At 35.4% G+C, this 132,211-nt stretch overlaps 1 protein-coding gene across 2 annotated transcripts; it reads right to left on the minus strand.

The window, feature by feature from the left end:
• Positions 1 to 14,220: 14,220 nt before the first annotated feature.
• On the minus strand, positions 14,221 to 118,265 carry LOC106104609 (zinc finger homeobox protein 3). Of its 2 annotated transcripts, XM_013284701.1 has the most exons (5): positions 117,875 to 118,265; positions 97,328 to 97,330; positions 26,713 to 29,470; positions 20,493 to 23,248; positions 14,221 to 19,120 (listed from the first exon to the last, which is right to left on the minus strand). In XM_013284701.1, exons 3-5 carry the CDS (start codon positions 29,432 to 29,434, stop codon positions 16,274 to 16,276), a joined length of 8,325 nt encoding a protein of 2,774 aa, XP_013140155.1. In that variant the 5' UTR covers positions 29,435 to 29,470; positions 97,328 to 97,330; positions 117,875 to 118,265; the 3' UTR covers positions 14,221 to 16,273. The 2 variants fall into 2 exon arrangements, with proteins under 2 accessions (XP_013140155.1, XP_013140154.1); XM_013284700.1 differs by lacking the exons at positions 97,328 to 97,330; positions 117,875 to 118,265 and adding an exon at positions 63,342 to 63,578.
• Between the last annotated feature and the right edge of the window lie 13,946 nt (positions 118,266 to 132,211).

Here is a 132,211-nt window from a genome sequence, read left to right on the forward strand (position 1 = left end):
TTCGGCTCTTTCAATAACGCCTTCACTTAATACATAAATAATTCGTTGAGACGTTTCCATGTTAGAGTTCAATATTCTCGCTTAAAATTAACGTAATAAAAACTGATGAAATATGTTTAATATATAGAATAATGTAAAGATAAAGAAATCACAATAGCCATGCAAATTATACTGTCTGATTTCTAAGTTTGTAGATCGCTTTGATTTATTTATTTGCAGACCGGACAATGAATTTAAATTATCATTATTAATAGTGGTTATATACATTATAATAACGTATAATTTCCATTAATAGCAAATGTCAATATCGATTTAATTATAGCATAATTCTAAAACATATCATACCACTTAATTCAATAAAATTCAAATAGATACAACAAACCTAACGTAAAAATCGTAGGGAAAAAACTATAAAAAAACTTTTCTTTTATTTGTATTTTGCACCTACGGTGCAACGTTAGATTTCACTTTCAAAACATTTGTTACAAGTAAACAATACAATTATTAAAATGATGTTGAAAATATTCTTAAGAGGAAGAATAGGTAATGCGTCAAGCATAATGCATTGCAGATATTAGACATTCAAACAAAAGGAGGCATAGCGGAGTGATGGACATTCAATCTGTGCATTGTACGAGCGGGTATTTGCATAAAAATTCACGGGATCAGAGTCCCGGACGCGTCCGCTTCTCATGCAGATCCCGGGATTGAAGATAAATACGCCGATATGAGGCACATCGCTAATGTATCGCGGGACTGAATAATAAGCCCCATTGAAAACAAAGTAACCTCTAACGCATATGTTAATAACGAATATGTCCATCAGGGAACGCACAATGTAATCATTTTGTGAAACAGATAAGCATATATTTTATTAAATTAATTGATTTAAATAAATGGTTCTTTAATACAAATTAAGAAAAGAGAAATTCTACAAATGATGAAAAGAATTTTAGTATTCAAATGACTAAATCCATTTAGTTACGCCAAATATTCTCATGTTGGTATCACAAGTTTATAGTTATGGTTAACAAGTCTATAGAGTTCATATAAGGAAATTAAAAAGTAATTGATTCGTGACGTCACATTTAAAATTAGCAAAGAAAATATATCGGTCGATTTCAAATCGAATGTTTGTCGAGCATTAGTTGAATCAATATTTGACGTATGTTATAAATTGACTCACCTAAACCTGTCAAAGAAAAAAACATAAAAAAGACACTCACAAGTGTTAACTTGCCTGTAAAAAAAGAAAAAAGCGTTGTTTATACTGTCGTGCCAGTATTTTAAAATTTTATCATCGAATTAGCTTGAAAATTATGTTATTGCTATTTGCCCAATGTCCGTCTCGTATTATTTATTGTTATCGCATCGATATGATGCTTAAGCTGCAAACATATTTGAATAAAAATATCGGATTTTCGCAACAATGGTTTTTCGAAGCGATCCTCATTTCTCCACTATAAAAAAGCTTTTAATATTTGCATCACGGCGAATTTAAGGACCTATAAATTTTTGTCATTAGGATAATAATAAGAGTTGGAGTGTTGTCGCGGGAACAGGATGTTACAACGTCTTTTGTTCGAGTGTTCGTAACTCGCATACCAATGATCTTGTACCTTATTATACACACCACCTACATTTTTTATCCCCAATAGCTGTTTTATCGAGATTCTCGATGTGACATCGATTTTATAATGTTAGATCGATATCTATGCAGATTATCTCAACAAATCTATGCAGATTAAGTTAAAAGTTCGATAAACTTAATTCAAATCATTAGACTCAGAATGGTTATAAATTAAATCACTTTAAATCAACGATTAATTCGTGATGTTTGTGGTCTGAGGTTGTAATGAATGTTACTTTTATCAGGGTTGACGATAGAGTATTTTTACTTTTAAGACATAAAGTTTGAGATTATGTTGACATAAAACAAAAAGACAGTGTTGTAATTTTGTGAAGAGTAGCCGCATTTCAATATCGATAATATAACAAAATACTATGGTAGATATGGTTCTCGATGTTATATCAAGGAGAAGGGTGTTTGACATTTTTTTGTTGATGCGTATAATGTAGGTTGCAATTGAGGTGCAGCAGCGTTACCGCCGGGAAGCGAGCTTCAATACATCATAAAGTATTATCGTAAGAGCACAAGCAAAAAGCTGTCGAGTTGACTGAAACTGCGCAGCGTAAGGCGCCGTGGAGAATCGTAACGACGGAGGGAAAGTCTCACAGCACTGATTTACAACCGCGTTTGATCACCCATTTGATCACTTTATGATAGCGAAAAGCGTCAGGGAAGCGCATAAGGTACGCCGATGCAAATCGCTCGGATTAAGCGGACCTAACGGGCGGTCGAGCGGTGTATGCCGAGCGCTGCCCCTACATCTTCATAACGGAATAGAAATTTAACAACCGTGAGCACTCTCGACAAAAAGACGAAACGACCCAACTAGAGGTAAACGACTTTTTAATCCCGATGCAACAACGTGCACAAATCACATCGACATGTAATGAATTGACCGGCGCGGTGTAAAGGACCCATTGACAATCTCATGTGAGTCATTTAGGCGTAAAAATAGCATTATAAATTTCATCAGTAGTTGGACTTGCGTGACGCGTTCATAATAGGAATAAGTCTATTTAAATAAAATGTTTGAATTAGCATGCAACTGAGCGCCCCTATCTTTCCATTGTTTTCGCTAAATGACATCAAAGTTGTTGCGGCGTCGTGTATTAAGCATGTGAAATAAAATTGTTGGACGTTCTTAGAAAAGCGTATGTAACCTCAACAGGTGCACTTCATCATCGAATAATCAGCTCGCGGAGCTTCTAGCTAACATTTCACAATGAAAAAAGTTCCGAACGCGTCGCTATATTACAATACGCACCAGGGGTGTGCAATTTATTGAGACTGCCTCTATGCAAGTTAGTGACATTATCAATGTTTTATGGATTTTATGATTTCCTAAGCGTGACACAAGAGTATTTACATAAGCCGCAAATAATATGTACTACTAAATAGATAGAAAATTACAAATAGTTTGCACACTTTCAAAGAATCTGATAGCAATGCGTACATGTACTATTTTAATAAGACCAAAGGAGAGTAACAATAACTTATACACTAAAAATATTAGGCAATACCACATTTTAAATAGTAACTTGTGCTTTGAGCGGCAACCCTAGACCCAAATCTAGGCACTATCACGGTCTAGGAAGAAACAATTGCAGCCTGTTAACGAAGAAATTCTCCAAGAATAACGGCAATCTATCAAATACTTCATTCGCAACTCGTTCAGATTTTCGTTGAGTTTAGATTTTGTCTGTTTCTAGGAATACTATTGTATACGTTAAGTAATCGCTTGTATGCAATCAGATAGTGCATAATAATATTAAGTGGTGACCGTAACGTGATGTAAATTTAAAATAATCTAGATGACTTTAATTCTGGATTCCATAAAGAGAATGTTGCACACATCAATCAAGTCGCAACGCCGTATTAAGGTAGACAAATTTATGACTGCGGTAGGTACAAATGCTAATATAAAGATTCATAACATACTGTTATTATTATCTATAAATTGTTTATACATACTTATACTAATTAATGGCATCATGGAACAGACGGTACATGAAACAAAAGAATTACAATGTAGCAAAGATTATGTTGAAGCACAAAATATAATATATCTTATCAAAAATATTTTGAAGTAACAAGTTTCTTTAGAAACTAAAAGCCAGGGATGATACCTTCAGACGCTTATAATTTATCTTTTAGTTGACTAAATACTTCTAGTTGATTAAATCCATCAAATGAAATGCATTATCTTGCGTGAGTATTGTGTATTTCTTTATTATTGACAGGTCTTATAATTTCTGAAATATATCGCAATTTTTGTATTATTTTCCATATACTGGAAGTTAATTGTGGAGTTGAGTTTCAGATTGAAAAAGTTTTTCAATCTGTGTCTACACGTGGATGATTATGAAAGTTTGATCAGCTTGTTTACGCGATATGCCTGGCTCTGCTCGTTGCCTTCCCGCAAATAAGTAAATCACAAGGCCTTATGATAATTCATGAATATTTTATTGAAGGTTTCGCGATACCGACGCTGATTATTATTTATTATTTACAAGAAAACTCGGGCGTCACGTCGCTGAACAAAAAGACTCAAGAAAAAAACTCGGGAAAAGAGTAAAAAGTCAGGGTGATATTAAAATAAACGAGACATGAGCGGCGGCGGCCGGTGTTTGGGTTACGGGCACGTTCGCCGGTAATGACAAATTCGCGACCATTGTTATTGTTGACTGAGGATTTTTTCAACCTCCAAGGTTTCCATTTTGAGTAACAACACGAACGTGCCAATAGCACATTTCATAGGAATTAATTACAAATAAAAAAATATAGAGTCTATAGTGCGGGATTGACGAGGCCGTGCTGCGGCAGCAACGTCAGGCGACGAGCCAATTCTCAATTAGATTTACATCTCGGGTCAAAAGAGAAATCTGCAATCACGTGGCAGTCGCCCTCGAGCCGTGGATGCGTGTAATTGCGATAGAAACCAGCAATTAAACTTCGCCAATGCAACGCTTATTAACCGAGAGGCGAACGAAACACAGCATAATTAGAGACCTCCATTGCTGTCCTAAATGTACTGCGTTGACTAACCAACTTAAGCGGTGAGACGGCTTTATACAAATTGAATAAACCTTAGCTATTTCATTATTTAGATATTTAATCTATACGCGGATGGCAACTCTAAAATTTATCACAAATTAATTAAGATATTTATGAAATATAAATTAGCTGCAACAATTTAAAACTACCGTTGATTTCAGCTTACGTACATTTTGTAATACTGGAATATGGCAATTCATTCAATCTTATAATTAACATATATAATTATTGTAATGGGACTATGGAATGGGCGCTAAATTAAACAATTAAAAGAGATATCAATTACGACTGCTTTATGTAATTTACTTACGTTAATTGGATATCTCATTAAGCGTAACAATTATAAAACTATGATATCATGATGGACAGTCGATTGTTAACCGTTAAGCGTTGTGTAAGGTTTTAATGACAACAAATTATTCAATTATTTTAATTACACTTGATATAAGAAACGTAATTGCAAGTAGGATTGGCACGTCTTGTATTATCATCTATATTTCTTGGACAATGTTTATTGGACACAAGAAATATGTATCGAAACGAAGGATAACTATGAAGAATGTCATTAGAGCAACACGATTAACCTAATTCTAAAATAATGCTACTAGACTAAGCAAATTAATTAAATCGAGTTTCTGTTTACAGATATCAGAAAAGTCATGAAATAAATCCAAAGAACAAACAAAGCAGTGTCATCAAAAAACAAAAGAAGAACGCGGTCTTCCATAGTTCGAAATTTAAAAATAAAAAATCAATTTAGTTTTTTCTTTTGATAACGGCCAGTACTTTGTAACTATCTCCATGTAATCGAATCGTGAGAAGTCAGTTGGTGGAAGTGAGGAACACTAGATAATTAACTAGGAGATTCACCTTATAGGTGCCTATCGAGCTCGCGAGAACTCTACACTAAATGCATTTCCACGAACCTGATCGAAGGTAACTTTTAAAAAGCTGAGAAAAAAAACCATCGCTTTCGCTAAAAACGTCTCAATCAGCACTGTCAGTATTTTTTATTATTCTTGAAAAATAAATTAAAAGTGCTATCATTAAAAATAGAGATGTTAGAAATTTTTGTATTAGTCAGATGTACACTTGTTATTGAATTTGGCAGCAAATTACACAGATTTACGATACTTAATACATATATCTTCTAAAGTACATCATAAAGTTGTTAATAAATCAAATATACAAGTAGTGTACTCAATAATAATAAGTACAAAAGACAATCCAGTTTAATTAAAATTAAAAGTTAAGCCGGCATTCAGGATGACTACGCTTGAAGAGGTCATGAATAAAGAAACCCGATGCGAAGGGGCATTTTGATTTGATACACTTATTGTATGTCCCGTTGCTATTGCCAAATAAAAGAATTAAATAAAGGAACTGGTTCTTAGGACAAAGGGCCCTCATAATGAGGCCAGCGTATTGTGCGAAGAGCCCTTGAAATCGAGTTCGATATTGCGTCCACAGTATGCTTTTTAATGGTATCGTTTTTTGCAAGAGTCTGTTAGAATTTACTGCTCGTTTCACACCTTTACGTACTTGATTTAAATTGCTTACTCAGTCACCATGTTCTTGATACTTTGTAAAGAAAAAAAATAGTTTTAAAGAACACTTAATTTAGTTTTTATAATTTTCTTTACGTTAACTTTATTGAAAACTTGTCGCCTGTTAGTAAATAGGTAGAAATATGAACAAAGTTGTTAAAAGAAATTCATAATTCCAGACATGTCTGTATTCTTGTTGACTATTACTTTCGCATAGCTTGGATATGCTGTTCTTTGCAAGTAAAATTGTTACATCATTTGTATTAAGTGAAGGTACTATTACAGAATTTCTAATATCACAAATGAACATTTTTACGAAAAAAAAAAACATTGGTACATAGTCTAGCTGTCTAGTAATATCTATTTGTCTACATCCCCTGTCAGCAAGAACAAGGCTAGACGTTGACTTCCTTATTGTATTAACAGCGCTCGTTCTGGAATCGTTCAATCAGATAACAATCTGGCTCCCGGCCCAATCTCGACTATTTAGCGCGACGCAATGGGCTCAATTAGGATATGGCGGATATGCGGGCCCCTTCCTACATCTAACTGCTGCCAGATAATATTAAACCTTATTACCCTCGGAATATGGGTTATTGCAGATTTTCCCGTTTTGCAGGAAATCATTGTAGTGATTTTGAAGAATTAAGATTAAATGAAGTAATGGTTGAATGACAGTGAGAATTTATGGTGTTCTGTGATAATTGTTTCAATTTGAGAATCACTTTTATGGATAATATTCTCTGATCACTAACGTAAATCTATCCTGATTTCAATTTTGTTACTGAAGAAACAAATGCAGTATGTACTACAGAGGAATATTGTCGAACGTTAACGTATCCCTGTGATAAATTTAAACAAAATAAAACAAATATGCCAATTACAGTTTTAATCTTTTAACTTTTATTGTGAAGGTACGTATTATAAGAGACATTTAGAGCCCGCATGCTTTAATAACAATTGTTAGCGTACTCTTGTATAAGCACTTGTCCCAAATGAAACCATTTTGTTTCTTACCTAATTAGGAACTAAATCATTACAATCAAAAACTTTTCTCACGATGAGCTTGGATATGATCATTATTATAACATCAAGTACACGTTTATTTCTTCGAACTCGAAATTTGTTCAAATACATCGAAATCTACTTCAAATTGTCTGTTCATAAATTGTAACTAAAGACAACTAGAGTTTATAAAAAATGAGAGCACAACATGACTAATCAAGTTCGTAACAAAATATTATCTATTGTTCTTTTGCCAAAAATAAATGTCTCGAAATAACAAATGAAAATTTGTTACAACCTTGTATCATAATGTTGTATAACAAAGTTGTTTTAACAGAAGCGAGGTGAGGACTCAACATTACTTAACTTGTTGATTGAGCAATTCGTTGTATTTTCAATTGCATACGTTTTGGAAAAGTACCCAATGAGAGGCATTATATTAGGAGGAATTGACAATACGTCATGTTTGATCGGCCCGTGTTGGCGCGGATCACGCAACAAGTGTATGACCAATATTGACCGGAGCGGAGCTTATCCATAGGAATTAGAAATCGAAAGACGGCCAACGGGAACGGGGCAGGGGAAGGGGTAAACGTCTTACGCCAGGGAGCTTGGAATTTTCCACGATGAATAACTGACAATAACATTTTGCTCGCTACCGTCATAAATACATCTGACAGTCAAATCTTAAGGTAATTTGTATCGATTTTGTAGCTCATTTAATATGCCAGGAATATAAAGTACAGACGGAATCGATTATATTGCAGCTGCAAATCAAGACAATCTGACTATCAAAGTGTGACGGCCGCGTCGGTGCAAACGCGTACCGAAGCTTGTCGACGTATAGGTAAGGTGTTATATATGAAATATGAGGGCGACTCTGGCCTGCCTATGTTTATTATGTACGTAACTTTGCGTTATCTATAAAATTACCATCGCAACTACTTTAGCAACGTGTTTGCATACATCGCACTGGATTCATCTTTGATAATGTTGATCAATTCGGAAGCTCTGTCGGAAAAAAAATATGGTAACTCGCCTCGAGCTTCTCGAACGTGTGTCTATGAGTTTTAATTTCACTTTTTCAAGGCCTCTGTACAACGAGATAAATGATTTACAATTCCTGAATACGTCGTACTTCGATTTCATTTCAATTTGTAAGTAGTTTTTTTTCTTCATTTATTATGGAGGGTTTGTTTTGTTTATATAATTTGGAATTTGATTACTTTTTATATCTATTACAATATTTTAAATGACTGATACATTCTTGAAGCCAATGTAGATGCTGTATGTAGATTTCTGGTTATATCTAGTGGCACCCAACTGGATATTTATATTTATAAGTTCTTCTACACCCATAGACAAATAAGTGAGACTCGACTATATCCCTGTGTGCTTAAAGGTAATTCGGATGTCGCAATATTTCTAATACCTCTGAAACACCTTGGTTGATGACATGCCCCTTTATACTATACTAGCTTTCGCCTGGGACTGCGTCATCGTGGAATTTAAAAAAAAAGTAAGTAGCTAATGTGTCCTTTATGATTGCTTTATATCTATACCAAATTGAATCGAGAGTCGTTCAATAGTTAAGGCGGCAAACTCTAACATGTTAATGAAAGCTTAGATGTATGGATGGATGGATATTTCCATTAATTCATCTAAACTTTCGCATTTACAATGTTAAGTAAAATTAAGGCTTTAACTATATTGCATAGGTAGAACATTATCTAGAGACCAAATTTTATGACTAAAGTATACTTCGAATGGTTAAAGTCAAGTGCTTTCGAAAAGACGTAACTCCGTTTCTAGTAAAATTGATAGTTAATATGAGTTAGTGGTATGAATTTCCAAAGTACAGTATAGATGCTGCAATGTGTGTAGGCTAACTAGGCAGTACGATCCGCTCGGGGCGCGGGGCCCAGCGTAGCGGCCCTGGCGTCACGAGTCCGGCCCGCGAGGATATAATTACCACTAATCTCGCCCGTTCGCCTTTGTTAGCGAAACGATTAAAATAATAATCACGACTTTAATACTATAATGAAACGCTCTCCTATTTTCTTGTACGTTCAAAAGTAGAGTTTAAAATCTAACCGATGTTTTTGTATTTTGTGTTTTCGTATAGGTTATTTTAGTAGGTCTAGGTTTTAGCATGTTAAGGAACTTAAAATTTATTGGTTAAGAAGATAAAACGGTACTCAACGAAAAGAATAATTTCTTAGTGAAGGTGTCCGAAACTGTAAATTACCACTAAGAGAATTTTGATGTGTAATGTACAGAACATCCATTAACTATCCTACTTCAGTTAAACTATTTTAAATCTTAAAGTCTCAACAACTGTTTACAAAACAACAATTTCGCAGCTGTCAAATTAAGTAAACGGAATGATTGCGAATGGGGTGAAGCAAACAGAGATATCGGCGTCAACTTGATTAGAGCATCGCGCTAACGAAGCTCGATGCTGTACGCGCCACAAATCAATTCAACAAATTGAAACATGACTGTGCACTGCGGTCGTTTTTTCGCCGGCCGTTCGCGTATTGACGCCGGTGATTGAACTTGTAATTGTCCCCTGCCTTCGCGCGCGCTGGCTTCGCGTCCTCACTGTACTGGAGTTAATAAATTTGATGACCGAGTTCTTAATCTTAATAATTATTTCAAATTAAAGGTGTTGCAAGAAAATTAGTAGTTTCATTTATTTTGAAAATTCCCAATCTGTTCACAGGCTAATAAACGCAGGAGTTAATATTAAACATTTAATAACTCCTAATTATTTATCAGATTTCAATATAGTCAGTTTTAATATTGTTGTATATATTGATGCGTGAACTTCTAATAGTAAATATATTATGAACGCTAACGTTAAACAAGGCGTTATTTCCGTTCCGGTGGCGCACCTAGCTCGATGTCGGATCGCGACCGCAAGCCAGTAATAAGGCAGTCGCTTTTCTGCCTGGAACCGTCACAGCGACGCGGCAGCCGTTGTAAATTACCATATTTTTAGTAAAATTGACACTTGGGCATTAGCTGGGCGCGGATGAGACCGCGCGATGACGAGTCAACGCCCCCGAACCATCCGGATCTAATTACATTGTGTCATTAACATCGCGGAGACGGCACGTCCGCCTAGGAAATGGAATCGAATCATTAGTAGTTTGATTACAAAAAAAGGCTTAATAGAAATATAATAACGGCTGGTGAAGAAATTGTAAAAAGATTGTAGAGCGATCCAATAATTGGCGGTTATTTGTCGATACGGTTTGGAGCGCGTAATGGCTTGGGACGCTCCAACGTGACTCCGGCGAGCTTCACCCTCTCCCCCGGCCTCCCCCCAACCTCGTCTAGCCTCTCCCGTTTTATTACAATTTAGCGAAATTTGCAGCTCAATCCATTTGCAACCTAATTCAAAATGTTCTCGTAAAATGTACGTGGTATTTAATAAATCGATATATTTAAAATTATCCAATATACATTTTAACTATGATCCCAATGTGCAATCATAGAGAAATAGGTATGTTATGCTTGACCATAAATAAATAGTTTAATTCAAACTATAGTAGTTTCTATATAATTAGAAGACGAGCAATTGTATGCGGTTTTCGAAGTTAAAATAATAAAGGTTTCGTTTGTATTTTAGTTTCCTACATTTACTATTTCATTCAAGGAAATTGTTCAATAAATCTTCAATGACACGATTTTAAAAACATGGTCATTGTATACGTGGTTATCTGGTCAAGAAAAAACACTATTTAGTAAAAAACGTACGTACTTGCATTTTATTGTTATTGGATTGAATGGTTAGGAAAATACCTGTTATTGAATATTTTTGCCAAAAAAACAGGTCGTTATTATTGATAGTGACAAACACGTTATGGCGTAGCTTTAAAATATATTGACTTTTGACTTCAGTCAACGAAATGTACCGTTAAAATTAGGCTTATACTATATTAAGAAGATGATTAAGGACATTCACTTGGGAATTTCCTAAAATGTCAGTTGCCGTGATTTAATGATGTTACATTTCACATGATTTCGTATAAATTTGTTTGACTGAGTAGGTCTTATTTCCCTACATAACATCGTATTTCCCCAGCTGATAGTACTTACGCTAAAGTTCATAAGTCTCTCTTTGTAATAACAATGCAAGAAACTCTTATATTTAATTCATTTTATTAGATTACTAACGCTACGAATAACTAACAGCAATTGTTAATAAGCAATCATTTCAAGTTCTTATGAAAAGGAGTAAAGCGTTCGGCACAGATTTCATTTTTATTTTAAACTAGCTTTCGCCCTAGACTCCATCATCGTGAAACTTTTTTTTTTTTAAAAAAAAACAAAAGTGAGTAGCCTATCTCTTCGTTCAGACTATCCTCTACATTTATGACAAATTTCATCGAGTTTTGTTTAGCAGTTTAAACTACAAGCTCTAACAAACATCTATCCATCTAAAGTTTCGCATTTATAATATTGTTTGATTAAGTAGTCGCTAGATTAAATTGAATTATCTTTGTGTATCTATTAACTATTTTCATTGTTTTATTGAGCAGTTATCTTTATTTAGACCCTCCGCGCTGCGAGATTTAGTAGGATAGCTCTTCTAGGAAAATCGATCGTATTTCCATTTGAAAGTATTAGAAATAATTATGTCATTTCAATTCTAGGCTTATGAAACTACAAAATTTGACGTTATTTATAGTAAATGTGCGAACTGAACCATAAAATTGCTAAAAAATCTTAGGTAACAACATTTATTGCATAAAATTCTTTATTAAATCACTTAATTATGCAAAACAAACATTTTTATATATTTTTTTACAAGTTCAAATGGAAATTTTACGATCGTTATTAATTGTTCGACAGATATGTGTAGACTATTTAAAATAATTATGACGATGACTTCGATGACGAGGTACCGTTGCTTGATGACCCTGACTATAATTTATAGCCAATTTTAGTCAACAGCTGATTCTAAAATAAATATGTTGTTGGAATAAACAAGAGCTATGTCATCTTAATGTTTTACTTTCTCATTGTTATTTTTAATGGTTAAGGTTCAAAATTCAGAATGCGAAAGCTTATGCCAGCGTTCTAATACTGTCTAAGGACCGATATACACGAACTTCAGACTGTTGGTACCGACACCTTCAAGTCGATGTAGGGACAGTTGCATTAACTAGAGGCGTCTGTAACAGTGGCCCGTGTATGTCCGCCCAAAAATTTTAAATAAGCACTAAACTACATACTTATTACATTGTAAATTTTTCCATTTTTTAGTGTAAAGGTGTAACATTTCGTTATTTCTCTATAACGGAATTTTCAGAAGTTTTCTATAACTATGTTTAGATATGCTTGTTTGCGAGCATTTGTAAGTCAGTATTCGATATTTTACTTTTTTATTTCCTTACTTACCCTTTATACAAAGGTTGGGGTTATCGCCAAAAGTTGATTTGTTTGCTATTATTTAGTCATCTGTTGAGGGTTTCTAATAGATAGAATTGTTTTTTTTTTTTTTGTGAAAGACAATCTATACTCCATACTAATATATTAAAGCGTAAACACACAGTACTTTGTGGCTTAGGATGTCAGGAATCGCAGCATATTTTTGAATAATTATTTCTTTAATGAAAAGCTCTACTCACGTTATGCTTAAGACTATATATTTTCACTCTATTAAATCTGGGTGTAAAAAAATTGGGAAAAACCTTCATGTGTGAGAGGAACCATAAACTATAAGCTGTCAACATTAAGGAAGCAAGATTATTATGGTAACAGTAATTTGGAAATTTGGAATTGATTTGACAAATGTAAACAATAAAATAAAGTGTTTATAATTTCATGCGGACGAAGCCGCACGGGAACTGCTAGTTTATCACAATGTAAAAAACGGGCAATATCCAACGTAGTTGAGTTCAATTACGTGTCTGGTTCTTTTTATAATTGAATGTAGTTTTCATTTCTTTATTGTCCTTACTTCGTTTATATGCCTACCTACCAACATGATATCGCTTAGATTCGCCTAAAAAATTTCCATTGTCATGTCTGCACAAAAAGAGTTGTTTTCTGCCAAGCACGTCGCACATTATTCTGTTATACAATGAAATAATTAGTTGGTACGGTAACGGGGGATTTTTTTTTTCAATATTAGCCTCATTCTTTGTGAATTGGTAATTTAATATTTTTTGTAATTGAGATCTCGATTCCGAGTGGGGGTGCGGGAAAAAAATTACGTTTTGTTCGTTTCAAGGAAAGGTTTAGCAGGAGGACGTTGTCAACAATTTAATATAGTTAAGTAGTTCAGTTTATTTGTTGATTTAAAAAGAATTATATTTGTATTAGAAGCTGAGATATCACGAAAGAGTATTTATTTTATGATGAAAATTATGTCACCTAATTCTTTTGTTTTGTAGAAATTATTATAATTATTTTAAGTAGTAAAGTCCTTGAAATTTATTGCTTTAATGTTGTTTTTAATATTTTATTTATAGAAAGTTTAGGTATTCGTTTTATTTGAAGGCGAAATTAGATCTCTAAATTATTAACGTGCCGTCACGATCGTCTTTTGTCTTAAAAAGTTTCCAATTTTGTAGGAAAAAAATCTCAACTAGGAATCTGTTATCGCTTTGTTGGTTTGCATCCCTCAAACTGCAAGATAACGCCTCCCACGAAGAGTTTAATGCGTGAACTTATACTTTGTCTTATGTATTGTTAGTGAACAATGTTCCGCACTTGCTTGCAGAAAGAAAAAAACAATGACTCTTTGTTTCACACCCGCTCAGGTATTCTTTAATCTTATAATTATGAAGAAACGTCTCTTCCCCAAACCTTTAACTGCATTGTACACCTGCCTATAAATATCGTCTCTCAGCAGGCGAATGAACAATACATACAAAAATAATAAAAACAGATATTAAAAAAAAATTAAAATATATAAAAAACTTAGGATAAAGGAACCAAGGAATAAAAACAATAAAAAAACAGAAATCAATAATATAAATATTGCATTTATTTCAACGAATTCGGCAAATATAATAACTGCAGATAATAACTATAATAATACTATTCAGTTACAAGACTTGTAATCTTTTATCTAGCTAAGTGACGTTTCCGTCACTACACATGAAACCAAAGACATTTTTCACTGGCTGGCACTGGGCTTTAGTTCCACTATCCACAATAATGACGTGCAACAGTAAATGCAGATCGCATATAATTACATTAAAATTAAATTATACAAAATGAAAATAAAGTTATTGGAAGTCGTAATGGAGGCAAATTTAAAATCAAGGACAGCTGCCTCGCGACATACACTCCGTTTGAACGACAAAAAAAAAAAACAAAATAAAAATAAAAAATAAACCAAAGAACAAAAATAAATACAAACATAACAAAAATGCAAAAGAAAAAAATAACAAGAAAGCGATATGCAAATAGGTTCGGTCCGTTCTATGTGTTTAACGATCGAGTAAATAAAATTGCATTATAGTCTCGGCGCAATAAACTGTAATATTTGCATGTCAAAGATCGATACGAACGTATCTGAATGCGTGAGCCAAGACGGGAGGCGAGAGTTTTCACATAATAAATAGGTGTGTAGAATAGCGACACCCGCGGCGCGTGGCTAGTGGTGCCTCGACTTACGCGCGCCGCACACAAGCCGACGCACGAGCGTACTTCCTAACATTTAAAATTCAAGTAAATATTTGCATATCGTCTAACTCCCCGATTCTGAACCACTCTTATGTAAATGCGTTAGGTGAATATAAAAAAAACTGCAGCCGGCGACCCCACACGAATCCCACGTCTTCATTATTATGTAAAACACTACAAACTTTTACAAATGTTATGTCTGTAAGTATTTTTGTACTTTTTGCAAAATATTTGCGTAGTTCACTAATTAGATACGGTTATATCACAAGTTCTTAAGATGCCTCTACGAAACAAACAATATATTTATTTATAATCTACCTATATATAGATACTACACATCGTGATCCTCGTACTAACGGCTATCTGAGACAATTTTACAGCGTTTAAACTTTAAAACCTAATAGTATACTCTTAAACGAACGACTATTTACAGTGGAGCTCTGAGAAATAATTTACAAAACGCTCGGATCTTACAAGGCACCTTATTTAAATAATAATAAAGACTTCAGGCTTCGCTATGACTTTACATAATAACTAAAGTGTTTTAAATTCTCTAAAATATATAATTTGGTTTTCATTACAATCCTACAACAATCGACAAGTCGCTAAAACCTAATAGGAGTTTTAAATATGAACAACTAGGAAGAATAATATTATGCAACAGATTTCAAGTATAATGCTTATAAAGCTTCTCGTGTGTTAATATGCAGTGTTGGCTTTCAGCGATTCAGATATCCGTGAATACAAGAAAAGGGAGGCATTGTAAATAAAAAATTGAATCAATATTAGTGGTTTCCGAGAAAGTTTTATATTGCGTCATTTAAATAATTGATTATTCATGTGGAGCAAAATGCATGTGCGGCAGATCGATCTCATTAGATATACGACGTCCTTCACGCGTCCTAACTCCTACCATTGTTATGTTCCGTTTGCATTTGAATAGCGGCGGCTCGGCGCGCCCGCCCACTGCCGCCCGCCTCTCACGGCTGCCGGCTGCCCCGTGCCCTGCGCCTTGCGCCTTCACAGCCGCGCCCGCGCCGCGCCACGCACTTCAACACCTCACTCAACCACACATGCTTTCTTACTTTACTTATAACGTTTAAAATTGTAAAATCTATAAACTAATTGGATCGCTTAAAATGCCAACACTACATAATTATGACAAAGTTTTTCACTTTACTCCTAAACCCTATTTATAAAGGACTCACTAGTAGGAAAAAGACAAACGACCGTCACGGCATGTAGTCAGCTTCGCTCAGATATCAACTATAACATAATCAAAATTAAATACAATAATTCAGTTGAGCGAAGCTCGCCGTTCTAAGTTCTACCAAAATAGGTCCGAGATCGCACAATGCTCGTAAGCACCGGACGATATGGATTGCGGTCAAGTGGTGCACTCACCGTTGCCGGCGAGCTGGGGCCTCAGGAACGCGTTGTGCAGTTCACTGCCGAGACCGCTCTCCAGACGAGCAGCCATCTGCATAAGGGCCAGAGTCTTGTCATCTCCACCAGCGACGCCGCTCTCGAGGCGCGCTCGTACCGCTGCTATGTGGCCCGGCGTAAACACGTGGTCTTGCACGGAGTACTTGTGGCTGTACTTGAAGTCGCAGACCTGACAATCGTCCGGCGGTGGCGCATCCGAAACTTCAGACAAGCCTGCCGCTAATCGCGCCTTCTTTTCTTTCGCGCGGGCATTTTGAAACCAGACTTGAACGACGCGCTTAGGCAGACCTATTTCCCGGCCCAAAGCTTCGCACTCTGCCATCGTTGGTGTTTTGTAGTCGTTAAATAGAGACTTCATAATTTTCACTTGCACTGACGACATTTGAGTACGGAAGCGCTTCCCGGGTGGCCTCGGAGTATGTTGCTGACCCGGTAGCGGCGACGTGGGCTCGTCCTCTTCGTAAAACTCCATAGTCTCAGATGCAGTATCCGAGCGTTCGTCTGCATCCGATCCAGGACGTGACAAATCAACGGGCTTGCTGAGATCTAAGGGTATTTCTGACTTTATGTGTACTAGTTGTCTTTCTGAGGATTCGTTACTAGCACCATTTTGTTGGGCAACAGCATGAGCTTGAAGTTCACTCACGTATCGTTTCATTGACTCTTCACTGTACTGCTTGATAAATTTCTCCATGTCTGAGTGAAAAGGCGGGAAAATAGGGGGCAACATGGGAGCCCCCGCTTGGGAAAAATTTTGCTGTCTATCACTTTGCTGAGAGCCAAAACTTGGAGTTGATTCAGTACTTAATTCCTCGTCCGGTAAAGCGTCCACGTTAATTTCTCCTCGGGCACACTGATCGGCGTGTTTTGTGCTTAAGTGACTTTCTAATGCACTTTTAACTTTGAATAATGCAGGACAGAACGGACATCTTTTATTTATAACTTGTGCATGAGCTCGAAATTGTCCTTTTCTCTCCCGTGCTCGAGTATTTTGAAACCAAACTTGAACTACTCTTTTTTTTAACCCAACTTCTCGTGCAATGTTTTCTAACATTTTTCGCGAAGGATTCGATTCTATTTGATACTTTTGGTACAAATAATCTAATTGTTCTGGTAAAATTGTAGTTCTTAATCGTTTATCCTTTGGCTGTTCTCCTGTATCTATTTCTTCATACTCATCAAATTTTCGCTTAACAACTTGTTGATTTAATGCAGCTACTAAAGGGTGACGAGATTCATCATTATTTGCGAGTGTAGCATTCAACTGTTGCAACTGGGCATGCTGTTGTAGTATTCCAAAAGGGGAATCTGGTGGATATGTAGGAAATAAGTTTGGGTTCATTATATGAACCAATTGATGTTCTCTCCATAAGTCAAAACGTGGGAAGACTAGATTGCATTTATCACATTGAAAATTGCCATCTTTCTCTTCAGTTCTTGGGTGATGAGTCAAAGGTGTAACAGGCGTAATTGGGGCTTGTGGCGCCGGTGAGACAGGGTAGGCGGGAGCTGCTGGGGTTGGCGTTCGCGGTGGTGCGGGTGAAACAGGAACATGTGGAATATGATGTTCGACAGTACTTGAATTTGAGTCTTCACTACTCAAAGTGGCAGCGACTTGGGCCGCAGCTGCTTGCGCTTGTGCTGATCGCTTTGCATCTTCTTCTTTAAAACAATGTGTTTTCTGGTGTCTAATTAATTCGTAATATCTTTGAAATACCAGCTGACACTTTTTGCATTGATAATTTAAGCCAGGAGTTCGTTGAAATCTGTTAGCATCATCAGTAGCGCCTGTAGGTGGTTCAGCAGCAGGCTGATTTTCATATACTTTTCGAGCCTTTTGTCGTGCGTTTTGAAACCACACCACTATTACTCTCGGACTCAATCCTAGTAGTTTTGATAGGTACTCTAGATCATCATCTTTAGGATAGGCATTGTTTTCAAAAAACTCCTGTAGTACTTTAATTTGATAATCCGTAAATCTAGTTCTGTTGGCGCGTTTGCCAGAAGACCCCGAGCTGTTGGATCCATTCGAGTTGCCCCCGGAAAGTCCGAAATCCGCCGGTCCTCTGCCAGGACTGAGGCTGCGATTTGGGGTCAAAGGTAGGACGTTCGGGGGCACGGAGTTTGGGGACGTGAAATTAGGATTTATTTTTGGTGGCAACATTGATGGATGAGGCGGTTGTGGTATGCTCGTTGCCGGTATCGAATCCAACTGTGATTGAATTAACGAATTCAAAGACAAATGTGTTGGTGTTTGAGGCCGAGAAATATTTTGTTGAAGATCCAAAGTGTTTAGCGCCGGACTTTGCGATGGCGCCTGAGGAAAAATGAAGCTTTTGTCCTCTTGATGTCTGTCATCGTAAGAATTATATTTTTCCTCCATTGTGGGTTCATCACAGGGTTCCGATTTTACTTCTTGGTGAATGGGTATCGGATCTTCAGTTTTTGCTTTTTTTTCAGGCGGTGGCTTGCCTTCATCAGAGCTCGCCGAGGAATCCAAAGGTGTAACTTTTGCTTCGCCTGTTTTCTCATATTCCTCCAAATTAAGAGTTGTAGAAGGTGGGTTGTTGAAGTTGTAAGGGGAGTCCTTGTTGCGTTGACGTTCTTTAAATAAGGTATTTCGGAACCAGTGCTTAATTACTTTTGTAGCTAAGCCCGATTGTTGCGCCATTTTTGCGATCGCTTCGTCGCTGGGAGAGTTGTTAATGTCAAAATGCGCGCGCAATATTTTCAGTTGTTCGTCGGTGATACGAGTTCGAGCGCGTTTTTGTCCAGCTGCAGCGTTAGCCTGCGAACAAAATATAATTATAGTTACAATATAAAACAAATAACTTAAGTATTATGTTGCCTACCGAATTTATAAATTCTTATTAAATTAACAAGAATGTTATTCGTAACGTCAAATTTTAAAATAAGTTGTAATTTTTTTACTCAGTCTTTTTTTGTTTTAAACATAAATTAATTAGTCGAGACACATAATATCATAAATAAAAATTATCTCCTATCTAACCTATTGTTATATATTTATTTTGTGACAGGACACATTTAAATGGAATTTATGAAGAAGTTTTCATAATAAATTGATTGCCATTATTTCTCAACGTTTTAAAATGTAATCAATTAATTAATCCTAAAACTTTTATATTAGACTGAGACAAAATCAGATATAAATAAATTAAAACAATTAGGGTCGACTCAAAGTATCAACGTATTTGTAAAGGGCTCATTTATTTGCGGCGGTAAGTCGCTCGGCGATTGCAGGTAACTTTGAATAATAACTGAATCCGTTGCAAGTAATAATACTCCGACCCTACAAGCTCAACAATAGATGGTCTGTTGCTTTGTGCAAACAGATAGCAGTCGCTTATCTAACAATGCGACGTACATTTCTTGCCTTGCGATCGACTTTATACAGCAAAGCTGACAAATATCGACCGTTTATAGATAAATATTAAAAGTTTTTAACATTATCAATATCAAACGATTGTAATAAAAATTAGAGTCTTCATACACAACCACGTGGTATAGACATTAGTCTAGATTGAGTGTGAATTCATGATAAATTTAATATTTACATTTTGTATAAGTAATTTCCTGTCCTACGTCATTTGTTAGAATCGTTAACACTTTATTGATATCTTTCGATCACATTTTATTAATCACACAGTACATTATCTAGTAATAGGAATTTTTCTTTCGCATGCATGGTTAATATTTGAAAGATTTATAATAATTGTAATGATGTAAGCATTATTAATAAAACCTGTCTATTCGATGTTTTCAAGTATTTATTTTGTATTCAATGTTTATAAATATGTATATATTCGGTGTAATATGTATATATTCATGTAAGTCTGAATTTAGCATTTTAAACTAAATTTCTTTTGCAGACAGCAGCATGCTGCAGATATTATAACAAATAAAAGATTGAATACTGCAATAATCCAAGATTATTTTACAAAATGTTGTATGTTAACAATCTATTGAGAATAAGTTATGTTATTTGATTAATAAAAACTAAATGAAAAATTCTTTTTTCGACGATAATTGCACGCAAATAGTCTATACTACAATCGTTTAAACTTAAACGTCAATATATTTCTGCAAATCGCACGTAAATAAAATATTAATGGTATTTAAGTAAAGAGTTTGACAATTACCTGTTGCTGTTGCTGCAAAATCTGTTGTTGTTTGAGCTGGGCGTCGTGAGAAAACGGCATCGCATCAAAGGGTGGAGGTGGCAGCATGAGGGGCACCAGCGGCGGCTGCAGGTTCATGGCTGCCAACGCGCCCACGTTCAGTCCCAAAGGCAATCCCAGAGACAGCATCTGAGCCATCATGGGGTGAAGTTGTCCGAGCTGCTGCTGCAGCTGTAGCATGTTGAGAGCGGCCTGCATTTCCTGCACCTGCGCGGCCAGCAACGCGCCCGCCTGCGCCTCGCTCGCTCCGCTCCCGTTCTCATTAAAGCTGCCGTTAGCATCTCCTCGCGGCGAAGGCGACCTCTCGTCTTGCGGCGCGGGCGATGCGGCTCGAGGTGAATTCGGCGCTCCCGACTTTCGTTCATATTCCGATTTGAACTGCTCCGCGAATTGCTCCAAAAACTCTAACGGAACTTTATCCTTATGCACTTCTTCACAGTGAGTTTTTAAAACGAACACACTAGAAAACTCCTTATTACAATGTTGGCACGTCGACTTTGTTTCACCATCCGGGGGCTTCTCTTCGGGCGGCGGGGGTGGCGGGCTTGGCGCTCGCGCCATTTCGCGCTCTTCTTGCAATTTTCGCCGTTGGTTTTCATTGTATTGCATGACGAGATCGAAGCCAAAAGTCTCGAGTAATTGTTTATACATTTGTGAGTTTCGTTTGGGCGGGTTTCCCTTGGCTACCATCTCGTCCAGAGCGGCTTGCTCCGCTTCTCCTAGCGGCGAGTGCGCCCGCGCATCGCTAAACGGGCATGAAGTCGCACGATGTGCGTCGAGTAGCTCTCCGTTCGGAAATGACGCGTGGCACCGCTCGCACGCGGCGCTACCTGCACGAGGGGAGCGAGGGCTACCTGGCCGCGCGGGGGGCGAAGAACGGGGCCCCCCGCTGCTTGTTGAAGAAGGGGATGTATTTTTCGGCGACAACACGTCTTGTAAAATTTTGGCGGGGTCGGGTTTATCGGGCTGTTCTACTAAGGGCCGCGTCAAGTCCACGTGACCGGCCGCGGCGAGCTCCTGTAGTTTTCCCGCGCGCGTCTGGTGTAACACTGACCTCATGTGAATGTCTAGTGTGCTGCCCTGCGTGTAAGCGACTTTGCATATGTTGCACTTGTATCGTTTTCGGTCGTCTTCTTCGCTAGAGGTGCTCTTAGGTGTGAGTGTCAAATTAGAAGGAGCAGTCCCGGCCCCGGGCGACACTGGCGGGTTATTGTTATTCTGTTGTTCTTGCATTGCCCTTTTTAATTTGTGCAAATGACTCACACTATTATAATGTACGAGTAAAATATTTTTTTGCGTGAACGACTCCTTACACACATCGCATTTAAAGGGTCTATTAGGATCAAGATATTTCTCCATTGGATACGTTAATTTCTCTCCTTTTCTATGTAGCAGTGTTTTATTATGAGCAGTCAAATAAGATTGGCGGGTGAACGCCACTTTGCATCGGTGGCATTTATATTTTCTATTCGGGTCATTATATGAATCTTCGGCCATCGCCTGAGAATTTAAATAGTCTTCCAAAAATTGTTGGTCTTTGTATACTATAGAATCATCAGAATTTTCAGCGTCGTTGTGGCCCGACTCATCTGCTGCGTTAGCGCTTGAATCTCTATCATCTATTTCACCTAATTCATCGTCGGGCGTTCTTAGAGCTTCTTTGCGTAATAGGTCGGCCATAGCGGGGTCCAATGCGGTGCCTTGATTAGATTGCAACAAAGGATTTGTCGCTAGACTTCGTTTAAATGCAGCAAGCTCATCTTCAGAGAGGTCGGAGTGAGAAGTTTCCACGTGTTTCTGTAGGGCTAACACAGAGCGGAAGCTTCGGCCACATATTGCGCATTTTGTAGCGTCACGTATCACGTGATATTGAGAATGTAGTTGTAGTTTTTCTATTGTTTTAAAGGCCAGACTGCATTGGTTACATCTGAATTTATACACATGTTTTTCTGACACGGACATGTTCGCAATCGAGTTTCGAGCGTGTGCTTCTCTAAAGTGATTTTGTAAAGCGTGACCCGAATCAAAGTATCTGTTGCATCCTTTCTTCCAACAGAAGTATCCTGGCCCTTGCGGAGTTTGTTTTAATTCCAGATGGCCGGACTCATTTTGATGATGACATAGTTCATCGACGTTGCGGAAGGTCCTGTTGCACGTCAAGCATCGCTCTGTTTCGCCGTCGACACTGCCTTCAGATCGTGGCGAGGAAATCTCTCGATCATCGTCACCTTGACGCGTCTCTTCTCTCTTTGGTTGAGCGCCACCATTTAGCCAATGACTTTGATCGACGAGGAGAAGCAGCCGCTGTAAGCCTTCCGAATTGACTGAATGTATTTGCATAACATGCCTTTCAAGGGCCGGCCGATCTTTGAAGGCATCTTGGCACAGCGGGCAAATAAAATGCGATGAAGTGTCTCCGTGTACAGAAGTAACATGAGAGTGTAATCGAGACTCACTTCCGCAGCTAAAATTGCAATACGGACACGAGTGAGGTCCGGGTGTATCGTGATCGTCTTCCCTTTCACTCGGACCCTGTTGAGGCTGTAGTTGTGGTGGAGGTTGTTGTTGTAGTAGTTGTTGCTGTTGCTGCTGCTGTTGTTGTTGTTGAAGTTGCTGTTGTTGGTGTTGCTGTTGTTGTTGATGGTGTTGCTCCAAAAACCGCATCATTTTCTGCTCTTGAGTTAATTCAGGCTTTTGATCAATCAGTTCTTTATTATCTGTTGACAAAAAAGAAACATTAAAATTTATTTACTAGATCGAAATCGAATTATAAAAAACATTGACGAACCATCGTCTACTAGATCAGTACTGCGAATGAATAAGTGAACTTATACGCTAAGCCGTCATAGCCACCTTAGCCTACGTCTACGTGAGATTTATCTACAAAAAAGATTATTTCTATAAATGAAGCCAACCATTGTTCGGTGCGACGTTTGTTACTTTTCTGAATTGAAGTTAAAAATAAAATTCTTCTCCTTTATATTATTAGTACGAGTCGTTTTGTTTGGTCGTCCCGGCAAGACAAAGGTATCGGCCTATCCATCCCGTACGCACACATGCGCGGGGCATTAATACTAACGTAACAAGTATATTGTAATTTCGCACACAAAGAAGATACAGGACGAGCAAACAATCATTGTTCATTATTACAAAAGGTTTCGAATGTTTCGTTTCGCATCGGATCAAATGTATCGGGATAGTGACGTACTCGCATGTGACGTGTGTGAGCGAGAGGATAGTATGTGCAGAAGATGTGTGAGTGCAATTATTATTTGACCAGGGATATGTCCGCGGGAGCGTGTGAAAGGAGCCGGCCCGCATTGTTTACGCTCAAATAAGGAAGGTGAATGAAAACGCCGATACAAAAACCGTCACAGAATTCTTAATAAAATATTATAATAATATTTCTTTTATTGGAAACGTAACTGTCATTTTACTTTATGTACTATCATCATCATCTTAATTACAAATCTAATCAAATGAATTCATGCTCTACATGTCTTACAGTTAACTAACGAAGTTGTTCTACATTAACTTATCAGGTACTTAATAGAAGTTAAGTGTGAGTTACAAAATAAATGTTTCAATTTTTCATACTATTAGTACCAATATTTCCTTTATAAATTAATCTTCTACGTATTAAGATTTATGAGAAGTAAAAAAAATACTTTAAAATTGAGTTTTGAATTATTTTAAGCGCAATCTGCTGGCTTAACTAATTAATTGTTGGCATTATCCCACAGTAACGTGGTCTAAAACCAGTCTTCCCCTATAGGGGAACCCGTTCTATAGTTTTACGCAGTTAAAACCGTTACATCTAATGAAGGGGCGAGGGATAAGCGAATCTTGATGCATAATAATAATCAGAGCCCAAGTGACCCCAATAGTGGACCGGAGTGACCGGTGGACATAATTATTTATGATGTAAAATCGCCGTCCCACTGTCTGGTAAGCAACATAGAACAATGGCCAGGTAAAGGGACCTTCTCTGCATAAATACGATCTCGGCTGCTTTTTGTCAATGGACAAAAGATCTTTTCTAAGGAAAACACCACATCGTTATAGCATCGTAAAGTAAGTATTGTGCAGTGTGAGTTTTGTTTTGCGAGATTTGGGTCAGAATTTTTACAACATGGCGTCTGGGATTAGAGACCTGTGTGGAATATTTTATTATCCTCCAAGCATTTTAAATTACTTGCATTCACCTTGTTCTATAAAATTGTATTTTTGATAAACTAGCTTCCTCCCGCGACTTCGTCCGCGTGGAATTAAAAATAACCAAAAGTAAGTAGCCTATGTATTCTTCCAGACTATCCTTTCCATCTACAGCAACTTTCATTGAGATACGTTTAGCAGTTTAGGTTACAAACTCTAACCAACTTCCTTTCATCCATCTAAACTTTCGCAATAATTATATTAGTAAGATTAGTAAGGTAAATAAAACTTATTCGGTACAGTCAAGTTAAGATATTATGAATTTTTTATTTTGCTCATTTAATTTAAGATAGTGGATAAGAATTTTTGTTAGTTTTTTTTAGAAGACAAACATTGTGAATGGTTTTAAATTACTCTTTAATTATTACAAAAAGAAAGAAAACGAGTGTTGTTCATAATAATGGTTGTTTAAAACTTATTTTTATATGTGATTTTTACTTTTTTTTTGAGATCAGAAGAGCTATATTTCAGACGGTAGAGCTCCTTTGCCCTTATGCTTGAAGATCTTGTACATACAACATGTTTTAAAAGAAAATCGAACATTTATTACCAAAATTAAGAACATTGTTAATTACAAAACAAACATTACATATGTTTATGGTATAAGCTTTCGTAGTGATGTATAACGAATGACAAGTAATTGGTAAAGCTTGAAATTTATTTGAACGGCAGTCGTTTAAAGCAAATACTCAATAAGGTGAAAATAAGTAATAAACATAAACATGAGGGACACAATGCTGTAAGCCGGATTTCTTTCGCCTCCACATTTCTCTTGGAGTTTATCGTATTTCACCGCGCCTATAAACATTCGTGGGGCGACGGCGACCGGCGACATTGTGAAATGATGTAGCTGCCTCATCACAAGGGGCAATCATCCTTAATGCGCGACGGCCACATACGTAATGCGAGTCATCGGCCCGCGTGCTGGTACTTATGGAAAATTCGCGTTCACAATTCAAATCTTGTGTCCGTCTCCCTCGCGCGCGGGGCGGAGCCGCCTCCGACCAATGACCGAGTCACGCCGCGGCGACACCGTGCAAGGCGTACGTTATTAAAGAAACCTGTTCTAATGTTGCCCGCTTTAAATTAAATTTTGTTCGTGTGTAATTATCTCATTATTGTCATTACGAATTCCGCGCTAAATGCTCATCGCTCAAAATGGTGATTACCTCTCGGATTCGATGCGAGGTGACAACAATGTTCTCAAGGAGGTCACGCGAGGCGACGCACTTCACTCCGGTTTGGAAAACCGGCAAAATTAACACGATACAGATTGTATGTTTATTAACACGATCTAGTAAAAGAGTTCACTTTGTAAAAAACCCATAACAAAATTGATTAAGGAACGAATCGGTTTAAATTGGAAACCGATAGTGACGTTTCGAAATCACATTCATAAGTCGACTCTCGTATCGACTTTATCGATACGAACTCCAGTAATGGTTTCGGTTGAATTAATTTTAATGGGATTTTCACGCTTTATAGAGTAAAATGTTACGAAATGTGTTTAGCACGAGAGTAATAAATAATAAATATATTTCGCTTCTGTTTGCCGTTAAAAAGGTTTACGCGTTCACCGACAGCTACTCAGAAAAAAAGAAAACGGCTGGTTAGATAAGGTGCGCACGCGCATCTAATTGCTTTCCGAGTGAGGTTTTTTCCTACTATAGAGTTTGGAGCACTGAAACGTTTTTATTTTAGATTTGTTCGTAACATTATCTTTTGTTTAAAACCACGGTAAACAGAGACAATCGATCGAGGAAGTTAGTCTAAAATAATAATAACAATTGAATGGTCACGGTTCGCAAGCTTTGAATGATGTATTAACTATTTCCTGGTTCCTAACAGCTCTGAATATCTGAGGAAATATTACTTTTTAACTAACATAGTAATTATCAATTGTAGTTTGCAAGGTGGACATTTAGATATTAGAGAAGATCGTCAAAATGTATACGTATTCACTCACCTTCTTGTTCAACGTAGGGACTGGGATGCTCTGGTGGCTGAGGAATCACTTGGAAGAGCTCGGCGACATCAGGCGTGGGGTCCTTGCCCTCAGAGCGACGCTGCAGTTGATGTATTTGTTCCATTTGCAAGTGCTTAACGGAGCGCACGTGCTGTAAGAGGGGCAAGCGGTGTGGGGCCCCGAAGCCGCAGAGCGCGCAGCGGTAGACGCGAGCGCGGTCGCGCGGAATTCTTGCCGCACACTCGCGGAGGTGTCTTAGCAGCAACGTGGCAGCTTCGTGCCGGGCACCGGCGGCATGTAGCTGCAACTTATGTGCGGAGTTCGTGTAGTAATCGCAAGCGCAGCATCGGACTTGCACTCCACCAACGCCGGCGCCACTCGTTCCTATTCCTCCACAGAATTTTAATTTCCATTCGTTTCGTGGCCCACCTTCTTTTACATGATTAACATGTTGCAGTCGTTGAAGATGCTTGTCAGTTTTGCAATGAAGCTGAAAGTTAGCTTTGAGGTTAGTTTTGTATGTGCATAATTTGCACACGTAGTGTCCTGCGACCAATGCCAATATCTCCTGCTCTCGTATCTTTGTGCGGTCTTGCGCCAAATGATGTCCGAGTGCTTCTAATGAATCGGTCGAAAAACAGTTGCAAATACAACAATGGAAAGTTCTTTCCGGCTCGGGGTCGGCCGGTTCGGGTGGCGGTTCCATCGCCTCCGGGTTCAATCCAACGTCGAGATGCGCTCCTAATTCGGGAGGAGATGGTCCGGGTCCTCCCGTCATAAGTTGTATCATAAGAGCTTGATTGTACGCCATGTCAGCGAGCGCCGCTTCTGGGTTAGGAGGGGGCGCTTCGCCACTGTGGAAGTGCAACAAGCTCTCCAGCTGCTGTTGACTCTGCTGTCTGTGGTGGAGCGCGGACAACGTCTGCATGTGCTTCACATTCTGTTGCAGTACAAGCATATTATGTGTGTGCTTCTCTGAGGTCATGTGTATCCGAAGATTGCGTGCAACATTTGTCTCGTAATTACACACATCACAACGAAACGTTGGCTTTGGTTTCTGGCCCAGAGGCGAATGATGAGGTAGCGGCGGTTTGTGCCCGCCTGGTGGCGTGTGCTGTGGGGCCGGAGGTAACGAGCTTTCACCGGGGTTGCCACCGTTCTGCAATTCTTGCATATTATTTAAATGCTTATCTGACTGCATATGAATACTGAGATTTCCTTTCGTCGTCGTAGAATAGTTGCAAACTTCGCACCTATACGGCTTGTAGCCGCAAGTATACGTCTCGCCTCGGGCTAATCGAGGGTGTGGCTGCCCGGCTATACAATAAATGCAACTCGTCTCAGCTTCCGGGTGTTTCTCCTTCATATGTATTTCTAATGTTTCTTGGTATTTGTAGTGCCAATTACATTTGGGACATTTTAATGTCTTGCAGGAATTCCGGCTATGCATACCGGCCAGCGGTCCACCAAGCCTTCCGGAATTCAAAATGAGTTCGCACTTTGGACATTCAGCGCCCGATGGTCTGCCGCCAAGATGATCCGGGCATACTCCGATCGTGGTACCCGAGAGGAAGGCCGGAGGGGCAGTTTGAAACGGTGGTGAAGAATTAGGACTAGTGCGAGGTTGTACTGAGGCATTTATCGTATGTGGATGCGCTACGGAGATCAAGGAATGTTGTGGAAGCAGAGATTCCGCTATTGAACGCGGCGGCCTCCACGACGGTGGGCTCGGTCTTCTGTCGTCGCACGATCCGTTCGGCAATAAGGAATCGTGGTCTCGATCTGGAGTCATATTTTCCAACCTTTTCTCGACTGATGGGCTTGACAGTTCCGACATATTGGCGGGACTGCCCGACATCGAGGCACGCGGTGGAGCCGCTGCACCGACGGGTTCTAAGAATGAGACTAATGGCTCCTTATCTTTTCCAACACATTGTATGATCGCAGACGCATTCTCTCTTGATAAAGCGTCTCTTTCAGTATCTAGTAATGATAAGCTATGGTCCGATTGCGCGTGCGCCACGAACGATTTAGCATATCCGAAACTTAATTTACAAATAAAACACATAAGAATCGGTTTGACCGGCACGCTGACGGGGCACTCAGCGGGTGGCGATGGCGGTCTAGGAACGTCTTTGCCGCCGCGGAAACTGAACACTCGATAGCTATGCATGACGGGGGCGTCGGGCCGCGCCCGCGCACGTTCCGCCGCTAAACGACCGTACAGAGCTCCATATAATGAGGAATTTCTCGACACGTAGAATGCACTCGCTATTTGAGGGAATTCGAGGTGTTTCTCGACGATGTTGCTGTCTCGGCTGTCGACGATGCACCCAGGTTCAATCTTCGGTAAGTCCGGGAGGCTCGTCTCGCCCTCCGACATCTCCGGGTCCTCGATGATGTAGGCGGATCCGTCGGGATTGTACACGATCTTGCCGTCGAAGCGTTCAACGTCCGAGGAGAGTGGAGGTGAGTCCCGTCTCGAGAGGTCGACGGCGTCAGGCGCGGCGGGCGGCGAGGTGGGCGCAAGACCGGCAGGGGGCGCAGGAGCCGCCGGAGCCGCCGGCACGTTGCGGGGCTCCTCCTCCGGGCTCATGTCGCCGTCGTCGTCGTCGTCGGGCCTGAGAGCGGCGGAGCTCTGGGGGTCGTCGCGCTTGCGGCGCCGCTTGCGCTCGGGGGGCGGGCCGCTAGCGGGGCCGCCGGCCTGCAGCGGCGTGGGCATGGCGCCGGGCGTCAAAGGCCGGCATCACATGCTCTCCTGTAATGAAATATCACCACATAAGCATAAACACATTCTATTACTAAAACTAATTAATTACAATAGTTCTCATGATTAGCAAATAATCAGTACTAAGTTAATAGTTACATTACGTAGCTTGGGAAACTTTTCTCACGAATCAAATCGATTGGTACGATTCAAGGTGAATTTTGAATACACATTGGTAATGAGTTCGTATCGGCCGGAAGAAGGTGGAGCCGTTTTGTATCGCTCATCTTTGTTTACCAAATGTGTGTAAAAACGAGGTAAACAACGTGACCATATAAATCAGATTCAGGTTAATTCTGTCGACATCAGGTTCTATAATATTTCAACTTAAATTTTCTTTCAGTCATAAGATGCATTTTAACTTAAATGTTAAATTAAACTCAGAGTTAAATACTACGAGTATATGTACTTAAATTAAAACATTCGGTAGGTACTAAATAGTTCCTTATCGGAACTAGGGTTTGCGTAAACAAGTGTGATCAATTTATCCGTGTGACAGCCTGTCAACGCTGTCAATGCTGACATTTTTACAATTAAGAAACCAAGTATGTTGGAGCTCGGTAAACATAGATTCTATGATTAGGGAATTCGTTCTAGTTCGAATATGTTCCTTAAACACTTGTGATATTAAGAGTGTAAATATAAAATATCTTATAAACGTATTCGATAAAATATCCGTATAATCTAGAATAAAAATTCGTTAAAAACCAAGATTAACTCGTCATCTCTGTTATCTGCGAGCTTATCAGCGATAACAGTATTTCACAAACATCTAACGAGGGCTCCAATAATATATTTAGTTAGCTGACAGCACTCTGATGCCTAATCGACTTAAATGACATATCACATGGAAAAATTTGTTGATTTACTGATGAAATTCTCACGATGGTATGGTATGATATTGCACAAGAAATCTTTCTTATTAAATTAAATATACTTTGTTTAAATTTATTCTTTGAATATGAAAAAAATTAAAAGCAACAATTGTTTTAAAAATGTAAGTAACGGAACTGTATAGAATCTTATTAGTCATTAATAAAGAGTATAGAATTATAATTTACTTAAACACTCGTCAATAAGACACACTTATAAATGTTAGGAATAAAGTGTCCTTTCATTCGTTCCCTGCGTTCTAACAAATATTTACATTGGTATCGCCATAGCGTAATGTAAATTATCGTATAATCATATTATAAGGACCGAACGACCGTTAACAAAACAAACATAAATAGGCGCGGCCGTGGCGTGGAAGAATTACCGAAACGGCCAAGGCCTTTTAATGCTGAAAAAAAAATCTAATTTGAATGCACGGTTTATCATTGACATCCGGTATAAAGTTAGAAATACGATTTCATTAATTTTTATATTTTATTATCTATGGTTCACACATCCTGCATATTATTAGTCAGACTGATTAACTAATCAATTCGTAATACCGAATTACTCATTTAATTTGCAAGAATTAACCGCTTAACTAATTACATCAGTGTCCATTCTGCCAATATATCAAGGAAAATAATCAAATAAAAACAGTAACGTTCAAGATTTTAAGTTAACAATACTAATAAGAATCCTTTATTTGATTAAAAAAATATATTTTTTTATTGAAATAATTAACAATTAAGTATTGCAACATTTTATTCTAGAAATGTAATTCACTATAAAATATAAACTAGTATTAGCATCACCGCAGATGACATTGCAGACACATTAATTACATCTATAATTATTGTGGGTTTTCTCTGCAACAGTAATTTGTAAATCATTTCGCAGATTGCTAATGTGTATGGAAATTACACGAGTTGGTAATTAGAGATGCCAATGTTAGGTTGTTTAATAATTTCCCTATTTATTCATTTATTTGTAACGTTCGATTTAAATGCGATCCAATTGGAATTTTAAATCGTTTAGGCTGTATTAGAATGCAACGCGTTTCCGAACGACGATCTATTTGTGTAATGGCGGACGCGCGGCGACTGTTGACGCGGGAATGTATCATTAAAAACGAAACAAATGCGTAATCATAAGGGTTCAATATGGCAGTAATTTCTATTTTGCAAGTGGCGTTTTAAACTGGCACTTCTAGAGATAAATGTTTAATGCAGGCACACGTGCTGTGCTTCCCATCGTAACAATCAGTGGCGTTGTCAATTTCCACTCCTTCGTTCGAAGCAGAACTAATTTCCAATAAACACGCACACACACAATTTATACGTGTCTTACACTGGTACATAAATATGAGCGTGTGAGCGTGAGAAAACCGCCGCAAATATGTATATACCCTGGTGTGCATTACAATGCTTCACTTGTATGTGAATGCACAGTTTGTGTCAAACACACATACTGTAAGTTCGCACACCATTATGTTGCCCGCATCAAAGTAGAGTCTAACAAATTGTTAGCGAAGCTAAGGTAATGAACGTGTGCATTTTAAAATTAGTACATATATTTTAAATGAAAATAAAAATGTAATTCAAAGTAGTATCTAATTAATATCTCTTAATTATTCCATAATACAATTCATAAAATGGCTACACACATCACAGAATTACTCCATAACGAAGTAGAAAGGTTTCCATATTAATAATGCTCTCGTATTTCCCAAGCGCTCATTAAAGCACTTACGTGAACCGCAGAACAGAGCGAAATAATTACCTCGCAGCCAACTCTTCACGAATACATCGTAAAAGCAGAATAAACCGCATCTACTAAGTCGGTGTATTACAATAAATAAGGTATTAAGCAGTCGATGTCAGACGAACCGAAAAATGTCGAATAGCGATTAATGAAAATAAAATTAAACGCATTCCTGTCGAACGATTTACTTAATACGTCGATAATAAGCGTAGGGTATGTAAAATGTACGTAATCGTGGTAGCCTCGTTAGATGTGGGAAAGCTTGGTTGCCGGTACAAGGTACAGATCGCGTCCGACATTGTCCTCCGTTAGGGCTTAAGTTTAAAGCTTCATTAATGATAATGGTTCTGAACTCGATGGGAATGGTTCTGAACTCGATGGGAATGGATCTTTTTGCTTGCACCCGCACCTTTTCAAGATGTTACAGTAATAGCTCTCTGATACAAGCCGAACAATGCCTTTAAAATACGGACCATCAATCGACCACAGTTTACGGCCACAGAATTATACATCGAAATGTTTAATCGATACTAAATAAACTTTGTAACAAAAATGAAACATTACACTTTTTTAAATTGTACAAATGAAAAAGAAATCGACGCAGCGTCAGCGACAGACCATCAATTAGCATCCGTTTTCTAGTGGTCGTCCGATTTGACATAAATAGCTATTATGCTGCGAGTTACCGTGGTTTGACTCGGGGTTATGTACACGAATATCTAATAGAGAAAGCTTCTATTAAAACCATTTTCATTTACAAATAAAAAGTGACATTGCATATTCACGAATAAAGCCCGTGAGTAATTACTAATAAGACTTTTGACTATGATGCGAAATGGCGGAGTAATGATTCGATAATTCGTATCTGCGACCATTAATTTCTTAAGATAATTAAGAAAATTTAAGTCGATTTTCTTCAAAATTTTAACCTTAATAACAGGGCGTTATAATGTTATAGCAGGCATGGTAATCTTCAATCCGAGATCGAAGCGCATAGACGATTTTTGACTTATTTGCTTTTAGAGATAATTGCGTGAGGCATTGACTTTTTGGTTTAAACGTTACTGATAATGTTTGAAACAATCGTTTCTGTGATTGTTAATTTAAATGACAGTAATTTTTAGTTTCAAATATTGAAATATTATTTTTTTAGACATTGTAATTTCTTTGCACTATTAGTATTATAGCAGTTGTAAATTGCATGTCCTAGGGTTTGGTGTTTCCGTGGTGCTATTTGGTTACGGGCATAGGACGAGCATCGCGTGAAGACTGCAGGTATCCTGGCAGGCGCCACTCGTCCGATGTTCTGTTAGGAACCGTCAATTTGCGTCTGTAATTATCGCGGACCCTTCGATACTTATTTCTATTTTTTCCTCAGCTTAATTGTTGCAACAGATGACTTTTTTGTCGAACCACCTCAAAGAGAGCGGAAAGGCATCAAACGGAGCGTCGAATTTGAAAATAATTATACATAAATAGTCCCTTGAGCGGCCGATTAAGACAATTTCCGAGCAAATTGCCGCAGACGAGTATAATAGCACACGCTCCTCCGTCATAAATAAATCTGGATTAGTTTTCTGTACGAGATTAAGATTGATTCGAAGCCGACGCTTTCCGCTGTTAATGGGTGCTCGGATAAAGTATCGGTCGCGTTAAAAAATTTAAATCATTAAATTGGTTTTTCGTGCGTGTGATTTGTAAGATAATTACGTTCGACAAATTGCCGGGCGTCATTAAAAGATAACGGGTGGCTTTCTGTGGGTCGCTCGGTCGCCCGGACGGTCGGTCGGACGGTCGTAATTAATGATCGATACATGTGAAATAATTAATTAGCGACCGGGGATCGGATCTAAGGCGCCTCGGGCTGCACAAAAAACAATGACATGCGGTTTGTCCGCGGCGCCGCTGGCTGGCGGGCGCGGCGGCTGCGGCGGCGCGACATCGGCCGCGCTGCCTGTAATTTGGGAGACCTCGAATTAGTTTTAATCTCATTTCTCGGCGTCGAGCGTGACGACTCAGCAGTCCCTAGAAATGGGCCATTAATGATAATTTCAATGATTGAATATTTCTTTGTAAAATTTTATAAAACATTGAATAGTATTTATTTATTAATTTAACGTTTGCACATACGTAAATGTCTACATTGCAGGTATCGGAAAAGATTATGTCTAATCAGAATTTTGGTGTTATAAAGAAAAATATTATAATAAAAGAGCATTACAATATGGTGCCAGATGAATTGCAAGCAGAACTAGGTTCAGTCTAATGCTGCAGTAATGCATCTCTAATTTAATCATCAAGAGGGTGTGCATAGGATAAGTCGAAGTAATCGATAGGTGATTAAAAATTCCCACGATTTTCCAAGTCGTAATCGGTACAAACTGAGGTGCGCTCTAAGCCGGCGTCGGGATGCGTGTGCGCAATTAAAACGAAACCCACAATCAACCGCCATGTTTGTACACGGACGATGTTAATAGCCTTCTGTAATTACATACCAGTATCATGCCATGTTGCTTCTCGGAAGGCTGATCAAATAAATAGGACCTATTTTGGGCTGAAGCGTTAGGGGCTCTTTCATTGTTAGACGATTTAAAAATAATATAACATAATGATGGATATCATGCATCTTAATTACGGACGATTAAAGGTAAAATAAATGAAAATAAAATGTATTCAAAGATTGGTTTCCATACAACAAAAAACGACACGAGTTCGTTCAGAAATAATAACGCACGATATTGTCACAAAGAGCGACAAGAGAATTTCATATCACCATTTACATATATTCCATACGCGTAACTAGCGGCCGGGTCTCCCCGCCTCCCCGGCGTATCCCGAGGAAAGAATATCTGAATTCAATTACAAAAAGGCTTCTACGCGAGGTGTTCCGTTGCACCCGCGCCTCCTCCGAGAAGGGTGTATAACAACTCAATTTCTCCATATTATTAAGACGGTGGGGTGCGCGGATAGGGGCTGGGATGGCGCGCTACACAAAAAGAATGCTAATTTAAAATTCTTATTGGTGTGTTTGTATGCGCGCGCGCTTTATGTATTACCGCCGTAACAAAAGCCGGTGGAGAACTGCCCGAGCGCGTAATTTCAATCTAATATTCAATTTGAGAATCGCAAGCTTCATCCGCCATTTTATATTTATTTATTCTGATAAAGCTCCTGGATTCTCACTTCGTTGAATTTAATGTTTTGTATTTATCTATAAAACGTTAAATATTAAAATCAAAGATTCATGTCTTAAAGTAAATTCAGTTCGATATCTCAATAGATCTGAAATAATTGCTTCATTCCCACGCGGAGTAAGGCGCATAAATTTCACCTATCACAATAGGTGCCTTTCCGTAGACAATTCACGGCTAAATGGGACCACCGATAGATACGTAATGTTTAAATCGTGATAAATTAGCTATATACCTGGGGTTGTTTCGATTCAAACAGGGTTTATTAGACATTTTTAGATCTTGAAACAAATAGATATTTACAATCATACTATGCTAATATTAAAAATGCGAAGTTTAGATAGATTGAATGTTTGATAGACGTTGAAGCCATTTAGCTAAACAAATTCCTATGAAATTTGGCAACAGATGTAGAGGATAGTCTGGAAGAACACATAGGCTACTCACTATTCCACGCCGTCGTAGTCGCGGGCGAAAGCTAGTTTGTTACAAACTTCTTGTTACTATTAAAGTTGTAGGTAAGGAAGTGTAAAAATTGATTCATGTGCCATTTAATATCAGACAGTTTTGTTTCCTGACCTAAGATTAATAGCAAACTAAATATTCACTATTCGATTTTGTGAATAAGTCAAGGATGACAAAAGGTCTCGGTATATTTGTCACGATCACGTTTTTGATATCGGAGACTATCACCAGGTATATAAATACTGAGGTCAACATTAAACTACAGTCAAGGTGACTAAGAGATGTTACAAATAGTATTTTTATTATTGTCCTGATTATGCAAGGGTGTAACTCGTATGCATGTGGGCACTATCGCACCAGCATGGGAATAGTTATGACTTCGACAGACGATAGTCAATGTTTAAGCAATAACGACCTACATTCTAAAAATTAAAACCTTTGTTGTCAAACTAGTAACCATTTTAATACTGGAGCCATAAACATAAACCAGAAAGTGCTAAGATTAAATGTGGAAGACCGAAGAAAGTATAGATGGATTGTGTGAAAGAGGATATCCTTAAGAAAGGAAATAGATTCAGATATGACGGCCGCTAGAAATGTATTGAAGAGCAGCATATACTGTGCCGACCCTCCGTAGTGATAAGGGCATGTTGATGATGAGCCTCTAACACTAAATAATTGAACTATTACCTCTTCATTCATCACATTGTGATAAAATTTAAGAATATTGTAATAGATAAACGATTAAAGTCTATAAATTGAAACACCTGTGTAGATTAAATTGGGACATTATTAATGCGACTTTAAATGGCTTGCTTAATACTATACAAATAGACTTAATAAATTGAATTGATTACAATGGCTAGAGCTACCATTTTAGAATTATTATGTTGGTACAGACAAAAAGCATTTAATCGCTATAAGCAATATTAGCAGCATAATTCAATTTAGACATGAATTGCTTGCCAATTAAAACATTGTTAGTTATTTTTTTAAGGATAAGTCCATCGCAAAAGAAATACTATGAATGTCTTCTAAAAATGAATCTTTACATACTAATTTAAGTTGTATAATAAATTGTGGTATTGACAATTTAAATTAAACAATATTAAAATACGTATTATAAAATGAAAAGAGTAATTCAAATTTGAACTCTACTATCGCATAAAATAAGATATCATTTAAAAGTATAAAAATATCGTTAAATGATAAATTATTCTTAAAATTATATAAATGTTAATTAACAGTTTGAAAATTTGCAAAGAAATGGCTTCCTTGCTATGCTTTTGGCCAAAGACTATAACTTATAACGTTTAATTCCTTATCAGACATTTTGTACAAATCTAATTAGCAAATCTAATTTCATCACAATTCAATTGACATTGAGTTGAAATTCATAGCATTTAAAGTTACTTTTATGTGTTTAGATAATTGAAATATTCACACAAGCTTTAATATAGATCTCGAATTTTAATATTGATGTCTATTGTTTCTTTTTTCTTCTTTTTTACATTCTTTTGTTACGTCATCTTTGGTATGTTAATATACTTGTTATGATGACATGAAAATTTGCATATTCCTTATCTTTACATGTTTTAGTTTCATTGTAATAATAATCACGAAATCAAGACATTTCGTTCAAGAGCAAAGTCAAATCTATGGTCAGATAGATTATATATTAGCTGTTAGTTTATACATCTATACTAATATTATAAACACGAAAGATTTGTATTTTAGTATGTATTGAAATAACTCAAAAATTATTGGGTCTATATTTTTTATTATTTTTAATTTCACCCGGAAGAAGTCGCGAGCAACACCTAGTATAGTGTAATTAAGTAGACTTTTATTGTAAAACTCGTTATTTAGATCATTACAGTAAAGTTTGGTCTGTTATTAGAGTAATAGCAGGTTAAGGAGGTGCATAACAGCGTTGATACTACGGACCTTCGTCGCCTGGTTGACGTCAAGTATTATTGTTAACGCGTGTTAGTGTGTGCAGAAAGCGTGTTTGGGTGTTTCCTGATAATTCGCAGTGCGCCGGCGCTGGGGCACTAACCGTAACGTCTTGGGTACATCTGTTAACAATGACGTCTACGGTACATACGTTGTTATTTATATTGCAGATTTGAAGACTGTGAAGATGTTTTTATTTTTAATTAAAAAACTACTTAATGTATTTAATAAATTAAAGAGAGATAAGCAGAAGCTTTAACGTTTGACTAGTAACAATGACAAAGCTAACAATATTATTTTAATTTTACCATTCGAAAATAATTAATTAGATTTATTTAAGGTGCATAAAATTAATTAATATTTGGAATATCGCTCGCAACGTAACAAAGAAATTCTGTTGTTATTCATGACGCATGTACCGACCGAGTTTGTCGCATCTTCACCGAATAATAAATCTTAAAAAAAGCGACAGAGATAAAACCGACATTGTCGCATGATAAATGATCAGATTTAAATTTAGAATCGAAACTAAAGGGCACCAGCACCTTATAACGAACGCGACGAGGCCCGTTTATAATTATAATTAATATTCTTACGATATTAAAGTGGTCGATGGTAGAAAAAAAACGAGATTCGACGCGAGAATTAATAACAAACAAATGGGCTACCTGCGGTGTTTTTTGTGAGCACCCACAGGTAAAACCGTGATGATGAAAGGAGCTCATATGGCTCTCAGTCTTAGGTTTTTAAACAATATTGTAGGATTTTGACACGGTTGCACCTTTTAATAGGGAACGGCGGCTCGATTCATTAGAAGCGGCATTGTAAACAACGAGAAAAAATTGTAATACGGCTACGAGTCGACAGATGGCGACGTAACCAATTATAGTGTTGAATGTTTATACAAGGTACCGTTGGTATTGTCAATTAGAAATGTCATAAGTAAAAATGATCTGATGTAATCCCAAGTGTGACAAAGTGGAATACTCCGCGGGATGGTTTCGTATTACTACCGCTGTGATTTATCAAAAAAAGAAAACAAACCAAGAGACGCATTGGAAACAAGAAACCAACGATTCGAAATCCGGGACAAAGGAGAGGAACTCTCTAAACGTGATACCATAATGACAAAACAGAAATATGATTTCGATTAAACGGAGTAACAGAGATCGCTAGATTGGTATGGTATCGAGTGTGAGAGAGATGGGAGGCTAGTTAATAATAAAAATATTTTATTTGTATAGCGGGGTAAAACACCCCCGCTGCGGGCTGTTTGGTCGGTACGGCATCCATCATTATTATAGTAACTGATTTAACACTTTTGAACAGATTCCTATGACGGCTGGCATTAATTCTCGGGACAAATGTGCAAAGGATCAATATTATTATTGGGGAAAGCTGAAACTTGATAGTTTATTATATTTCTATAGGTGGTAGGTTAATTGATTGGTTAAGAATCGTTTTAATTAGTGGAAATCTTACCTTTAAGATCCTTATTAGGTGCGGTCTGTCCTAGTTCAGAGCAATTCTTAATTTGGTCATGCGCGGAGTTATTAAATCCATCAGCGACTTAGTCGTGATAATTTCAACGTCGGTTCATGTTGACAGTCGTGTCCATATCTGATTTACATCTAACATATAAAGGAAAATATAATTCTAACAAATCGCGAACGTAGGGAAACTTGTTCAGATATGATATATTGCATTCATTTTGAAATTGGTGGCGTAACTTTTGATCGGCACGTTCTAAGGCGAACTTCCATTATTTTATTGATTGATTGAAGCTTTAACGTCAATTATTTTTTAGACTAAAACGTTAATTGACATGTAGTAACTAAATATGTAACTTTATGAAAACAGTCTTATAATCTTTAGAGTTTTTGGTTTATAGAGTTTTCCATTACGGCTTTTAATTCCTGAAGCACATATTCCGTACTATATGTAAAAAGGTTTTGTTAATGTAATTAGATTAAATGATGCGTATCGATATTAAAATACGTATTGATATGCTAAATTGTTATTTGTAATGCGGGCGGTGGCCGGGCCCAGCGGACGGTCCCGCCAGGGCTTTGTTCACAAATTTTTGTTCGCTAATCAATAAGATTTGACCCTCGATACAATTACCATTCGATTCGACAATGGTGTTCGCTTACAATGGATCTGTTCTATCCGCCATGTTTTGGAATAGTATTTCGTAACGTTATTTGCTATTTACCTTGTTTGGTCAACGTTGATTTTTGTAGTAATTATTCATCATCCTTTATAAATTGTGAAGTAACAACGCCAATAACTAAATACGAGTACTACACAACGTAATAAAATTTATTTGTAAACAAAATAATTAGACGGAATATAAAATATCAAGTTTGTATACCAGCTGAATAATAATATTAATTTTAGGTGTAATCAAAACCAGTTTTTTATTTTTTTGCAAATACTCGAGCAAAATCCTTTTACGGTTCCGTTCGAAGATTATGGTCGATTAAAAAACCAATAATTATGAGCGGTGATTAAATGTCTGGATAAAGTCCATTCTGTTAATTACTCCCTAAAGCTAAACGAGTTCACTTTTGCTATCGATGTAACATAATAAGCATATTAGCTAGTCTGATGGCATAGATAGCGGGAGGCCCGGAGCGGTTACTGCGCCGCACTCACTGGAAACGCACCGCACCGCAATCGCACCGCAAACTGCAAACTGCATGCAGGACACGCTCTCTCACTCAGAGGTCAAAGTGGAATGACCAAGCGAACGTCTAATGAAAGCCAGAAGACGTTCCACTCGAATCACAGTCATTCAAAACGCATTCTCATAACAATCAATTTAAAGCGCTTCAATCGCTGCCTCGACACCGAGCCCGGTCGTCGTGTGAGGCGCGACCGCTGCAGGATAATTTAATAAAAAGCTAGACAGCCGCTCACTATGCTTATTCATATCGTTATGCTAATGTTCGTAAGCACAAATACATGTTTGCAACTAAACATGGCGATGTAAATGTGCATCATAAGGTACATTGCCGTTTTTAGTATTTTCAAATGCTTAGGGCAGTAATTAAATGGTCACATCACGGTACGACTTTGACAATCAATTATCACTTATGTAACTTTTAGAACTAGTAATGTGTAAATGGATGAGACGTCGAATAATGAGCTCGTTTGGTGGTCTGAGATACCAAACAAAATGTAATGTCACCTTGAATATATGTAATAATAGTAAGGCTCTACGAGTCCAAAGTATTCGAGTATGGATGCCATCGAATGATGGCTATTTTACTTCAGTGATAATAACTCTTTAGTGCAAGACTAGGTGATGATTAAACTAATGTAAACACATTTGTTCTTTAATCAATTAACCGACCGGTCCGATCGTGTCGCCGTAAACGATTTTAAAAATAATGCGTTAAAAGGGAAACTAAAGTGCCGATATCTAATTGAAAAATGCGATAACCTCTCGGATCCATCAAGTTATAACGACTCGAACGGAACTCGATTAAGAAATCACGTTTTAGTGAACAAAACATCCATTATCGCGACTATAGTCGACGAATGAGACCCATTAGCATTTCATAGGTTTAATTAGATGTCCGCACATCGGACGATCGCCGTCTCAAACGCGTCATGCGTCCCGTGGCCGATTGAATTAGGTGACGGCAAACAATGCGACCGACTCGAGCGGACAACCCCACGACAAAACGTTTCCTCGCCAATCTTCGATCAGCGGATTAAGGGAGAGATCGTCTCGCACGTTTTATCTCCGATTGTCCGCACTTAACGCACACTTTACGCCGAGTGCCCCTCGAGAGGAAATTGAAAGCGATCGCTTTCCCTGCTATCTTATCTCTAGTGTTGTACTAATTAATCGATGTAGTGCGACGGGCCGGTCGTTAGAGGTAAATAATGCCCTCGTCGAGACGGACGAGGTGATTTATCGGCGCGGATAGACAAAAGTGTCGCGGGCGGAGCGGAGCGGCCCGAGCGGCCGGGACAATGGTGCGGAATGTCGTCGCGGCCGGCCGCGGCGCTCGTGCGGCCCGTGAATGCGGATTATTAATAACTCGGCCGATGTTCGACACGACCGACGCCGCGGAGACTCCCAGCCCGTTCCGAGCCAAGCAGCCCGGAGCGTCCGCTCCACCTGTACCATACGACCGCACCTTAATTTATTCAAGGCGCGTTTTAATGACCATATTGATAGTCGCGCATTCCGCGACCGATCGCTGCCCAGCGACGAGTACGATCTTTCTAAAATCAACGACATTTTCAAATTCACTAATGATTGAATTTAGACAGTGTTGTTTGAAATGAACTAGGGGAGCTTCTCTCCCCAATGACGATACTGATACAATAGAATAGTCGCGGATTATACCCAAAACCCCAAATTGTATATTTCATATTTGCACACAACAATAAGACAAAATAGTGATAATGTCACATGTGTGCACTTTGTCACACTCGCAACTAATTGTGATATTTCATAATGTTGGCATTATTGCGTGTAACATCTGCTCGCATCGCCACAAACAATACGTGATGAATTCATAAACGGACTTTTGTTAAAAGCCGTAGCTAAATTCAATATAATTTACTCTCCCAACAAAAGATATATTGATTGGTTTTTATCTAAACTCGATTTGAAAAAGTGTTAAAGAAATGAATCCGTAAGAACCGTGAGAGGTTGAAATAAAATCACGGCGAAGTGTTCCGACTGCAAGTTAATATTATTGTTCATCACTAAAAAAAAAACAATAAAATTGGAAAGGGCAAAGTGCTTGTGAAGGCGTGTCAAACAGAAAAATGCAGTATGAAATTACTTTTCACGTTTTGTTGATACCGGTGAAACTAAATGAGATCAGTTTTTGTCGCTCCGACAAATAACTAGGTACCTATGCAAGGCTTGGACCCTGCGTGGTCACGTCGTACTCGGGGCGCCCCGGACCAAATCGTCCCACATTTTTGTTGTTCCGGACGACATGAGATAATGTAAAATTTATGGTATAATACACACAATTGTTCATCGGAGAAAGCAATGCAACATTTCTTACCTTTGACATTATCTTTACACTTATCCATAACAGCATATGCTTTTATAAATTTTGTGTTGCTTTTTGACATACATAAAGTCAAAAATAAAGTTGCATTATTTAATAACGGAAAACACTGGAGCTGTACTGACAATTTCGTTGATTTTTTAAACCGTCCAATAGCTACGCAGTTTGATTGGTCATATGTTTTTTAGTTTCTTCCACTTTGAGAAGATTCTGTGTTCACGTCACGATTTGTTTTTTGTGCATCCCCATCGACAACTTGTACAGCATTGTCGTGAGTGGCCCGATTCGTTACTAGCTATGTAATTAGTTTTACCGTTACAGTATGCTTTACATTTTCAATGGACTCAATGATGCCAACCTTTGCAATAATGTGCGACACAAGCATGGTTTATTTTCCCGAGTCATATGACACTTTGTTTTGCATGTATCATGATTTGTCCTTTTAAATAGACATTATAGATTAACAATGAAATAAGTTACTTGAAATCTGTAGTAGCCGATGTTAGTAACAGGTATAAGTTAGGCAATAAACTGCCAGTTAGTAACAAGTTGAATGTATTAGAAATTTAACAATCCGCTAGTTTGCTTTGCTTTACCGCATACTACTCTACACTCTACATAGATCTATCTAAGTGTTAATGAAAAGTCAACCTTATATCTAATGTTAGAAAGTTTAAATTTGCCTTATAAATTTGACATATGTTGGAATTTCGTTAGAAATTTCCCGAAATGTTCAAATTTGTATCGTTAACACGTGTAGATGCTAATTGTCCAGTGCCGAGACAAATATGGCGACGTTTCGTGTTTCACTTATTAAATGAAAACGCGTTTATTTCTAAAATTTAATTATCGAGGTTGAAGAGACATCGAGATAAAAAAGAAACCAGGTAAGATGACGACAGAAGTGACGCACAATATGAAGCAGCTATTATGTTAAGTATTTATAGAATGTTAATATATTGTTAGAGACATAATTCAAAAGTATAACAGTAAATGCTCGAGCAGTGAATTATTCACACTGGTATAATTGATTGGAGTTTACATTAATGACTCGTTTGAAGGAGATATAACAATAAGAAAGCGAGGCGACTAAATGGATGACATTAGGTTCAAGCGACATCGCGTCAAATATGACAGATGAGGTTCACATCCCTCGGCCATTTCGTATGAAATGAATAGCATCCAAGAACCCAACGCCGTTTTATTGTGTCACAGCTCAGTCGATTCGACACGATTTAAACGTTGTAAAAGTAAATATTTTAAGTTAATGTTTACACTCGACTTTGCGTGATATTTAACTGAATGATGAAACCGTTAAAACCTAAAAAATATGTATATTAGCGTGGTCGTTCGAAGACAAATAATATAAGTTAATTCACATGTGAGCAACGTAAAGATGTAAAGACTATCAAATTATGGTTACGACTATTTGAAAATGTACCACTCGTGATGGTCGCGTTAACACTCCGTCGACCAATGGGATCGCGGAGTCTTTACTCGTCTTCATAAAACGTCTTTTAGAATTAACGTGCGCTCACTAATTTGTGTTCTATTTGTTTGAACGAAGGCTTTGATTGCTGTAAGCGTCGCAAGCCGCTAGATGCCACTCGGCTAACAAGTCGAATAGCTTTTACCAGGTGTACGACAAATGGAAATCTACTAATTAAAGTACTTTACGCGGACGAGACATAAATGGAAGTACGAACACTCGATCGTAAGAAGTTTAATTAATCTGCGAGCTGACGCAACGACGGATCGTTTTCTTTCTATTTGCAGTCGAAAGCAGTTTGTTTAATTGATTCGTCTTGTAGCGGCCAGGTCGCTGTGTTTGTATTCGGAATTTGAAGACTTAATGTTTCCAAAGATCAAAGCGTTGGATGATTAACGCATCTCTAGTGGATATTGTTGCGTAAGTGGCCACTAATGGGGGCTAACGCAGCCGGCCGCAGTAATTGTGATATGCGTTTTAGCACTTCTTTACTGGCGAAGCCGTAAACTATACCTTTACTAATAAACGCTTCGTTATCAACTACATAAGATGCACAAGAAACGACTTTGTTAACGCTATTTTCATAGTCTGTAACATCATGTCATAGATTATAGTAATGACTTATTCATTGCTTTTAACGCAAATTGTTTGAATAAATTATCAGACAATATAATAAATTATAATATTTTAACTACGGTCAATGTTTTGTTGGATAAAAATAAACTATCACTATCCTATTAATTTAATGTTTTTGTGATCAGATTGGAACGCAATCACACAGAACAAATGAATAAATACTGCAAAACAAATAAAATGAACGGTTACTGGTTTTATCACATGCAATAGGTTTTTTTTACAAAACAATCACATAAATCTACATAAAAAATATAAATTATGGTACTAAGATTAAAGTATTGTTTATCTCTATTTTTACGTTTCAAATTAAAGTAACAATTTTATGTAGTAAATATGACTTCAATTATATAATCATAATCAAATTACGAGCAGAACATTAAAATCAGCTCAAGCACAAAATAATACAATCCTAATATGAGAGAGTTGTGGCATTATTTACGCCAGTTCAGTTGACACGAATGTGGTCTTGAAGGAAGATGTGACGTTGCTTCGTAAAGTTAAGTGAATGCACGATAATTATGGTGAATGGGACCTTTGGTGCGTAAATAATTGCATTTACTTATAATGAACTCCGAATTAATGCACATTTGATGTCCCTTTGTTTGATACCTTAATTATCGAGCAGTCTTTTTAATAATAGTATTGTTTCCTTGTAATTTTTATGTGAAAAGTTAATTGATTTTAGATTCGTCAAGTTCAAAGTCAATTGTAATTGATAAAATTAAGTGCGTTAAATCTTTATTTCCTTTTTAGGACAATACAAATGTTTCAAAACACAAAATAAAATATTACCTACATTTTTCATACATAAATAATTTGAATATGAAAATATTGGACCATTATTATCGTTTTCTGCTATCGAAATGTAGCATCAAATTTCTTCGCCATAAATAATGGACGTTATACAAACCACGCAGCGACACAATACCCGGCCCTAGAGGTCCAGTTAAGTAGTATCCATTGTAATAAAGAAGACGATATTTCGAAGACATTAAAATTCCCCGTCTCGTAATAATTACATACGACAGATTTTAACTTGGAAACGCCCACGCGCCCACTATGTTGTGGCTTCGGACTTGTATAATTTGTGTTAATGCCGTAATATATGGGAGTTTAGGGGTCCCTCGCACTCGGAGTTCCGTGCATTCGATCGTTAATAAAATTATCAAAATCTAAACGGGTTTTACGAGCGTCGCTCGTGTGGCGGACCCCGTGGTCCGAGTTTCGATCCGACTTATGAATGGAAATGGATTTTTGTTATATCTAAGTGTTTTTAAGGTCGTAAATAATTTATCGCAGCGTGATATTTCCGTCGCTCGAATTTAAATGTCTGAATGAAATAACTCCGTGTTCTCGGAGCGCTACTGGATTTAAATCCGCATCTACATATCAAATAGGCACTTTAATAGTTTAAATCTAATGCGTGGGATGCAATGATAAGAATAATTCGACCTTTAAAGTTTTCGATATAATTAATTGAGTCATTTAACACGACCTTCGATAGTATAAGGCTCACGACACACTGGGCTACAGTAGTTGGGCCGGTAACATAGACGAGGCGTTGCGAAACGCGCCGTTTGCCGCTTGTCGTATGTATAGGTATATTGATATGAGGTCGACTTAGACAGTTTTTGTCGGAATAAAGTTACATTTGTAGGTAGCGGTCAGCGTTGCGTCAGCGATCGTGATTCAGCCTCGTCGAAACACTCAGGTGCTCGGGCCGCGGCCGGGGCCGGCATCGAAGCCGTAATTATTCAGAGCACACGTGGACATGGTTTATGGGCGCGCATGGCCTGCCTCGCAAACGTGCAACTTTTTGCTTAATAGGTTAACGACTTTTCGAGTCAATATTGATAGCGAGGGCAAATCTTTTAAGTCTGACTATAGTTGTAGGTATAAAGATTTTTTACACGCTAACACGTTGATCTTGCGATCACTGCCTTACTTGTTTACTAACCGCTGTCTAAATCGTTCTACATCTGCCTTATCAATATAATAAAATGAACATTATTCGGTTGTATTAAAGTTGATTTTACATTGTACGAAGTGAGTCATACTGTGAAGCGTGTGCTATGCATTTTTTGTCGGATCGTGCAAAGAACTTGCATTTGAATGTGCACTATCAAGCTCCGCTCAGATCCGATACAGAGTTATGTTTCATTGCTTACGTTTTTTGCGCTCTTTACAAGATTCAACTCTTATATATAGTTTCAGAGTTCATAAAATTCATACCGAATTTAACACACTTAAAACTGTGCGTTTGTTTAATAAATCACAATGTATTAGAGTGACAAAGAACTGAGGAATGTTAAACAAAGACAACTATTGATGTTTTAGATTTTTAATCTGACAGCGTATTCGTGTTAGGTAATATATTAATGACCCTCTCAATTGGAACATAAAAAGACGATACATTGTTGGACAACGGTTTCTCTGCCAAGTAATTGAATGTTCGTAAAACCGGTAGCAAGAATCATAAACCCAGCTAAAAAGCAGCATATTTGATGACAAGTTTACCTATTAAGTATTTAGTTAAATCAAACATTTTCAGACAAAACATAAAATAATTGCTAAGTGATATCTTAAATCGAGCGATAGAGTAATTTGTACTCTGATCTTAATGAAATAAGTAACATATTCAAAACTCTTAATAAAAATGCAGAATGCTGGCACGAGAATGATCCCATGATATAAACTTCTTGTAGACGAGTTTCGACAAATGATGGTTAAAGTAACGAGAGCTCCATTGGTTGGGTAAAACCGGTAGGCTTCTATCTTCCACCGTTACTTGGCACATTCTGCTTTATAAAAGATGCGCCTCGTAGTGATTCCGATCGAAACGTAATTAATTTTCTACATTATGGCCGCCTTTATATCACTTAATATATTTGATTATGTTTGTAATTATACAAATTTTAATTAGAAATTCGATTCGATACATCGATTCTAAGCGAGTGATTTACGCTTACGTTTTATAGTTCTAACTTTAATTAGAAATCCGTTTCCTGGTCGTACATTAATCTCGATTTTACGTGATGATTAATTCGAATCGAATATAAAAATCACACCAATCGATACGATTAACATTAATGTTTCCAATTGGTATACAAATTAAATAGATTGATGTTTTCTCTTAAATAGGAAAACAATATCGATTACATTATGATTTATATTGATGTCTCGAATATCTGCCGCACCTTTAGGTGACATAAGAATACACAAATATATGGAAATTATAAACAAAAGTGATTAATATTTTTAGCAGACATTTTCTATTTCAATTTATCCTTTTTGCTTAAACAATTTAGAACTTATTGTCATTTTTATTCCTGATAATTGTCAACATTCTGCTGTACATTTTGGATGTCGTTCAAGCGATCTATTTGTCTCTTTGCAATGAAAATATCGTTCGAATTAAGCAGCGTGATTTCTACATGTCTAATTAATAAACATCTCATTAAAGAGCCTTGAACTTTTGATTACGTAGAAGTGGACAATGGAGCTCGTTATTTATATCTCCGGCACATTGGAACAGTCCAACAATCACAGCGACGGACAGACGCGCATATCTAAGTAATTAATCGTGCCTTATGATTGATTAAACGCATTAAAGGCAAACACGATTCCTATTTGAATATTAAATCTATTAGGCAAGTGACATAATACTTAATACAATTTTATCTGAGTTATTGCATAAAACATAGGACACGCTTAGTTTTGGAAACAATTATACGTCTCATTGATTATGCATGCCGGCTGACGTATTGTGGTGATATATTGGAAATATATGTTGAATCGCCGAAAACAATAGCTTAATTGTTTAATAAAAAATATACATTTTTTTTCTTAATGTATAGATCGAAGATATTTAAATATTAAAAGGTATACTCTCCTATGATGTAATCATTGGGGACAAAACATTATGATGTTCGCGAGATATGCGCAGTATCGGCGTTAATGAACGGTAATTCAGAACTTGCTGTACGAGAGGTGAGCAAAATGAACCCACACTCGACAGTATTTGTTAACGTAACAAGGTAAACGAGGATATTTATCGACACGACGTCGTCAAGTGGCAACCCTTTGCGCTGCTGACTGCCCCCGTGCCCGCACAGCCGCGCCGGCCCGTCCCGCCAGCACACAGCGCTAGTGATGCGTAACGCAAACTCTCTTGTCGATATTTACACTTACATTGCAAACAGTGACACTCGATATTTGTCCAAGGCGAGCTAATGGCGCGAGGTGTCCGACATGTTTGTCGGACTACTTGTAATTAACGGAATAATGTAACGTAAACACATAAACATTGAATTCGGCCGTTCGAGTTTCGATTTCACTCTATCGACCTGTGAATAAATTTTATGTATTTAAATATATGAACACCTTACGTAAGTAATAAACGAGTAAACGTGATCGGGGTTGCATGTGTATAAAAAATTAAAAAGGAGTAAAATAAGTTAAAAAAGTAAGGTAAGGCCATAACTTCATTTTGAATTCCGTTCGGTTTGTTCCCGTCCCTCTCTGAACGCTCCCAGCAGGGGGCACCATCGTTCTCACCTCACGACGCGAGTGGTAGCCGCTCTTTAATAAGTATCGATAAAATATGAATATATATTATAAATATTTTCAATACTTATTCGAATTATATTCAGAGTCGATTTCCGATAGTACTCACACGGCTTGCCAACATTATGGAGTTTTGGGTTTAGGCGATTTGTGGCGATACGATTTGGTGGTGAGAAAATTTAACACAGGTTTTTATATTCCTGATTAAATTACTTCCTAATATAAAATGTGCCTCGTTCAATAAAGTATAAAAGTCTTGATACGTGTTTTTGTAACCAGGAAGTACGGAAGTGATGGTTTCTTCTATAAATATGAACGGATAAACAATAAAAATTCCATGATTAAATACATTAATAAAATAATAAAAACAATCTATAAGATAATTTCGATGATAGGTAAAGTAAAACTTAACATGGAAATGGAATCTCGAGGCATTAAATCAAAACATTATTTCATATCTAATTTATTTTCATTACAAACTATAAATTTGGCTCTGATAATATTATGATCGGGCCGTCATTGATACCACCTATTAAAATTTGATTCACCATAAATCTGTGTTGCATAATTCTCTCTTGTCTACGTCTGCCTTGTCTGTTAACGCAACAGGTTTTGAAGCTCGCCTTGTGTGTCGAATCGTTCGTTGTTAGATTAACAGCGAGCAAAGTGTCGCAGGGACAGAGCTAATTAATCTCTGCACGTTGTACAACATTAATTACAAAAACCTCAACACTTTAACACGTACGAAAATGAATTTTATTACAATACGATAAAGATAAAGATACGATAAAAATTTTAATAACAACAATAGCGACACTTCAACATTTTTGAACCCGTCGACATCTCCGTCGCCGAAGCACGAAGCGGCCACAACGCTCTTGGCGCCCCCCGCCCCCTCGAACCGCGCCCTCCGCGCCCTGGCCCGCAGTGCGAGGCGCGACGCGACCGCGAACAAAAGTTAAATAATACTCGCCCTGAAGAAGGATCCCCGAAGGATCCGAAACTAGTCGGTGCCGTCACCGGAAGAAAAAAGCGTGAGTTGAGCCGTTTTTAATTAATTTTCGCTTAAAATACGATAAAGAGTTATTTTACATTAGAACAAACATTCCAAGAGTCGAGTCAAATCAAGGAAAATTAAATGTCATCTCAACAATGACCACGGACGAACGCAATTAATGTAAAGCGTTGTTTACACGATACGATCTCTTGCGCATACCGTGAGACAAGGAATTATAGTTTTTTCAACACTAATTACGTGATGTCCAAATATAATAAAGATTATTTCAATTACAACAGTATAAGGTTCTGTTTTTTATTTATTACATTTTCCCCGACATTTGTACAAAAGTTATAACATTCATTTAATTTTACCTGTGTTAGGAATGGAGCGGAAAAACTAATCGCATTTAGAATTAGGTATCAAATAAACTCTTCGAAGGAATTTGTCATATCTTCATCAATTTTATTACATTATATACAAATACTGTTTAATATCATGAAAAGATTAAATTATTAATTTAATGCAGGCATATCCATGTGTATACTTAGTTAATGTTAAAGTTGATGAAACGACGCCATTTATAAGATAAAAAAAAGAAAACGTTAATGTAGACAATGGTTAATCGTTATTTAGTGACAGCGCTGAGCCGTCGAAGTTTTTATGACCGTAATCAAAACGTGATTGTCGCACATTCCCAAAAAACTCGCTTAATTGTGCCGGGACGAGTGTTGGTGGTATAAATAGTAATTACTTAGGTGCCTGCTCCGAAAATGCTATTAAAATGCGTTTAACCGCCACGCTCCGTAGCTGCAGGTTAATGCAAACCAACTGAGCTTTCGTGTTCATGAGATAATTTTGAATTATCATGCGATATATCTTGAGAAATTTTAAAAATATAACATTAAGGAAACCCAAAAAATCATTAAAGAATTACCATTATATTTCTTAGGGTCGCGTTATTATTACTAAAAATATGCAAGCAATGAAGATTCAAAACCCTAAATATATTATTTACTATTTATTTTGTTCGTGTGACCGCAGCTTTACAATCGATATTAAAGCCCACGTAATTAGCATGAGGCAATAAATAATTTTTAACATTCTTAATTTTTTATTATCAAGATAAAGAAACTAACACCAATGCCGTCACCGATTTTTTATAATAATTTAAATAATTATCACATCCCGTGATCATTTATAAAGTCCGTTACAACATAAATCATAATTTAGGACTCGTTTTTTAGTATTTCAGCCCACCTGTTGGAAATAAGAAGCCTTTAAGGCGGTACAATTTCTAAAATAATTATCGTTCATATATTTCGCAGTCCCTGCCTGGGGGTGGCTATTGTTTTAACCGGATTTTTTGTTGCTTTCCAACCCTGGACAATGGAGGAGGGCGTAAGTGTAATTTTGAATGCTGTTTGGCGGTCAAGGCTCATTTACATTTATGCATTTTTAGTCACCAACTTATTTTGGAACGGAAAGGTAATTCAACATTAAAATAAACATTTATTTTTATACCTTCTGATCTGGGTTTGTATCCTATCAAAAGCAGCTTAAAATATTTTTATTGTAAATTATGTTTTCCTCTAACACTCGATATTATTGATCTTCTAATTTTGTTTCCATAAACATATTAATAATTATTTATATTATCATTGGTAATATTCAAAGGTATAAAAATTCTTTGATTTTATGTCGCCATATTTTATCGATTTTCGATCACAAATTTTTATCTCATATTTGTTTACATTTACTTATTCGTTCTATTGTATTTAAATAAATATTAAGTCAAATAAATTGTATTTTCTAGTATCAGGAAATGTGAACTACAATTATTACTAGTAATAGTGATATGTGCATATCCGTCTTGAAGACTCTAAAGACTGGATTAGTCAGTACTTCATTGTAATTACACAAAGTGGTCTAAGCAGATGTTGTATTACATACATTAATTCTAGAAGAAATGTTGCTATCAACTTAATTTGCAGTGAGATTTACGATTTAAATAAAAATTAAATACAATTTGTTATATCGAATAATTCAAATATATAACCGATTTATTGCTTAAAGATAAAATACTCGTATATTGAACGGTACACCTTCGATATACGCATAACGAGGGCCAGCATTACCCTGTAATTAAATCATAAACTTAGATTAAGATAAATAGACGAAAAGAGGCCGCCGGAGCGTTAATCCAGTGATTTACAATTACACGTAATTACCGGCCTTAACTTGTTTAATTGCCGGCCATATTAATTATCGAAAAATACCAAATGGAATCGATTTATTGTAGTATACTTTGTCGCGAACAAAATATCATAATGCTGATTAAATAATTAATATAACTGATTAACAATATCTCGTGTAATAAATACGCTGTAAAAATTAATCAATTTTATGGCTGATGAAATATAAAAAAAATACATGTTTGTCTTTTTACTAAAGCATTACTCGTGCGCAGAAACTGTGCATATAGCCGACCGCGGGAGGAGGTCGGTGTTAGAGAAAGGGGGGGTCATCGGCAAACCTGCTTGCAAAATATCTCTGAATAGATTCGACAGTGAAAGCCAACGATTTGGAGACGATCTCCAGTTTAAAGACACATATTAAATTAAATTATTGTTACATAAAAATGCAGTTTTATAAGTAACTAATTAGGACGAGTTTCATTCTCGAATGCAACTTGGATAAATGTGTAGCCGTTACATTCTTTGTCCTTTATCGAATAAATTTAATTTATTTTCAAAATACAAAGTAGTATTCTAGTATGCGTTGAATATTCTTAACTTAAACAACAAAAAGCTGCAAATAAGTTAACATAATTAACATTTATAGATCTAATAAACGTAGAGGTACGGTCGAGATGAACTGAATTGGCACACAAACGGTTAACATAGCGTTTATTTCTGAAGTGAACAACGGCAGACAATTTATAATGAGCATCACAAAAGTCGACCACATCTGCACCGAACAAAACTTAATTAAAGTGACACTTCGCATGCATAATAAAATTATTCACGCACAATCGTAAGATAAGGCTCCACTTTGCCTTGCACAATGCACGCACACATCTACGATTCAATAGCGTATGTACAGCACACTTAGGTAACCCTGTCGACTTCAAAACGGGTAATAAGACGCGTGTAGCACCCGATGTTACCATTTAATGATATATTTTATTATTTAAATTCCTTACCTATTGCTTCATTACACTTGACTTCCATATGTAAACATTTTTAACTTGTTTGTTTTTAAATTTTACGGCTCTAAAATATTTCTTAATATCGTTTTTATTTCAAAGTGTGTAAACTTTTCTGTTTATACTTAGAATTCAATTTAAGTTTAAATGAACAATATTGGTGTGTTTTTGCATTATTTATATTATTATTGCGAAACAAACTTATCGTAGAATGTTTGTTATTTTTCAATAGCGTTTTTCATACCATCGTTTTATTTCTTCCTAAAATTACTTCAAATAATCCTTGAGGGAATTAAGATATTTTACACTGTTATATCTTTTAAGACATTCCCAAGCACATGTAAATAGGAAGAATATTCACCTGCTGTAATTGATAAGCTTTCAATATTGATAAATGCATTGAAAAATGACATGAAGTCTGGTAGACTAGATCTTCCCACGAGATAGATGAATCAAATCTAAACCCAAGAGCAAATCCCTGCTTCTTGATTCAATCAACAAAAATCGAAACCTTACTGGATGAGACAAAACTAAGGGTTCATTAATGACCAATAAGTTAACATTTCGATTGTCTATTCATCATTAAAAATTGATTTTCCCTGAAATAATGCAACACTCGAATATCATGAAAAGAAATGTCAACCGACTTGTTATTGTAGATTACCTAAGTGCCTACATTGTTAAGGCACTTCAGTGCAGTATAACTCGTGTTATCAACCAATAATTAGTGATATCGATAACTTCCCCAAAACGTTATCAGCAATATTTGCTATTAAATAATCGATACGCGATGCATAGATAAACGGTCAGTGGCTATCGCATGCCGCGGGGAACTCTCACACTTTTACATACTAATATTTTGTTTCACTTCGTATTTAAAAAAAAAATCATTATAAAAAACACAATTTTTTTAACATAAAAAATCTGAAATGATTGTAAACATAAGCTAGCGCGCTTCTATCCTTCGACCGCGTCATCACTTAGCTTAAGTGGAATCGTGGTTAAGCGCTGGTTTATTTAAAAAAATAATTAAATTAACTTTACGCAATAGGTAAATACTAATCTGAACCCATTGTAACTAATAACAACTAACAAATTGAAGAGCAAATTTGATATAATTTACCAGCTGCAATATTTTTAAATCATAAATTGAAGGACATTTAGATTTTTTTTGCAGTTTATAAATGAAATATGATGAATAACCACGAATAATAACGTATCAAACAGATATTTAATAAGAATATTAAAATAATAATAATGAAAAACTTAATATTTAATTCAAGCTTTAAGTAATTGCGTCAAATTAATGTAAACAACGATTCTAACATAACCTCATACTTAATTCGTAATTGATGATGTTTGAATTTTATGCTAATGAACGAAGGTGGGTGTTTTACAAAACTTATTTGAATAATGTTATAAACTGTTAAAAGCAAACAAGAGACAATGAGCACTTCAACAGTCAAATTTTTATTATCAGTAGATAGGTGAGCAATATACAACGGATTAAAGCAAGTCTTATCTTATATTTTCATCATTAATTTATATGTAGGTAAAAGTTATTTATTTTTACTTAATTTAAGAATATAATACCTATTATTATCTAAAAATATATTTACATTTTATCATTAAATTAAGCGTAATTGCATAATGTTTAATTTAAAATACCATATTCAGTAAATAGTTTTTTATTCTGAACGCAGCCGTTGCGATTACAGACGAAAAAAAAAATGGCGTCGTTTTTCGGAGGCGTCAAAAGGCGCGGGATGTCAACGCGACATGCCTTCGTGCCTGAGCGCGTATCGCGTCGTTTCCTCGAGCGTTTTTAATAAAGCAAAACAGTTATTGAACCTGTTGAGATCGGTTTCGAATTCATAATTCATTATCGCGCCCGCCGAGTGACGAGAGGTTCGCCAGTAATTATACAAACTGATATAGTGCGACTAACTTTTATGGTCCGGTGGATGTAAGGAACTAAATGTGAAGAAACTGTAGAGAAAACTCATTGGCTGTTAATATCAAAAGTACCAAATAATTCTAATCGGACTGCAATTATGATGTAATTCCTTATGCGGTATTTGTATGCCTATTTGCAGTTGTTTTCGGACAGGACTAGCCGCAGTAACGCCTGGCCAGATAAGTTAATCGTACTATGTTAGCAAAGTAAAAGCTTAAAAAATTTTCATGCAATACACGTAGAGGACAACAAGGATATTTTGAGCTGCGTGTCTTTAAATGAGTGCTTAAATGTAGGATTGCAGTTTTCAATGTAAGAAAATTCTTCAGAAAGCCAGAAATATAATATGATTTAATTTGTTATACTGTTATCGAACTTCGGACTTGTAATTACAAGAATTTTAATTATCTGTTGTGCACGCGCACACCTTTGGCACAACTATTTGTTTTCGCTTTGATTCCTATGAGTTTATATGGAGGTGCGCAGACTATTCGATTTTTAATGTTGCACCTAACTGTCGTATTGATGTATTGATATGACATAAGAGTTAGTGCAGCAAAATAAGTGCCACATATCACTTTAAAACGGTCGAATTTGCGATGAGGCAAGCTGCACTGCACTGTGTGGCGGTATCGAGCGGCTATAGGGGCTGAGCAAGTTCGACGGCTGGCCTTGGCGGGAACCAGTCCGTCTCGCCCGAAACACCTCCGGCCAATTATTCAATAAAACAAAAGCATCCCGGCGGTGCGTTCTCGTCACACCAAGAGAAATGCGCATCGGTTCAATTCACTTAATTAGTTAATTCAACCTATTGTTTCTTTATACCTAGATCTTTCGATGTTTTAATTAGATACATGTCAACCCTTTTAATTGTAACTTTTTTATTTATAAATACATTACATACATGGAATGTATACGCATCAACAATAACTGTTAGCTCGTATTCAACTTGCGCAATCTGACGCCTCCCCCCTACCCCCCATTCACCACGCACGTGAGCCTCGTAATGACGCGGTATTATCGTTCACGCCAACAAAAGGATCCACAGCCACGAGCCGGCTCACATAAATAAGCCGGGGAAATTTGATATAGCCATATTTTAAAATATCTTCGCCTATCCCGAACTCATTGTTAGTCCCAAAGGCGCGAGCCAAAAGAAATATTTCAAATGCAAATCGTGCTATCGCTATGAATGTAATAGTTTGTCGTGTCCCGCGCACGCGCCGCGTACCGGAAACAAATTATCATACCCATATAAGTGTGTACGAAATCGAAGAACTTATTGATGTCACACGGACCTGACAAATCGCGCTAAACGTTAAAATTGACTCGACGTCTGTCTCGATACAATAGGAATAACGGTGTGAGCTACGCCAAAGGAACATAGGTATTTTTATCCGTTACAAATTCTTTTTATTCACAATTCTATCCGTGAGATGAATAAAAGCGACAAAACGACGAATTAATTCATATTACAGACACTTTGCGAATTCGTTAATAGATTTAATTTTTTCAACATAACCTACAAATTTAACACGTTGGTTGTTACTGTTTAATTGCGACATTTGAGATGTTAAATAAATATCCGAAACAAACAGAGTATTGTATAACGATGATTTAATACGAATCTACTATTTCGTAAGCGTTACTTGATTCGTCGAGTTTTGCGCCGTTGAAATTTCGGTAATCGATTTGAGTCAGCCGTGTTTGTTGACATTCGCATCAAAGGCGTCGCGCCGGCGAGCGGAAATTTATGGAACTCGTAACGCGGCTGAATTTGAAAAACGGACTAACAGATATTGAATGGTTGTAAATAAATGTGTAAACGGACGTTGAATGAGTGATGCATGCCGATTTGTAACGACTTTAAGGTCATTCACGCGTAATCCGGAAAAAAAACTGCTGATATTTATAACTATTTCTTTTTGCTAGACGTAGTATCAACTTTTAGATACTTCGTCGCCGGAATTCTAAAATAATGAGAAAGTAACACATATTATTATTATAAACGCGGAAGTTTAGATGGATGGATGTTTGTTAAGAGTTTGTAGCCTAAACGGCTGAACGTATCTCGATGAAATTTGGTACACGTAGAAAAACACATAGGCACACTTGTTTTTTTAATTCCACGCGGACGGAGTCGCGGGCGAAAGCTAGTAATTAATATATTCGACAAGAAGTAAGTTAACTGTATATAAGTATAATTTATTTTAATCACATGCCAATTGAAGATGACAACATTTTTCAAGCAATTAAAATATTCACAATTAAACCTTGTACGGTATTTGCAGTACAAGTGCATGGACAAATTTGGAATTGTATTAACAAAGCTGAAGACTTACTTATAAATTTGTGAATTTTAAAGTTGTCTGCATTTTTTTTTACAGAAGCCTAGTAAGTAATGTACAAATGTCTATAAACAACGCTGTCTATTTAGCTCTACTTTTAATTTTAAAATAAGTGTAATTAACAAGAAAAATATCATATTTCAAATACATTGTGTTCTTTAAGCACATTTATTGCTTTATGCCCGGTTTACATTTGGCTAGTACAGTTAGACAGTGGCGTAAACGTAAAATGAATAGTATGGGCTTACTAGCGCTAGATCTTTTTATTATGACAGTACTTTACTGGGATAATATAAACCAAGCATTACGGACAATTAACATTTTTAATTATAAAACTTAAATTCGGTGTGTTTTAATTATTTTTGTCACTTAACGATATATTAAAGTAGGAAATATTGTCTTGTCTCTCGTTTTTGTGGTAAAAATGGGATAAATACGTAGGTATATATTACACAAGTGTATTTACTGTAATAAATTCAGTTTATCCTATTTGCGTATTCTCCGATGGTTAACGGTTTCTGATATAGGAATATCGCGGAATCTTGAATGTAAAGCATTGTCGCTGCCAACCTAATGCGATGTAACTAGGCCTCGGGTCGCTGACTTGAAGGCATCAATGGGATACTTCAACAAACTTATTTGCACAATATTATTTCATAGATATTAGTTCTATTGTCATCACCTTTTATAACTTACAATGTAAAAAATATCACTAGGTATAAGGATATGAATATCTTAATATTGTATTTAATTTTTCCTTCCCTAAAATGATAAAGAGGCAATTTTTGTATGAACTGAAATAACTCCAAAACTACTGGGCCGATTTCAAAAATTCTTTCACTATTAACAAGCTATGTTATCAGTGAGTAAGATAGGCTTTATTTTTTATTATCATTTAATTCCAAGCGAGAAAAATCGCAAGCAGCAGTTAGTTTTAATTATAAAATGTAAGGTTTAATTCAAAAATTTTTATTTAAAACGGTTTACTTCATAAAGCCAATAAGTTGACTTTTATTAATTCAAATCTCATCAAACGTAAACATTGCTTCAAGAACTTTATTATTATAGTTGACTATAAAAAGAATGAGGAAAATCGTCCGAAGTTATAATCCGTATCAAATGTTTTTGTAATTTCAATTTCCATTCAAATACCTAAGCATATAGAATATGTTAAACTCTATATTTATTAAATTAAGACAAATAATTGATTAAAGTAATATTTTTTAAAAAAGTGATCCAATGAAATCATTTCAACTCCATTCGCTCCTAAAACTAACAACAATTCTTATAAATATTTACGTTATAAATGAAAAATAAACTATTTTTCTTCGTGTACAAATAGATACTTGTATCGGAAATCTTATCACTGTATCTATAGAGCATCTCCGCAAACTGTCACGATAGCTTTATCTATGAGTCGCAGGCGCGAGCTTTCCCAGACAAACTGTTTACACTATCGCCCGATAGATGGCGCTACGCGTATCGTAATGAAATCATATTCGTTGTTGCATTAAATTAATCCAAATTAATATTTTAGTTCAAACACTAACAATATAAAAATGTTGTAAATTTCATGAATCAGATTATTAGATTACCAGATAAATATTAAAAACAAATGATAAATATTCTAATCGTGCAAGTTGACACAATTGATTGTAATCAAGATTTATCAATAATTTAATTGAGACATCCTTACATACATGTATTAACACGTAATAAAGCAATCATAGTTGGTACTAATACTTCGAACGGACAAAAACAATAAAGTTACCAAAATTGTTAACAGTCAAAAACCGATCAAATTGACCGACAATTACGTAGAATATCTTGTAGATGATGATCACATAAACTAGGAAGTATTATGATTGCATGTGGATGGCTACAAAGTTAGGGGAAGACCGATGAAAGTATAGAAGGATTGTGTGAAAGAAGATAAATAGAAAGTGGATTCATGTATGACGGCTGATAGAGATGTATGGAAGAGTACATACATGCCGACCCTCCGTAGGGGCAACTTCAGGTTCAAGAGCCAAGATTAGAGATATTAACGGCTACAGTTTTTATTTTTGCGACCTACAAATATTCAGTTTTAAGTAAATTTTATGTGTAAAATTAATAATATTTAAAAGCATAACAAGTGATGTATTTAATATTTGAGTTTGGGTTAACATTGTTATTGAATAAGCAGGTTTATTATATACTACCAAAAAAATATATGACATAGTTAAGATATATTTTTATTCAATGGACCGAGATTGATTACTTGCCAGAAATTAACTTGTATTTCATTGATATTTATTGATTTATTTGGATCAATAAAATGGTAAGAATAAGGTAAAGAACATGATTTAAATATTATTATAATTGTAGAATAAGTCGTTACGTTTAAATTCTGATTTTTATTTCATACTTCATTAAAAATGATTACGTTTAAGAGCTTTTTGAATTCATTTAACAAATTTGTTACCATTTATTACTTATTCATTAATAATTTAACATAAAATAAAATTAACATACAAGTAAAAAAACAACATACTAGATCCCTACACTTATATCTAAAACAAATCTATATCCAATTTATACTCTTTCTAAAAGCTCTCGGACGATGGAGCTTTCTGTATAAACACTTTTATGTACATCTTACTTAACCAGTAACTAAAATATTTAATAAACACAAGAATTAAATGACAAAGAACTTATTTCTTGGAATTGAGTTGTTCATATTAAGAATAAATATTAAACAAGTTGTGTTGACATTTATGTATAAGAGGATTAATTTTAATTTGTACATAATTGCATTTTGGTAATAAAATTGCAACGTTAGTCATATTTGAGAATGACTTTTATAAATACGATTTATTACAAACTAGATGTGTCCTCCGACATCATCCCAAAAAAATAATTAAAATAAACTTTATAAATATATTTTGTGTTCTTCCAGACTATGTTTTACATTTGCCTAATTTCAACGAGATCAACATCCATCCATCCAAACTTTCGCATTTATAATTTTAGTGTGATATTCTTACTTTTTTTTAAACTTAAATATAGAGAGTTCTGTAATTCCAACGCTGAACAATTTGTTTTACAAACATATCTGTCTCTATTATTTCAAAGGTATTGTAAGGGATGCCGATATCCATGGTACTTGATACGATAATAAATATCAAACAATTTCACGACGAAAATTTATAGACTTATAAATATATTAGACCCGGAGGACATAAGACAAACTAAATTATAATAGCAGACTAGTGTCTGCCAACATTTACAAAAGTACATAATTCTTTTCGTACTAGTCTGATAATTTTTTCTTCTATGCCTTACTAGATTTCTATAGTGGATATTAACAGCTGTCACTGGATCAGATATCCTTATTCAAATAAATTAAAACTAAAAAAATAAATAAAAATAGTAATAGATTCTAACATGAGAAACAATAGACGACATAAATCCGATAGTTGTAATGAAAACGATATGCTAAACAAATCAATTTGAATACCGTCGGAGGCGCCGTTGTTTTCGCATCGAAATGTTGCGCCTACGCACTTAATATCAATTATCGCTATTCGTTCTATAATAAATTCAATATTGTTTGAGAAACGATTGATCTAAGGTCATTTTGATTAATAACTCCATTTCAAGTTCCAACAGTTGAACGTTACTGTTTTTATGTTAAAGATACGTATAACATATTGCTGTCTCTGTCATTTTCAAAGTAGATGAAAGGAATGAATATATTTTTATTGTATATTTTCGTAATTGGAAACCTATTACTAGAGTACGTACATAACAGAGATTCTGGAAGCAAAATAATTTCGCGTATTTTTAATTGATGTTTTTTTAATTTATTAATAGATTGATATGATATTAGGTTAATTACTTTTGTTTTAATTGTATTATCGGTTATCGAATCTATAGATAAGGTTAGATGGTTATCTATGTAGATTATTTTATGACTTAATAAATTCTTTCGTCTTCTGATGTATCAAGTTACTTATTGTTTTGACTTTTACATAGCAATACTGAATAATACAAAGATAGACATTACTACGTATCTTTGAAGTAATTTTTAAAATTGAACATAAATAGTTTAAAATGTGCAGAGCAATTTTAAATTATCGAAATTTCAAAGTTTAATGAAAATGTCTAACTTAGTGATTTTACTTAATTATTCCAAAATGCAAAAAAAAAATTATTCTATTATATTAGTTTTCTATTGTCTCAGATTGGAGAATCATTAATTTTTGAATTCACATAATAAATTTTCAATGTCAACCATATATCAAACGTATATTTTTCCAACGTATAAGGCTAAATTATGTAGATACAAATTTTAGCAGTTTTTAGATATGTATTTATGTCAACATGTACACCAATAACGGTGTTTTTTTTTTAATTGCAAAAAACCAGCGCTTGACCACTATCTCACCTAGACCAAGGTGAAGATGTGGTCGAAGGATGGTACGCGCTAGTTTAGTAAATAGTTTGGCGTTAATATCGAAAAGATATTCTTGACTGAATATGTTTTTTAGAGAAAAACACAACTTAAAAATTCTAACTAATTTCATCTTAATTTTTATTAATCACTGTGAAAGAAAAGATAGGAAGTATCTTATGGTGCAAATTCAGTATATAATCTCAAATAATTTAAAAGATCGATATTTTTTCTTAAATCTTGTAAGTGAAATTTAAATTGCATACATTATAAATACATTAATAAATAGAAACATTTCATTTCATATTTAAATGAACACTTTTCCATTAATTTACTTTTTTAATTTTTCTAATAAGAATCATGTCTTACTCTCGCGTCGGAAGCTTTCGCATGCGTTTCTCAAAAACATTTTTAGTTTAAGATAAAGTTAAGTTTCGAGATTAGTTAATATTTTATAATGAGTTAAGAATTTGTTGAGAGGATTCAATAATTTCTCATTTTAATATATAAAAACTGGATGTTTTCGAACCCCTAAAACGCAAAACAGTAACGCTTAAAACCTAAAGTTCAGATAAGACTCGAACACTTTATTCTCCCAGGCCTTATTGGGATAAGGCTCACGTGGAGTCGGCGGCAATTTCAGCAATATTTTATTAAAGTAAAACTTTACTAGAAATTTACTTTCACGATCAACTAAAAAGTATTATGAATGCATGAAAATTGAAATTAAACAATCCAAACTTTAGGTACTGAAAATTTGAAGTCACTTTTATATTTCGTGATTTCAAGGTTTGAAAATCTTAAGTTCTTACATTATTAAAAACATAGGAACTCATAAATAAATTTTCTAATGTATCCAAAAAGTCAACCACCAATTCGATATTTTAAATGGGATTCGCATAGGAATAAAAAATGTAAATAAAAACCTGTGAGCATCGCCCGCAGAAGGCCGCTATTCACGGTGCGGCATAGCACGCGCAGCACTTAGCACTTGTCCAATATTAACTGAGATAAACAATAGCACAGAGCGTAGTCAGTCAAAACACAAGGCGGCACTGGTGTCGCACCGGGATGCACTCACGATGATAACAGTTGAGGAACTTTTGTTGAGCGGTCCGTACGGGTTGCTGGGCGCGGCGCACGCGACATTACACTGTCGACGGTCGCCGGCACACTGCGCGCTCGCCTCGCCGCGGCCCCCGCCGGCCCCGGCGCCCCGGCGCCTCGCCTCGCCCCGGCACCGCGAGGGGCGGGGCCGCAGCCGGGGCGAGGCGACGCGAGGAGCTTAATTACGCGCGGACGAAGCGGGACGGCGATAGAGAGTGGGCGCGAGCTATTAGCGCGCAGAGCGGGACGACGCTCGTCTTAAGTATTTTGTATAAGTAATGAGAGGCGAGAGCGTGAGGACGGGGTGCGGGTGCCGGGCAGGGGCCGGGGGGAGGGGAGGGGAGGCACATCTCCCGCCAATCTTTAATGTTGATTACGTCCGCGGCCGCCTCTGCGCGCCTCTCATTAGCGCGGCCACGCCTCGGCTTAATTACACAGCTTTAATTGTTGCCGAATGGACTTGCTAACTTTTTGTGTGGATTCCGAGATTTTTCTTCGCAACCACAGATCGTTGTGTCTCTTCTAATTGAACATAAATTGAACCCAGTCATACAGTTGGAATTAAGTACATTCATCTTATGTAATACATGCAGTTGAGATTTCAATCGTGGAAATAAACCATATTTATTTTTGAACGCAGTTATTAGGTACAGTAGCAATGACGAAATCTTAATTTTTAACTAGAAACAATTAGAACAAATGTTAGCAAAAACTCAGTATTTTGCATATACCTAAGGTTACATACATACTTAGGCTACACTTCGCTTTAGATTTTTGCCTTTAATCTAACATCTTTCAACAGTTAGATAGCTATCATTGTAAAGACTTAAACAAAAATTTTAAAATAAATATGTTTGTATTATAACATTCCATTTATTTCAATTCAACGTACCTACAGCTTTTAAATTCAAAGTAGATGTATAATTATTAAATATAAAATTAATTAATTTAAATTAATATATAAAAATTTTAACAGTGGTAGTGCCCGCTTTAACATCTTAGCACGAATGGGCCGGCACGCCCGGTGTAATACCACGACCACACAGAAGACAGGCGTGAAATGGAAGCAATTCCGTGTTTCGTCTGATGTGAGTGTGGTGCCGGAGGCCTAATTTAAGTCCCTTTCCCTTTACCACCCTTTTCTTATAGAGGTTGGGAAGAGGAAGTGGATTTGACGGTGGAGGAGAAGCATAGGAAGGGGAAATATCCTCTTTATGTGCGTCTCCTCCTCCGTCGGATAAGGGTAGGCAACGCATCTGCAATTGCAGATGTCTATGGGCAGCGGTCGCTTCGCCATTTTGGCGATTTCAGGTGGCCGCTTGCTCGTTTGCCACCTTATGTTATAAAAAAAAAAAAAAAATCGATTTATTAAAAGCAATTAAAATCACTCCAAAATATATCAATGTTAATTACAAGATAATCACTATATAACGGATCTGTAAATAACAAATCTTATAATGTGTAAATTTGTATGCGCAACGCTAGTTTTCGTCTTCGCCTCGGGAATATTTTGTTAGCGTTAGGAATTTCCAAGTGTATGTTTAGTATAATTACTATTTAGTTAATAAAATCACGTCTGTTTTAAATCATTTATTTTGAAGATAACTCTTCTGAGTGCGAAATAAAAGGAAAAAAAAGCTACCTTTTGTTTGTTTGAGATCGATTATTATTGGGTTTAATCGATAGAAAATTATTAGACAACTTGAACATCTCTACTAATTAAAATTAGATCAATCGAGCAGTATAAACTATTACTGCACTAGGTTTTACTCGTCACTTCGTCCGCGCAATTAAAACAACTTAATAGCCTATGTATTCTTCCAGACTATGTTCTACGTCAATGTCAAATTTAATGCATCAAAAATAAAAAGGCAATAAGTAAAAGAATAAAATAAAGGTTCTTGTAATCGTTGATTTACAAATTAACGGACAAAATTTCAAATTAACTTAGATATATTTTTTTTAAAACAATTTATATCCTAGACAATTCTAACATTGCATACAAATTTTAGTATTAAAGATGTCATCTTTTAAGACATTTTATTATATATCTTTGTCCATCTATCACCTTTTTTACTATCTCCTATCTGACAAAAGAAACTTAAAAATCACTGCCTAATTTTAGATTTTAAATACATACGTGAAAAAATGCAAAACGGAATGAGATTTTTTTATCTACGATCATTAATTCTTGTAACGTTTGTCTATTTAATCAATGCCTTTGACCAAACACACGACAAAAATCCCGTATTCTATGAAATCAAAGATTCAACAATACTGGTTAGAGCGGACATTGCAATTTGCATAAAACGTCATCAACTTGCCCTTATCCCTTACGGAGGGTCGGCACAGTATCTGCTGCTCTTCCATACATCTCTATCATTCGTCATATCTGAATCCACTCCTTTCTTAAGCATATCTTCTTTTACACATCCATACTTTCTTCGGTTTTCTTCTAGCTTTGTAGCATCATTAAATCTTAACACTTTCTGGTTTTGCCCCATCGTCTCGTCGCATAACATGTCCATAGCAACTAATCTTTTGCTTCTCAACTTCTCCACCACTGGTGCTACTTTCAAACTTCATCTAATATACACATTCTTATCTTTATCCATTCTTGTCACACCACACATCTTAACATACAATTTCCATAAAACATTTTAATTATAACTGGACATAATCGACAGTTACCTGTCATAAGAGTCCTAGACAACCGAAACTTTGCCGCTGTTATACTTTTTTAGGTATACGTTTTGTTTTGTAATGTCCACTCTATAAATATGATATGTTTATGTTAAGTGTATCATTCTGTTTTCAATTCTATTAGTTGATTTTTGAATTTGAAACGAGCTAACAATGATAACTTGAAACGTGCAAATTATAAAGAGATTTGTCAAAATGCCAAGCGCTCAGCTCTCGTTTTAAGTTGAACGGTGTTAAATAATTGTGAAAAGATTTTAAGTTGGCATTTATTTTTAAATCGATCTTATTTGGAGCACCGCATTACAAATTATCTTTGATAAAGATTGATTATTTTTTAAAACATATTTTCTTACATGATTTGTCAGCCGAAAACGTATGTAAAACATTTTTTTTTTTCTGTCGAGAAATTCTCTGTCTGCCCTAAAAAATTTTACTAATATTTCGTAATACTCATTTTATCCTTAAGTTTAACTTTATACCGCGTTTAATTGTAAGCCTTTATATTTAAAATAATACTTAAAAAGCAATGAAAATAACATGAATCTGTATTCAAGGGAATTGTCAGAAACCATCGTTTGAAATATAAATTTTCTCCTGTTATTACGGTGATTATATAAAAAGAGGTTAAAGTATTACGGACAAATTTAATTTAAGTCAAGTAGATTTTAAACCTATATCCTAATCTAAAACGGATTGTTTAAACGATTTTAATGTCGGCGGATTCCAAAGATTAAATTCATTGTTCCGAAGCTTTGAGAGATGCTGTCAATTACAGATATATTTTTTTTAAAAAGCCGTGGCTGTAACGGTAGCAATATAAACATAGAGCCAACGTAGTCCGCGAGCCCACCCACGGCGCTTACGCAAAAACTGGCAGACGGTGTCGCTAGTGTCGCCACCTGTAAATAAATTCTATTTGAATAGGCCCACAGCTGCAAAGTTACGCTTTCGGACATATCTGACAATCAAACTTAGACTATAACTCTATGACATAAGGTTTATATTGCGTTAAGAATACGTTGCAATGTTTACCTATATTTTAGACATGTTAAATTAAAATTCGCTTTATTCTTTTTATGAAAGGCAATTTAAATTGCGATCCAAAGAGTTCTTTAGTAAATGATTTATGCTTACTTTGTTTACGATTATTTCTAGTTGGTTTTATTTAACTGATAATTGTTACTATAATCTAATATGTGTAATGTATTAGATTGCAATTCTAATGTGTTAAATCTTAAACGTGTGTTAATTTTTCCATATTCTTGCCTGGAGTTTTAAATAAAATTAATATAGCTTAATTAACAGTAACAGTGTCTACCAACATTGTAAATAAGTAGGTACATATAAAAAATCAATAAATAGCCTTAAATTATACCAAAGAATGCTGGCTATTGTATCTAAAATGTCGATATTAAAAAGAAAAACGGGTAAGACTCATTATTGTAATGTTGGTACATTACAATAGTCTCTTGAAATTCTAAGAAAGAAAATGCAATATTCTATTTTCATTCATAGGTTATTTTAACGTTGATTAATATTTTTTTAAAATAAGGAAACGGCCGTTTGAATTTTTCGAAATAGCAACACCACCGATGCCCTAAACGGACGTCTATGACGGATGCGAATGGTGACATTGATTTTTATTATGATTGTTAAAAAATATGTTTATGTTAATCGCTAGTGTTCCTACTTTTGTGTTAATTATAAAAATGTAGTAATATAAGTGGTTATTTATTATCTATACTAATATTATAAACTTTGTTTGTTTGATTTTAATGGAAAGGTTCAAAAACTACTGTGACGATTTTAAAAATTCTTTCACCGTTAGAAAGGTAATTTATCTGTGAATTACATAGGTTATATTTTTCATTTCTTTATTATTATTTCTTTATGTTTAATAAGTTATGTGAGTGATTAGTTACTAGTTATGTTAAATAATTTTATTATCTTAATAAAAGGCCGCCATCTTTTGTTTCAAGCTAATCGAGCGTCTGCTACGTCCCGGCGGCAGTTACCAGGTAGGTCACTTATTTTATTTGTACAATAAATTTATATTTACTTCTGCCTACATTGCTCTAAGCGTACTATTTTCTTCCCAAAAAAATATGCGTTCACATTCGTAAAGTACGGTAACCGCAAAACAATATGGCCGCATAAATTACTAGGGTAATATGTTTTTATTTGCATGTAATGTAAAGGTGACTCGTCTGATTTTGCTAAAATTTATTTATTGAAGTATTTTAATAAATGTTCTGATTTCTTAAACAATTGAATAACGATTTGATTATATTTTTTTCGGGATTTCACTTTTAAGTAAGCAAGATTATTTGTATAGGTTCTAAATCTACTAACGTCCTGGGCGAGGGTTTTACGAAGACCAGGGCCCTAACACTGGCCTTCACTTTTGTTAAATACTCATACAACCAAAACATTTTGCCATATCTTTAGTTAACGATACATTTTGATCCAATCTTAAACAACTTCCACTAAATTGAAAATGTAAGTCAAATTGTCTATTCGGATATTATTCCAAAATATCCAAAAAAACAGGGAAATTAAGCAATACTTAAAAGTACAAATAAACTCGATCGTTTTCAAACAATATACGTTTGCCGAAAGACCAAAAAAACAGTCGTAACATTTGCAACGTGGAATTGAAAATTGGCGCACACGTCTACATAGCAACGTTGACCCAAAGTCTATTGAGTCACAAAAGCGTTGCGGGCGTTGACCCGCGCGGCCAACCCCTGACCTTGGCGTATCGTACGGCCTCATGTAACCGTCACTCCGCACATTCGTCAGGATACTTCTATAGACAACACACGTAAACAAACTCTGTTTACAGCTGCCAGTTTGTGCCAACTCCATTTTTTTTTATTTCTAACGTTCATTGATTTTCGAACATCGATCTGTGTTTCGTTTACCTACTCCTCTATGTATAAAGATAGATACTTCTGTTTATAATTTATATCAGTTTCATTAAAAGTAATACGGGAACGTAAAATGTTATTTTACAATATGACATTATAATCAATTGTTATTACAGAATTAACGTGAGTTATTTTTAAAAATCTACACTGGCATTACAAAAGTTAAAACAGAGATCTACTTTAGAAAAACACACTATGACTCTTAAAAACGATTTAATAGCGACATATATGTTAATGAAATCATTATACTTTTTTCTTAATTCTATCTATTTTTAAAACAATAAATAGTTTATTGTGATTATAGAATAATTTTTATTTTGTTTGATAGCCTTTACGGTAATTTATTTTAAACTAAATATTTGACAGGAATAATTAACAAGCATGTAATAGTCTCACACCGCCCCCTATTCTTTAATTGAGAAACTATCACGTCCCAACAAAAGGAGTCAGCGGAAAACTTAAGAAAACACACCCTCGCCATACGTGAAAGCGCTGTAGAGTAGCGCTTACCGACTCGTAGTACACTGCCATCTATCGGCGGATAGAGGATACTTTTGATTTCAATTTTTACGGTCAGAGAGTTTGTAAAATACTGCCGATACATTTCGTGTTACTGTTACGATTGTTAGCTATATGTTTGTAATTTTATCTTGAATTGGGAACTTGATTTTCTTACTTTTAAATCGTAGATAATACCCAAATGCAGTACCTGAAACAAGAAAAGGGTTTTATTAACACATATAATTTTAATGCTACAAATCTTTCACAGTTGACAATCATTATAAATTTTGCTAATGTTATAATATTATAAATGCGAAAGTTTAGATGGATGGATGAATGGATAGATGTTAGAATTTGTAGCCTAAACGGCTGTTCATATCTCAATAAAATATGGCATAGACTTATAGGATGGTCTGGAAAAACATACTTTCTTTTTTTTTAATTCCTCGCGGACGGAGTCGCGGGCAAAACCTAGTTATAATTATAATTTTGCTTGCGTTTTCATACAGTTTCTTAATCCATGTATAATGGTTAGAGTTTTGAATTTTATTTCGTTTAATTTTTTTTTATCTCTGGTATTGAATAACCAAAGCCAGTGTTTGATTCAAGCGACCAAGGACGCCCTTAAATATTCGCGAGCGATATTCGATATCGTTCCGGTGACATTTTCGCAAAATCGATAGCGCCCCTTATTGGTAGCGAAATGATTGAACATCCTTATCGCGACATTTTTCTAATGGCGCTCGTGCTTCAGACCCTTTCTTTTTTATGGGGACTTCACACACGCCTACGGGCGACGTGGTAGGTAGATGGCTATTTTATTCATGACACTCGACAGATCGAGTGTTCGAATCGAGAAATTTGAAATTGGAACGTCTCGGTTAACTCTGTCGTTTAGATAGGTTTATCTTGTTCTAATGCCCGCTAATGCGTCTTGAGTGTTGCTGTTGCAATTATACCTTTGAGTGGTGAACACGTTATGATGTATAACATTTTTATTTTACTATACAATTATTTAAATACGTACTAAGGGAAGTTAGGATAATATACATGATGATAATATACTTTTTCATTCATATTTAAACTCTTGAAACATTAATTCTACAATGGAAAGAATGAATCGAGAATAAGTGAAAATTTGTAAATTCAATAATTTGAAATTTACCAGCTTGCAACATGGTCTCATCGTTTACAAAAACCAAAACATTATCTTACGTTGAAAAATATTAATGATATAAATGTGTAATAAAACAATACGTTTCCTATAAGGGAAATCTTAAGGGAATTTAAACAAAAAATATAGGCGACGGTTCGCGGTAATAGTCAACTAGTGTGCCGCCTCCCTAACACCCCTTTTCTTTTACATGTCCCAAGCTAACGACAATACGAAATCAATAGCAACACCATCGATGCGAAAATCGTGAATAGCGACAACACACACATGCAAGTGCGCGTGTGTGCGCAAATAATATGCAAGCTTCGATCGTGTGGAGCGCTCACTACGGTAACCGTGATTTAGCACGGATAATATTTGATTTGATTTAAATTTTCCTGTAAAACTATAATGTAGGTAGAAAAAAAGTTGAATACCAAAATAACCAGCTATCTAAATTATTAAATATTACTAGATAAACTCTTTTATTAGACAAGGAAATTGTTTTCGTTTCATAGCAAAATATAAGACAAATTTTTAAACACTATTTTCAAATAAGGTTCTTACTTCAAAAGTGGCACTATGTAGAGTTAAATATTAATAACAGCCAAATATTTCAAAAATCTTACATAAATACGTTGATATCCCAAAAGCCACAAATCAGAATATCCTAGTTTCGGTCGTAAAATCATGGATAACCGAAGATTGGTAAAAAGAAAACGCATTAACACATATAGATGAGTAGTCGCACACAAGAGAGCTACACACACTCGCCTGCCACCCCATACACCCTGTAGGCCATCCTTTAAAAACCTCCCCCTACCGCCCGTCGGCCCAGCGAGCCTTTGATAAGGAAATGCAGATATTCGAGGAAAAGTTAAGCATCATATAAGCGATCTAAAGCTCATTGGCAATTTGAATGATAGATAATATTGAGTTGTAAAAAACGTTTGTCATTTGTTTATGATCTTCGCTTTTTGTGTTTTATAGATTTCTAGACCTAGTTAATGTAAACGAGGGGTATTGAGAAATTTTGGAATTTCATAGTCGTGCAGTGCATTACCACATGGTTTTCAATAGGTTATTCTATTCCTAAAACGGTTTCCTCAAACGTTTCTATTGAACTTCAAATTCCTTATTTAATTGTAAGGGAAATTTACATGCGAAAATAATAAAGTAAATGGTTGTAATAAAACAAGTGAAAGCAGACAATAAAGATTAGAACAAACGGCGGCGACCGAGCTGCTTCTCCCCCAACTTTGCAAGTGGTTTGCATTCCCCAAAAGCCTCAAACTCGGCGAGATTCGCTAATAATCGACTTCCCCTACTAATTAAAAGCCGCTTTTAATTGCTCGAAAGGGCCACCTGTTGCTTGTCACCGAGCAGTCGCCGGTTATCCGTCTCGCTCGCTCACGGAGGCTGCTCCGGCCCGTATCCGGATGGCCGGGTATAATTGTCAGAAAATTCAATTTCAGATCGGCCTAATTGGGGCCAAATGAAATTTTCAGTATCGCTCCCCGTTCTTTGTTCGCACGCCTCGGACCGTGCTTTAATTGCTTGACGATGAGATGAATTAATTTTATTTGCTTTTTCTTCTATTTTACAAAGTTTGCCAACATTGCGATTCGAACGTGACTCTCTTGGTGATTAGATTTTATTTGTTACTTCGATATTAGTGATTAATTTTGAGTTTATTAGATTTGATAAGATGAGAAGTATATTCTCCACGCTTTATGAAACTCAGAAAACAAGATTTGTAGCTAAATCAATGTTATTAAAATCTGACGTATCAAAAAAACTAAATTACACAGATAGCAATTCGTAAGGCCTATTAGACCGCCATTAAAAAGCGATATTGTAGACTCGAACGCCGTCTTTCTTTTTTATATGACGTCTTATTAAAATTGTTGCAAACAATCTATCACAAGTCTACAGATGATTCGGGTGCAATCAAATCGGCCGCTTAAGTTTTATAATTCAACGAAATTGCCTCAAACGAACCGAGGAACAAAATTATCGGCCTATTACCAAATGGAACCCCTTTTCTTTAATTACCAAGTAATTTTTGTTTGTTTGCTCGCTCCACCCGAGTCGTTACCTTAATAACCGCGAGTGGGGCGCAATTTGAGATACAGCTAGGAATGATTAACGTTGATTAGCGGTAATTTTGTATGATAACGTACTTATTACATGATTACAACACTTTTGTTGTGTGCGACGCGTTCTCTTTGTTATTCTGTATGTCTCCGATTAGTATTTGTGTTATTAACTGTACATCCAATTAAAGTATACATTTTGTTCAACGTTACTTTGTGTTTTGATTTCTTACTTCGTTATAAATGAGTCATATGTTAGTGCCAGTTCTGTTAGAAGTTGGTACTAGGTTTTAGAGTAAAAAATATTGTACAAGTACTCAGTAATTAAATGTACTAAGCCAAAATTAAATTCAAACGGACTATTTACTGACTTCTACGTGCAACTATTAAGTCATGATTCTAGACTAGACAGTTGTATATTTGAATTTCTACGATAATAGAATGCCAAGTGACTACTAAAAACTAATACGGTATAATGTATCATAACAAGTCTGAATGTGACTATAAAAATAACTGTGAATGTAGTTCTAATCGTTGTTCCACAAAGGCAAAAGTCATCGAGAAATCCACATTGTTCTTGATTAATTAATTATTGATATGGCAATAAAAAATCGTGTCGGACCGGTCTCGTACTGCGCCCATCTCAACTGTTATATTAACATAAAAATTTTAATTGCCTTCTCGCAAGCTTCATTAATACAATATTTGTATTAAAGTATTAACATATTAATTGCATTTCTATGCTGCCGTGAGTTAAGATTTCCACAATGATTTGGTGTCGTTTCTTATCGTCGCTAATTAAAAATGCAAATAATATTATCATGATATGCAAATTCCGTGTCAAAGGTTAGTTATAATTGCTTGACTGGTTTTGCTTTAAATTGCTTTTTCACTTCCTTATGATTTATAATGTACAAATACGCGTATTTAAATATATGGATTATAATTTTAGGTTATTCAGTAGTGGCAATAAATAAGTTTTGATTTTTCTAGTCACACTAAGTTCATTTTACGGTCAGTTGTATAAATCTATACTAGTATAATAAAGCGTAAACTCACACTACTTTGTGGCGTAGGATGTCAGCGATTACAGCATATTTTTAAATGATTTTCTCTTTAATAAAAAGCTTTACACTTACGACACACTCTAGGCTATATGTTTAACGCTATTAAACTTAGAGGTAAATAAATTGGAAAGAAACCTCCATATGGGGAAAGGGACCATAAACTACAAGCAGCCAACATCAAGGAAGCAAAATTATCTATTATGCATCTGAATTTTGACATTGGACAAATGTAAACAATAAAATAAAGATATAATTTCATGTGGATGTATGGGGAACAGCTAGTAAGTGTATAAATACAAAACTTCAGAAACTGTACACACCTTCGATTTCAAGAATGTTTGCTAATATTCTCCAATAGCATATATTCATGGTTTTGTAATGCATTTCAAAAGAGAAAGTACTTTGAAGAAAAATCAGACATCAGATCAATTTAATATCCTACATTCAGCAATTCGCTGTAAATGTTATTAAGTTTATTGTATGAAAATATGCTATCATTCGTTTAAGCCTTGAAATTTTTTTTTACTAGCTTATGCCCGCGACTCCGTCCGCAAGGAATTAAAACAAAAACAAAAGTAAGTAGACTATGTGTTATTCCAGACTATCTTCTACATCTATGCCAAATCATCAAGATACGTTCAGCTGTTTAAGCTACAAACTCTAACAAACATCCATCCAAACTTTCGCGTTTATAATATTAGTAAGTTAAGATTGACTCAAGTTTTTCAAATGTAACATCACCTTCGTGTTATGCTTGGTTGAATAAGCTAGCGAATCCGGAATTGCGGGTGACATGTATCTTGTTTCTTTACGCCGGCCATAATGGCAGTTTAACAGACGGTGGCTGTAATTGTTGGGTATTAGCGGGGCATTTACATACCTTTTGACAGATGATAACACGTTGTAACAATACACGAGCGGTTAGAGAAGTGTAATAACACAATGGACACAAGTAAAGCGTATCCGTACGTTAATGCATAGCTTTAATGTTGACAACTTCTGGTTTCAAATTCGATTTGATATGAAATCAGTTCAGTGGTTATGACGTTATCGTATGACTAGTTTTGAGTGAACTGAGGGTAAGCAGCATTAGGGAAAGTCGCGGTTGGGCGAGCGCCCAGGGCGCTTGATAACTCTTAACCCCCCTTCCCTTGTCATGTTAAAAAAGTGAACGCTAAAGAATTCTCGCCCAGGAGCTAGTAAAGCTAAATTGATACTGTTTCATAATATTGGAATCATTTAATATATGAGTGATTTTTAAATTCAGTTGCTGAAGTTGTGGTGTTCATTTTAGAATCATCATTAACCTGTTATAACCGTAGGTGATGGGAAAAGTTCTCAGACAACGGGATTTAGAATGTATATTTGATTCAGCAGCTGCGCTGGCGATTATCGAGAAACTAAATCGATTCCGATATATATAATCGAGTCTCGTTATTCGGTTACAAATAAAATAAAGCGTTTATTAGGATTCGCGTTTTGGTCGGGTTGGCCGGGGACTGGCCATTGTTTCTTTGCCGCCATCAATCACCCATAGTTCGGGCGGGGGCGAGCGGAGGGCGAGTGGGGGCCGGGGGGCGAGGACGGGATCGAATAACGGTTATTGAAATGAGACGAGGCCACTGCTTTTTTTACCTAAATTTAAATTTTGATAAGGCAAGGCCCCGTTTGCTGCCCAAAGTCAGTTTTCGTTCGTTGAGGGGGTGGCTGCTTTTTGTTTCCATTTTCTGTCTGTCGCTGGTGCTAAAGTGAAATTTATGTGCACTGATTGAAATTCAAAGATTACGTATTTGAAACTGGTGCACTCGGTGTTGAGCTGGAGGTGATGAATGTGTGATCAAAGCGGGTTTAACTGTCAATGGTGGCGTTCGTACAATGGACACTGCGGTAGTACGTTTATAGCTAACTAAACATTTATTTTATAACCTATCTTGGACACATATTTTACATTTTTCATTCGAAACTTCTTAACAACGCTATTGCCAATAGTGTTATATTTTTATTGTCTTCACAAATCAGAAGAATTAACAAGATTTTCACTAATATTGATAATTCAGTGCTGCCTTAATAATAGCTATTGCCATCGTTAACAACAGATCTCAAACAGATTTGCTTCACACACTTTATGCTGCTAAAGTTTAAGTTAGAAAAAGGAAGCAGTGACTGTGATGGCTACCTCTTATGATAAGACCAAAGCTATCAAAGTTCAGAGAATACTTCCGTAGGCAGTATTGCTATGATTTCTAATGTAAAACGGTATTTTGATGGGATAAAAAGCAAAACGGAATGATGCCTATATTTGTACGCGTCCCTAGTTTGTATTAATTCACTTTACACCAGTCGAAGTGGCTCGACACAATCCCAAATATTCGCTTATTCGCTTTTTGTCGAGCGCGCCGGCCACGCCGCCCGAATGCGAACGAGAATAAATCCGAATTAACATACATCCAAAGGCCGACCATGTCTTTTTATCGTTATGTTAAAATTTAAAAATCCACGGTCCTTAAATTGGTATTTAGAAAGAAACGGTCCGGCTCATTGACACCTACGCTTGTACATATCGAATTTTTAGTCCTCGGAATGCCCTATTATTTGATACATCTCATCGATATTCATGGATCGGAGAGTGTTGTAAAAAGTAATAAAACACTATTTTTATATCTCGTGTTTAGACAGTGCTCGAGAGATGATAAGAAAACCTGTAATCCAGCGATACTGTACGACCGGATATCGCCGGCCATTCACAAAAAACCATCGCACACATGCACGCGACGCGCGTACCTACACAAGTTGTAAGCTTCACACATACGTAGTTCCGGTCACCTCGGTTCATTCATAAGGAATAGTGTCTTTTATAACGTTACAAAAATAACCAGCTATACTTATGGTATAAACCCAATGTTAAATACAACTTGGACCTTACAATACTTTAAATTTCATACAATAGATGTAATCAATAGGGATGTTGGTTATAGTGACGTGCACCATTGAAGTTATTGTCGATGTTCGGAACCAATTTAATGCTTAAGTAAAAATCATTTCATATATATATATTTAGATAGGACAGCATACAATAATTTAGATAGGACGAACTTTATGGATCATAAATATGTAGGCTACATTATTCTGGAAAGAATATGATTTATACATACATTTTAACGACTAGGTGAGAAAATATTGAGATAAAGGATTCTGATAATTTATTTCAGTCTCTCTGTAGTGATTGAGAATATAAAGTAAAACATTACAATTTTTTATAAGCTTAAGTAAATTCTGTTTACTTGATAAAGATACAAATAGTGACAAACTCCGAATTAAGCCTCGCCTAAGCTCACAGAGATAAAGTGAGTCACGGAGACTAAGCGGCGAGTAAAAACATCGATAAATTCACAGCATTTCACCATCGGAATCGAGCATCGAGAACTCGTTTCCCTATCGAGCATCGGGCACGTGTTAATTAATTCAGCTGTGGGCGTCACGTCACTATATCGATAGAATAATGTGGTAGCCCAGCACTTTATTGCACCCATTCGAGATGCCATAGAAATGATGAAGATCCTTAATATGTCACATTCTTTGTTCTCAATTAGCATAATCTGATCGTTATAAAATTCGCCATTGTGTTCTCCACATCCGTATAACGAAATATCTATTATTATATTTTTAAATGTCAATGTCACTAACGCTATTAAATACTTTATCTACCAGTTTTAATTATACCAAATATGGATTGTTAAAATTAAATAAAAGACAGATAATCATTTAATGTTATGTTTATCAGACATTCGGAGATATAACTTGTCAAGTAATATTAGTTACTATTCATTGCTTATGTTAAAAATCTTACTAATACTATAAATGCAAAAATTTATATGTATGTATGGATGTTAGATTTTGTAGCCTAAATTCCTAAACTTGACTAAATTGATTGGGCATAGACATAGAGGATAGTCTGGAAGAATACATACTTACTATTGATTTTTTCTATTTTTAGACGGAGTCGCGGGGAAAAGCTAATGTTTTACAAGTGATTTTTAATCCATAACTAACTTTGTACAAGAATTGAATTAAAATTATAATTTGAATTAATATTGAAGCTTAATCTATTGTGACATCGTTTGGTTTAACTTGGAGAGACTTTGGAGAGATTAGACAGTCGTACAGTACGAAGCGACACAGCTATCATAAAAGGTAAGGCACAGGTTTACAGTGATATATGGAGACGATTTGTTCTAAGCCGGTAACGCTGACCACCGCTTGTTTACTTTGTTGATTTGTAACTTCATTTGTAAACTTCGATTGAGATGTTTACAGGCATAAAAAAGAATGAGTGCTAAGCAACTTCGATCCTCTAATCATTTAAATTGTATTTTTTTGTTGTTTTTTAAATTAATTAATCGAAATTATTTGCATTGAAATAAAATGAAAAGAACGACTACAAATATTTACATCTTTAAAACATCACAGTAATTTAGTCAACACTATGCCACAGTTAAATCATTTTCTTATTTCGTACTGTAAATTTGCATTAGGGCACATGACTCACTAATGACCGGTTTCCCAGCTACGTTTAACCATACTTTAGAGTTTTTGGTTTAAATTTATAAAATGCGTATCCGAACTACGTAACTTGAATTGTACTTCGTTGAAACATAGGTGAACTTAATACTTTTTAAACGCTAAGTAATGTATAAATAAACTAAACCTTCAGAAACCGAGTATAAGTGGCTGCAATACGAGTTGAAATTAACATTACTAAGCCCAATATATGCATTTTCGATGTAAGCCATGGATGTGCATGATTTGTGCGATCTTGCTGTAAGTACTGGGATTATCTAATTTGGTACGGACGTGTGTTTCTCTGATAATATACAGTTTGTTGGTATTAAACACGTTAAAACCCCACAGATAATTCAAACATGTTTGTACCAAAATAAGTGATTATTACATTAAAATATAACCTTTCTTCACATAAACCATATCTCTTTATAACTCTCTTTCTTCAGTAATATATAAATCTAATGAATTTAACCTACGGTTGCCTAAAACTGTATAAAACCATTCTACTTTCAGATATAAATCCTAATATAATATCAGTTTAAAAAATCTTTCAAATATAAATTACTCAGAATTTGTTAGTTGATGTACTTCACAGTCTTAATCTTACAAATTATTTGATGTCTTTGTATGAAAAGTGACGTTTACGTGTGTCGTATTACGTTCAGTTTATTATTAATTAATGTGGTACGCGTGTGGCAATTAGGGGCAGCAATAATTCGCGTACAAGCGCACATAAACCGACCCTTGACGGGCTAATCCCGGCCGGACACCGCGCTCACGGCAAGATGTAAATTACGCGATCCTTCTCCACCGACGACACAAAGCTTTCGAGTGTTATTCTGCATTTATTTCGTACTATCGAATATCGCCAGGATGTTAATAAACTGCATAGTGTGTTAAAAGGGATTTAAATAAAGAAACAAAAAAGATCCCGTCACTTTCCTATTAACAGTTCTTTTTTGTTAAAACTCAGAGTTACCAGTTGCACGTAGTAAATAGGTGATTTATACCATAGAAGTCCAATCTAAAAGAAATAAAATAAAATAATAAAGAAATAAAATAAAATAAAAATAAAATAAAATCTACTCCAAATACCATATTAATGGCAACTGTTATTTAAATCATTAGAAATTAGACGTTTTGTACAAAGTCAGAAACAACACTTTTATTACAACTATAAGACAATGACACAACCAATTAACATGTCAACAAAGATAACAGCTTTTAATTTAAAGATTTAATTAAAATAAAGAAACGGTTTCTTAATCGTTCGTCGGTTGTTTAAAATCAAGGTCAAGATTAATTAATGTTGTCAAAATTAACATTAAACAGTAATTAAAAACAGGATTCTTTAGAAGTACATCTCGTGCCCTTTTGCCCTCTGTCGTGTGTAAGCTTTCAACAAGTTATTTTGTATTATAAAATATATTGTTATTTTCATGCTATGGACATTAAAACGACAATCCAGCTACTAATTAATGTTTCAATTTAATATATTCATAACAACCAATGGATTTAATTTATTACATTGTTATTATGTTATCGGAATTTTTTAATTACTCTGTCATGGTAATCGCATTAATATGGAAAAACACAAGAATAGTTTAATGTTTGTGTATAACAAGATTTAAATAAAGAGAAGGCATTACATGGTGTTTTTTAACGTTAAATTTATACGTCTTTTTAATTAGTTACCTGACATAAGTAATTAAATTGGACAACTGAACTTAATAAAAAAATCTCACGTATTAGCGTCATTTGATTTATGGAAAAAACTTGTTTAACAATCCGTGATTTAAAACTTTGCCTAGAACCACACAAATAAAACGTATAAAAATGTAGAAATAAAGAAATTAAATAAAATGTAAATAACATATTGAAGTAAGAAATTTTAAAGATCAGATATTACGCTACAATTTTTATTGCTAATTTTTGCATTTGCGAATTCGATTTTTTTCAACTTTAAATTTACATTCGTAAGACAGAAGATTACTTAGCTTCTATAATTCTTTTTGAAATAAATATTGATAAAGTTACGAATATTAATAAAGGAAGACTGCGATAAGACTATAGTTGAGCCAAGTCAAGTTTTAGTTGCAGAATGCGGCCGTGGCGTCGCCAGGGCATACTCTCGCGCACTACAAATTACAATCAACACGGCGGACATGTTTCGCACGTGGGGACGCGGCCGTAACCTATCAATTTACACCAACAACGTGCCTACACACCTTTGTGTTTATCTTTATATCCAAGTAATTTCTCTATTAGGACGCCCACTCGCGTCTTGTTGGTACATTTAAGCGGTATCAGGGATACATGAAGTATTCATTATTCTTTGTTGATGTCGTCCGTGCTTGTACCAAGTATTCCAGTGACGTGTATAAATTATTGTGGAACGCGTTTTTGATCTTAATTCACACTTTATCTTCGTATTTTGTGTATGTGTAGAATAATGCTGATAAAGTCCTTCCCGAAGACATGGGTTATTGCATGTATTTAACATGAAAACAATGATTTCCACACGTCTATAATAAAATAGGACTATAACACTGGCTAAAAGCTTAGTTCGTTTAACCCTGATATTGGATACCTTTATCTATTTCATCAATTTTTTATTATTTTCTTATTATTGCGAAAGTTTCAACCAGTTCGGATACTGAATGTTAAAATTTTGAATACGTTCTTATTTAGTGAGGTGATATTATAATTTATAGTGTTAAATAGCTATTAGATATGACGCTATGAATGCCCGTGAGCTATGAATCAAAGCTGTTTATTTGTATTCAGATCAACGGTGCAAAAACGTCAGTCAATGTTGTCCACAGACTATATTAAATCAGAGAGATTTTACAATATGTATAACTGAAAGATGTTTTGTTAAAGAAATCAAAGCAAAATGAAACTGATGCTTGCGAAAATTTACCGTAAACTTATTATAAATTAAATTCTATCACAAAAGAAACGTTGTTTTCGATACAATAACGACAGATACTAATGGATTTTTATTAATATATTGTACAATATGTATTTAGTGGTATTGGTAATCTATTAATATTTATTTATGGACAATGAATATACGAACGCTAACATCCGCATTCTCGGATCAATAATCATAATGTATTTAATTTATTTTGTAAATAGAGTCCGTGAAACTATAAGTGGGTAATATTGGAGATAATTTCGAATGAACTATCTGCTCTTCGGCTGAAGTTGTAATCTCAACGCTGATTTACAATCGGGATAGGCCCGGGCCTGTCGATCCGTGGCTTCGCCTACGCACTACCGCTATTATAGTTAGCGGACTACACGCATTATTTATGGTAAGAAGCTTTTCAGGGGATTATGGAGATACAGTGTCAACAATGCTAATGTCATTTAGGAGATAACCAACATTCCGACATTAGACGACTCGTCGAAACTTTTTGAATATAAATTGATTATTTCTATCGAATTATATGCTTATTTGTGTTTGCTTTGTGGTGTTTGTTGTTTGTTTAATATGGTAAAGGAATGCAATATCGCGATTTGTTATAATTCTGATTTGAGTCTTCATTTGCATCATTTGTAGAATCTGGACTTAGGTTATATTCTTATGCAGAGCGAATAATCAAAGCCTTTATTATTTTAACAATATAAAGATGTTATGGTCATGAGTGTACCACGTAGATTCGACTCTGGCAACTAAATCAGCCTTCCCAGATACTACGCATCCACCATAAATAGACAGTGGGCAATATCTTAGCGACGCGGCTATACGCATAAACGCGGCGTATTTACAAACAGATGGTCGGACCTTTGATTGCTTTAGAATTACGAGTGGCGTCCCAGACTTGATTATAATTGCGCGGACAGTGCGGATCTGATTCCGTGGCGTGGCCAATCGGCCGCGGGCGAGCGCGCCTACCGACTGGACGCAACGCCTGAATCGCCTCGCACTCGATTCACTTTCTCACTTAATCGAGAAATATGGTGTACGCGCTTAAGCCTTTATGCATTGCAATTTTATAGCGCATAACCGTCTTGCATTCATTAATGATACTCAAACCAACAAACCCTTTTAAAAACCAAAATATATTTTACGTAAATTTTAATTGTCGTATACACTCTCGAGAGTCCGGCAAGGGCCCTCATTATATTAATTACTCCATGTTAGTTTTAGATACAAGAGCGACACCTCTACAACAATACAGGTATGTTTAACAGATAAGAGCGTCGCGATTTATTGCGTGCATTTCTTTTGTCAGCTTTGAAATTGTACTCGCATAAGTTAACCGAGATTAAAGTAATCGAACTTATAAATTTTGTCGCCTCACCTTTATAAGGCGAACGGCGGTGTGTCGACGCGAACTTTGTTCAAATTAATGGGCCGCATTATCAGATCGAGCCGTGTACATGGCGTTTATGCGGAGATAATTTTGTGTGCGATTTTTTTTTAATTCCTTAACGTTATTTTTTATACCTCTACAACAACAGATACAAATTGTAAATTAGTAAAAAAGCAGGAATATAAAAAGTTGCAATTTTCCACAAATTTATAGTTGAGGAAAGACATCGTAAAACAATGAAGAGTCGTAAAGTGCAGCCTTAAAATGAAATTACTTCGTCGGACACAAAAACCCTAATCTCGAGCACGATTGACCACGTTTGAAACGTAACGCCTGCAGGGGCGCTAATTAAAAATTTAAACAATCTTCAATAGTTACGAAATTCCGTATACAAGTTAGATAAACTAATTTCAGGTTATTTTTTTAAGTGAGACGCGAGCGGTAACCGTATAGTAATTTTATTGACAAATAAAGGCTCCCTCGTGTTAACTACGCAAGGCAAGGGTTGTGCCATGTTGACGGTTGACGCTCAAAAACTTTTATTGATATGTAAAAGCGTACAGAAACGACTCTCCGGATTGCTGTCCTGAGAAAAAAAAAGAAAGGCAAGCATCGGACAATAAAATCGCTGTTTCGGAATGAATAATTACGAGTTTGCGAAACAACAGACTCGGTCTTAATTATTACACCATTAAAAAGTGTCGGCCTCCCCTATCGCCGACCCTTGGCCCGTGTTGATATCGGCTAATGTCAGCTAAGAGGGGCAAAAAAACTTGCAAGACAAGGCGAAGTATTAATTAATTCCGACGAACATCGGCCGGTTTATTAAACGCTAAATTTCCATTTAGTGGGCAGATTTTTTCCATCGAAGAAAAACTTGGGCTTTCTTTTATTTTCCGAGACGAAAGCGGAACGGGGCGGGAATGCAAATGTTTTCCCGCGGTTCCATTTGAATTAATTAAAGAATTTAATGACGTAAGAGTTTTTCATCGCCCCGGTCGTCCGTCGTTTTGTGTAACAATGTTTATGGTAAATAAAACTTGTCACGGAAATGTTTTTTTCCGTCTGTCGAGGTGTTTTCTTTTTTATTTCCACCGCTTTGTTGGCCCCGAGTTTCCGGAGGATTGTTTGGATTTAGCCGCGTAATTAGTGAAGTTTGTTCGCATTGGGGATTATTTGCCTAATTTTTCATTTGCAATGTAAATTGGGTGTAATCAGAAAGTTAAAACAAGTCATAATATAATGTTATACAGATTTTACTGTAATAAATGTGGAATTTGTCGGATGTCGATTTTTTTTTGGAAATAAGAGATTAAATTTACAGCGTACTCTATTTGTAAACGTGGTAAACGTTTACTTGCATCTTATCACATTATTTAATCAGAAAATAAGTACATACGAAGTTACAAAATTGTGCATCAGAAATAAGAAATCTTCCATACTTTGTGCGCTTGAGAAATGTTGACTTGAGTTCTGGCGATGGACGACTTCCTCTCTTGGACTTTAACGTCGAACGTGTTGCAATTGTTTTTATTGAAATAAACCTACTCCATTATTATGAATATGTAAATTACCGTACTGTGAGACTGTCTGCATAGTTTGTTCTGAAGTATTTTTGTAAATGAAAAACTGAACAATATTTTCCTTCATTAATAGATTACCGGCGGCCACAAAGGGCAAGGCGTCACAGCGAAGGGGCTAAAAGCCTTTCGGCCAACAAAAAAGTCTCAATTAAAAACCTGACGGAAGCTTTTAGAAGGTAATCCTTCAAATTGTTTCGAACGCCCCCTCATTAGCACCGAAAGTGTTAAAAAATAAACTTTTTAATCTTTATTACTCGACGACTGCGCTAAACGGGTTAAATTATTATAGAACAAGCGGTATCTCATTTTTTATTTCTCAACTTTTTAACCCTTTGCGGATGTAATTTATTGGTAGCCGGGAAGACTTGCTTTTAGTTTTTTTCGACCGTGTTTTATATTGTCTGTGGAAGTTTTTAATGGGATGAATTTTGACGCGATCTTTGTTTACATCAATTAGGGAAATATTGTAAACACGCTAATTATATCCAAAACGATAAAAAGAAAATAGACACGTGTTTTATTACTAATGTTCATAAATAATTAAATAACGTTTGTGGATATTAACAACTTAAAAATATGACAATATCCTCATTTGTAACTTGTTGAATTATGGAACCTTGTATCGCATATCAGGTATATGAAGATATGAATCGTAAACTGATTTTTATGTACACAAACATTTATGAACGAATACTCAGTAAAACAACTAACAAACGCGTACAAATTGATCAGGAATGAATCAGCCACAAAAGGTGTAAACTCCAACCAAACAACGAAAAACATAACTCTAATCTCAAGTAAGACATTACGCGAATACCAATGCATACGCGAAAAATCGATCGTCGTCTTAAATTCCTCACCCTTTTCGAGGGGGCTCCCCCAAAAAAACGAAAGAATAGAAGAGGGAAAAAATCTAAATCGTCTCATATCTCCCCCCGGGCCGCGCCTCCCCCGGACACCTCCGACATCAAGCGCCCTCCTTATTTCGTATGCGAGCTCCTCCGGCAATCATTATAAGGATATCGATTAGGCCTACGTCTCCAACCTGCCCATATCTTAAAGAAAAACTCGCTCCTATGGCATCAAGTTTGTAATTGTTCCAAAGTTGTACAATATTCATTAACTTCTAATCGTTTAACTCATTATTGACAAATTGACGACTATGCAAAGGTAATTTAAAGTTTCGTGCTTATTGAAAGTGTAAATAAGCTGTAACATTTCTTTTAATTTAATAATCTTATCATAGTAAATCGAATTTATAGTAACTTTAAGTAAAAAAATGTTAAAATATTTAAACAAAAAATCATCTAACAAATTCTTATTGCCTTTATCGAGTGAAACAGGAAAAAGGGCCCATAGTTAACAACGGAGGACGGACCGCGCATAAGCAGATGCAAATTGTTCCCGTTAAACTATTTCGGAAGGTAAACACAGAGGGACCTAAGGCGGGGGACTAGGGGGAAGGGGGGCAAGCCCCACGTGTTCGCCAAGATACGGCCAACGAGATTAAAAATGCTGGATGGCGGACCGCCGTGAGTCGGGTCGAATATGAGCAAAGATATATAGGAGTTTACGAAGAAAACCGCTTTGGGAATATGTAAATAGGAAACTACAGAAGTAATGTTTGAGTTGGGACGCTAACGCTACCTCTTGTGAGTGAGTTGTATTATTGCGACGCTTTAAACAAAAGGGATTTTTTGTGAAACTAATAAGATTGTACACTTTGTGAGTTCGAGTGTTGAGTCACGTGGTGATAGGAAATTGCAATGCAAAAAATGCTTTAATTAAGAACTGTAATATGTATTTATGTATAATTTCTATTTTAAAACCTGTCCAGAAGGGATTGTTGGAAAGTTTTAAATACCATAACCATTAAAATGTCTTAGTACTTGAAAAATAATACTATGGAAATGTTTCATTCCAAGACGTTGTGAAAGGAATGCTCTACAACTCGAGTAACTAGGAAAGTATAAAAGAGTGAATCTAAAATTGCTCTTGAAGTGACGTAAACAAGTCGCGCAAAGTCGAGTGCGGGCGGTACCCTAAGCTGAAGATGGCCCTTGATAGTATTCCTTCGCACGAGTGACCTCGCCCAAGAAAGGGGTGACACTGAGAAAATTTCAAATGCAAACTACTGCGAACATCCGTGATACAATTTCGGTCTTACTTTGATTCAGCATTTTTAAGCCAAACCTAATATTGATTTTTCAATGCAAGTTTGTTAATTAACTCAAAAAATTTAAGATCGCATTGTATGTTTCGAAAATGATAAATGTTTTGAGTGGGCTGTTATTATAATATTTTTAGGTACTTCAGCTATTGGATAATATTTGAAGTTACTTTTTATATCTATATGCATTAGTTGTGGCTAATTCCGTTTGGTTAAATCTAATAAATGTGAGTGGGTGAGCGGCGGGCGGCGGGCGGTGAGCGGCGGCGAGCGGCTAGCGCGGAACGAGAATATTTCAAAGCTGTTTCATTATTCGGCATTAGCCGGCGCGCTCGGCCACGCAAATCTTGGCGTCCCTCCCGTCTCAGCCGGGGACCCCCAATTTCCTTCATTACTTACCTCGAATCCGAGACAATGGCAAGACGACGACATGAAAAAAATAATAATAATTTCAAGTGGAATAACGCTGAAAATCTTTTCACGGGAAGAAGAATTATTGTTGTTTTGCAAGCGAACTCTCAGAGACAAAATGCACCATCCTTATTACGCCATTGTTCGGTGTTACGAGCTTTATTCATTTTTACTTGGCTCAACTTGAATGCTTATTAATTTAAGACCGTGATAAGCTTGAATTCTTTTGAATGAAGGAAGGAAATGTCTTACCATTGTGAGTTATTATACATTCTATTGAGTCAGGCGATATGCATTTTTACTTTAAAATTTTAAGCAGACTGCCACAATTGGGCAAGGGAAAATCTTTCTTTCATATTCTGACGGACGTTTCTAGTTTTGTTTTCGTTGCTTTAAAATTTGTTTTGTAAAATATATTTAAGTGATGAGTTTCTTACCATGAAACTCAGTATTTAAAATTGTATTAATTGTACCTTTATTTAATACTTTTCACAAATAAAAACTTGAGTTTGTGTTAAAATTGCGCTTACGTAAAGTATTGCTAGTGTACGGTAAAACAATGAAAGCATATACAATATATCACACGGAGCGCTTTATGGTAATCGAAATATGCCCAAATATGTTGTTAAGAGGGCAGAAAACTACCGGCAGGCATGCAAGGGATGAACCGAGCTTTCATATTTTGCGGGCGACCTGTAACGAAGCGGTTCCTAAACTTCCAAACTACCGTGCATGTAGAATTTTTAAAGCGTCTATAAACATTCCGACATGACTGCCGTGGAGCGAGTCGTTTCTCGTAATAAAGTCATTTCTGTAATGTAAAAATAACAAAATTTTCTTAAAAAGTTATTCGAGTGCGCCGGGCGAGTCGGCCGTGGTTAAGTCTTAGCGTTTTGCCACAAAGAGAGCCTCCAAAGCAAGTCGGCGCGTCCCCCGGGGGAGAGTCAAGAGTGATTACGAATTTTAATTATTTTTTTAAGCCGGTGGCGAAGAGGTGATGTTTCCCCAGTGTCGAGGCTTATGCAAACAATCGACTCGCACTTGGAATTAATCCGACTCCCGATTTTTTCCTTCGCGACAAGGAATTAACGAGGAAAGAAGTCATTAAGTCAGAAGATATTTGAGGATTCCTTTTAATTGCGGTTTCCTTGACGTTCGGTTCTTCTAATTGGTTCGCGTCGTCGGGTAGCTTGGACAGATTTAATTTCCTTCATCCGGTTACCGTGATAATTGTATTTTTATAAATGTTTAAAAAGTATTTTGTCTACAATTCGAATAAATGTTAAAACTTTGTACATCGGTTGTTAAACGGAAAAGACTCGCAAAAGACGTTGTGCTTAGAATAGCTCGAAACTTACACAAACCAAAGTATTGTTAGTTAGTTTGTGTCATTACAATGTATAATAGGATCGTATTATCTAATTATTTCTAACCTTTCAGTGGCGGCTTCAGCGCAGTACCAGTAATTACTGCACTCGCTAAGTTTGAGCGCACGTGACAGTCTAAGTGATTGTATGCGGCTTGTTTGATGAATTATTTGTGGCTCGCGTGCGCCAATTCTAATTGTTTGAGGCTTGAGTTATGACGTCATAATACTTTATTTTTTAATTTATTACAACGATCGTTTCTACTTTTGTTTTTACAGATAAATCCTTTAGTGCTTGCAAATGTTTTATTTTAAAGAGTGAATCACACCTGCACGCTCTTTTATTAAAAAAATAAAATTAAAAATCATGGAACAGCTTGCTTCAGGACGTCTTAACGAATAAGAATGTCCGATTTAATATCCACGTTGAGCAACTCATTTACACTAACGACTGAAATTATCAATACTCATTCACCGGCTCCCGATCGTCCTGCGAAGATCCTTCACTAATTGAAATTGAAATCTGATTTCCTTTCCCCTCACAGCGAAGCCGAGACCGAGTGATTAAAAGTATTCGAAAAAATACAAATAATAAAATTACAATATCGCTAACGACGCTCTGCGTCTCCCCAGAATCCTTTTAAATTTTCGGGGAATAAATTAAGGCATAGAAAGGGAAAAAAGCCACTGGCCCGCAAACACGAGACTAACGATTTGACGTTGTTAAGCCCGGCTTTCGCTATACTTACGGCTATTATTACGTCTTGTTATTTTTTTAAAGTCTAAAATCTTTATAACCTTATACGTTGTAAATTAATTTTGTTCATTTTTGCTTTATGCCATAAAGAGTTAGATTGAGTTCGCGTGGCTGTCGTTAAAATGTAAATTTTAATGCGGAATGGTTTTATGAAAATGAAAAGAATATTAGTGAAAGCTATGATATCATATATTGTGTAATGATAATTGTTCGAGGAGTTCTTTCATGTCATTAGGCTTATACCATTTAAAAAAAAAGAATTAATACAATTTGTTAATTTCAGTGTATTTTTTATACCTTTTCTATTCACAATTTTCTATATACAAAATTATCATATACAAAATGGTAAATTTTATTTTAAATTTCTTTATCCTATACATTGTGGTCCTTGGAGCCGGATAATTAAAAGTATTTTTCTCATTTTCCACTCTCTACCTACCTCATTTCTTCTATTACAAGACATTGTGGGCTTACTTTAATTACCTTATAGAGTGCTAGGGCATGAACTGGCTCGACTTCTTGGCAATGAGAACAACATTTTGGCGCAAGTTTGAGTATTGATGAAATACCGTGGGCGTCTTTTGTTGTTGCTTCAAATACACTATACTGATTAGATTTTAAGGGTGATTAACTTTGTAATACATAAGTTACATACTCGTACATACAAAAATCTTGATCTCTTGTGTGTATAATAGTAATATTCTCCGAAATCTGTGCCTTGGTTGTATAAGTACATACAGACCGTTTTTACCTTTGACCACCCTAACAGCAATGGGGTCGTGAGTGTTTGTGTGCGTACATTTTACGGTCGCATACAAGTCTCGGGTAGCCGAATGAAAAATTGCCCTATTTTGAGGATGGATGACGCGAATTAAGAAAGCAATTACTCATCGGAAGAGGCGCGGGGGCGGAATGTTAATAAGACGAGACTATGAGTGAAAGTTATTTTTCATTTGCTCTCTATAGCCACCAATGAATCCGTAATTAAGATGGAAATAACCGAATGATATTTATTTACTGGCGCCGCGTTGTCGTCTGCTAATATTTGTTGTATTAATGTATCTGAACTAGTTATTACTTATCTATACTATTATAATAAAGCGTAAACACACACTTCTTTGTTGCCTAAGATGTCAGCAATTACAGCATATTTTTGAATAATTCATTTTTTAGTAAAAAGCCCCACACTTACGTCATGCTTTAGGCTATATATTTTCATGCGGATGAAGCCGCACGGGAACAGCTAGTTGTAACTATTTGTAGTAACTTATTTTCATTGATTTAATACGTGACCACAGATTTACAAACTGAAATAAAAAATAACTTTTTAATATTGCAACAATTAATATAATTCTTTGATGCCTAAATCGAAAAGATGTAGGTGCATTATTTGAATGTGTTTTTAGAAACAAGTTAATTTACTTCTACAATATTAGAAAATGTACAAAAAGCAACCAACTGTTCTATCGTACATTATTTCGTTAATCTCCAATCTTATATTCCAAGCATTGATAATACTAGAAACACATAAGTTAAATACACGCTCATAAATATATCCAATTAGGAACATTTGTCTTCACTTTAAGTATAAGTGGAATGTTATTTCGGCCAGTAATAGGTGGGTAGATAATTTCTCAAGGCGTTAATTAGATAGAACTAACAAGAAACAGCTTTTTATCTGTCTCCCAAGGTCATTCCGACGTGTCTGTACGTTACAGACAGCGAGCTAAGTGCGGTAGAACATCGTCCGAACATCTCACGCTTTCTTATCTGAAAGCATGATGACACACTAGAGTGAAACGTCATACAACAATCTGTTCTACGTTTCGCCTTATGATTGAGAAGCTTACTCTTATTGTTAATAGTTATGCTCCTTTATAACAAGTTTTACGTAAAAATTGGTAGCCGATCTCTATATGATTTGATGATTATTATTTAGAAGCACTATTCTTCATTCAGATGAATGCTTAATATTTTGCTATTGAAACGTTTCTACCATTTAAATAGAGAAATCTGGTAAGAAAGAAATAAAATAAACGATAAATTTCTTAACTTCCTCTATGCATCTTTGCTGTGGTGAACGGACACCCTTAAGCTCTCGAATTTTCTCCCAACTTTTTCCGCTTCGGGCCACTTATCACCCCCTCCCGCTACCTCTACCCTCCCCCGCAGTCCATCGAGCTCGACCGCTAATTGCGTCCGTTAATTAGGAAACGTCATGAGTGTTTACCGAGAGAGCTAAGTGTGAAGTTTGGCCCCACTAATGCCTGGCGTGAAATTACTTCCGGCGAAGTGGAAACTTTTTCACAAAATAAACTTGATGGCATTAATTAGGTGATGGGGGAGGATTAGACGCTGAGGCTGTTGCTAATAACATTATGGCAGTTTTCTTTCGCAAAGTTTTCAACGAAAGTTTGTTTAATTTCGTTGCCGGTTAATTCTATTTAGTGTTCCGTAATTGGAAAATAAGTTTTTCAGAGAGAAGATAACAATACCTTTATTTATCATTACACACAGGTTTACAAATTATGAATCTTTAAAAAGAATATAAGATAAGTTATAAGAATTAAATAATTTTTACATACGTCCCTAAAATGATTTTGAAGCGAAATCACGGAAGGTGTGTAAGAATACATGCAAAACAAAGACAACCACCACGTCAAAGGAAATTAATCGGAGTTAGGTGTGGCTCGCGCCCCCCGTAATTAACACGTAGCCGGCTTAATTACAGGCCTCGTGTTGAGGCTAAGTGAAATGTGTCATCCACGCAGTGCCTTATTGGACTTAGTCGTGACGCCTTAAGACTGTTAGACGATGTACCTATATACGACATATGCATCACTATTATAGATGTATTATGATGGTGCAAAATTACTTTGTTATTTTACGTATAATATTTTATATTAGGTAGTGAACAAACTATGAAAGTAAGATCGAATGTTTACAAAATTTAAATCGTTCGAAAAGTGTTAATGCACGTAGTACTGTTATTGGGTATAGATTTTTAATCTATACAGATGACGTCACTAGGTCGAACAATATCTCGCTGTACTGTAACTAAATGACCCAGTAAATTTTATTAATTAATAAAAACGCGTGGTACCACTCAGTGACATTCCTCATTTAAGCCGACATAAAAATTTATTATTATTGTATGATTTGCGATCGTGCATAAAATATTATTGTTTATGAATCAAGAAAGTATGTAGGAAATAAGTTAAATTTAGAAATAGAAGTTGCAAAAAGCAGCCGGTCCGAGGCCGAGGCTTAGAATTCTGTTTTGTTATGACAGCGCTGGCGGGCAACGACGCGGGTTCGGCGACCCCACTCCGAGTTTTAATGATAAAAAAATGCGTACGGAGGGGAGGCGAGTAAGTGCCATCGAAGGAGGGAAAAAACTACGGAGGAAAATATTTGGCGCGACAGGTGCCCCCTCCCGGCCACCCCGCGCCTTGATAAAAATTAAATCTTAACGACGGAAATTTAAAGATGACGCTCGAACGATCAAGGAGAGTGGTACATCTGAGCCCTGGGGTGATTTAATTGGGCCGAGTGTATACTAAGGATGTAGCTACGAAAGCGTATATTTTAAGGCAGTTGTCATTGATTGATGTTACTTATTTAGATTCCTGCTAGATATTATTGAGTCGTTACAATGTTTCGAAATTAATATGTTGTTTTTGTAAATCTTAAAATTCAGACTTTCTTACGACTAAGAACTTAAAGTCGACCCCAAAATTGATAGTTTATAGTCTTGAGTAATATTTAAATAGGATAAGTAGAATAGAGGCTGTCGAATTTACCGCTGAAAATTACGTTAAGGGATCACTGTTTGAGTACTTTATTCCATATTTCCAGTGTTGTGTTTTATTGAAAAATATAAAGGACCAGTAATGGAACAGACACAGCCTATAAAAGTTCCAAATGAATTAATGGTTTTCATTAGTTCACAATATTCAATACAAGATTTGAAAACAAACAAAAAGCTGTAGAATTAAGTACTAAAAAATAAAGTCCTTTTTCAAACTCGCTACTGAATTGAAATTCAAATGAAGAATGCAAAAGATTTGCATCGGGCGGCATCGACTATTGATTTTCCTACGTCTTGGGGGCCAGCACTGCAATCCTACTTGTTTAAACTTTTTATTTCACTCTTCACAAGCGTTTTTTGTTTCAGCCACTCGCCCCAGGGCGCGCTCCCCTACGCACTCCCTCTTGCATAAAAAAGCTTCTAATCGATAATTTGTGTGGGGGTGCATTAAGCATAATATCGCCAGAAATGTGCGAGACTGTTTTTCTCAATACATCTTGGTTTTATCCTTAAGGCTATTTGTGTTCGGACTTCTAAAGAATTGAAAAGGAAATAAGATGTACCTAATCCTAAGTGTGTTTTCAATTTAATGTATTCAATACGATTGGCAAATTACTTTCGTTTATTATACCCATATTGTAACTAGGTACAATTTTGTTTGCAGTATTTTTAATGACTTCGATAGTATTCCTTCTCGTTCGTTATCATGAAACTTTAATACATGTCTTACGAGGTGTACATAAGTACTTCTGGATTGATAAAAATTAAGTTTTGGAACTCAACGATTGCGTTTGTAACTTATATTATTAACAACAAAAACATTCTAACTTAATGTCTCAAGAACATGAGTTATTAGTGTTTTGATAAAAAGACAATAAACGTTATTGCCATAACGATAAAAACTACAGCGATAAAGGCAAACTGCGCTGAAAAAAAACACATCTAAGAGCTTTACAATTGAAATCGGCCATAAGAGTGGCGCGATGATCATCGGTCGCCGGATCTAATCAGCTAAGACGTATCGCGTGGATGTTACTAACTGCCAATATCTGATGCATCGCCATCGGACTGTCCCATTGTATTTGTTCTTTATGTTTTTTTATGCGGAGGGACGCGACGATAATGTTTTTATGGGCGGAGGGTCTTCGCTTTAATCAGAGAACGCGTTGTGATTAAACGTGCCAATTTGTTTTTGTTTTTATTCCCGACACACTCCTTATGTGTAAGACATAAGGAGAATCTGTTGTGAAGATATATCACTAGTTAAACTTAAGTTATCACCTGATACTTTGAGATATTTTTTAAAAACTTAAAAATAAGCAATTATACAACATTTATTAATTAAAGAATAATATACTAGCACTTTGGTGAGCTTTTAAAAGGTCAAAGTAATATTTCTTGTCGTAAAAATAATATAACAATAGTTATATTAGGTAAGCAGTGATAGATTAAATTCTGATTTCTAATATAACATTTCAAGACGAAACTATTTACGGTTCCGGTACTGACTTCAAAAGCAATAAACAAGTAAATTTGTGATTTTAATATGTTAATTATGATAAAATCGAATCTTTGTAAACTTTTAATGAAAATGTAAATTGTTTTATTTCAACGTCTTGAATAAAAATTTTAAACGTACGAAAAAATTTTTTAACAGTCCCAGCACTTAGTAAACATGCAAATATCAATTCGTCCAAACCTGAAGGAAAAATTGGAAATCCTGTTAGTAATTTAAAGTCGTTGACAACTTAGCTTTTTCTAATTTCATTATCATTTAATTATGATGGAGTACATTATAGGTTTATAATGAAACAGCACTTAAACAAAATACTTAAAGGTAAAGCGAGCATCTAAACATTCTAATATATTTGTATTAACATATAACATATACACTTTTCGACATTATCGTGTCAATAAAAGTAATAAATTTATTATAATACCGCAAAGTCGGACACGATGTCGCGTGTAATAAATATCGACACTTTAATTTGTATCGCATACGAATGTTGTTGTTACCATATTGACTACATTTTAATTTTTAAGACATAAAACGTCAAGGCATGTCAATAACCTAAGTTAATATTGAAGTTTAAGTCACGAAGCTCGTTCCCCACGCATACCGACACAAGATAATGACTCAAAACGGCAATTCGAGGCAGAGTTTTTCATAAAACGAGGTATATGAGTCAAGAACATCGGGGCCATAAACATAAGAACACCCTAAGCGCTCACCCCTTGCACGAAAAAGTCACCCCCGCACGTACGTACGGAGCACAAAAAAGGGCACCAGAGGGACGTTACGCATCCCAAGTAAGCGGAGCTCATTGCTGGGGTCTGCAGATGTCTTTAATGGCTTTAAATTATATGTAGAGAGAGCTAACTGCCGCCTCCGATGGCGAGTAGGTGATAGATCGTGTGCGGATATTATCTCTGATTGCATTTCCTTCCAACAATCCGGAATTCGAAGTCAATAACATACTTAATATGATTCTGATCGTGATTGTACTAAAATCTGCTGATAAATTTTATGTTCATATTTTATAATAAATATTACAAATATCGTATTTTCTTAAGTGAAGTTTGACAAAACAAAGCTTGCCACGTGATGATTTGGTAGCTAAGAAGCGGCGATGTTTTATAAACAGGCAGTGTATTAATTTCCCGTAACTTTATTTATTTTCAAATCTAAAATTGAAAAATCATCAAAACTTTTGATACAATTTTCATAATAATTTGTTTATTCGTAAGAACACAGTTTGGTAACATTAAGTGGACAAATTCAAGTATCGATAATTTGTTATAATTTTGCGGTTACTCGGCCCTATCGTAATCTGTACAACAATAATAAGTTGTCATTGCGTTGTTTACGGGCTTTGTACAGGCGAGTGGGCACGATTTCACGCGATTTCATTACGCCGGGAGGAAAAAAAAGATGGAGAAATTGTAAAATAATGTCAATTACTTGTGTACAAGCACCGCATAGTAGTAACTAACTAACGATCGTCATTACCCATTGTCGTGGTTTGCGTAAATAGATACGATTTCGCGGGGAAGCGAGGCGGGGCCGGGCCGCTACTGTTTTCCGCTTCGCCCGACATCCGCGCTCCGCTCGTTAATGTAATCACGGCTTTATTCTCTAGTAAACACAACTTGAACTAATGAAGACTAATTTACACTTTGTTTGCAGTACTTTAATACATTTTTATTATTTTTATTTCTATTTTAACTATACTGTTTGATTTAAAAAGTTATCGAGACACAAAAAAGTAATTTTCCAAAGTGATAAATCAAATTCTGAAAACTGTCTGTTACTTTACAGATTTATACATTGAATTACCTTTCTATTTTATTAGTTCTAGTTTTATAATAGAAATGATCTATGAAATTAACTAAGCTTTTGTTCTTTATTATTGACACAAAACTTGTAAAGCATTCGTGTCGTGATGTAGGTATTTTTGCATATTACGAGATCATTGACGTTTCAATTTAATAAAAACAACAAAAATATTTCTGAATCATAAAACGGGCAATTTTTCTTCTTGAATATAAAAGTTCAACCTGTCATCGACATCGAGTTATTTGCAAACAATCAAAGTGCTTACACAAAAAAATGTGACGCTCTGAATACTTGATTAAATTTATTTATTAAGTCTATTGAGCGTGGTGGCCGCTTTCTATTTGCCTATGATAAAAAGCTTGAACTGTCACTCGGCGTCCATTGAACCGGGTGACACAATGTGGGCAGGCGACAGCCGACAGGCATTGTTTTAAATGACATACAAAGTCGCGGATACGTCCGACACAGTCGATCGCATATGAACTCACTAGCTCCCAGATTTTTTTCATAGATCATCATAGACTTCAAAAGTCAGAATTAATTTTGTCCATAAGTTACAAACTAATTTTACTATCTAACTGAAATTATAAATGCGAAAGTTTTTATGGATGGATGTTTGTTAGAGTTCGTAGCCTAAACGCCTGTACGGTTCTTGATGAAATTTGGCACAAATGTAGAGGATAGTCTAGAAGGACACATAGGCTAGCTACTTTTGATTTTTTATAATTTCTCGCATGCGAAATAGCGGGCGAAAGCTAGTTTTAACTAAATTAAAAACTTGTAATTATCACACGTAAGGCTTATTAAAAGCTACGACCTTTCTCATATTTCCTGTTCTTGTGGAAAAAGCAAGATGTCAAATTCAAACGACTTTTAGAGATATAAATTTATGATACGTATTTCAAATACAATTGTTTTGAATAGAATTACAAAAGGGCTTTTCTAAATATAATGTCTGTATAGAATTAAAAACTTACTTCAATCGAAATGCTTCGATTTCTTAGCTAATAAGTTGTATTGTGCTTCTTCACTCACCTTCTGTAACAAAAGAAAATTCCTTACTTATTAAAAATATTCTCATAATCTTAAAAAAATACTTAATGCCGTAAACGTAACAAAGAATCTCTAGATATTAGCTTTTATTGTGTTTCTCAAAGATAATGCTCGTTTCCCTATTTCACATAGATCGCTTCTTTCAAAGATGATAGCTCTAAAAAAAGATTTGGGGGAGAATTTTTAAAATATGTGCGACAATTATCGATACACAACGTAATAGTCCTTTTACATTGTATAGAATACTGAAGACGTTCAAAAAAACTCCCCCCTGTAGATTCGGAAGATTTATTCGCAAATTAGTTATAAATTTCGCCTCCGATCTCAGCCTAGTTAGTACATCGGGCTCGGTTATAAAAATGTATTTAAAATGTCGCCGACGAAAATGATTTATTATGTACAGAGTGTCGTAAATTTGTCCATTTAGACTGGGAGGGGGCAATAAATTGTATTGCACCTCCCATGAACATTTACTTTTGAAACGTTACTATATTTTGCAGATAGTACATAATTTCACTAATTGTGTAGTTTCAGATTTAGACACAAATTTATGAATCACTAGTTACTTCCCGTGACTCTATTCATGTTTAATTAAAAAAAAGCAAAAGGTAGTAGTCTATGTTTTCGTCCAGATTATCCTTTAAATCTATGTTAAATTTCATCGAGAGCTGTTCAGCAGTTTAGGCTAAAAACAAACAAACATCCACCCATATAAACTTTTGCATGTATAGTACTATCTAGTAAGAATTTTCATACATATTTAGTGATGGATCTTCCACAATTGTTGAATAAATACATAAAGTCCTTATCAGTGATCATCTTATTTAACCAAGTCGTGAGAGCTAGCAATGTGTTCTAATAATAAACCTGGGAATATTCATGTTCTGCTCCAATACGTATTAATTTATGCAAGATGATCTTACGGTTTTAATCGTTAAAAAAATGACAATGCCCTTCGTCAAAAATTGCGACCGGCGGTGTCACCCAACACTTCCTTAGGGAGCAAAGAAAAAACCCATCAACCCTAACATGACGTGTCATTGTGAACTCCGTATTTTTGTCGCTTAAAAGTTTTTATTCATTTCTAATTCAATACCCAACAAAAACTGTCTAATTGTAACAGTTTCTTTCTTGATAAAATTTTAAGGTCGATTACTTTTTCTATTGTTGTTTCTTTCAAGGAATGTTTTAAAGCTTTGTGTAGATTATCGAATTGATTGACATTCGGGGATTTCTGCAAACGGGCTTTGTGTCGCTGTACTCATTATTTTCTTTAATTAAAGTTTACGCTTTAAAATGGCGAGCGAAGTTGAACCCCTATTTTAAATCACAGCTAGAACAAATGTGTAAAAAAAATATTATAATTATCATAAACATTAATATGTTATGTACTAACATATGCGAAATCATCTTAAAATGTTGTACTGACTTTTAGAAATCTACTGAAATGTGTGAAAACAAGTTTCCTAATTAAAATTAAGACAATTATATGTCGCCAGTTCTTAGATTATAAAAAAAACTATTAAATACTCCTTGGATTATCTCACGAATGTGTTTACAGCGTTACATAGACTAATTATTGGTAAAAAACGAATATATCAAATTAAACACACCTGCGTGATAAGAAGTGAAAACTCTAAAACATGTTATTAAACCAATCTGATCGATTGGAAAGGGTTCCATTGAATAAAGAACACATAATAATTGTTCACAAAGGAGATCCGGTCCGTTCGGGAGCTCTATTATTTATAGTTTCCGATCAGAGGCTGAATACGCCTTAATTATCGACTTCATAGTGTCGCACCCTTAAAACTTTCTCAAAAAAAGTTTGAAACTTTCACGCGGTTTGCGTTTTAACCGAAATTGTGTTTGTGGTTATTATTAGTTCGTTCTAATGTAGAGAAGTCGGTCACGATAGGCCAGTAGAATTGTAGACCCTTTTAATTTTTTAAGAAAATTAAAATGAAAATTTTGTTTATTTTAAAATTATTTCAATCAAAATTACCTTAACAAATGTTTTCTTTTACTTTTAAATTACCTCTTTCTGAAATTACTATCACCGCTTACATTTACATAAGAGTTATCATATTATTTTTAAGTAAATGCTGCGTAGATACATAATCTTTAATGTTAAAATGCACTGAAATCCAAAATTTTCTTGTATGCAATACGGTTATGCTACTTCAAATATTTTAAAACCATCTTTTGTTTTTAGCCGTTAATAACGTAATTTTAAGTTAAAAATTAAATAAGTAATTTTTACGACGACCCTATAATTAATTTTAAAATCAACGCTATTCAGACAGAACTCAAATATTTCTCGAGGTTAACCTTAAGAGGTAATCCTTAATAAATAAATGGGGGATATTTATCGAACGGTAGACGGTTTTAATAGAGTAGAAATTGTTTTGAACTGTGTTCGGTAAGCGTGAAGATTTTGTTAGGATTAATACGACCTTCGTCAACGTACCATTTGTCACTGGTTCTCAAAGTTGAGTCAAATTTTCTTTAATTTTTAAAACTAACGAGGTATCTATATTTAGACTCCAATGGCCAACCTAAATTATCTTATCCTCTTACATTTGACACATTAGTCTTTTGCGAATGCTATGGATGTTTGTTAGAGTTTGTAGCATAAACGGCTTAACAAATCTGGATCTACATAGCTGGAAGAACCCATAGGCTACTTTTGTTTTTGTTCAAATACCACGTTGACGGAGTCGCGAGCATAACCTAGTATTGTATAATTTATCCTGTATTTTAGAAGTTTCTACTAAACCATCTTATTCTGTAGTGATCATCCCTTACTTTGTTCTTATTTGGCTCAATATGGTTTAAACTTTGAGAATCTCATGTCTTGCAATGTTACTTACCATTGATTGGTACCACAAAGCACTACAAACTTTGTTAAACATTGTAAAGTGATATATTTATATTATTTTCGTGACCCTTAGGAGGCATTTTCAATGAGAATATTTTTAATCCTAAAACCAACTAACGTACTAGTGAATAGTACAGCATATGGGGTTGGGTTTATTCTCATCGTATACTTGGTATAGTCGATAGTTGTGGGGTAAATTAAAGGAATTTACTTCCCAAAAAAATACGATTTTCTCGTTTATTTTCAGAGTACATTTGTATTAAATTATTTAATAGTTTTTGTTTATTTTTTAAATGTTAACTTTTTATAAATATTAATAATTAAAATAATGTAAATTCAATTTAGAAGTTGTGATTAAATGCTTAAATATTCTTAAGATGATTTTGAGAATGCTTATTATTACTAATAATAGAAATATCTTATGATATCGTGTTTCAAGTTATAACAGTTTATGCCTTTATAAACAAGCATGTTAACTACTGAGTTCCATAAAAACCGTATCAAAGTTTACTACAACTATGATAACAGCTTATCACTTTATACGCTGCCAAGATGACGTATCGAGAATTCAAAATGTTATGACATCGAAATCTGAACGCACCCCAACCGAGGCAAGAACCATAAAATAACCATTTCTGACGTGTTCTGACATGTTATATGGCACCGTAAAAGGTACATCCGATCTACTTGATGTACGGGTTAAATAGCCATCTAAACGAGTATTAAAATCGCGCCGATACAAACTAGTCGAGTGGAAACCGTAAAAAATCACCCCGTGTTATAGAGTTAAGAAAGTTGTAGACAGCTCATAACTAATAGTGAAATTCAGTTTTTGGATTAGAATTCATTCTAACGTTGGCTAGTCTACTTATTAAAAAACAACTTTTTTTATAAATCAGCAGTAACCCAGATAAGATTACTGGCTGCACTCCTTATCAATTTGGAGCTCAACTTATTTCAAGCTAGTTCTACTAATTTATTCTAATATGTTATTTAAAAAATATGCTATAGTTAAAAGTCTATATAATTAGTTCCAATATAAATTTTTAAATCATGTGTAAAAAGTATGTATGGTAATGGTAAAAGTATTATTTTCAATAATAACAATTAATAATAACGAATAACAAAATTTCTTTTTATTTAATAAAAAAAAAATGCCACTTCTAATGTTCCATAAGTCTGTGTGCTCTAGTAAGCACCGCAAATCTTGCACCCAGGTAGCACCGGGGATAAGCATGTGAAAATTGTATGTTCAATGCGACGGAGCCCATAAATAAGACATTAGCAGCTCGTATTCCTTACTTCGGTTTAATTGCTCGCACACCATTGTCGACCATTATTTACGATACAAGAAAAATATAGGACGGTCTAACGCGGTTTAAATTAACCATTTTTTTAACGAGCCACCTTTAACGATAGCTCTTACAAAGTATGACAGTTAAAATGTAGGAATTAAGGTATAACATTGACGTGTCAGATATGTTGTTTATTTTTCGTATGAAATGGACTTGTTTAGGAGGTAAATATTTTGGATAAAAACCCTAATGTGCGAAAGAGACCATAAATTGCTGCCAACATTAAGGAAGCAGAAGGCCAAGTTGTGTCATGTCATTTTGACATATGCAATTGACGATTTGACAGATGTAAACAATAAAATAGTTTTATGCTGATGAAATTGCATGGAAACAGCTAGTATAAAACATTTGAACAAAAATACACTAACTACGTTTAATTTAAGTAATAAATAATATTCTGTAATGTAATTTTTTATTCTTAATTTTTTTTTGTAATTCACCAGTTGCACTATCAAATGATGTAAGAAACGATCTATCATACTACAAAGAATGTAATAGCATCAAAACGTCACAGATAAAGCGTGTAATTACGCTTGTAACACGTGTATATTTAAGTTGTATCGGTGAAATTACGAAGGGTCCAAAGCGTCGGTCAAGTGTCAAAAAGGCGCGTGAAGTGGTCGAGATGTCCCGATAACCGCACCCCACCTGTGACGTTGTCCTTTCGTAGAAACACTGAGGAATTATATTTTGATTAAGTATTACGTTATATTTGAACATAAATAATCTATTGTTTGCTAAGTAACAGTTTTGTTTATTTTACTATAATGCGACGATGTTCACAGTTTAGAATATTTAATTAATTCCCTACTTTCATTCGTGACTTATGTAGCTTTGAAAATGAACCATAAACTTAGTCAAACTTTAAGAGTCATTTCGGCTTTCCACGATCCAACCTCTATTATTGCTACGCATGTTATGAAAGTTTTAATTAAAAATCATACATATTAAGATACGTGGTTTGTATAACAAGGTAAATAGAGACAAAGTGTCTGAGATTGACAAGGGTCAGTACTCGTAGGGACAGTCCGGCGTCGCGCCGGAAGCCCGTGGCCCACTCCTGGCCAACGGTCGATATATCGATTGTAAGCAAACATATGAATACGCGTGTGAACTCTTAAATGTCTTCATAATCTTTGATTGCGGTTATAATCTATTAGCGCCCGGAACAACTAGGTACGTTCAGATATTTAAATATGACAGAGAATATATTAGAGATTGATTACTCAAAAATGTAGGTTTTCAGTTTGAAGACATTACATTATTAGTAAATTCGTGTTTATTAGAATCGAGTTAACATTGTCTACACTTGGAATAAGATAATGAGTCATTTATCTAATGAAATGTAGAATTCTCTGTGCGTAGTTAATTAACAGTTGTACGAACACCTACACTATTGATTAGGGCAATGAATGGGCCAGGGTCCGGCGCCGGTGTTGCCCGCGTCCGGCCGGACGACCCACGTCCGTCACGCGGACACAAACAAAATAGTATCAATGTTAGGGCATTCGCATCACTAGTAGGCGGTTACATCGTTGTTATACGTATTATCGATACAAAATCGATTTTATTACAAAACAAGAAATATTAAAACTGATTTATAGTGCTGTTAATTTTTATTGTTTTCTTTTAATTTATTTCAACATTATTATTTTGAAGACGTGTTTGATGTAGTACCGTTATAGGGTAAAATATACGTAACTTATAACGCTTATTAAGTAGATTTAATGCTTGAGTAGGAACCTAAATAGATTATATTGTGTTCAGAAAACGACGGCGTATCTGACGCTTGATTGAATTAAGTAATTACATTGTATTTAATTACTGAGCTAGTTAATTTCCGAAGCCATAGAGTGGCCGCTGCAACAGCGATAGGGTTTCCGACGACCTCGCTCATTTACACTTGCAACTTGTCTGCAGTTTTATGAATATTATACAATGGCCAATGACGCTATACTTTTAATTCGTACGCAGTTACAATGTCTTGGTATAGTTTTGAGGTTAGGAGAAATTCATTTCACGAATTAGTATAGAATTATTCTGCATCACTAAACACTTAAACGCATTATCATTATGCATACTCAAGATATAAATATTATAAACGCATATATTCGAACATCTTATTTACATATCCTGCTCGAAGGACCAATTGAAAGAGATTTACACATTAATAAATAAGTACGTCATCATGAAGTTTAATATCATCGTTTGATATTCAGTGGTTCAGTAACAAAGGATCTGCACGCTATTGATAAAATAGTAAAGGCGTTAAATGCAAATCGTGACGTCGGTAATGCGGCGTATCTAGGCAAAGGTAGGCAGAGATATGTTTTGCATACATTACCGAGCACGAGCCAATATTACATCTGTCTCGTGACGTACCCACATGCGGTACATAATGCCTTCCTCTAAGGAAGCATTTACATAACAGTCGTTCTTTTTTGGGTATGCAAATGACTATCTACGGCTGAGTGAAGGACACGAGCGAGGCCGGGATCCGTTGCTCGTACTCGCATGCGAATTATGTAATGAAACATCACTGGAGTTAATGCTCGTGAAAATTTTATGAATGAGGAACGAAATTGAAGGTACTTGTACCTATATGTAGTTACTATAAATACATTACTTTGTTGGAATTAAACATTTTAGTTAAGTTCAATAAAAATGGGGACGATAGTTTCACTAATCCATGAATTTATTGTCATATCGTGTGTATATGAACTATATCAAAACGTTTATATGATCTAATAAATATACAGCATGTTTTAAAAGTATGCATGTATTTACATTAATATACAGGGTGTTCACAGCACTAACCATCTCATTTCTTATAGACATGGCACTTGCCACATCTATCTGTTCCGGTATATTCAAATTAGGAAGATCTTAACACGCGTCACTTTAAATTATTTAAATAGATGCAAAATACTCAGTACCTGGAAGATGATGGTGCGAACGTAATCTTAAATTGTATGTTTGTTATGGTAATCTATGGGGAAAATGATTTAGTTAGAGCACGTGGTGGCGTTAATCGTAGTCATGCCACGAGCCATAGTTTGGGTAGAGGATGACACGCGATATGAAACCTATCTAAGAATATCAAGAGATTTTATAACGTAATGAAAAAAGTTTCTTTTTCGTTTATTTTAAAATTTATCCTATTGTTAGAAAACTACACATTATAAAAGTGAGAAACGTCAGTTAATCTTATAGTTTTTACATTGTTAGTTATTATTTTTGAACAATTTAAAATGAAAATTAATTGCAGACTAGTCTGATAAGTTCAATGCCCCGACTAGACTACGTTCGTCGGCCTGAAACAAGTCGCTGTATTCTACTTTCATGAATTGAATTTCATTATAACAATTTTCATATAACACGTCCACATCACAGGGACAAGAACAAAGCCTATTCAGTAGCGAGTGTTGATAACGCTAAGAGAATTGTGACGTGCTTCCAACTAATGTTTTCACATCCACACGACGGCACAATTAGGTGCTCGTGATAGAATTGTTCAGTTTTAGAACAGATTCTTGTAACTGGAATAAAGATAACAGATTGTTTTTCCCTAAATTGTACGGTATTATTTAAAAATAAATAATAGATTCTACAAGAGGAATTTGCACTGCAACTTCAAATCAAATCATTTAACGGACAAAGTCATTATTTAAACAAGAACTAAATTTTCTATTGTATCAAATTACAAGAGCCGTTACGAATCGATAGAAATTACCAAAAGCTATTTGAATATTTTTTCAATCAATAACTGATATATGCAAATGCCAAACAAAAGATATCCGTACCGAGACCGTGCGACAATGCCGCTACCGTTATCGTAACAATTTTAAATTTCATCAAAGGTGCACCAGAAAATAATAATTGATCGAACGCCATTGTCACGCATGATAGACCCCTTCGAGTATCGAGAGGTCGAGGGAATCCGTAAATTAACCAACGATAGGTCTAAATTTAATTTTACGTTCCGATACCTGCTCTCGTCGTACAAAAGTTTCGTAATCAAATTATGCAGCCGATGCCACTATTGTTGGCTACGTGCATAAATTTGAGGCGTCACATTGTAGATACACTGAAGGGTTATAAACATAAAGGAGACGAACCGAGGAGGCTATTGAGCGTACCGAGTTCATATGGGAAGAAGGGTCGACGATGATACTTATCTCGTAATTGTTACAAATGAATCTTTAAATCTGTCAGTTAAAATGAAATTCTGGAGAATTTACAAACGAACATAGAGAATATCGTCCCACAACTTTGATGTTTCTTCAATTTCTTATGTTGGTACTCGTTAATCTTTAGAAACCGAATCCTCAAAGAGATCGAACCACCTAACAGTCGTCTGAAAACCTCACCCTTAACGGAAACAACACGAATATCGCATTACAATAAGTTCGTTATGAAAAGAAACCGTTGCTATTACCAAAAGGGTATGACACCGTATAGGGTGATCCAATTTTAGTAAAGTTCATACTGTAGTAATGATATGGAGCACGGGCTTCGCTTCGGCAAGAGAAAAGAAATTTCGTAGACGATTCGTACATTGATATGTAGATGAGGCGATACAGGTAGAGAAGGGTGTTATTGAAATTAGAGATACACATGTGAAATTCGAGAATATCGAAGTGTCTGTGATCGGCGCAGCTCGGGGAGTGTCACTCGCCAGACAGGTGGGACGAACCGTTCGCGACAAATACGCTGCCGACTGTACTTCACGAATGCCTCATAAAATATTACATTTATCAATGCAATTTCATATTAACAACATAACTACATATTATATGGTATGTAGGATTTTAAAGTACAGACTAAAAATAAGTGCAGTTAAGATTACCTTGTAAAATGTGCTAAAAAAGAACCATTACCAATTTACTAAAGTGAGTTAGTCAATTTTAAATCAAGATTTATTTGAATATCGTCTAGGAATGTTACGTTTTTTATTGACACGAGTAATAAGAGAGTACAATGGTACAAAAGATACATCGGACACTTTGCATATGAAGAGTCCACGCGCGCATTAGCATACTCACCTCCCTTAAAATATCCTAGCATCAAAGGAGTTTTTATAACACCCTCCATTAGATTTCCCTCGTTTGGCACGAGCAGCAAATTCATAGTTCGTTTAAAGTCGGTAGGTCCGTGTCATACGAGATATGTTAGTGTATTTGCATACGTCCGGCACGAGCTAATATTTTTGCATATGATGATAACGTTTCTCCGAATGTGTGGTTTGCATGAATACTGAAGGTGTTAGGGTGAATAAAGTCTACTCAGGATTTTATTGGTTCGATATTTTCTTACTTGCTTTATTATGATAATATTGTGACATTTATCATTATAATTTCATCCCCATACTATTAAGAGATGGATGTTTTTATTTTCATTTTTATATAATTATTCAAATTCAATTACTGCAATCGCAAACTTACGTATTTTAGATGTTTGTTTTATTTGAAGAAATTTAAAGTAGCACAAAGTTCAAATGCAAATCGCCTGACACGTCGACACTTTTTAAGCGCTATTCGTGAGAATGCAATTAGCAAGAAAAGTTTTGTCGCTATTTCAATGCGCCGAAATCCCGATCGCTACGTTCGTAAAATTTCAAAAACTAAAAGAGAGTAACAAAATTTCTTTAAGAACCATAGCAATTTGTCAGTGTTCCAGATCGGGTCGAGCTCAGTCAATAATAAAATTTTTCCCAACTTTTTTTCTCGTTTTCGGTTAATATTAAGCACGCGAAGCATTGTTGGTTACGTTTGTGGTAACGAAAGACGGTATACATTGCAGCGTTTACGTTTTTAAATAATGCCGTATCTAAATTAAATAAAACTTGCTTTAAAATATGATTACCTTTGTTAATCTGTAGTTTCACTGACATCTGGTAGTTTGTGTTACTAGTTTTTTTTTACGGAGTGAACAGAATACTGCATTTCGAAGATTTTCTCTTTTTTCAAAAAGTTCTTGTGATTTAATGTGGTTTTTAATGCCGTTCTTCAGTGCGCTTCAATTAGAACTTATTATCTAGAAAATATCACTGTTTATAGCATAGACAAGGCCGACGGCTCCAGCAAGAATTAATCAAATCAACTAACCCCTACCCACTGCTTTCCGATATAATTAACGCTTACTGGTATGCGTGCCGGACAATACGTGAATGATCTTTGCATGTGTGCGATAATGAACGATTATAGGAGACCTAAGTTTGCTCGACAGCGGCTCTATCTTTCACTTGCGATTGCAATTAAGACCTTTTATCGTTACATTAAGGTCGATAACTTGAATGTTTAAGAGGTTTGTAATGTATAGTGTCGATTGCGTTGGTGTAGGTGGTTGTCTGTGTGTGGGTTGATGAGTCACATTTTTTTGTTTTGTGGGTAAGGCGTTAGGGTGCCCGCGTGGGGTGGCGGGTACCCCTTGCCCGGCGCAACCCCATCTTACCATAAGTGAAGTACCGTCTCCGCACATGTCTATTTCGTACTAGCATCGTGTCTTATTAGAAATTCAGTGAGTTTAACTATGGGTTATGATACTCTAATTACCTGAGAGCTGTATTCTGAAACAACATTTATGTAACAGTACCTTAAATAATAATATCATGCTAAAATACACATTTCATTAAAATCTTGACGTCAGATTGTAAGTGGTGCTTACCTTACAAAGTGTTTAAGATTAGTTTCAGTACTCCACCGGTTAGGTTTTAGTAACACAATCAAAAAGTAAAATTAATTGAAAAACAAACAAAATAATATGAAACTAACTAACTGTAAATAAATAATAATGGAGACAGCGATCAAAGAAATGTAAACGAACATTCAGAAATGAATCACAAAATACAATAACGAATTAAATTTTAACGCGGCTCGTAACTGTCGAAACTTTGCCATGTTCAAATGAATAATTATGGAAAATTATAACCGTCCCTTTATAGACGCCATTAGAGTGTCAAGCGAGGTGTTCGCGGCAGTTACCCAGTTAGCCCCTATAATTAAAGACCGACGACGGACGTATCGACTAAACAATCGATAGCCGAATGATCTATAGAAAAGAACACAAAAGCTCGAGTAGATAACGATCCATACCCTGTAACCCTCCACGTCGCCCTTATTAATAATATTACCTCCCCCCTCTCTTTTTCACTAATTATGTGTGTTGCGAATGCACGCCGATACCATTGTACGCACGCCGCGGCCAGCACACATACAAACGTTAATGGGTAGTGATAGCCCGCATTAAAAGTATTAAAAGAAAAAAATAAAATCAATAGTATCAGCGTTATAGGGAACTAGATATAGTTATTTTCTTTGTTCCGTGAGGGAACCGATCGCGTGCCTTTCGGCTGTTGTGATTGTTGAAATGTTAATCGGTGTTGGAAGTTCGGGAGATTTTATTAAGGAAGACTTAAATTTCAACGAATTTAAGTAGAATGTTTTGGCACAAGTTAGATTAGTGAAAGTTGGTATGGTGACAAGTGGGCTGAGGGGAGTGGAGGGCGTTTGTGTCTTGTTTGTCATTTGTATTTAAAGTTTGTACAGAAATAATTTGTATACTCTTAGAAATATTTAGTTAATGCATTTGAACATCTTCATTTTACAAATTAAGTAGATCTTATCTTCTTTTAAGTGATAAGTTTTGAGGCATTAACTGACATTGTCCAAAAACGCTAGTTTAAGTATCATGCAGTAACAGTGAGAGCGACTTATAGACGCACCTATGTGTGTGTAAGCATGGGGTCGAGCGATCGGCGTGTGTGAGTCAACTTGGGCAAGGTCAGGGCTGCGCTCTATCTGATCAATGGTCAATCCTATTCGCAAATCGCTAATATAAATTAATAGAGATTTTTGAGTAAAACTTTTTTGCAACAAACATTCAGTTTTCAAGATTCCAATACACAGTTATACAGAAGTCCATCAACAATATTCATCAAAAAAACAATTTTAATTTACTTCCACTAGTGCAGTAATTAAAAACGAATAAAATCGTTTCATGGAAACATTCGCGAAACAATCCCTCGGTTCACTATTAAAAATGATTTTGCATAAAAATGCTTTATTAGCGTTTATTGCACGCCGCAGCGCCGACTCACGGGACTTTGGCAGAAAAAAAAACGACAAACCGTCGCGTCCTAATAGGAACTGTGTAATTAATCACTTGATTAATCAGTGTGACGAATAAAAGCGCTGTAATGAACCGTTTCCTTGCATCGATCGGCGTGACGTCAACAATTTGAGTGCACAGTCACTGGACGGGAACAGTTTTTAATTTCGTGAAGCGAGTTGGTTATATTAATTTATTTAATTATTGTTGACGTAGAATATACTTTTGAATGTTAAATTATATCTAAATGTATGATTTAAGTACACATCCATGTGTATTGTAGAGACGTCCCTGGAGTCTTATATTTTCTTGTTTTTTTAGTCATTATTAATTGACATCAGTCAATAAAATAACTGACATAGTATCAACAAAATCGATAAAGTTTTCTCTGCGAACATGATGGGGATAGGGTGATGTCTGTTTCTCGTGGGGTAGAAAAAAAGTGAAAAGCAATCAGTGTGGCGTAATTAGTGCGTTGTAAGTATGGGGCGCGTTGCTATAGCAACCGCGTCGTGTCGATACCCGCTGCCTACCCGCCGCGTTAATTTCCAACGGAATTAATCGAATCAAGCAATCGCTCGATATCGATTCGCTGGATTGAAATAAAGTTTGCCCGTGTCTATTCACACATGCGATGTTTGCGCTCCGAGCTTACGGACTTAGAATCTAGGTTAAAAATCAAGTCATGTATTTATAGAGGTGAGCGAAGGTGAATGCAAGTCAGTAACTAAGACCGTTTAAACTCCGATTACAGAAAAGTAAATGGAGTGGAATATTTACATTTGTAATAGAGTAATGTATGTTATATTATTACGATGTAAACAGTAACATGGATAGTAAGATTGTTGAGTTTCATAATTTTCATAAATTAGTAAAAAATGAAGTAGAGTGAATGCAATTAAATTATTTTAAACATGATTTGTAGGCGGTACGTTCGGATCTTTTGAACCATTGTGGTGTGCCTAACTAGAAATTACGGCGACCATCTTTTTAACCACCTACTGTATTCAAAATTCGATAATTTATTGCCGAAATAATATAATTACGGTCGGCTGACGGGACGGATTGGCGGCGACCGGAAACTCCAAATTACCGGAGAAATTAAAGCGGAAACATTTGGCCACCGCCGCTAGCAAGATGGCGCGCGGTTATTGTGACCGTTCGATTTTTAAATAAATAATCGTTGTCGTATCTAATTGATAGTTTTTTGTTTGTAATAATTCAATGGGTTATGGCACCAATTTAACTTAATGTAATTTTTACATAAGTGTTTACGGTTTTTATTTGTTAGAATTTGAATCTAAACACTGTTTAGGGCAAGTCTAATAAGTGAATTGGTTTATCTTGAAATTATAGTTGGACTTTATCTTTGTAAACGATTTGAGGAATTTATGAGAATTTGTCACGCTATTTTCTTGCTTAGTCTGGTGATTGTAGTTTCAACTTATTTGTCAAGAAAATGGTTTAGTAATTGAAAAAAATAACTTATTACTATCAGTAAAAATACAATACTTTGAAGACTACATTTAGGGTTCAGTAATTACCAGCTAATTAGACAGAAACAGATTTCTCTGTCTAGACAAATAAAAACTATTCGAGTGAGCCGTCGGGCCTTCCCTTATAGTATCGGGTAATCGGATAGGACATACGGAACGAGCAATGGAATTAGGCATCGCGTGCATCCAATCCAATAGTCTGAGTGAAAACAAACTTTTTAATTTTCGCAAACTATTACAGAGAGCTTTGCTTTTTTTATATTTCGGTGCATTTTCAATACTGTTGGCTTTTATTTTGATCGCTTTTATTACATCGGATGGTATAAAATAATTTGGTATTTGAATATCCGAAGTACTGAATAAATTAAAGTGATTTAAGCAAATCAAACAAGTTGCATCTTTTATAATTTAACAACGTTACATGTCTTAATTCTAATAAGAATTGAAATATTTGTAACTCTCTCACATGTTACATCTTTAAAAGTAAGATATATTACACTTATTACTTAATAGCTATTATAAGAAATACTAGCTTAGGCCGGCGACTCCGTCCGCGTGGATTTAAAAAAGAAAACAAAAGTAGCCTATGTGTTCTTCCAGGCTATCCTGTACATCTATGCCAAATTTCATCGAAATCCGTTCAGCCGTTTTGGCTACAAATTCTAACAATCATCTATCCATCCATTTCGCATTTATAATAATATGATTCCTCCCTTACTTTCACCGTAAGAACGTCTAGTTAATATACAAATTAAATTCGAAAAATTAAATACATTGGTACATGTTGGGATTCGAACCAAGGACCTGTAAATAACAAGTGCTTATCCCCTGAGCCACTCTGGCTACTTATTAAAGAAAAAGTATGGAAGAACAGTCGTTTTTTTTACTGTAACTCACCTGTATATATGAAGCACTGTAGCATCTCAAGGTAGCCATGTGTCTATAATTCTTCATTCACTTTGTCATAAAAGTTCATAAAATATCACTTGAATACGTCTTTAATCACTTGAAAAATCTAAATAAATAAATAATAAGTAAGCAAACTAAATGGGGTATACTCGTATGTCCGAAAATTGTAATTTTATATTAAGACTAGCTGTTGCACGCGGCTTCGTCCTCGCAATATTAAGATAAAAAAAGTAGCTTTTAATGTGCCCGTCTATGTCAGCTAGTCTAGTGAAAGTCCGGTCAAAATCGGCTCAGCCGTTTCGGAGATCACCCGGAGCAAACGCGGCTTAAGGATATACAGACAAAAAAAGTTAATGTGATTTTCGTTATCATCAAAGTAAATACATCCTTCCTGAAATCTAGAATTTTTCTTTTGATATTACAAGCAGACATTCCATCATTAACTTGCCCTTATCCCTTATGGAGGGTCGGCACAGTATGTGCTGCTCTTCCATACATCAAGCAGAGATTCCAATTTTATGAAATGTATAGATAAAAATGAATTAATGTTGAAGCTATATTTTGAAATGGAACAATGAATCAAGAGAAATCTGCATTCCGAGCCGCACGACATGGCCGCTGCGGTCGTGTTAATAAATCATATAAAAAATAAATCACTCATGAGGTTATAATGTGAAATACTTTCTCTAAACAAAAGGGCATTGTGTATGCAAAACTGCATACCGTGGACATTTTTCGTCGCCTGCGACCTTTTAGTTTATTTTGTACATTTTTACTGAGTTTCAATGTTTCGATAACTGTATGAAAGCGTCGTGTTGGATGATCACGAATTTTATTTTGTATAAAACTAAAGATATATCGCTTTATTTATAAATATTTATATTTAAATATCCTGGTTGTGTACAATTTTAAAAAAGGTAATTTTTTTATCTTAATGACGTGAGAAATATGAAAACAGATGAGCAATAAAATCTTACAATAATGGCAATAAGGGCAATTTCATTTTATTACAGCTTTCGAATAAGAATCGATGAATTTAGAACTTTATTTCTCGATAAAAACTATTTAGTATATATGTAAGTTTCAACTAACAGGCCATTTTAAGGACATAACTGTACTTTTATTGCCTAAGTAATCTTAAACATGTTTTCCTTTTAAAGACATTAAAACACTTGGGTTTTAAAGATAAAGGCATGAGATAACATAGAAATAAAAGATATGCAGATTTTGTTCGTTAAGATGACATTTTATATGCAATTCATATCATTATAATTTATTATTTCATCTTGATATATTGCATTTAATTTGGTAGCTAATTAAAACGTACCCTTTAGAATTTAAAGGCTCGTTTCCAAAGTCGCTAACCTGTAAATCTTAATTTACGACGTATAGTCGGTGATCCGAACACAAACTTTCTAATTTACAGCACAAGGAGCCGCCAGTATTGAAGTATAAATTTGTGTAACAATAAAAGAAACACCTCAAGAAAAGCATAAAAAATATATTGCCAATTGTCAATGTTCAATTTCGTTCTGACCACACCCGAAACTTTAGATACCTGGCTCTTAATGCCTGTCAAAGAAGCAATTAAATATGTTTAATGTTGCCATAAACCGAGTTAAAGTCTTGTTTTGCATTTCCTAATTTAATATTATTGCATTTTAATGGCTTATAATTTCTAATGTAATGTATTACTGAGCATTGCATAAATAAGATAATTTTCTTAACTGTTATCATAATTTGTATAAAATTTTAACTAAAATATTACATTTTAAAATACGTAACTATTTACAAAAAAAATGATTTAGTAATATTGTATTATTATTCAAATGTATTCATTGTAAAAGACACAATACATAAACAAGCGTTTATATTTACCACCAGAAACGTTTACAAATTTAACAAAGCCTGTCCGTGATCCAGTTAACGTGGAAACTAGAGAGTTTTATTACTTTTTTATATCGGTCGTTGGTGTGTTATTTACTGGCGTGACTTTCGCGAAGGGGTGAACAATAATTATTAAGTATTATCATGTTCAATTTACTATGCACTATTAACGTTTTTGAAATTCAAAGGAAAATTCATCTATTTTTTAAATTATCGAGACTTCAAATTAATATTATTTCAATAACAAGATTTACAAAAATAACAAATAAAGCAATCGAAACGATTTATTTACCTTCGGCCTGCACTAATCGGAAATAAAATATTCACACGCGAACTCTTGGAAATTGCGATTTAACCCGTCCGTGTCGAGTAATTTATTTTTAAAGCTCGTAAAATCTCACTCTTTAAGCTATAAAAGTAACATTTTAGCAAAGTTAGTAACACGGCCCACGGTTATGGCGTTCTTTAAGTGCTGTCTCCATTCAGAAATCACTGGCGAACATTGTCACGCGGACAACCAACGTCCGATCTTCATACAAGGTATATCTTAACCGACAACGATGGATGTAAAACTATTAAGAAAACTTCAAGACGTTTTTATTTCAAAACAAACACACGAAGTAGAGAACAGATGCATCTGCGAGTCACACACGAATGTATTTCACATAACAACCTCGCGCTAACGACATAGAACAGAACAAAAACTTAGGGAGGCGAGATGAGAAAAGTTACTTCAAGAATATACGGAAGTTAATTAGGAACGGAACGAAAAACAACCGTAACTGGTGGCGAAGTTTGCCGTTCTAGCGCGGCCAATGGTACAGGGCACTCACACAGTCGCACCCTCCGCCGCTAGGCATTTGCATACCGCCCGCCCAGGCGCGCGCCGCCGCCGCCCAACCTGAGCGACAGGGATGGAATTACATTCACGCCTTTGACCTTAAATTTTATTTTTAAAATTAGAATATTTTCTTATCATCCACTGATAAGTCATTTGTTTAGCCCTCCTAATTCTAAATTCAAATTTTGATCATAAGTTAGGGTCGTGTTTGGTTATGAGAGATACGAGCGAAGTACGCTACGCAATATTATGACAAGGATGAATGTAAATTTATCGCCGTCGCTGTGGAAGCGACTCCGCGACAAGTTTGGGAGACAAATCCCTCAAAGAGCGCATCAATGAACTTAGATGTCCGTAATGAGCATGTGCTCGTGATTGATTGTGACTTGCATGTTGCAAACATTTTGTAATATAGTGATCATGCTATAGTTATTATGTTTGTCACAAAATTAAAATCTTTTTGACTATCAAATGCTTAGTTAGTAGATGAACTCAGTTTAAATTACTTAAAGCGAGTGCCAATATTTTTACATCCGTTGGCAAAGACATAGTTTTAGCTATTATTCCTATTCTACGCTCAAGAACATTTGTGTAAATATTATATTATCTTATGGCTCGAGAACTGTAGCCTTAATCTACAATTAAATAAAGTTCAATTTAGAAACGTCCTGAATGCACATAGATACTTTTCTTCTAATTGGATTTTCTAATTTTAAATTTTTCTAACTTGGATTCAGACTCAGGGTGCCAGTTACAAAATTCGGTATCTGATGAAAAATTAAGCTGTCGATGTTACTGTTTCGACGAAACGTAACATATGAAATCAATTAAGACTGCGTTCAGATGAATTGTATCAAATTGAGTGGTGAGTGCGTTCCTTCCTAATGAAAACACATAACAGACAAGAACATTGTAATTACGAGGAGTACAAGATTTATTACGCGACCATAGGAAACTGAGCACACGTGACCGACGGCTCAACAACAAAGGTGCTATCGAAGTAAACAATAAGAACAAAAAGATACCCTATTAAGATAGTAATTAGCCTCAATTTCCTTGGAACTTCAATTTACTTGTGCTCTTATTTTATTTGGCTGAGTTTGTGCATATGCATTCCAAACAGCCGTGTGTGTGAGCTCCGCGAAAGCGGAACATGTAGTAGTTAATTTTTGCGCAAAGCTGGTGCGAGTGAGATGTTCGCTCATTTACAAATAGTTTGTTCGAGTGCGAGGGGGATGGGCGACGTTGGGGGTTAATTAATGAACGTAGAAGCTTGCGCTCTTTATTGCTTTCGTGGCTGGACGCTAAGACGTCGACAGTTAAGGAGTTTTCCTGCGAGAAAATTGTGGCGCCGAGAGACAATGTTTGCTTTTCCGAATTTATTATAACTAATTAATTTAATTGACCTCTTATTATAGCTATTAAAGCTTATTTAAATGTTTTATAATATTTGTACTTACAGAATATTTTGTACTTACAACATATTTTCTATTATGGAGTGAAAATAAATATCGTAGCAATGGTGCTGTTATAAAAGTCGTTATAATATAGGTCTTGTACTGTCAAAGGTTATATTGAAGAAAATTTCGTTTACAAATTACTGAGAAAATTAATAATTTTGTATAATCTTCATTTAATTTGCTTAAACACAATCGTACAGATGTTTGAAATAACACAAGAGACAGTACAATAAAAAAAATTACATTTAACGTGTTGAATGTTTTCTTAATTTCGTCCCGCAGTGTGCGAGGCACGCGGGTAACGAATTAAGAAAGTGGCTCGTATGTGAGACACTTAAGGCTCCGTAGACGATATTGTTTCTCTTGATAGTTTTCGTCGTCATGGTACCTTGAACTCTAACAACATCTGCTTTTGACATACTGTGGCTTAAATAAATTTTAATAATAATTACATAATTTAATGCAATTACAAAAAAATGTTTGCACTCAAGTATGATGTTATAACTTTTCCAACAATGTTTCATGAGAAACGGTACAAATAGACACAGATCATAAATACGAGAGTGCGCGATAAAAATAATTTATCTGTTCCTAGACATGTGACGTAGTTTGTGGCTGTAATATTCAATTGTAAGATAAACTAGACGCTCATATTTTAGTGGAATGCAATTATAACCGGTCGGGGGTGTCGGCCTCATCTAATAGGGGAGAATACTGTCCTCATACGATGCCTACATTCAAATGTTTATATAGTATACGTATCACAAATTCAGGGTTTTCAACTTATAATAAAAACCTAAAAATATAAATCACAACTATTCTTAACCACAAATATACTTGGATAGTTTTTTAAAATTCTTGTAACGATAATTCCTGAGTAAATCGCACTAGACTCGTATTATTGTAAAATACTACTACGTGTTTGATGCGATTCAATACTTAATAATTTCTTAGTATTTAACTAAATTAATGTAGGTATAGCATTGTTAACAGAAAACGCCAATAGTAGTTAAATTTATCATCTCCGTGTTATATACAGTTTTCAAAATTACTACAATATCGTCTATGGTACTACAATAAACAGTAAAGGTATGGTCAATTTGTAGAAATAAATAGAAATTAAAGTTGCAAATTAAATTGTAAAGTCCTTCAGTTTCATTAGATTTAAAGAAACTCACGTAAAACAATAAAGCGTTCAAGTGTAAATGCGGATTAAGGGAAATGCGCCATTGCTAATACGTTGGTTTGCACGAAGGCAAATTGGCAGCCCTATTGTGTACCGTGGCATAGCCGGACGTCACCCCGGGATTAGCGCGGCCGCGGGATTACCACATCGGTGGCAAATGAAAAATTACTGATTATGCTTATTTACTTATAGTAAGCATATGCTAGTAAGATATTTTCCAATAGGATCGAAATTTTTTTTTTCCAGAAATTCAAAACAAACAAATTTCATATGCCATTTCACTTATGCACATAATTTTCTTTAGATTAATATGACAAGGTCATTTAACTTTAGGTTAATGATATAAAATTAATAATGAGTGTATGCAGTATTCAGTTCGAAAAGAGCAAAAGTCACATTACTTACATATTCGAAAACAATCCAAAGTGATTCTTCGCCAGCGACACTTGACGTGTGTAATTAATTTTACATATTCTTGTTAATAACTCCCGTAACTCGACTCGCACCTCGTAAATAACGTCCAAATATTGCCAAACTGTAACCGGTGGACTTTTGTTTACGTTTCGAAAACGAAACGTCGCAAGTATCCGAGTTTTGACAGGCGATCATAAAGTACAAACACAAACGCAGTCACATTTACATACGCGCTAACAACGAGCACACACAGAGAACGGGACGTAATTTCACGCGAGAAACGTGCCTTAAGTTATTAAATAACGAATGTTTTGATATATTTAGTTTTGCGTTCCGTTTTCAGCTCGTTTTTCGTGTGTCCGTCACACAGTTTGCGTTAGCACTGACCACAGCTTAGGGCGCCGGCCACGCGCCGCTGTGTGCGTGTGTGGAGCTTTCTGCACGCGATCTCTTCGAGCTTAAACGAGTGGGGAGTGCGTCGGTGTGCGTGACGAGTTTACATGTGGAAGTAGAAGGCTAGACTCATTGACTGCGGCCCTTATTGTATGAATGTGGAAAAATTATAGCATCGCGCGATGTTTCTCCTGAAAGTCCGAGGCGCATTGTTTATGCCAGCGATACACTCGCAGAGCACTTAGGAATCCCAATTTGCTCACGACATTAATGTCCACACACTTTGTCTCCGCAACCATTATATCTTACAAAGTACTGTAATTAAAGTCCATGATCACTTATTTAACGTTATAATTTTCTTTATACATTTATTTGAAAGATTATTCTCTATGTTTTAAATACAATTTCCCTAATAGTGCAAAAAAACACCAAAATATTTTACATTTTAAATTATTGACAATTACTAGATAATTGTTAGTTATTTACTGTAGTTTTCGAAGTTGTATATAAACAAATATTTTGCAAAATTGGTATTTGTAAACATGATTAATTGTTGCTCATAAAATAGTGGACCAACACACTTTGAGTAACCTCTCATCATCATAACACAACTTATCAAACGAATGTAAACAAAAGAACATTAGTGATTCAATCGAATTCCACGCCTGCATACTACCAGTTAGACGTTTTAACTATTAATCAATATCATAGACGATACATTATTAGAGATGGCTATATAAAAACTGTTCGTATAAAGTAAACAATAAAGATACTAAAAACGAGCGTGAAAAAAACATTTTAGTTAATCTAAACAATTACGTACCTTCTTCACAAACATCGCGGCATACATATATCATGCGCAGTCAAAACTTGGTTGTTGCATTCTCAAAGTTAAAATTGCACATTTATCACGTACGGTCATGCGCGGGATGGTCCATTAAGAGATTTTTCTGAATCATAAATCTCACTTCGCTTCATCTCTCCTCGATACAGATATGAAGTAAATACGCGCCTCGGAGAGACGTCGTATGAACTTTTCTGAAGGAAATTGAAAATAAATTCTTGCAAATTTAACAAACTCTCGATCCGACTAACGGATTATTTTTGCGATATTTACTTCTTAGTTTTTTTAACGTGAGCTAGCATTTTCATTTGTGTTAAATTGTATGACCACTTATTTTGCGATATATTTAGGTTGGTAGTAGACGTAACTTTGAGTGTTAAAATAAATATTTTTAATTGAAATATTTAGTACAATTCCAAATGGATCGATACAAGTTACGTTATATGGGACCCGATAAGAACACAGATTTTTCTCGAATGTTTACTACACGGATTTGTTGTTTGATTGTTCTAAATTAGAGTGAAAATTGTATGTTAAATATTTAAAAATCAAATAACAACAGTAAGTGACAAAGTTGTCGTATTTTAAAGTTATCAATGTAAAGTACCTATAAATTATTTGTCAGGCACGTTTAAAGTTCAAGTTAATTATAAGCCATGTCCCTATAATCCGTCCAATTCTGGTTGATGGCTCCGCCCAACATTCAGTTTTAAGTACTGGCAGCCATTTAGCCAGTCTTTCTTCAACTTCCATGAATAAAGAAGCCTTTTGTTTATGGCCCTATGAGAACATTTTTAATGAATATGCTCTGATCGAGCCACTGGGCGGATAGAGGATGTAATTAAGTGATATTGAGAGCTTGACAGCTCCTTTGTGTTATACATCTCTGCTCGTTAAATCAATTCTTTTAAGGGATTTAATAAATTCCATTTGTTTTTTTTTTTTCATTCATCATTTTTATTATAAGAACTTTTTCACCGTTGACCGATTGCCGTGTGACAATTGAATGGAACTGGACATTAACTTAGCCGAAAGTTTTTATTCGAAGCAAATAAATGTAACACGATGTTGATATGATTGTGTCTAAAAATTGCTTTAAAATAACATATTATTATAACCAGAATTTGTGTAAAGGGTTCGTACCGGTAAATGTATTTCCTTTAACGACCCAACACATTACCAATAGGTGCTTATAAGAATTTTTGAAAAAGTTACCACTTTGTATGAGAATTAAATAGCACCAACGCCATCTGGCGTCCGACGGAAGTGAGTATCGGCTGTCAGACCTTTAATATTATAATGAAACGGTCTCATTTCTTTCAACTGACCACTTACAAAGAAAACAATGCGCTCATCCGGAGGGTTCGTTTGCCGATTTTGAATTTTGAATATATTTTGTTACGTTAAAATGTGTCTTTATGCCACGGACATGCCATTGAACAATATTCATTTGATTTTAAAAATAAGGACTCGAATATAAGCTATGTATTAATGTTATTTTAATTAAAAAATAACACCATAATTTTAAGAATGTTTTACCTATTTTTTATAAAAAATATCAAGGTTTAAATTATATGAGTAGGTACATACAACTATAATTTTACACAATGTTATGCAATTTATGTAAATATTTGTGAAATTCCTTACAGTAGACTGTATCAAAGCAGAATAAAACACAATGATGTGTTGCAAAAAATGTTGTTGTCTTGTTGTTAGTAATAGAAGCAAGTTTATAGTGGTATTTAGATTGTTTTATATATTAACGTTGGGCTTAAGAATGGAACGTTTTACTGCGTAACACGGACAATCGCGACGCGAGAACTTTTACAGCGGGGGCGGTTAAAAAGCTTCGCGTTAAGGCGGCCGCTTCTCACACCGTAGTGTAACTGCAACTCTTTTAAGATATTGCGAATATTTATTGTATTGTTTTGTTTTCTATAATTACAATGTTAACTTGTATATTAATTTTTAATTGCTGTTTAATTCGAATAATGAAAATAGTACGTACGGTCAAATAGAATGGATCAAATGATTTTTCACTAAAATCCTTGAGTTCACAAAAAAATAATCTTATATTATAGACTACAAGTTTGATGATAGTGTAATAAATTAACCACTTATTCTATTATGTTCTGTTTATAGTTTTAATGCAATTGTGAATATTTCGTTGCAACAAAAACAACAGAATGCTCCATCACGGTGTAACAGCGGTCTACCTTTAAAATTGAAAGTGACGTAAGTGCTGTTTTAGTGCGCAATCGTCGGGCGTAAGTCGTAAATCAAAGTTTTAGTGTCGAAATGTTGGGATGCGCTGGCCACTGGGGTGGCCGGACTTGTACATTTTTTCTCAAAGACGTTTAAAAAATAAGTTACAAGAAACAATATAACAATGTCCAGTTGTTGGATGCTTTCTGCTATTGTTCCAGACTGACGACGCATGCACGGGAAAATATATCAAATGTACATATATGCGCATGCATATGCATACGTTTTTTGTGATGAGTTCGGTTATCTTAAAATATTAATGGTGCAGAGGAAATACAATATTTTTTTTCTTAATTTAGTTTAAAATGATATTGATAATGTCAGGGAAATTCTGAGTGCATGAGACAGCCATATCCTTATGAGAGATCCATACAATTCCTGACTGTTTGAAAAATAAAACAAACGATTATCTTAATCAAACGTGAAGGTGTAAGGAATGCTTGTAATGTGGCGTATCGTGCTGTTCACTGTACATTGCGCGCTTCGGTCATATCGAGCGCTCTCACCCGGTAATGGACTACAAAATGACTCGACAAGCGATAGTGTCGCGTTTAACTCCCATTTTACACCAAATACGTACTACGAGTATTTTATTTCCTTAGCACTGTAGCTAGAGATGAAGTGGTGTGTGACTTCGACATACGAAGCTAGAAGTCTAGAATCAAATCCCTGTGTGCACTAATTGGGACTTTCTTTATTTTGTAATCATATGTCATATTATTATTATTAAAATATATAGTAGTATTAATATACATATATATTTTTGTATTAATATACATATATATTTTTGTATTATATTATATTTTACGAATAAACTCCAGACGTACTAAACAGACTTAAAAATTCTTTTACCTGTATAAAGTTAGGTTATTACTGAGTAACATGGACCACATTTATTATTAGATGTTTTTAAATCCGCGCGGACAAAGCCGCCAGCAAAAGCAGTGTAAACTGTGCAACAATTGTTACTTGCTTACAATTTTAAAACGACTGAATTACATTTAATAGTAATGTATTTCGTACACTCCATGTAAAAGCCACTCTTGTATTCTTACAGAAAGCAGTAAAGTTGGGAGATATAAATAATAATTGCGGCTTCGCACTCGCCCCGTCTTAATCAGCACCATCCAGTAATAACAAAGTCGTTGTACAGAAGTGATTAAATTACAAGCAGCCGTAAAACAATGGCCACAAACCGCGACCGTCCGCAATTCTCAGAGACCGTCGAAATTAACCTGCGGCTGCCGTACGCAATAACCCTGTAACTATTGACAATTTGAGAAGAACTTTTACGCTTAAATGTAAATTAACATGTATGCGTTAGTCTTCTTAAAAAGTAAGTCTAGCTCAACCAATGGAAAGCAACTAACATGAAGGCATAACATATCTGTACATGTTTATGTCCATACAATATTGTAGGCTCCATTTAAATAACTAAAATTATCATTTGTTTATGTAACATCTCACTGATATTATAAATACGAAAGTTTTAGATGGATGAATGTTTGATAGAGTTTGTAGCCTAAACCGCTGAATGTATTTCGATGAAATTTGGAGTAGATGCAAAAGATGATCTGAAAGAAAACAAGAGTCGCGTGCGAAAGCTAGTTTAGAACATTTTTTTAATAAAAAATAATAATACAAAGTTTATCAACGTAAAAAGTATTAGTTTAAATTATTGTTATTAATATTGTTTTTAATTATATGTTTTGTAAAATGTTCCTGTTAGTCGTAGTGTTTTCGTTTGACGCAGTGTCAACTTTGTATTGTACTTTGGATGCGCGGATTTTAAGTTGTCGTAAAATGATGAACAACCCAGGTGGCCCAGTTGAAGCACGCCTATAGAATGTTAACGTGGTTTTATAGTCGTGACACCCTTAAAGCCCTTATTGAGTTTCAAGGGAGTGTGGTTACAAACACTGCTAAAGTTATATGTTTAAATATTAACGTAATATTAAAAATTAATGGTTGTTATATGATTTTACTAGATTAATTTAAGATTGTCTTAAGCTAGATTTGTAATGCTTGAGATTTCTTATAGTTACAAACTTTTTTTTTACATCGTATATTCTGTTGATTAAGATGAAAAATCAAGTAGGCATTTTTTTTTGTCTTTTTCTTCTTTTCTTTATAATATGTTCTCTTATTTTGGACTCTTATTGATTAACTAGCTGATTATGTAATACTTAGTCTATTAAACCACTTTGTAATCCTTGATATCATCTTACTTAAGTTAAAGGTATAAACATAGGATAAGATCTCATTGACATAAATAAATCGTTTCTGCACTTTATCAGAACTTTCATTGGTATTTTACAACTTTACCCGGAGCTGGTAACTAAAATCGCGAGATTAAATTACTCTTTGAAGTATTGGTATCATTCTAAGAACAAAGTAAAATAACAACAGATAACCATTATGCAGATATGCATCTCTTCTACAAAACATTGTTTTGAAAATCATATTATAAAGAATTAAATCAGTGTTAAAAAAACATAGTTAATTGAACTTTCTTAGACCAAGAGACTTCGATCAATAGGTATTATTAGTTTTAATTTGAGTTACAAATGTTTAAAGAACTGTTATCAAACTAAAACGTTTGCTATAAAACCCGACCACGGCTAAGGGTTAACCATTTCAACAGGTCGGATAAAGCTTGGGTCGCAATTTTAAACTCTTAATAACGAATGGAAAGGCGAGAACGCGTCCCGTCACCGCCGACACTTGCATTAATGAGGCCTCGCAACACAAAAGGTAATATCAACGCGATTCATTTAGCCTGCGGTTAGTTAGCGTGCACCGCTCGTTCATCTGAACACATCATAAAGCACAAACTGTGTCTGTATTATATGGAAATGTCAGTCGGTTTGTACGTAGTTTTAGATGTTAATTTTGTTTAGTACGCTTTTATGATCGTGTAAATCTTAGAAGAGAAATTCTGTTATTGGAAGAAAGTTAGCATTGTGTCCCTATAACATTATCTTATGAAATGTTTCGTTTGTTTATTTATTGAATACAGTATGCGGTGCAATATTCGCTTTTAAACAGAATTAAGGAGTTACCAACCTTTCTTCTTTTTCTTTGCTGAAGGTCGTGCTTGCCCTAGTCATCGACCAGCTCCACGCCGCTCTATCCACTGCTCGTTTCAGGGTAGTCGGGACGTTGAGTCCCAAAAGAACCTGATATGGAGTTAATAACCTAAAGAGTTAGCAATATTTCTATAAATATTTTAGTACTTACGCAGATATTGCTAGCCTAGAAGTTTAATTTATGTCTTTATGTATGTAGCGTATGGTCACACTGTGTACTACTGTCATGGCGTCACGCCAGTAAGGCCGTTGTATCAGAGCCACTGACGGTAGTGGAGGTTACAAGCAAACAGTACAATATACGAGGAATACTAGTAACTTTTAGTAGAGTTCGTCGTACTTTTGACCTAGTATGGCGATTGTTTACTTGCGATATAATTAAACGTTACACCATTAACGTAATGTGAAGAGACGTTAAAGGGATTAATATAAGGGGTAGGGGATGTGAAAATGCTATTAGCAATTCATATGGCTTTAACACCTCTGTTATCAGTGCATTAGTGTGTGTAAACGCAAGTACGTTGGAAGTGTAGTCATGCCTTTATCCGTCGCCGTGCGGCTTTCAATTAATAGAATTTAAATATTAATACTTTTCCTAGTAACTAAGTTGTTGTTATGAATATTCTAAAGGGATTAAACGTAACTTTTTTTCATTGTAACTTTTTTTTTAATACGACTTCTAGAATTTCCTGCTAATTAGCTATTTGGTAATTGAAAAATACACGACAGGGTTAGACTAATTTGGGAGCTTAACAACTATGTATAGAATTAAAATGTGTTAATTATCAAGACCAAGCAAACTTTTGAAACATGAATTAATTAATAACAAGCAATAATGACCACAAGCTTAAATCATTACTAGACGAGCAAAAACAAAGCATGTTTCAGTCACAGAGTTCCTTATATCTGTACAAAATTACCTGCCAGTTTCGAAGCTATTTCCTTGACAATGTGTGCGACGCGACTTGGGCACGACTCATTTAGCCTGCGGTCGGCTTACGCGCGTCGCCGCCTCGTAATATGAACGTGGGCCGCAGTTAATATGGCTTTAACACCTCGCACTGCGCGGTTTCCGATGCAACTACTTACACCCATCAATAGCCCTCGGTATATGACGTGCACTCAATATGCACTCTGCCACAATTAAGCCAATTTATAAAAAAAAATAGTCTTTTAAGAAATTGAGGATTTGAATTACTGAACTTAGTTTATCTGTGATGTTTTTGATTATTTTTGCGGAGTTTTCTTAACATTTGGTCCATGTATACTTACATAGAGTATATGCTATACTTGTATGATTTTCATGTTGTCATTTTAGGAAGCGAACGCAATATGAAATATCTTCTCTTGAGCATGGCCTGTTAGTAGTATATGCTTAAAATCCATCGATTAGTCCAACTTCATTACATTACAACTATAGTTTGATTGTCCACAACTAGAAGCAAAAACATCGGTCATATAACAAAGTGAGGTGAGTTAATGCAACCAGATAGGGCAGAATGCATGGAAGGTGCTCACAAGCCGTGTCTCGCAGGCGGCTGTTGTCATCCGTGATGAACTTTATCGATCCCTGGCGAGGAGTAACGACACGCTCTCGCTGAGGAATCTTAAATCTGTAATCTCCACTTTTTGCATTCCCTCCCGCCTCGGCCGCCATAACGACACAATAAACGTATTTTATAAGCGCTCACACTTAACGTTTATATCGCCTTATAAGTAGATCGAGAAATAATAAAACTAAAGGAGAGCGAACATCAAGAAAGCAATAACATCATTATCATAGCGAGTCCGCCATCTCTTTCCGATAGGTCTCACCCCTCCCTCGGCCCCGCCCACGGCGTATCGCCTCTGTCACCTGTATATCTCGAAACATTACACATATGCAAAACTTTCGCGCTCGCATCTCCTGACACACACGCAGCCTCCGCGCACACTGGCGCCGGCCGCGCACCGCGCACCGCGGCTGCACCGCCGTGCCGCCTCTGTGTGGGTGCACAGCTCGGTATAAATCTGCAAGATAAAAACTGTGCTATATTGCGTCGCGAGCGTGCTGCCCGGACGGGCTTTTCTTTTTGCCGAGATAGTCAGCCGTAGGCGTGCCTAGTGAGTTGTTTGCACCTCGCACAGTGGTCGATATTTCACAATGCCGTGTCATCGACACGACGTCTTCGCTGAAATATGGACGTCGCGCACCTTATCTGCGTGAATTGCAAATTTTTCTGCCACCATCTTTACTTTCCTACCAGTTTGTCCTAAATAAATATGAAAAGGACCCTATACTCGTACATTGTAATCATTATTGTAATTGCCATATGAACCTATTCCTATTTCCTATCAATTTCCTGTAATATTTATGATAACTAAAAAAATTAAAACTCTCATTCAATCACTAAATTCAAGTCACGTAAATCATTTGATGCATAACACTAGTAACAATTCGATTGTCAATTTTTCGTTCAGCTCTCGATTCTGAATGTGTCATGAGGCATTCGGTTCGCGGGATCAAAAGCAACAATTATGCACATTGTGTACGAAACAGTTAGCGCACTGCAATTACTGCGACTCGATTCAGACCATTGTTCAAATAGCTCGTGATATTTCAATAGAACTTTACACGGATCATATTTTCGATAGATATAAAAAGAGTGATTAAATATTATCGTTGGCGAACATAATTGCACCATCCGTAACAGAAACGCAACCGACTGTAAAGTTTTGTTTCTATTATTATAATACGTGTTTTCACCCGCGACTCCGTCCGCGTGGTATTAAAAAAACAAAACCAAGTATCCTATGTGTTCTTCCAGACTACCTACTACATGTATACCAAATTTCATTGAGATCCGTTCAGCAGTTTAGACTACAAACTCTAACAAACATCCATCCATCCATCTAAACTTTAACATTTATAATATTAGTACGATTCATCCATCCGTTGTCTATAATTCTAAACTAACAGATCAAATGGAATACCAGTTATAACTGTTGCAGAAATAGATCAGTTCGAATCTTAAAGAATAAGTTGAAACAATTCTTTTACTCCGTTAACCTTATCTACTTACTCCCATAACCTTTAGATTTTAGGTTTGCACAGCTTTGTAAACAAAGCCGCCAAAAAATGAGTTACTTACTTTCCCTGATAGACGAAAAATATTAATATTAAAATAAACAGCACAGTATTGCTTTCATATTCCCCATTCTCTCGAATATATCGGAGTATAATCAGTTTCAAAATGATCTTCATGAATGTAAATTTGATTAAATTTTAAATTTAACGTGTGTTAACAAAAACTTAAAGGTTAAAATTATCCTCGTATAAAATTACATGTGATTAACTGAGTGTTAGATTAAATGTAATTTGATATCCGACAAGTTATTTTCATGTGTGTATGTATGATCACACGAAATATTTGTGAGTTTGGGAACTTGTGATAATATTATTGAAAATCTTTACTTCTATACTAATGTAATAAAGCGTAAACACACACTACTTCGTGGCGTAGGATGTCAGCATAATAGATAGATGTCATAACATATTTTTGAATAAATCTTTTTTTTAAATAAAAAGTCCCACGATACGCTTCAGGCTATATGTTTTCACGCTATTAAATTTAGGGAGTAAATAAATTGAAAAAAAAACTTCATGTGGGAAAGGGGCCATAAACTACAAGCTGCCAACATTAAGGAAGCTTCTTTGTCATTTATGCATTTGAATTTTGACATTGAAATTGAGAATTTGACAAATATAAACAAAAAAAAATAGTTTTTGTAATTTCATGCGGATGCTGCACGGGAATTCTACTAATATTAACTACTAACTAGTTACTATAGACTGGTGACAATGTTAGTATTTTTTATATTGGAACTTTCTACTCAGACCAATTCGTTTCCATCGTATTGGGTCAACTTTCTTATTTTAAAATATGGGACTGTGGTTTGCGTAGAAATGCATTGAAACCTACAATAAAGGGGTTAAAATACAAAACATAAAACGAGCCAAGAAAAACAATTATCTTCATAAAACTGGCAGCGGTTGTTTATTCAAAGTTTAATTACGATTGTAATAAACTTGGTACACTTATGTGTAATTTTATTCGGTGATTACAATGTTTTAGAGTAGAAACTGTAGCGCACATTGACGCAGCGATTACATCCGCTTACCGTTCCTGTAATTAAACATTTTAATAACTGTTGCTTAAGCTCGCATTCCTTTGTTGATGTTTGAATTTAAACTGGTTTGTCATAGTACTTTTAGATTTTGGTTTGGCTTTGATGAATTAATTTTAAAAAATTACAGTGCTTTAGGGACAACGCAACAAATGACGCTGTTCTATCAAGTATAGTATCCAGTAATGATCATAAAACTGTATTCTTGAAATTTGATTTCCTATACAATCTTAAAAAATAGTAAAAACAATGAAGGTAATAAATTAACATGAATATTTCAAAAGTTCAAAAGGATTTTACCGTAAATTGCGTGTGTAACCGAATAGCTTTTAACGAATTTTCACATTTAAAGAATGTAACCGTGGCCTTATACGCATTAACTGGGTTGGAATGCCGACTATGCGAAAAATGTTAGGAAACTTTCGAACTTTAAATGCTGTAGTGGAAGTGTACTTTAATAAAAATGAACCGGGCCCACGGCCGCGTGTCACGCTTAGTTTAAATGAGCACACAGTTGCACTAATTACTGCGCATTGCTTGACGACAATTTATTTCCCATTAGGCAAGGTACGCGGCGGCCTTCTGCGGATTTCGGTCGCCCACCTCGACTCAGTAATGATGATTATTTTAATTTCGCTAATAACACTTTAATTATAAACGCAGACGAGGCCGTTCGGATTTTGCCGTGCGATAATAAATATATTATTAAGCTTCATTGATGCCTTTGCTTGATAATTACATTTTTTGTTACGTCGCCTTTTTAATGGCCAATGTTTTTTACACGGCGCAATTAATTGTGGGAATTGAATCGAGGCACCTTTGAACATTGTTTGGAAGTGTACTTGATTGATAGCTTTATATGTAACGTGGTGTTTGACGGTACTCTTTTTGAATTACAAACAAATCTAAACAATGCTTTTTCATTTTTTTTAAGACAACGACGTAGAATAGACATAGACGAATAATGTGAAAAAACCTAGCTGATCTTGGTTACTGATGTTTGATCCCTAGTAATTTCATTTATAATATTTCATTTACTAAGTCGATTGTGCATTGAATAGGATAGTTATTTGCTTTTAATATGTGGTATACTTACAGGCTCGTCTTAACAATACCACCCTATCGTTAAGGGCGATTTACACGAACCTTTTGACCGCTCGATTCCCCGCAAGATTGGCTTTGTCTAAGCGGAGTTTCAATTCGTCGTCCATTGTGGCACTTCGAGATGAGTGGATGTCGTTAGTGAGATTTCTCGCTGGTCAGATAAGACCTTAGTACAAAAGAGATCGGTGTAATCGCAGTGTGCGACCACATTTAGCGCTCTTGCCCTTTGTGTCCTCTACGGTCGTCATTTTTTATTTTCGTCATAAGATTTTTAGTTTCTGGTTTCTTAGATTGTAATAAATCTTCAATACTTATTTTATTAGGGAATTTGAAATTAGAAATTTAGTTGTATATTTCGTTGGATTATCTTGTCTCAACTTAAAAGAAAAAAAAGACCAAACATTTTGCAGTGGGTTTCCTAATTATGATATTGTTATGTTTATTGATACTGCAATCTCTTCCAACAAAAACATTGTTTTTAAAACAGAATAAAACAATATTTTTTTAAGGCAACGGTATTTAAATGCTTAAGTATAGATTTTTCAAGTTCATAATGTGTGGTCGTAGACATACCTCCAAGTTAAAGTTGGACGTAACTTGGCCGTTAATCGTCGACTCGGTAACGTAATCGGGACATGTATGTATGTAATCGAATACGTTTCATCGGTAATTGTATCTAAATCGAGAGTATTAGTTGTGAGGCGAGTTCCATCGCGCCGAGGACAGACATTCATCGATACTGCGGAGACATATTCATTAGTGGCACGCACACACATGCAGCATTACGACACACAAACGACATGTATTATGTGTGTAAACGCTATCAATACAGATGTAAGAAGCAATGGAAGGGACATCTTTGTATTGTTGAAATTGATAAGAAATCGACATTACTTTTTAATCGTTGGAATTACATATGGAACTCAAATTCATAAAATTTAATGTAATTAAAAATATATTAATCTTTTCAATTCCCTGTTCAAGTCTATAACATAGAGAAAGGAAATGAAAAATTGAAATGACTACATTAATAAATCTAAATTAGTCATTACTACTCTGTTTTAAAAAAGTCTTCAAAATATGTGCTCTTTATAGTAATAGACATATCTGTTGGTATCAATTATGTTTTTTTACATCAAGGTAAAAAAATACGAGTAAACTCGGAAGCCACATCTAGTCGTCGCCACGTGCCATCTCTTCAAACATCTTGGAATGTCATACTTGAAGCAAGTAATCAAGCAATATTCTTCTTAATCAACCCCACCCACTTCGGCGGGGGTCGATTCAACCAACAAAGGAATTGATTAACTAACTATGCCACGATATTACCCCGTCGTATTATTCCACTATAATAAAGAGGGCTCGGTAACCGTGGTGCTTAATGAGAGAAAACTCGATTAGAATTCTTATTAATCTTGTAATAAGTCGATAGGAGGAAAGTTGCTTGATTAGTCTGTCGTCTGTGGAAACTTTCGATCTGATAATTTACAAGATTAACCATTTATTTATGGTAAAGTAAAATTGTAAATGATACACTTCATAATACAAAGAATATATATCGAAAAATTGTATACTTTCAAGTGGAAAATAAACAAATTATTATTTTACGCATTTTCAATTTAGTCAAGTATATTTATATCGAAACCAATGTGTCATGCCACGTTCAAGTTTATTAAACTTAATTATGTCATGTTTTATAAACATATGTAACCGTATCATGTTTTGAACGATTTTACACATACTTACAAGTTCAAATGTTATATTCAAGCGATATAGATTGATAAGTTTACTAGCATGCCTGAAAACTTGGGACACAATTATAAGTTGTGTCGCGCGACAATAAGCATCTGGCGCGTCATAAAGCCAACCAAGTTCGTTAATTAACTTCAGTAGCGATACGAGGCAAGTTTAGACGCGCGTTAGCAGCGAACGCGCTAAGTAGTCTAACTTGGGTTTGTGTTAGACTGAAAGTTACGGTGTTATCTAAATGAGACCATCTTTCGTTATATAAGCTAACTTAATTAAGAACTACCAGATGAGAGTGGGCGCCGACGGGCGCTGGGACGCGGTGTGGTATGTAGCTGCCATCAAATGAAAAAAATGGCGCAAGTGTTAGTGACATTTGAACATGTTACATAAAGAATCTAATAAACATGTTTAACAAAAATACGAACATTCTTAAAAAAAAAACAGAACTAAACTCTTCAAAGCTTTTTTGAAACAATTTAAAATTTAACAATAAATTTTTTTTAGTCAAATTATTTTTATTCATATTTTTATATTAAAACAGCGTTTATATGTATAACCAATAACTAACAGGTTGATAATATCCCGCTACATACCACACCGTTGTGTCGGAGCCTGCTAAACTAAGTGCCGCACATTGGGCTGGATCCAGTTGCTCCATAGACAACTTTATCTGATGTTTGCAATGTCTCTTTTTTTTGCTTGAATGTGCTTTGTATC

Source organism: Papilio polytes, unplaced genomic scaffold, assembly GCF_000836215.1.
Source record: "Papilio polytes unplaced genomic scaffold, Ppol_1.0 DF823510.1, whole genome shotgun sequence".
Taxonomy (NCBI): Eukaryota; Metazoa; Arthropoda; class Insecta; order Lepidoptera; family Papilionidae; genus Papilio; species Papilio polytes.

Excerpts from the sequence above, each read along its gene's own strand:
- LOC106104609 (XM_013284701.1), bottom strand. The coding sequence starts at position 29,434 with ATGCCCACGCCGCTGCAGGCCGGCGGCCCCGCTAGCGGCCCGCCCCCC. Across the intron at positions 23,249-26,712 it reads TCCCTACGTTGAACAAGAAG|ATAATAAAGAACTGATTGAT; the intron begins GTGAGTGAATAC and ends TTTTGTCAACAG. Across the intron at positions 19,121-20,492 it reads TTTTGCAGCAACAGCAACAG|GCTAACGCTGCAGCTGGACA; the intron begins GTAATTGTCAAA and ends TTTTGTTCGCAG.